Source organism: Rattus norvegicus, chromosome 2 (assembly GCF_021556685.1).
Source record: "Rattus norvegicus strain SHRSP/BbbUtx chromosome 2, alternate assembly SHRSP_T2T, whole genome shotgun sequence".
NCBI classification, from domain to species: domain Eukaryota; kingdom Metazoa; phylum Chordata; class Mammalia; order Rodentia; family Muridae; genus Rattus; species Rattus norvegicus.
In genome coordinates, this window is record NC_141535.1 from 140416049 (window position 1) to 140537944 (window position 121896).

At 43.7% G+C, this 121896-nt stretch overlaps 2 protein-coding genes across 41 annotated transcripts; one reads left to right on the forward strand and one right to left on the reverse strand.

Moving 5' to 3' along the window:
* Positions 1–71828: 71828 nt before the first annotated feature.
* On the reverse strand, positions 71829–118175 carry Ccna1 (cyclin A1). 40 transcript variants are annotated; one of them, XM_087619412.1, is made up of 9 exons: positions 118094–118175; positions 81949–82134; positions 78388–78634; positions 78099–78223; positions 77439–77590; positions 76076–76280; positions 75058–75171; positions 73823–73956; positions 71829–73544 (listed from the first exon to the last, which is right to left on the reverse strand). In XM_087619412.1, the coding sequence occupies exons 2-9, from the start codon at positions 82111–82113 to the stop codon at positions 73493–73495; spliced, it is 1194 nt and encodes a 397-aa protein (XP_087475538.1). In that variant the 5' UTR covers positions 82114–82134; positions 118094–118175; the 3' UTR covers positions 71829–73492.
* LOC147996256 (uncharacterized) lies at positions 82859–85007 on the forward strand. Its single transcript, XM_087637328.1, has 3 exons — positions 82859–83413; positions 83982–84140; positions 84292–85007. Exon 1 carries the CDS (start codon positions 82914–82916, stop codon positions 83400–83402), a length of 489 nt encoding a protein of 162 aa, XP_087493454.1. The 5' UTR covers positions 82859–82913; the 3' UTR covers positions 83403–83413; positions 83982–84140; positions 84292–85007.
* Positions 118176–121896: the final 3721 nt, after the last annotated feature.

Sequence of the window (121896 nt, forward strand, 5' to 3'; positions counted from 1 at the left end):
TAAGAGAACACAAATGCCAGCCCAGGTTACTGTATCCTGCAAAACTCTCAATTAACATAGATGGAGAAACCAAGATATTCCATGACAAAACCAAATTAACACAATATCTTTCTACAAATACAGCACTACAAAGGATAATAAAGGGTAAAGCCCAACATAAGGAGGCAAGCTATACCCTAGAAGAAGCAAGAAACTAATCGTCTTGGCAACAAAACAAAGAGAAGAAAAGCACACAAACATAACCTCACATCCAAATATGAATATAACAGGAAGCAATAATCACTATTCCTTAATATCTCTCAACATCAATGGCCTCAACTCCCCAATAAAAAGACATAGATTAACAAACTGGATATGCAACGAGGACCCTACATTCTGCTGCCTACAGGAAACACACCTCAGAGACAAAGACAGACACTACCTCAGAGTGAAAGGCTGGAAAACAACTTTCCAAGCAAATGGTCGGAAGAAGCAAGCTGGAGTAGCCATTCTAATATCAAATAAAATCAATTTTCAATTAAAAGTCATCAAAAAAGATAAGGATGGACACTTCATATTCATCAAAGGAAAAATCCACCAAGATGAACTCTCAATCCTAAATATCTATGCCCCAAATACAAGGGCACCTATATACGTAAAAGAAACCTTACTAAAGCTCAAAACACACATTGCACCTCACACAATAATAGTGGGAGATTTCAACACCCCACTCTCATCAATGGACAGATCATGGAAACAGAAATTAAACAGAGACGTAGACAGACTAAGAGAAGTCATGAGCCAAATGGACTTAACAGATATTTATAGAACATTCTATCCTAAAGCAAAAGGATATACCTTCTTCTCAGCTCCTCATGGTACTTTCTCCAAAATTGACCATATAGTTGGTCAAAAAACGGGCCTCAACAGGTACAGAAAGATAGAAATAATCCTATGCGTGCTATCAGACCACCACGGCCTAAAACTGGTCTTCAATAACAATAAGGGAAGAATGCCCACATATACGTGGAAATTGAACAATGCTCTACTCAATGATAACCTAGTCAAGGAAGAAATAAAGAAAGAAATTAAAAACTTTTTAGAATTTAGTGAAAATGAAGGTACAACATACCCAAACTTATGGGACACAATGAAAGCTGTGCTAAGAGGAAAACTCATAGCGCTGTGTGCCTGCAGAAAGAAACAGGAAAGAGCATATGTCAGCAGCTTGACAGCACACCTAAAAGCTCTAGAGCAAAAAGAAGCAAATACACCCAGGAGGAGTAGAAGGCAGGAAATAATCAAACTCAGAGCTGAAATCAACCAAGTAGAAACAAGAAGGACCATAGAAAGAATCAACAGAACCAAAAGTTGGTTCTTTGAGAAAATCAACAAGATAGATAAACCCTTAGCCAGACTAACGAGAGCACCCAGAGAGTGTGTCCAAATTAACAAAATCAGACATGAAAAGGGAGACATAACTACAGATTCAGAGGAAATTCAAAAAATCATCAGATCTTACTATAAAAGCCTATATTCAACAAAACTTGAAAATCTGCAGGAAATGGACAATTTCCTAGACAAATACCAGGTACCGAAGTTAAATCAGGAACAGATAAACCATTTAAACAACCCCATAACTCCTAAGGAAATAGAAGCAGTCATTAAAGGTCTCCCAACCAAAAAGAGCCCAGGTCCAGACGGGTTTAGTGCAGAATTCTATCAAACCTTCATAGAAGACCTCATACCAATATTATCCAAACTAGTCCACAAAATTGAAACAGATGGAGCACTACCGAATACCTTCTACGAAGCCACAATTACTCTTATACCTAAACCACACAAAGACACAACAAAGAAAGAGAACTTCAGACCAATTTCCCTTATGAATATCGACGCAAAAATACTCAATAAAATTCTGGCAAACCGAATCCAAGAGCACATCAAAACAATCATCCACCATGATCAAGTAGGCTTCATCCCAGGCATGCAGGGATGGTTTAATATACGGAAAACAATCAACGTGATCCATTATATAAACAAACTGAAAGAACAAAACCACATGATCATTTCATTAGACGCTGAGAAAGCATTTGACAAAATTCAACACCCCTTCATGATAAAAGTCCTGGAAAGAATAGGAATTCAAGGCCCATACCTAAACATAGTAAAAGCCATATACAGCAAACCAGTTGCTAACATTAAACTAAATGGAGAGAAACTTGAAGCAATCCCACTAAAATCAGGGACTAGATAAGGCTGCCCACTCTCTCCCTACTTATTCAATATAGTTCTTGAAGTTCTAGCCAGAGCAATCAGACAACAAAAGGAGGTCAAGGGGATACAGATCAGAAAAGAAGAAGTCAAAATATCACTATTTGCAGATGATATGATAGTTTATTTAAGTGATCCCAAAAGTTCCACCAGAGAACTACTAAAGCTGATAAACAACTTCAGCAAAGTGGCTGGGTATAAAATTAACTCAAATAAATCAGTAGCCTTCCTCTATACAAAAGAGAAACAAGCCGAGAAAGAAATTAGGGAAATGACACCCTTCATAATAGACCCAAATAATATAAAGTACCTCGGTGTGACTTTAACCAAGCAAGTAAAAGATCTGTACAAAAGAACTTCAAGACACTGAAGAAAGGAATTGAAGAAGGCCTCAGAAGATGGAAAGATCTCCCATGCTCATGGATTGGCAGGATTAATATAGTAAAAAATGGCCATTTTACCAAAAGCGATCTACAGATTCAATGCAATCCCCATCAAAATACCAATCCAATTCTTCAAAGAGTTAGACAGAACAATTTGCAAATTCATCTGGAATAACAAAAAACCCAGGATAGCTAAAACTATCCTCAACAATAAAAGGACTTCAGGGGGAATCACTATCCCTGAACTCAAGCAGTATTACAGAGCAATCGTGATAAAAACTGCATGATATTGGTACAGAGACAGACAGATAGACCAATGGAATAGAATTGAAGACCCAGAAATGAACCCACACACCTATGGTCACTTGATTTTTGACAAAGGAGCCAAAACCATCCAATGGAAAAAAGATAGCATTTTCAGCAAATGGTGCTGGTTCAACTGGAGGTCAACATGTAGAAGAATGCAGATTGATCCATGCTTATCACCCTGTACAAAGCTTAAGTCCCAGTGGATCAAGGACCTCCACATCAAACCTGATACACTCAAACTAATAGAAGAAAAACTAGGGAAGCATCTGGAACACATGGGCACTGGAAAAAATTTCCTGAACAAAACACCAATGGCTTATGCTCTAAGATCAAGAATCGACAAATGGGATCTCATAAAACTGCAAAGCTTCTGTAAGGCAAAGGACACTGTGGTTAGGACAAATCGGCAACCAACAGATTGGGAAAAGATATTTACCAATCCTACAACATATAGAGGCCTTATATCCAAAATATACAAAGAACTCAAGAAGTTACCGCAGGGAGACAAATAACCCTATTAAAAATGGGGTTCAGAGCTAAACAAAGAATTCACAGCTGAGGAATGCCGAATGGCTGAGAAACACCTAAAGAAATGTTCAACATCTTTAGTCATAAGGGAAATGCAAATCAAAACAACCCTGAGATTTCACCTCATACCAGTGAGAATGGCTAAGATCAAAAACTCAGGTGACAGCAGATGCTGGCGAGGATGCGGAGAAAGAGGAACACTCCTCCATTGTTGGTGGGATTGCAGACTGGTACAACCATTCTGGAAATCAGTCTGGAGGTTCCTCAGAAAATTGGACATTGAACTGCCTGAGGATCCAGCTATACCTCTCTTGGGTATATACGCAAAAGATGCCCCAACATATAAAAAAGACACGTGCTCCACTATGTTCATAGCAGCCTTATTTATAATAGCCAGAAGCTGGAAAGAACCCAGATGCCCTTCAACAGAGGAATGGATCCAGAAAATGTGGTACATCTACACAATGGAATATTACTCAGCTATCAAAAACAACGGCTTTATGAAATTCGTAGGCAAATGTTTGGAACTGGAAAATATCATCCTGAGTGAGCTAACCCAATCACAGAAAGTCATACATGGTATGCATTCACTGATAAGTGGCTATTAGCCCAAATGCTTGAATTACCCTAGATGCCTAGAACAAATGAAACTCAAGACGGATGATCAAAATATGAATGCTTCACTCCTTCTTTAAAAGGGGAACAAGAATACCCTTGGCAGGGAAGAGAGAGGCAAAGATTAAAACAGAGACTGAAGGAACACCCATTCAGAGCCTGCCCCACATGTGGCCCATGCATATACAGCCACCCAATTAGACAAGATGGATGAAGCAAAGAAGTGCAGACCGACAGGAGTCGGATGTAGATCGCTCCTGAGAGACACAGCCAGAATACAGCAAATACAGAGGCGAATGCCAGCAGCAAACCACTGAACTGAGAATAGGACCCCCGTTGAAGGAATCAGAGAAAGAACTGGAAGAGGTTGAAGGGGCTTGAGACCCCATATGTACAACAATGCCAAGGAACCAGAGCTTCCAGGGACTAAGCCACTACCTAAAGACTATACATGGACTGACCCTGGACTCTGACCTCATAGGTAGCAATGAATATCCTAATAAGAGCACCAGTGGAAGGGGAAGCCCTGGGTCCTGCTAAGACTGATCCCCCAGTGAACTAGACTGTTGCGGGGAGGGCGGCAATGGGGGGAGGGTTGGGATGGGAACACCCATAAGGAAGGGGAGGGGGGAGGGGGATGTTTGCCCGGAAACTAAAGAATTATTATTAAGTATTAAATAAATTAAAAAAAAAGAAATGTAAAAAAAAAGGTACTATCTTTAATGTCAGAGAAAAGACTGGTACAAATTTAGTAGTTCTTAAATTAAAATTAAGAAAAATTAATAACGTAAAAAAAAAGAAATACTTAAGTTAATAAAAAAAAAACAAAAAAACAAAAAAACAAAAAAAGAGTGAATTTCCAAGTTTTTTTTAATTTCTAAAGTCTGTGGAACTTTTAAAGTTGGTAAAATGTTTTATCTTATGATGCTAATGTTAGTGTATGACCTCAGGGATAAACAAGAAAGGAATGATTATGGTTTAACAGTGATATATTTATGTGTAACGTTAACAAAGGTCAGTTGTCCTGGCTGTTTTTATGTCAACTTGACACAAACTAGACATCTAAAAGGAGGGAACCTCATTGAGAAAATTCTGCCACAAGATACAGTTGTAACAATAGTAATAAAATACAAATGATATTAGCATAAAACCGACACAATGATCCATGGAATAAAATCCAAGACTCAGACATAGTCTACACAATTAGGGACACCTGACTTTTGACAAAGAAGCCAGAAATATACAATGGACAAAAAAGAAAGCATCTTTGACAAATGGTGCTGGTCTAAATAAATTTCTCTATGTAGAAGAATGTAAATAGATCCATGTTTATGACCTTACACAAAACTCAAGTCCAAGGGGATCAATGACCTCAACATAAAACCAGAAACATTAAATTTGATAGAAGAGGAAGTGAGAAATAGCCTTGAGCACATTGTCACAGGAGGCAACTTTCTGAACCAACACCAATAAAGGAGGCCCTAAGATCAACCATTAATAATTGGGACCTTGTCTAAATTAGGATCTCATTGCTGTGAGGAGACACCATGACTATAGCAACTCTTATGGCAGAAAATATTTAACTGGGACTGGCTTACAGTTTCATACGTTTGGTCCATTATCATCATGGCGGGAAGCATGGCAGCATGCAGGCAGACATAGTGCTGGAGGAGCTGAGAGTTCTAACATAGGCAGCAAAAACAGACTGTGTGCCACAGCAGGTATAGCTTGAATGCAAGAGATCTCAAATCTCACTCCCACAGCAACAGACTTCCCTCAACAGAGCTGCAGATACCCCAACAAGGCCACGCCCCCTAATAGTGCCACCCCTATGGGCCAAGCACCAAGCACATGAGTCTATGGGGCCACACCTATTCCAACCACCACAGACCTCATGAAACTGAAAAGCTTCTGTAAGGCAAGGACACCATTGAAAGACAAAATAGCAGCCTCCCAACTCCACATCTGACAGAGGCTGATATCTAAAATATGTATAAAAAGTCAAGAAACCAGTCATCAGCAACCATATAATCTAATTTAAAAATGGGGTACAGATCTAACCAGGGAATTTTTAGCAGAGAAATCTTAAATAGCTGAGAAACACTTATGTTCAACATCCTTAGCCATCAGGGAAATACAAATCAAAACTACTTTGAAATTCTATCTTACAAGAGCGGCTAAGACCAGAAGCATGAGTGATAATTTTTGAGGATGTAGAACAAGGGGAACACGCCTCCATTGTTGGTGGAGTGCAAACCTGTTCATCCACCTTGGAAATAAATATGGAAGTTTCCCATACCATTCCTGTGTTTATACTCAAAGGATGCTTCGTCCTACCACAAGAACACTTGCTCCACTTTGTTCATAGCTGCTTTGCTCATAACAGTCAGAAGCTGGGAACAATGAAGATGTCTCTCAACTGAAGAATGGATTTAAAAATGTGGTACATTTGTACAATGGAGTAATACTGAGCTGTTAAAAAAATGACATCATGAAATTTGCAAGTAAATGGATGGAACTAGGAAAAAAGCATCCTGAGATAGCTTAGACCCAGAAAGACAAACATGGTATGTACTCACTTATAAGAGGATATTAGCTGTTAAGTGAAGAATAGTCATGCTACAATTCACAGACCAAGATTGACTATGTAACATGGAGAGCTTAAGAGGGGGGTGCAAGGATCTCCCTGGAAATAGAAATAGGAAATAGGATAGATTCCATGGGTGGACTGGGGACAGGTGGGGATGGGAACAGAAGGGGTCAGGTACAGGGGTGGAAAGAGAATACTGAGAAAAATGACTGGAATTGGGGGGGGCACTTTAGGGTGAGGTTAAAAACCTGATACAATAGAAACTCCATGGAACCTATGAGGGGGACATTTGTGAAGACTCCTAGTAATGGGGGACATGGAGCCTGAATTGACCATCCTCTGTAATTAGGCAAGGTCTCAAGTGGAGGGATTGCAACACTAACCCAGCCACAAAAACTTTGATCTATGGTTTGTCATGCCTGTAAGGTAGGATGTGCTGTGACTGGAGCCCACCATAGCTGTCAGCAGAGAGACCAGAGAAACTTCATCCAGCAACTGATGGGAGCAGATGCAGAATCCCAGATCCCAACATTAGGCAGAGCTCAGGGAGTCCTTTGAATGATGGGAGGAAGGACTGGAGGATCCAGAGGGGTCAAGGACACCCCAAGAACATGGCCCACAGAATAAACTGACTGGGACGCAAATGAGCTCACAGCAATCCTGTATGGATCTGAGCTAGGTCCTCCGCAAGTATGTTATGGTTGTGGGATTTCAAACAATGATGTGAGGATTGTCTCCCCACTCTTTTGCCTGCCTTTGAGCCCCTTTCCTCCTACTGGGTTGCTTCATCCAGCTGTGATATGAGAATATGTGTCTGGTCTTATTGTAGCTTGATATGCCATATTTGGTTCATGTTCCCAGGAGGCCTGTTCTTGTCTGAGGGGAGATGGAGTGGGTGAATCTAGAGGAAAGGGGGGGGGGTGATGGGGAGAGCCCGGAGGATTGCAGTCTGGATGTAATATATGAGAGAATAATAAATAAAAATGAAAAGAAGATTGCCTTTGGTAAGGGACGTGGTCCTTCCATCCTCCTTTCCCGGGAGGCCCGCTCTTGTCTGTCTTAGAACATATGGTGTGCCATTAGAGTGGCTGCTTTCATGGGAGTTTCTTTCTGCTAAAGGCAAAGACAGTTTGAGAACTAAAGAACATTTGACAGAAGGTGCAGCCGTGGAATTCAGCAAAACGCCCATTTCCACGGAGACTAGGTAGCATAGGTTAAAGGGAACAGAAAAGTTTGGCATTTCCAAGGAATACAGAGAAGGTCAGAATGTGCGGAGTGGGGAGGGGGAGAGCACAGAGAGGAAGATAGCAAAAGAGGCCTTTGGGGTGAATGTGAACAGTGGAAACCTCTAGGTACGGTCAGCACAGGCTTTAAAACCCAAGACTCCTTAACCTCAGGCTTAAAACAAAGGGTTACTTATTGCCCGTGTCATGTGTTACTAGGAAGATCTTCGTGTGGGGACCAGTACTGAGGGAGTAATTCCTAACCAGAGTATGTCAGCATGTAGCCAGAGAACAAGCCTCCTTAAAACCTTTATGTGCATTAAGAAGCATCTGTTAGATTGGCATACACCACGTCTACCGCATACTTCATTAGAAAGAAAATTGTACGGTCGAGCCTCACTAGGGCACCATGCCCTTAGCCAGATTCAGATAAAAATGAAGCAGGAGGCGTCCTAATGTGACCCCATCTCTTACAGGTCAAAGCCAAGTACGAGATGGATGGTCGTACTAAGAGGCATTGTTTAGGTAAAACTAAAATAAAATTTTATAAAGTAGCAAGTTAGTTTACTGTGGAACTTACGTTCGCCATTCTATTGTCATTTAAAGTTTATACTTAAACATCAAGTGATTTTTTTTTTAAACATCAAGTCATTGTTTAACATCAAGTGATTACTTGACGTAACCACTTTACAGGGAACGAAACCATTATTCAAAGTAGAATTAATGATGTTAGGGCATTAGAAGTCCTTGAGTCAGCATTCACCTGCATCTGAATGGAGCCGTAATGCAAAGAGGCCATCAGGTCTTCACTGTAACAGTATTTCCTGCTGGAAGATGTGTGTCTCTTACCGGAGAGTTCAACACAGATTTCCTTTCAATAGTTAAATTTTCTCATGTCTTAAAGAACTGAAAACCTTCATGTATATAAATTTCTATGAGTCTAAAATAGTGTTATTTATAATCTAAAATAACATTACTATCTACAGTACTTTTATTTATGGTCATGCAGTTTGTGGTGTCTGTATCAGACATGTGTAGGCCTCTGAGGAAATCCTTCCCTTCTGGAAGCTGTCTGTAGACTAGATGTCTGGCTATGACGTTCTAGCAGAGAAAATTAACCAGATCCAGGGTGTCTTCCTGCAGCCCACACGAGCGACTGGCTGTTCATACCTCTACTGCTGCACTTGCCAGAGGGTTGAAAGGATCAGTGTGATTAACTTCCCAGATGCGTCAAGCCCATCTGAAAGAGCAGGGTTTGATTCACTGTTAATTCAAAGACAGGGCTCTCATCTGCAGGAGTGAGATATAGATTATCTAGAGGCAAAGAAAGTAATCGATCAAGGCCCTTTCAAAATACATTGATGGTAACATCAGGTAGGTAGGTAATGGCAAAACAAAATACCTCTGCTATTGGCATCAGATCTTGTCTGCTACTTGTGTGTCGGGGAGGAGGAGGTGGCTGGTCTGTGAGTTGATGAAAGCCTGGGTTCTGTTTGTCTATTATAAAGAGATTTACCCAGTAGTGATGAGGATGTTTGATCAAACACATATGTGCTCAATGAATGCCTATTAGGGGGCTAAAGATAGCCCAGGATTTAAAAATTCTGATCGGCCTGGGGACTCTAACATGGGCGTAGGGTTTTTTCCTTGGGCACTTCTGTTCAGACCACCTTGTATCCATCACGGGGTACAGGGCCTGGCAGATAGACAGCTGCAGGGAGCACAGAGCCCTGATCTAACTGACTGTTGCTCTGAGCGAGCTTGGCAGGAGCCCGGTTCGGAAAGGGAGTGTTTTAGTCCTTTCTGGCAATGTCCAGGCAGGCTCCAGATGGGTATACAATGTGAACGATGCAAAGAGCCAGGCTATGGGCTGGCAGGAGGCCCACAGGGAGGCCGCTGTGCCAGAGGAGGGGACAGTGAGCTGGAAGGATAGATTGCAGGATGATAAGGCATGAGACAAAGGTGGCGGCGGGAGGGGGGGGCAGACACCTTCTTAAAAGAATGTAACGCCTCTGCCATTGATCTTGCGTGGTAGGACTGTCTCTTTTCTCTTTTCTTCCTTTTTTTTTTTTTTTTTTGTCTGACTAGTTTTCAGGGGAAAATGCCAAAGGCATTCAAAAGCTAGATCATGTAGAATTTTATAGAATTTTATAGATGAAAACCAAGGAAAATTTGCTACTCTGCTCCCTGCTGTTTGAGCATAACAGGTTGTTAGAAAGTGCTCCGGTCCTGATCAAAACTTCCAAGTCACCCTTATAGCTTCACAGACACCTAAGGTTGTGGCTGGATAGTGCATGTACAATCGCCAACAACTTTGCAAGGGTTGTCTTTTGTCTCCCTTTCATTAAACTAAACGAAACCGATCAGCTGTGTGTTTGGATCCTGGAAAAATGGGGATTCTCTGAGTTTTCCAGCCTGGTGGTTGTAAGCTTTAGACATCTCTGTTCTCCCTGATAACCTGTCGAATGTAAGAGCACTCAGCCTTTATGCTGGTGCTCCAGAGGTCAACAGTTCCCTGCTCCTCTACCGTGAGGCGCCATCTAGCAGGTGACTGCTTGTGTTGGTAGATGTGGTTTGAATAAGAATGTCCCCAACAGGCTCACATATTTGAATACATAGTCACCAGCGATTGGAACTATTTGAATGGATTTGAAGGATTAAGAGGCCTTGTTAGAGTAGGTGTGGCCATGTATATCATTAGCCTAGGGTCTCTTTCTTTGCCTGCAAATCAGGCTGTAAAACCCTCAGCTACTTCTCCAGAGCCATGCCTGCCACCCCATTCCCAGCCATGATGATAATGGACTAAGACTCTGAAACTGGACGCAAGCCCCAGTTAAGTGCTTTCTTTTGCAAGAGTTTCTTTCATCATGGTTCCTCCTCACAGCAGTAGAACAGACGCTGAGACAGTAGGTTTCATTGAAACTGATCCTTCAAGCAAATGCCAGCATCAGAGTTACAAAAGCCCCTTCCTACTACTCTGCCTTAGTCACCATTCTATTGCTGTGAAGAGGCACCATTACCATGGCAACTCTTAAGAGGAAAACATTGACTTGGGCCTTGCTTACGTTCAGAGGTTTAGTCAGAGGTTTGGTCCCTTATCATCGTGGCAGGAAGCATGCCTGCACAGAGGCAGACATGGTGCAGGACAGGAAGCTGAGTATTCCACATCTGGATTGACAGGCAACAGAAGGAGAAAATGAGCCACTGGGTCTGCCAAGGGCTTCTGAAACCTCAAAGGCTACCCTCAGTAACACACTTCCTCCAATAAGGTCACACCTACTCCAAGGCCACAGCGCCCAGTCCTTTCAAATAATGCCACTTCTGAGAACCTATGGGGCCATTTTCATTCAAGGCTCCACATTATCAGAGCCTTACTAAGTAATTGTGCCCTGAGGAAGTAGTGTGTACAACATTACCCAATTACCCCTCACCTTCAGAATACACAGAATGCTTCAGAGCTTGAGTTTAGATACCTCAGAAAATGAGAGACAGGGCCTTCCATTCCAATCTAGCACCAGTCTGGAGGTCATCAGGCTAGGAACAGTAGTGGCCCTAATGCAGGCAATTTATAGGAGGTATAAAAGTAACAATATTATAGTTATAATATATATAGAATATGTTTAATATACTTATAATTAGATAATTATATACTATATTATTTTATACATAAGATACTATATGTATAATATATAATACATATTATATATGTATTATATGTATAATGTATATGTTACATGTAATGTATAATTATAATAAACATATATTCTTATAATTATATATATAGTTATAGTATTATTATAGTAGCTAAACATACTCTTAGTTAATGACCCAACAATTTTACCTTGGGTATTTGCCAATTGGGTGACTCTAAATGCATCTTGATACCTGACAGAGTCCAGAGCCCAAAGGGCCCATGCTATATATTATATAGGCCCCCTCTATATGACATTCTGAAGAAGACGAGCCTAGAGTTTCAGAAAACATCAAGTTTTCCAGTGATTGGCAGGAGCAGAGAGAAAGAGAGAGGGTGACCTTAAGGGGCAGCAAAGGGAACTTCTGACTTTGATGATACTACTTTGTACTATTGAGGGACTCATGGGCAGAACTCCATACAGCTAACTCAATTCTATCCTATGAAAAACTTTAAGAATAAAACATTTAAATAGATATCACACCTATGACAGCTTCAGAGGCGAAGAAAGCTAAACCCTAAGCAGAGTAAATATTAAAAGAAATAAGTTATATAAATTCAGGTTTTTCACATTTAAACAATTACAAAGGAAAAATACTCAGCACAGTCTTCACAAAAGCCAGGGACATTTTTCATAGTGTAATTAAAATAAAACGTGTCAGGTTTTTTCTAGACTTCCCAGTGTTTTTCAAACCCTACAAGATCAGATGTTTACTGAGGATGATTTTTATGATCAAAAGCTCTTTCTAGTGCATGGATTACAATCACGTCCTCTCGTTAGCCACAGAGAATCCAAGGGGGAAATATTTTAAGTGCTATTTACTTGATCTTTCTAGTTGGTTTTCTTTTCCTGTAAAGATTTTTCAAATCAAAGAGCAAGTCTAAGCCCTTTGTCATCGGAAAGCGTTTTTGTACTGAAGTTTCGTCAAGCGACTTTGTTGCGTTTCATTTAAACGGTGGTATTTTTTTTTAAAGGTAAAAGCTTATTGATCAGAGCACCACATCCCTGAGAAATCAAACTCATCCTGCTTTCAAAGAGATTCACACCCGTTTACTCAGATGGACACAGTTCTGCAGACTCAAGAGCGAATGAAACTCCTGACTTGCAATGGGGGAGGGGCTGGGGATTTAGCTCAGTGGTAGAGCGCTTGCCTAACAAGCGCAAGGCCCTGGGTTCGGTCCCCAGCTCCAAAAAAAATAAAAAAATAAAAAAAATAAAAGAAAAATAAATAAATAAATAAATAAATAAATAAAATAAAACAATGGGGGAAAGGAGCTTCTTGAACGCAGTCTTTCCTGGACCCCCCCCCCCCCCGCCCCCGACACACACACACAAATGTAGGAAGAGAGTGAAACCATAGCATGTTGGGTAAGGAGATCTGTTAAGGAGGACACCAGGGCATGTGCAGCCCTGCAGTTACACAGCACGTGCTCCCCAGAGATATTTTACTCCAGCCCTTGAGCCTCAGGATGACAGCAAAATGAACATTCCCTAGTGTTGCAGGACCCATGAGCCTCTGGAGTCAGAGCAGCATGTGCTGTATTGGCAAATATAGCTCTCCCAGGAGTAACCATTTCTATCCCAATGAGTTACTGCTGAGTCTAAGCAGCTTATCCCATAAGGTCGTGTAGTTAAGGAGACAGAAACCAATCTTATTCAACAACATTTTTCATTCGTACAGACAGAACGAGGGAACCTTTTGAAAGCTACTTTTATATGTCACTTGCATATCTTTTTACTTGGAGTGTTAAAGTGGGTTCCAAAATAATTTTTTTAAATAAGAGTCTGTGTCATCCAGGAGAACAAGTCCCTTTAAAAACAGCTGACATCTGTATTCACAGAGACTGAAGCAGCAGTCGCAGGGCCTGCACAGGTCTGCACCAGGGCCTCAGTATATACGCTATAGCTTTCAGTTCAGCACTTTCATGGGACTCCTCAAGGAGTGAACGAGTGGGTCTCTAATTCTTGTAAATCTCTTGGAACTCATTCATTTTCCCTTTGGTTTATTTTGGCCAACAAAACGATGGGGTTCGTCTTATCTTGTATTTTATTTTGTTGAGTTTTGTTGTTATCTCTTAGAAGCCTGTTCTTTTCTAATGAAAGGGAGTGGATCCAGATGGTAAAGGAGTGGAGAGAAACTGTGAGTAGTTAGCAGAGGGAAGGGAAACTGCAATCATATTATGTTGTATTAGAAAATGGGGGGGATTAAATAAAAAGGGAGAAGGAAAAACAGATGAGTGGATAGGAAAGGAGTGGATCTGGGAAGAGTTGGGGTGGAGAAGAAAATAAAATCAAAACCTATTATTGAAAATCTCGAAGAACTAATTAAAAATGTGTGTGTGTGTGTGTGTGTGTGTGTGTGTGTGTGTGTGTGTGAATGTGTATTATGTATGTATAGAATATTCTGCACCATTGAAATTAATGCCCTGGGGTAAGGGTGTAAAAATGAGAAGAGAAGCATCTAGAAGCCTTCCCCAAAGCTTGGAGCTCCAGGAAGGACTCTCAGGAGGCAAGTGTTTAAGGCCCACCCGTAGTAATAACCACACCTTTCTCCTGCAGCTCTGGGGTTCTTATCAAGCCAGGACCTGTGTGTCTATGAACAATTGTGGATGTGACTGTCTACAGCCCTGATCTAAACATCACATCTAGCCCTCATTGTGTCCTTATTCTGTGCTAAGCACTTCTAGGGTCTTGCAGGCACTTTCTGTGAATGTACCCCACAACACTATTAGTGCCCCTCTAGATGGAAAATCCTGTGTGATAACACCAACAGTGTGCTCAAGCTTCACACGTCGGTATGTATGGGGAACAGTATGAGTAATGCAAAAACACAGTCAGCCTTCACGGCCACACATCCCTTGCCCAGGGTGAACAGCCTGAAAAAGATGTCTACCTGCTCAAGGAGGAAGAAACATGGAGGAAGAGGGGATGCTGATGGGAATGAGAAATAAGTAGAAAACTGGAATGTTATAAGGCCCCTGTTTCAATACCAGCAGGATATACCCTTTTGCTACCTGGTTATGGCAGTCACCTGCATGGCCATCAAGACTCAGTGACCTTGAGAAGTCATTTTTATCAGTCTCTGGTTCTTCTATCTTACTAGGATGGATGGATGACCCACGTGAGAACCCAGTTCCACTCAGATCCAATAAAGCCACCTTGTCCTTGAACCACAGTAATGAAGCTTCCCCTTGCTATAGGTTGCTCACTGGTCACCACTAAGCCAGGCAGCCTCTTTGTCAGCATGTTGAACCATGTAGCCCGGGAGACAAACCTCCAGTGGGAAGAGAGAGCATCGTTCCCAGTAGTTCTGATTTCCACACACCTCCATTAATGTTATTGGCACTTCCAGCTTGAGAGATCTCATCCCAATGTCAGGCTCTATCTCCATAGTCCTCAGAAACTAAAGAGAAAGCTCATGAATTTGAAATCTACTTGCTGGATAAATGACATACGGATTTGTATATGCACCAACAAAAACCTAGTGCAATATTTTATTGATTTATTGAGAATTTTGCACAACATATTTTGATCCTATCCATGCCCCCCAACTGCTCTGAGGTCCACCCCTACCTCCCCAAGCATCGCTCAACCTCATGTCCTTAAAAGAAAAATCAACCCATCTACTGCAATTCATGCTGCCCATCTGGGTATGAGGGCATCCACAGGAGTGTGGTCCACCTACCCTCGGCCTCATCTTCAAGAGGTTGTCAACCATCAACATCAGTTAGGGATGGGGGCCAATGAGCTCTTCCCCTCTTCAGGCTGGAATCCTGACTGACCTGATCATGTGCTGACACCCACAGCTGCTGTGAGTCCGGCTGTCATGTCCCAGAGACACTGTTTTATTCCAGTCCAGTCTAACCTCTTGCTTTTACCATTTTTCCAACCTGGCCCACTGCCTGCTTCTGCAATGGTCCCTGAGCCTGGAGGTGTGGCATAGATGTCCTGTTTGTGTTTGTGTCTGGGCACCCCCACTGACACTTACTCTCTGCAGTTTGATTAGCTGTGAGTTTCTGCAGTCACCACCATCTGCTGTACAAAGAAACTCCTCTGAGAGGTCTGAGAGCTGTACTCTGTGCGTCCTGAGACCCCTTTTAGGGCATGCCACCAGTGACTGACTCCTCCCACAGTTCTACACTTCATCAGCAACACGGATAGATGAGCAAGGTTTTTTGTTTGTTTGTTGGTGCTTTTTAAAATTTGTTTGTGTTTGTTTGTTTTTTGGCAGTTGAACCTTTGTTGACCTTTAAAACCCAAATCACAAGAGACCAGCCTTGGTCTACCATGCAGTAAGAGCATTAAAAAACCCAGAGCCATTAAGTACAGTTTGTTTCTTTCTGAATGAAGGAAACAACTATGAATGTTTTTCTCATCCTTGGGCAAACTGCCTAGCTTCAGACACTACGCGCTTTGCGAATATTCTCTGGGCAGAACTGAAAGTGACTTCTTCACTGGAATACCAGAGCTGAGTGAGCTCATGCAAGATGGTTGCTGGATTGTGCAACTGCTCTTATAGTCAAAGGCTACTTACGAAAAATCCCCGAAGGCCTTATCCTGGCCTGGCCAACTTCGCAGTTCCTTCTTTCCATTCAAACTGTGAAAATTCTTTCCCTGTAAAACAGTCCGTTGGTTGCTAGCTTTTCCTTCAGAGCCAGAGGCAGAGGCAATTAGACTTTAGCTCCATCCTCCTGAATCTGCTGGTTGCCTCTGACCACAGCCCACTTGAGTTAGCCCTCCGTGGCTCACCACTAACCTGTTTCAGTGCAGACACACTCTCTTAGTTACTGGAGACAAGCATGACTTTACCATGTCTTCAGGCCAGCTGAAGCAGGTCAGTCTCAGGGGATGGTAGCCTAGCAACCATTAAATCTTTCAGCCTATTACATAGGCACCTTCTCCTTGGAATCACCTGACCCCTTCCTACCACAGCCTGAAATGACTGTGTGGTGGGGAAGCTGGAGAAGGGGTTCTTCTCAGTTTGAGTGTGTGTGTGTGTGTGTGTGTGTGTGTGTGTGTGTATGCATGTGTGTGTGCATGTGTGTGTGTATGCATGTGTGTGTGTATGCATGTGTGTGTGTGTGTGTGTGTATGCATGTGGGTGTGGGGGTGGGGGTGTTGGAGCAGAAAATGGATTAAAGACAGAGGTAGGGACCTGCCCATTAAATCAGCCTTACCATCTCCCAGATCAAACACACTGAGGAACCTAGTGGCTGGAACCGGGCTAACTATTGCTTCAGAAAACATCACAAGGGCATTCTCTTCCATCTCAGCAGAAGTAGCTGCTCTGAGAATTGAAACCACTCCCGAGAGCGTCTTCCAATGTCTAAGGACTGCCATTTCCAGAGCACTTAGAGAAGCAGCTCTCACCTGTGGGTTGTGACCTCGTTGGGGGCTCAAATGACCCTTCACAGAGATCACCTAAGACCTTCAGAAAACACAGATATTTACATTACAATCCTAGCAGTAGCAAAATTACAGTTATGAAGCGGCAATGAAAATAGTTTTATGGTTGGGGGTCACCACAATATAAGAAAGTATATTAAAGGGTCGCAGCATTAGGAAGGTGAGAACCCCTGACCTAGGCATAGTGCAAAGTTGCCAATGTTATTTTATTGAAGACATCAATTGTATTCATTCCTATACTACTGGTGAGAAAGCTGATAACCAGAGCAGCCAAGAAACTTGCTTTAAGTCACACAGCTTATAAAGAGTTCTGTTTTTCCAACAGCCAATGGGGCAAGCAACAGTCTTGGCCTCCACACTCTGCCAGCTTTGCCTGTTTCAGTGGTATTGAAGGAAGCAATATGAAAATGCTCTCAGTAGCAACCATGTGGGTGATTTAAAATGATGTTAGGGAAGCTCACTCCATACACGACAAGCTGCTGGGAAAATGTCCCCCATTGATGTCTTCCATTGCCAGCATACTCAGACCTGAATTTTACAAGTAAAAAGCCATAATTGCCCATTAAGTGAATTAGCGGATGATCACGTTCTAAAACAGCTCTCACTTCTTTTAAATCATTTAAAGTCACTTTCCTTTATGCTCCTGGGCAAGTCAACATCTCCACCTAGCCACTGAGAAAAATCTCACCACCCACACGTGTGACTCTATGACTCTATCTCTCTAGTTTCCTGTGTATGCTTAAAAACAAATGGCCAAAGAGAAGAAAAGCAAATATTTCCTTTGCTGGGAATTAAGCTAGGGTAACAGTACTGTAGCTTCTAGTGTGGTTTGTAGACTTACCTGTTGGGCGTGTTTGTAATTTATACGGACACCTACACGAGTGCAAACACACACACTTCCTATGAATAGAGTATGCATAATGACCACAGACATTTGCATATATTCATTTTAAACATCTAGCAAGATAATTTGCAGGAGGGGGCGTGGGTCATTAAAAATGGACACTTGGGAGGGGGATACAGAAAAAGTGAGAGAGGAGCCACCTGCTTTCTGAACTCCCATGGCCATCCTGACAGGAAGCAGTATAGTCAGCCACAGCTGGAATCGCCTCTGGGGCAAAGCACTGCTCCCACCACCAGCCAACAGCAATGGGAACCCAGCCCAGGCTGGCAGCAAGCTCAGTCCACATCCGCACTGGCAAGCGAAGCCAGGATAGAATCAGTTAATCGTCTTACCTGAATTGATGTGCTGCCTATACCGTTCCCTTGGAGTCCCAGAGAAGCAGGTAAACATCGTGGCTTTTTCCTGCTTGTGCTTGATCTGCTGTGACAGGTATAGGTGTTAGAAACCATCAGTGCTGGATGAAGGCAGCCTGTTCTCAGCAACTGAGAACCAAACCTACTCTCTCCAGCTGGCTTAGTTTTGAGGAATGATGCAGAAGAGCCACGAAGCCCTGACCCCAAGGGAAAGGCAGGAGATGGATGGGAAAGGACAGTCCTCACCATCTGGACAGTCCACATGTGGAAAACTGGTAGTCAACTGCAGCAACATCCTTCCCAATGTCGCATATGGCCAAGACCTGTAGGGGTTCATAAGCATCCAAGGAGAACAATGGAAAAACCACTTATCGAGTTCTTCTCTTATAAAGGTGAGTGAATGAAATGTTCAAAGAAGGTCTCCTGGTGTGTGAGCCTTATGGCCACTGAAAGTCATCTAAGACAAGCCCTGCCAAAGAAGAAGCACCAGCTCTTAAGAATAACTGAAAGTTTCCTTGTAACCTTTGTTATTCCCAATCCTAAACAATCGTTTATATAGGAACAAAGGAACCCCTAGGAGACCATTTGCTTTGAAGCCCAAATGCAAAGTCTGGTTTCTCACACATCGATTGCCTTCCACTGTGCAGAAAAGGAAGCTACAGGCTAACAATCACAGCCTGAATCACTGGCAAGGTGATGCACGTGGAATTACACCTTAGACTGTAAGTGATGCCCAGGTCATGTGGCAGGTTTTGGGGGAGAAGATAGATGCTCTCAGTACCCTTTCTTCCTCTCTGGCTGCACAACCTTCTCTCAAGCCCGTGACCACAGATGTGTGGGCATCTCTAGACGACGTGAGGGAGCTGGCCTCCGTTACCCCTTTTCTGTGATCCACTGTGGATAACTGACATTTTGTAGAGTTCTTTTCCTATCCCTATAGGTGAACAATCAGCTCAGGTTTCCTTCTGTACATGTGTGCATGTGTTTGTGGGTGTGTTTCTGTATGTGTGGGAGCTGACAGTGACAACTATGAACCTAGGTGTGAAAGTTGGAGAACAACTCAGTGACTTTCCTCAAGTGGTGGCCATTTTATGTCTTGAGACAAGGCCATTTAGAACTCCCTGATCCTGCTGGGCTGCCTGACTAGGGACCTCAAGAATCTGTTTCCACCTCCCAAGCTCTGGCGTTGCAACCATGGACCACATGCCTAACTTATTTTTAAAAGTGTGAGTTGAAGACACAGAATCCAGGTCCTCATGCTTGCTAAGTGAGCATTTCAGTTGTGCTCTCTGCCTGTCTACATCTTATCTGAGATATCGTTTCTCATTTAGACCTTTAGGTAGTTAAGTCTTTGCTCACTAGTACCAGTGACAGACTATAGCCACAGAAGTCATTCTGTTGCCCTACGACATACAAATTGTAGTAGAGTTAAAGCAGGATCTTTCCCCATGTAAGGCAGACCAGGAGCAAGAGAAACAACCAGCTCCTCCTGATGGGCATGATACAGAAGACTTTTTTTTAATGTCCCCAGGGTTGTTCACTATCAATTGATAAGTTGTCCCCTAAATCTAACCCTATTATTTACTTAATCATTTATTTATGCATCTATTATCTATCTATCTATCTATCTATCTATCTATCTATCTATCTATCTATCTATCTATCTATCTATCTATCTATCTTATTGTCTCTCTACCCTTGTGACTCTCTAGCTACCTATCCTGGAAAAATTTCAAAATCTCTTTGCTGATTTATGAAGTAGAAATAAAAATAGTATGAGACCTGTAGAGTTGTTCCGAAGACTAGGGGATAGCCTTTGCACACATGAGTGTGTGCACATGTGTGTGTGTGTGTGTGTGTGTGTGTGTTTCCAAGTGGTTTATGCTATTTATTGACTTAAACTTGTTCCATAACTCAGTGTGATCATACTTCAATATATCTAATGATTTTGAATCCAAGGAAAGATGTCCTGGATTTGGGTCTTGACATTCTCCAAAATCTGAGTCAGCTTCTCCAATGGAAAGGAGAACCTGAAAACCTTCTGAGAAGTTCTGCAAGCCATGCACAGTTATCCACCTCCTGTCACATAAAAGTACACAGTAAGTAGCAGCCACCGTAGCCCCAAATCCTGTGTTACCTAAGAAGTAGCCTACCATTTTCTTGAACCTCTGAGCTTGGGACCCTGAGAGTGCCCTAGGAGAGGAGACATCCACGTAAGCTAATAGAATACAGATAGCTGCTCGTTCCCCTGTCTCCATGTCAAGTAAACAAGGAGATAATAAACTTCAGTTCCGCTGACTCTTTCTAAGTAACGGGGCTTGAGAATCTCAACAATCATTCCCTAGAGGAGCTCGGGCCACCCTTCACTGCACAATTCCAGGCTATTCCGTTACTCTAGAGAACCCAACTTTGAAGGATCCTCCAACAAAACAGATTCTTCTTGCCTTTAGCCAGCTGCAAACCTCTGAGACTGCACGCTCCCCATCACCCTCCCTACGTCCAGTCAAAACTCCACTGCAGGAGTCCACCTTGCCTGCCAAGCAGCCAGACTAGCAGATCCACCAGCCATCGGCTGTGTATCCATGGCTCACAGACATGCACAGACATAGACTGGCAGCACTCTATGGAGTCAAGCTCAGGGCTTCTTTCCCTGATCCTGTGGCCTAGAGGCCCTGGCTTTGCTTCCTTCCAGTTTATCTCCATCTTGCTAGTGAGGTGCTACTCTGTGGGACATGCTCGTTGACATGCTAAAGCTGCACGAGAACTAAGGCTGTAGACTCATCTAGCCAGTTCTCACCACCACAGTTCCTTAGCTTTTTAGACAATGGTGTGGCTGCAAAATCCTAATTTTGCATGGAGGAAGTTGAATGTTATTTTTCAGCTTTCTCTTCGTGATCTTCTGCAGTTTTGCTCAAACTTTCCTCTCCCCGGCATATATACAAATACCTAAGGCCAGTTGAGACCAAAATAAGGAACTCAAGCAGGCAAGGGGGGCGTCAATAATGCTAAAATAAGATTCCTGTTACATACGTGACTCCAACTCCCACTCCATTTTATATACTCTACATTTATCTCCAGAACTGTCCTTAACTATTTAAAGCATCCCTGTTTCCCAAATAAACTCAGCCAGCGTCAGAACACCCACTTTACAGTTGTGTCAAACCATGTAGCCATCCTTGTACCTCAACCAGAGGCACCAGGATCCCAGGCGACTGAGCATAAAAGTCTTTTACTCTTCTTCTCACAGGCAAAGATGGACAGTCCTTTGTGGATAGCTAGAAGAATTCTCAATATCAGTTCCAATTCCAGGAACAAGTTAAATATGTGTTCCACTCAGTGTTTGTTCTTTTCCTTTTGGCAGTAAGAAATGTCTGACTTTATCTACGTGGATCATGTGGGCTAACATACAAAAGGATCTCCCTATGGTGGGAGACGTTGCAGAGAATGTTCCCAAATTTTCCATGTAGAGTAGAGCCAAGATCTGCCAGTGTCTAAGGGGCTTCAGTTGTTAAATAAGCCAATTGAGAAATGTAAGCAATTACGTGCAAAGCATGGATGGTGTCGTCCATGTTCAGTCTGTGAGAAAGAGGAGGCATGAGATACCAAGCTCAATGTTATCAGCGAAGCTGAGGGAAAAGACATGAGCCCACAGCCCACTGGGAGTCATGTCATGGCCCTGCTTGCTGACAGACAGACTAGGCTGGTGGCGGAAGCTTTCTCTGGCTGTCAGATCACTTTCAAAAACAGCAATTCGTGTCATGCTCATAGCTCAGTCTATAATTAGGTGTATTTATCTATGTCCCTGTGATCTGTCCCTTGTTTTCCATGCTTGATTTCCTTTAAGAACAAATAATCCCTATGAATTATTCCTTTCTAGAGTGGCAAGTGGGAGGAAAGGAGAGAAGTAGAGGGGGAAGGAGGGAGGGGATGTAGAGAGGGAGGGATGAGAGGGAAGGAGAGAGAGATTATAGAATGGTCTAAATTCAGTGTCCTGGGCAATTATGAGACAGTGGGTGGCCAACTGGGCTTTGAGCAGCAATGTTATCTCTGTCAGTGAGATGCCTAGGAAGTTCCTTCTACCAGGAAACCAAAGCAAAATATCACCCCTCATATTTGTTCATTTTCCAGGAACACTGAGGGACCAGCCAGCTATTGTCCAGTGTGCTGTTTCCCAGGAGATACTGCTGTACCTAAAACATGTACAGCCTCCAAACTCCAGTGTCCCCACTGAGTCTTTATACCATCTCCACAGAAACTGGAGACCACCTCCACAGACATTATATTATAAGTCATTATAATCTGCTCCTGATAGGAAACAGTCGTTTCCTATTTCCATTGGAAAGGGAAGTTTTCAGAAGTTTCATTCCATTGTAATGCTGCATATTCTGCTGCAGCAGGATCTCATTTCAGACAGATAAAGACCCCAAAAGCAAATACGGTCATGTTCCCACCTTCTAATAAGAATGGGTGTTCAGCACTGTCAAGATAGCGGCCATCTTGGTTTGCTGTGCATAGAACCTACTGTCTTGACGGCTCCCTGAGCAGGCTGCCTCTTCTAACTGAAACACAATGGTGCTCGCACTGAGAAACAGAACTTTTGGGTGTTTCTGCCAGTTCTTTCCTCCTCTCACTGCACATTCTACTTTGCTTTAGAGGCAGGGACTTATTGCACCTTACAGGTAAGTAGTCCATCACTGAGAGAAACCAAGACAATGACTAAAGGAATGAGCCTGAGGCAGGCACCCTGGAGCAATGCTGCTTACTGGTTGTTCTCTATTCATGTCATTTGTGGGCCAGGCCCATCTACATAGGGAATGGTGCCACCTACACTGGACTGGGCCCTCATATAAATTATTAATCTATAAAGTGCCCATAGACATTGCCACAGGTTGCTCTGATCTGGACAATTCCTTAGTCGAGTTTTCCTCCTCCCAGATGACTATCAGCACCTGATGTGCCAAGATGATGGGCCACGTTGAACGCTGATGCTCTGTCACTAATGAACTATGTCACACAGTCTAATCCAAAAAAGGTGGAAACACAAGAAATAATTAAGGATTACCTTCAGCGTGCTGGGACCCTTATTGTATGAGCTCCTGGTTTGCCTTTAAAAACATTTGTTGGCACCGAGACTGAAGGAGTCAGAACCTCTAGGGTGAGTTGTAATAAGTTCTGGGATGGTGCATCCAAGTCTTCTTGAGAAGCTGAGCAGGCTGTACACCAAGACCACCAAATTAAAAATACCAGGAATGCCAATTTATACTAATATTTAAACAAAAATATATAAAATAAATGCTCGCTATAAAGCCAAGATTAAAAAAATAAACTACCCAGTGAAGAATACCATTGTTGGATTCCATGGTCTATCTCTCAGAATCCCATGTATTCCCCACTGGGTTTTTGTAGATCATCAATTACTACTGTGGAAAGGTCTCAGAGGAAACCGATTGTCCCCTTGACACTGATTTGGCTTTTCCCATCTGGCCATCAGAAGAATCATCTTCTTGTGTCAACTCAGTCTTCCTTGCTGCTCACAACTGAGCGTCCCTCTCACCCTCAGCACCCACCTGAGCTGCTTTCCTATCACTTCCAGTTTCTGTATTGAAACATTTTCAATACTTACCCCTTTCTATGAAGTTTGTCATAAAAAATGTACTGATTATCTTTCTTTTCATTTTTGAACCTTGCCTGTTATACCCAGCATTTTCTCTTACACTCATTTAACTCCATATTTTCCTGTAGTATTATGATGCGCAATGATATTTTCATTTTTGTGCGTTTGGTATAATATATGTATATAGAATATAAATATGTATATAAATATATATGCATTTATATGCAATATAATAACACTCTCCAAGGCTAGCCCCATCTGACTCTGAGCATCCTTCCTGCCTCAGTTTCCCAAATGCTAAGATCACAGGTATGTATTATATTTATAGTCCCTTCTCTTGCTTGCAGTTTTGAACTGGGGCTCTAATTACAGACACAGATTAATTTCTTCAAGAGTGGAAAACAACACAGAACTAGTTTGTACTTTATATCCATTTTCTTCCAGAATAGACACATTTTTTCTTTTTTCTTTTTAAAAAAATCCTTTTCTTTTTATTTTATCTGAACATTCCTTTTCAATTTCCAGTGTTTCATGAGCTAGATTTCCTAGTCCTTTATTTCACAATGACTTGAATTTTCACATTGCACAAGTGAAGCAAAATACCGTATGGTGCAAAGCCAAGCTGGGCCTTCCACTGCATTGGTGGCCCCGTTTCAATCACTGATTTTCTATCTGCTGAGCACAGGTGAGGGGCCCATACTCCTTTACGTGGAGCTGGAAAGTACATGCATCCTGGTCTTGGGTGATACTTCTGGCAGCCACAGAAGCAGCAGCAGCAGCAGCAGCAGCAGCAGCAGCAGCAGCAGCAGCAGCATGGAGGTGGATACTGATCCAGCTGGTGGATCGTCCATTTTTTATTTGTTTTCTCATGAAGCATTCAAGCTTCTGTCCATGTTGTACATCGTTTGACAGGAAGGGAAAGCAAATGTTCTAGGGTGAGAGCACCAAGGCCATGGTAAGAAGAGGTGGAAACACAGAAACCATGAGGATGGGGTAAATGGATTCGAAATGCTGGGCACGAAACCGAGAAGACCAAGCAGGCCAGGAGATGGTGAGTGCAGAGCAAACAACCCCTGTTTGTTCCTAGTCTCCTGAGCCTCCCCCTCAAGGGCAGAGAGCTGGGCCAGTGCATAGATTCCGTCTGCTTCCTGCACCGTCAACCAGACTGCTGATCCCAAATGCTGGAACAATAATACACTGCCATGGGCAAGTAACACGGCAATTGAAGGTTTTAGTGATACGATTAACATCAGGTAGGCTGTTCTCGCACGTCTACAACAACCCTCACTTATGCAAGGAGAGAACATTACCTGGTTTACAAAGGAAGACTTCTGCACCGAACACAGGCTTATTAGAAACCCTCTGGCGTGAGAAAAGTTTTGCTGTTGATATGTTAGCCCACTTACCGTCAGTATGTCCTGACAGCTAAGAAACAACAATATACCTGCATGTGGAGGAAACAAAGATGTAAAATCCACCACTGTGAATTACCCTGAGCATGGAGGAGGCATTTAAACTAACTGAACGCTGCAAATACATGAAGCAACAGCAGACCTTTTTGTTGATTTTCGTTGTTGGTGATGGTGTTTTTTAGGTTTTTTGTTTGTTTGTTTTTGTTTTTGTTTTTTGTTTTCTTTTTTTTTTTGCAATTACTTGCACTCTTCCTTTCATATGTAAGGAACCTCTCACACAAATGCCTAAAAGGCTTTGAACAGTACATATACATGAGACATTGTAACCCTCCATTCTAAGAGAGGGGACAATAACACTTAGCTTAACTACCCTTTATTAACAGTCACCCATCACGAATTGGAATAGTTAAGCTCTTACAAAGCTAAAATGAAGATACTAATGTCTAAAACATTTCAGCCTAGAATTATTAGACTTTATTTTTTTACAAGGTCACAACCCCTGCTAGAATTTTATTTAGCACCTATGTTTATGTAATATCCCAACTAGATACCTCTGTATGGAACAGTGCCTGGTACCCAGGGAAACAAGTGAATCAAGGGGTAGATGGGTGGGTGGGTGGGTAGGTGGGTGATTGGTGTCTGAGTAGATATGGGTAAGTGGGTACTGCCTGGGTAGGGCGGGTCGATGGGTGGGGTGGGTGGATGGGTAAGGTGGTGGGTGAATGTGTGAGAAGAAAAGAAGACGGGAAAAGGAATGGGTGGATGAAATGCAGTTGGATGGTGGTTTAGTCCTGATTTGACTGGACTTTTACGCTTACCATTTAGCCAATCCTTTAGCCCTCGTTTGCATATTTTAATGACTTCCAAAGTCTTTGAAATTCTCTCTTCAAACCTTCCTAGTTCTACACTAATTTGCATCTTCTAGGAAAAGTAATTGGCAGTTGATGCCTGTGTACTAATATTGCAGACTCTAAATGAATTCTTTTCCCTGCGTTTGCTGGTACAGTGTTCACAGAAGGTCAACAGTGGGCACTGCCATTATACTCCATGCATCAGCCCAGGTCTCCCAGGTTGTCATCCAAGCTTGTACACTCGTTAAGTTCTGAACGCTATTAAAATGCCTTAGGTAACTGCACTGTGGGCAGACAATGATGGATTAAAACGTTCTTCACAACACTACCCGGTTCTCCTCAGTGCGCTGCTCCATAAGCCTCCTGCAGAAGCACCATCTGCAGTGCTGGGCTGCTGACTTGGGTCAGGGCTGTGTGACTCACTCTGTCTGGTGGTTCTCCCTTGACTGCCCCATTCAAGGCAACCAATGGCTTGCAGCTCTGTAAGTACTTGGGTTCTGTCTTACTCCTCTCCACCCCATGAGACAAACCGACTCATGAACCTAGGTTGACTTTCTGCCCTCTCTTGTGGTCAGTGGGAGCTATCATGTAACCTAAGGGAAATGTTGCTCTGCAGTGCGGTGATGACAGGGGGCAAAGTCGTCCTCACAGGGGCATTGACACAGGGAAACAGCTATGGAGGAAGCATCCTTGTAAGTTGAAGGAGTCTATGGGAGACCTGCACAGGATATTACAGTACCAATCACCAGTGATTTTCAAGGCATGGTCACCAGACCATCACCATCCCCTGGGAACATGACACAAATACAGATGGTCCGGCCCGTCGAGACTTAGATTCTCTAGGTGTTGAACCCAACAATGTCTTCCGCAATGAAGGTGACTCTGGTGATGCCAGTGAACTTTGCAATGCACTGTGCTGTACCAGCATGGGGGGAAGGGCGGTAGACTTACTAGATTAATTAAAATAGGGGGACTCCACTGTGGTCACGGCTGGGATCCTGACTATATCAGTGGAGAGATGGAATTCAGTAGTGGAATTCATCCACCCCTCTCCGATTCCTGATGCGATGTGACCAACTGCTTCAAGCTCCAGCTCCCTCGATTTTCCCTCCAGGATGAACTCCACCTTGAACTGTGGACAAACTCTCCCTTAACGTGCTTTTGTCAGAGTGTTTTACCATGCCCACAGGAAAGGAAACTCAAAGTGTTTTTAAGTTTGCCCGTTTCGTAGCATATTTAGAATTTATATTTTGGGAGCTGGAGGATATCTCTGCGGTTAAAAGCACTGGCTGTTCTTGCAGAGGACTTTGGTTCCAGCCCTGGTCGGGTGGCTCACAACCCACCTGTAACTGACGCACAGCCACCTGTTACCCCAGCGCTGGGAACGCATCGCCCTCTCCTGGCGTCCATGGGTACTGCACACACATGGCTGCAGCTCTACATGCAAGCAAACATTCACACATGTAAAATGAATATAAGTGTTTTTAAAGGGAGTATAATGTTTGATGCCTGAGAAGCAGCTGGATTCATTTACACATAAAACATACTAATAATTGGACCTCACCCCAATTGTAGTGAACCAAAACAAAGAGAAGAAAGAGTCATCCTTTTTTTGCCCCTGAGTGTCTCTGACTTACTGTGCATGTGAGTCGCTGTAGGCAGTTCTGACAGTCTACACTTCTGTCATCTAATTCTGGGCTGCTTGTCTGGGGACTATGTGTGGCAACATCCTAAATGTAGGACCCAAACTCCTTTGGTTGGCCCGAAGAGTCTTGGCCAGCCCTCACCCCTAGCTTGACTCAGGACCCACATCACCTACAGCTTCCATTTCATCGGGCTCATGCTCAAGGTGACATCAATAGCAAGACACCGGCTACCTGCCTGTCTCTAAACAGCCACAGCTCACGCATCAGTGGTGACCCTGCCATACATACCAGCCTCCTGTTCCTCCCAGCATCCCTCAGTCTTACCTCAGTCTCTCACAAACTCTATTTTATTGGAATTGACTATTGATGATTCTCTTCCCTCCATTAGATATCAGTTGCAAAAGAACTGTGTGGGCCGGGAGGCTGAATCGATCATTCTAGCAGGAACAAGACAAGGAGTAGTGAGGTGGTCGATAAATATTCTTAGGCCATGTACCTAACCTTGTCAGGACAAACTCAAAGAAAATCTCTCAACCTTTGAAGGCCTATCCCCTGCATCCCAATTTAGGAAAGTGCTTCTGTCAAGCAAGGGGTATTTAGAAGGGCCAGCAAACACCTGTGATTTGACTGCCTGATAATTGCCGGGCATTTCCACAAATTCTCTCCGTGTTCTTTTCTCCCTCACACTGGTCTTACCTCCCATAATGTGCTATGAGGACACAAACCTGGGGAAGGGGGTGCTGTTGCCATGACTAATCCCAGCACCGGCTTTTTGCATTTCAGATCAGGTAGTAAGCTTGCCTTGAGGGAAGCAGGGGGCTGCTTCCACAGAGAGTTGCTTTGGGAAGCATTGGCCAGCATGGCACCCTTTAAAGTTTACCCTTCAAGGTCACCTGCAGACCTTGGTGACAGCCAGGTGAGGGGAGAGACAGAGGCTTCGCTGGTGATAGCTTCATCCATCACACTCATAACCAGCAAACAGAGACAGATGAGGGAACGAGGTCAGTGGGGGTGGGGGTGCTGTCCTCTCTTTGTTCACTGCCTCTCCCTTCTCCAGATTGGTCCCTGAGTTGTTTACTGTAGAGAGCCAATATTGATACTTGCTGCTACTGGCTGTTTTTCTCATTAAATGTCTAGATACACATTCCTTTCTTAATGACTTTCTTTGTTTAATAAATTTCCTTCATCTCTCATCTAGTCCAGAATTGGGAAGTAAATTTAGTGTTGTGGAAATTCATTTTGTTTCTCAACCTCTGTTCCCTAGGTTTTTACTATGGTCCTCACGTACCCTCTGCCCTGGCTCATATATTGTAACCCTCATCCCCAAGGTGATGTATTAAGCAGTAGGGCATTTAGAAGGTGACTAGACACAGAGAATTTTTTTTTAATTGGATATTTTTTATTTACATTTCAAATGTTATTCCCTTTCCCGGTTTCCTGTCCATAAGACCCCTATCCTATCCCCCTACCCCTTCTTCTATAAGGGTGTCCCCTCTCCTAAACCATCCCCCCTTTCCAACCTCCCTGCCCTGACATCCCCCTACACTGGGGCATCCAGCCTTGGTAGGACCAAGGGCTTCTCCTTCCATTGGTGCCCAACAAGGTCATCCTCTGCTACATATGCAGTTGGAGCCATGGGTCAGTCTATGTACAGTCTTTGGGTAGTGGTTTAGTCCCTGGGAGCTCTGGTTGGTTGGTGTTGTTCTTATGGGGTTGCAAACCCCTTCAGTTCTTTCAATCCTTTTTCTAACTCCTCCAATGTGGACCCTGTTTTCAGTTCAATGGTTTGCTGCTAGCATTCACTGAGACAGAGGACTTTCTAAAGGAGGCCCACAAGGCTGGTCTGCCTTTTCCCCAGTGTGAGGACAGAGGCAGGAAGATGTCAAATCTGTGAACCAGAAAAGGAGCCTCCTCCCACCTCCAGTTGGCTTGAGCCTTGACCTGGGGCTTTCTTTCCAGCCCCTACAACTTCACACAATAAATTTCTGCCATTCATCAATTGTGTTTTGTTTAGCAGCTCAACGGACTATGACAGCATTCTAAATCCAGAAGCCTTCTTGTGTTCCAGACCTTCATTGGCTGGGCCGCACTGCTTAAGAAAGTCTCTGTGATTCAGCAAGTACTGGCTTGGAAATGATTCCTCTTTAAAGGCCCAGGATGTAGTTTGCCCAGCTTTCATATTTACATTCTCCTAAGGTTTGCTCAGTCTCTGGCCATGGACCTCACAGAGGGGAAAGACTGCGGTCCTGGGTCAAATGAGTGTGTGTCTGGGGGTGGGCTCTGGCTCTGGCTCCCAGGTCTACTGGACAGCTCTCCAGCAGCAGACACGGCTGTATAGCCCCCCTCTTTCCTTCCTGTGCCGCCCAGCGCAGAGAGCTTTTCTTTTATTAATCATCCTATAACATCTTTCGGCGCCTTAAAAAGCATCCCGTGTGCATCATGCTAGGCCTTTCGAAATGCCAGAGTTACGCGATGACTCCTGCTGTTGCTCAGCAGAAAGGTGCCAAACACTCTTAAAGTGGCTGCGGGCAGGCTCTGCCTCCTGGCACCTGCAGCTGCGAGCTCTGGAGCCCACCTGTGTTCTTAACTCGGGCTGACTCTGGCAGATCCCTGTGCGCTGCTCAAAGCTGGCCAGAAATCAGAATCTCCTGGAGGAGCTTAGAAAATATAACTCCCTCCGGGAAAGTTTAGCTTAGTGGGTCCGGGATGAAGCCTGACAACTTGCAGAGAAGATGAACGATACCAAGCCCGCACTCTGTCCCCCTGGGTCCCTGTCTGGAGCAGAAAATTTCCCCCAGTTCCCACCTTCTCTTAGGTCAAGCCACTACCCTCTCTCCTTCTTCAACAGAAACGCAAGTTTTAGATTTGATGATCTTTCTCTGTGAAGTACATGTCTCACTTTCTCAACACTAGTTCCAAGGCATCGAGGCCCCCACCCCTTTCTTCTGTTGCCTGAGACCCCATGCCTGAGTTTTAGAGAGAACTCGCTCCCTGCATGGAGCCTAGCAAAGTAGCTCAGGGGTCACACTCTGGAAAAACAGTGCTCATGCAACCCCATGGTTTCTCACAGGAAGACTGGTAGAAAGGAGGAAGCCTGATCCTTTCCAGGATAGAAATGCTATCATTTGCTCATTCCGTCTCTAGCTCCCACCATTGGGACCACACTAAAAAGCCTCTGAAACTGGGAGTTAAATAACATTCTGCTCTTTGGAAAGTTGGCTGCATCTGGTATTTTGTTACAGTAACACACGGTTGACTAACATACTAGATGTTCTTGTGGCTGGGCCTGACCTTGTGACCTGGTTCCACCACTGAGACCTGCCTTTCTGGACTTTGACATTAAATCAAGACATGGGGGAAGGACTCTGGGCACTGTCCTGTGTCTGGAGCTACCAGTGGCAGAGTGAAAGTTGGTTTGTTTAATACTCAAAAGTTGCCAAACAATAGCCTAATAATGTGTTTCCATGGTAACCTTGACTTTCTTTAAGCCTCCAGCCTCCTCTTTCTGTGATTCTGTAAGTACACTTTAGTCATTTGACAAGTAACTTGTCTTGTCCCATCAACTAGACTCCACCTTGGTGTTTATAGCTTGGAACTAGTTCACTGTGTTGCATGGCCTTCAGTGGCTGTTGTCAAACGCTCTGCTCAGAGGAAAAGCTACCTCCTTACAAATGAGAATGGACTCTCACTCCCAACTCTCTCCTGCAGGTCCAGAGGTCAGCTGGACATTTCCTGTTCACATTCTCTTACAACCAGTTTTTAATTCCTGAAAACATAAGTCATTGAGCTTGTCACCCATTCGTACCAGAATCTAGGTTAAACATCCCTCAGAGCAGCCTTGCTTCTGGCCTGGCTGTTATTGGCATGTATGACCAAGTGAGGACTTTGTAGGCTCCTTGGCTGTTAGCTTGACTGGATCTGGAATCAACTAAGACACTCTGATGGGTTTATGAAGGTATTCCTGGGAGGACTGAGAGAGGAAGACCCTTCTGCAGAGGGCAGCACCTTCCAGCCATCGCTCAGATGTTAGGAAGCCCCAGGAGAAATCCCACTTTCAATGTAGAATGAAGACTAGCAGTTGCCCAGGATCCTCGGGCCTTTGTCTTTGGACTGAGACAGTAAATCACCCTGCCTGATTGACTGGGTCTCTTCCAGGCTTGAGGCCTCTTAAGCATGCAGCCAGTCACTGTTATACTCCCTACACAGTGCCAAGTAAGCTAATGTATACATTCCCCCTTGTAATATATAGCCATTCTACCATATCATTTCTCTGAGACACCTTATTAATGCATTCCTTTATAGGAGAAAGAAGTGAGTCCTGATCTCTGTCAGGACTCCATTAGTGGGTGTCATACACGGTGCAGTTAGTGGCCCCTGTGGTGAAGAGGAGCTCAGATGGATGCTGGATGGTTTCTGTATGGCATATCTCAAGCTCTCTCCTGTCCATGCCTCATTGATGGTTAGGCCATACAAGGGCACAGACTGAAGTGTCATGTCATACAGTTCTAGGGAACTAGACTGCCATAATAAGTTGGAGTCGACCTTTAGATCGAACCACACTAAAGCGCCTCTATTCTGGTGCTGCAGTGAGTCACCAATTTGCCCTTCAAATATTTAAGATATATCCAAGTAGTCCACATATGGTACTGACCTCAGCCAGCAGGAAAACACTCTGACTGTACTCCAAAAGACTTGGTATGCTTTCCACTGGTGTCTTCAGAAGTATTTGCAATGGTCAAAGCTCAGAGAAAGCTGCTCGACAGCGGGCTTTTATCTTCCAGTAACCCATCTGCATGGAGCGCTGGCAAGCATCTGCGGTCTCCATGATTCTAAGCAGTTTTCTCAGAACTGTAACCTCTGGGTGATGATCCGGTACACAAATGTCCTCAAACTCCAAAGCTTGTCTTACTGAATGAAATATTCTGATGTTCACTAAAGAAACTAGGCTCTGTGGGGGATTTTCTAATTTTCTAAAAAAAATATTTATGGGTATGAGTGTTTGCTGTGTGTATGTATGTATGTATGTATGTATGTATGTATGTATGTATAATATGTGAGTGCAGTGTCCCACAGAAACCAGGCTTCAGGTCCTCCCCGAGAACAGCCAGAGCTCAAAACCATTGAGCGGTGTCTCCCTTCTTTTTCTGAAACTGTTCTTTTAACTTTGCGTCCTCGACAGCTATGCCAACACCTTATCCTTAGAAAACATTCAACACATGCATTTGACTAAGTGAGTGCACAGATGTATGAGGAGTCAGAGAGAGGGAAAGGAATGGAGGGAACAAGATCAAATGCCATGAACAAAATGCCTCTCGTGAACTTCGATGAGAGAGTTTCAGTGGCCAAGGTCACGTGATGTCTCATGAACCGTCCAACATTTGATCTGTCAGAAGGGTCATTAGTCCAGAAGACAAAATGGCTAATATTCACAGATCTGCCTTTATATTGCATTCCGCTCAGGGCTGTTCATCTGCCGTTCTATTTATAAAACAACGGAGATAAATTACCCAATACCTTAGAATTCATCCAACATTAATGGTCTGAGATTGGATTAACGATCACTGCAGAAAATGAAAACTGACAGAAAGGACAATGTTAGAAATTAATACCAGCATTTAAGTTATCGTTCGTGCATTTTTAATAATGTTGACATAAGCTCACATTAAAAAAATCAGTTTGATTTTGAAATGTAATAATTAATGGAGCCAGCACATGCCTGGCATCCCAGAATTCAGAGGGCCAAGGAAAGAGAATTGCCATGAGTCTGAGGCCAGCCTGGGCTACTCGGTGTGTATGCACTTTTCTTGCAAGTCATTCCAGGAGGAATGAGATAAAGTCCCACACACAGATGTGAGCATTAATGCTGCAGGATGGTCATAGCAGCAAGAAATTGTAGAGAAGCCAAACATCTATCAATAAATAAATCCATGAATAAAACCAGGAATGTCCATTTGAGAGACTACTCAGCAAAACAGCCATCCGTGCTCCTTTGAGCACAAGACCAACTTATGTATTTGTTTGGAACGTGAAGACTCCCATGTTCTAAAGTTTTTTCTCCCTCCTCTTCCATTTCTCTCTTTCATTCTGTTTCCTTTTCAAGACAGAGCCTTGCCACGTAGCCCAGGCTAGCCGGGAATTCACTGTGTATCCCAAGATGACCTTGAACTGGGATGCTGTTTCTTGCTTTACTTTCCCAAGTGCTAAGATTACAGACATGTGACACCATGCTTGACTTAAAAATATTTGAATAACGAACTTTCTATCTTAAGAAATAATTCCTGCCCCTCTCAGTTTCCCTTCCCTTCCCCGTTTAAACCTTTCCTTGCTTACTTTTCAAATGTACGTATGATTGACTCTTAATTTCACTCAATCACTTAACAAGTTTTACTAATTAATTCAATTAATTAACAGAGGAGGGGTCTGAAATCAGAATAACCGGACTTGAAAACCAACCCCACTGTTTACTACCTATGTGACTGGAAAAATTATCCTCCCATCCTCTTTCTTCTGGTAAGCAGAGATGCAAACAGTGTCTATGTTTGGAGGGTAGTTATGAGGATTAAATTAGTTCATTCATGAAAACCCTGGTACACAGTTCCTGGTATGGGAAGAGCATAGAAGGCACTGCTGTATGTTTTAAGTGTCTGACCAGAATGTCACACACCACTGTACTGTTTAGAAAAATTATTGCTAAAATTACCATAATTTCTACTTATTTGCTGGTTGCTATGTGCCAGACACTCCTCAAATCAAATTCTATTTGATCTCAAAATACTTTGGTCTAATGAGTATTATCCACTTCCCCAGTGGGAAAACTTAGAATCAGAGAGGTTAAGCATTTGCATAAGGTCATGCTCATTTGCATAATGAGTAAATGACTGAGCTGGAATTGAATCTGAATCATTTGAACTTTAAAACGTGTCCATCCTTTCTTTCTACATGCTATCTCTCCAAGCAGAATTCTAGTCCACAGTCAAGAAACACTTCATATATTTAGCACGTGTAATCTTAGCTCAGACAAATGAACACTTCCTGGTACGCCTTTGAAAGTTTGCACAGTTTGTTCTTCCCTGCACACATACGCAACCTGCCACCTTCACTATAGGCCCACGAGGTTGCTGTTCAGCTAAAGGTCAAATCCATGTCCACACACTCAAATTTCCTACTTGGCAAACATCGAAGACCCACACATTCTGGAGTGTTATCATTCATCGTGGTGTAGTTGGAGCCTGGAGGTTGTAGAGATAAATCCAAGTAAGGGAAGATCACACTAATGGCTGCTGTAAGAAAAAAAAAAGAGTCTAATTCAGGGATCTACAACAGGAGCGACAGCCTAAAAGAGTGTTTTTAATTGACTTACCGTCCTTTAGCAGAAATTGTTTTTATAGTCATTGTTAAGACCTAGGTAAAACATTAAGGCCTAGGTAACTGTTACCTGGCTAGCTTGTCATTTTTGGAGTTACTAATATTATAAGGAAACTTTCTCATATGTTGTTTCTGCTGTTACTAGGAAACTTTCTCATGCCCAAGTTGATCACACACCCTTTTATATTCTGTGCCTTGGAAACCAGTCACGAGACAAGTCAGTAGATCTGCTTTGTATAGTTACCCACAATAAACCTGGACAAGAACCAACCACCCAGCACCACTTCTTGCACAATTGTATAAACTTTCACAGCGTTTGCTTTCGTAAGCTGCCCCTGGGATGGACCCTGACATAAGAGAGACACCTGCACCAATATAAGAAGCTATTTGGAATAAGACTTCCATTTTGAGTAGGGGTCAAGTAAAGTTTAAGTTCCCAAGACCTCCCTGGGAACTGACATCCTATCTGGCAGAAAGAGACATGGGAAGCTGAGATCCTGGCTGGCAAGTTAAGACATGAATGTTAGACAAGGCAAGTGCCCTGCCACAGGGGAATACCCAAGCAATGGGAGCGGGATAGGTGTACGGCAAAGACATGCTCCTAAGGATAGCCTCTATCCCTAAATCCTTACTGGTGGAATAACTTGGCATACATGTCTGTAGATTTTAGGCTTAAAAAGCCCTGTAGGATCTTAACTCAATGTCACAACCAGCTCCTGGGTCTGGATTTGTGTCCCTGATAGATCGGTCTTGGAGTATATGCTCAGTAAACTATCCCTGTCTGACTGAGATTGGTATTCATGTGGTTCGTGAGGTGAACCCTGAGCCTCACAGTTATTAGAAACCAAAAGTAAGGTTTATGAAATAATAAATATTCTAATATGAAGTCAGATTTGAGTTTAGAAGGTTAGAGTGGCTTTAAAATATTTAAATATGACCATCAGTGTGCCTCTATCAAAGTAAGTTTCCCTGGTAGCTCATTCTGACAGGCCTGTCATAGAGGAGGTAACTAATTAATGTTGAGATGAGATATGAATTTTGTTATATGGTAACTTAAAGATTATTTCTGAATATTAATGGGTTGAAGTAACTGGCATGTAAAATCTAGCCTCTTTCCTAATGAAGGAGACAGGAGCTTTGGTGAGGCAGGAGGATATCCAAGTCCTGGACCTGGACATTATCATTTTAGTTGATGAAAAAACAAAACAAGGGTGAGAGGAAGAACTCATAAGGCCACCTTAGGGTGGCCCTGCCAGCATGTGTGTAAACCAAGACACCCGGAAACCCTTCCATGACAAGAATAATTAAAATTAATAATAGCACACCAGAAAAACATGCACTAGAATACAGGTCACCTACAAGTCTTGTCTTTCCTTAAAAGAAGTTCTCTGAAGACTCTGGCTAAGGAGACACCATTCCTGGCTCCTCTGAGCATCTGACCCACAGTGTCACCCATAAGCACAAGCCTAAGACTTTATTCTTTCTTGTCTGGAAGAGCTTACTATACAATGAACATAAACAAGGAGAGAAGCTATGCGTGGAATATATGTATCCTCACCAAACCATCAGTGAGAAGGTTAGGGTTATGGTGGGGGTGACAGTTTGAATAGGAACTTTGAAAACGTGATTGGGTCATGAGGATGCAACATCCAGGAATGGTGTTAGCACCTTCATAAGAGAACCCAGAGGTTCTCTCACCAATTATTGCTTTTGAAAAAATGCTGACAATCTGACCAGCCATGAACTTGAAAGGCAGCTTCACAGACTCGAATCTAGTGACATGTTGCCTTTAAATTTCCTGATAGCTTAGAACTGTGAGTGATGTATGTATATAGTAAGCATTCTGCAGAAGATCTGTCTGACTAAGATGAGAATGAAATTCCACATTGTGGTGTAGTGTGGGAACAGAAAGCAACCCTAGAAGAAACTCTAAGAACCTGAAGAAACAGCTCTGCTCTCCCTGGTGCTCACTGCTCTGGTGCTGAATTGGACAGCTCCTAGCTCTTCCTTGGAAATTCTGCAGGTCTCCCTATGCTGTCTCGCTCCAGTTAGACTGCAGGGAGACAAATTACCCTATTTAAAAAATGGGGTTCAGAGCTAAACAAAGAATTCACAGCTGAGGAATGCCAAATGGCTGAGAAACACCTAAAGAAATGTTCAACATCTTTAGTCACAGGGAAATGCAAATCAAAACAACCCTGAGATTTCACCTCACACCAGTGAGAATGGCTAAGATCAAAAACTCAGGTGACAGCAGATGCTGGCGAGGATGCGGAGAAAGAAGAACACTCCTCCATTGTTGGTAGGATTGCAGACTGGTACAACCATTCTGGAAATCAGTCTGGAGTTTCCTCAGAAAATTGGACATTGAACTACATGAGGACCCAGCTATAGCTCTCTTGGGCATATACCCAAAAGATGCCCCAACATATAACAAAGACACGTGCTCCACTATGTTCATAGCAGCCTTATTTATAATAGCCAGAAGCTGGAAAGAACACAGATGCCCTTCAACAGAGGAATGGATCCAGAAAATGTGGTACATCTACACAATGGAATATTACTCAGCTATCAAAAACAATAACTTTATGAAATTTATAGGCAAATGGATGGAACTGGAAAATATCATCCTCAGTGAGGTAACCCAATCACAGAAAAACACACATAGTATGCACTCATTGATAAGTGGCTATTAGCCCAAATGCTTGAATTACCCTAGATGCACAGAACACATGAAACTCAAGAAGGATGACCAAAATGCGAATGCTTCACTCCTTCTTTAAAAGGGGATCAAGAATACCCTTGGGAGGGAATAAGGAGGCAAAGTTTAGAAAAGAGGCAGAAGGAAAGCCCATTCAGAGACTACCCCACATGTGGCCCACACATATACAGCCACCCAATTAGACAAGATGGGTGAAGCAAAGAAGTGCAGGCCGACAGGAGCCGGATGTAGATCTCTCCTGAGAGACACAGCCAGAATACAGCAAACACAGAGGCGAATGCCAGCAGCAAACCACTGAACTGAGAATAGGACCCCAGTTGAAGGAATCAGAGAAAGAACTGGAAGAGCTTGAAGGGGCTTGAGACCCCATATGTACAACAATGCCAAGCAACCAGAGCTTCCAGGGACTAAGCCACTACCTAAAGACTATACATGGACTGACCCTGGACTCTGACCTCATAGGTAGCAATGAATATCCTAGTAAGGGCACCAGTGGAAGGGGAAGCCCTTGGTCCTGCCAAGGCTGAACCCCCAGTGAACTAGACTGTTGGGGGGAGGGCGGCAATGGGGGGAGGGTTGGGAGGGGAACACCCATAAGGAAGGGGAGGAGGAGGAGTTAGGGGGATGTTGGCCCGGAAACCGGGAAAGGGAATAACAATCAAAATGTAAATAAGAAATACTCAAGTTAATAAAGATGGGGGGAAAAAAAGAGAGTAAATAAATTCTGATTCTTTGACCCTCTTCTGAAATGTTTCTAACCTCCTTTCTCACCCATGCCTATCCTCAAAAGTCATCCAAACCAAGTTTATTGACTTGTTTCTGAGACATCCGAGTAGGGAAAGAGACAGGGAAAACACTTGTCCCATGAGGTAAGAGCTCAATAGGGAGAGGTGGACTATATATGGTTCTAGAAGCACAGAGAAGCCCTGACGCAGCCTCAGCAGCTTGGGAGGACCCTAAACCAGAAGACTGATAGGCTGTACTCAAGGGTGAAGGCTTGATGAGAGCCCTGGAGGAAGGCAAGAATATGCTTAGGCAGAAGCAGCAGAACGCTCATAGAGTATTCTACGTAATCATGACATGACACCATGATTGTTCCAGTAAACAGACACCAACAATTCACACTTCAGTTTTATACTCAAGTTATTTTTGCGAAGGCCAACCTATTCATTCATTTATTTGAAAATATTTATGGAACGTGGCCATCTGTGGCAGGCACTATGCTCAGTGCTAAATGGCAGGAGAGTTTTTATATGGAAGATCAGTGGAGGGAACCATGCCCAAATCTATAAATAAAAATGCTTTCAATGGTTTCAAATGAGTGAAGGAGATTTAAAAAAGCGAAAGGAGGAAAATGAGAGGTAAGGAGAGTTATTATTGGAAAGAAAGTGGGAGAGTCTTCTAGGTGTGAAAACAGACATTAAAATGAGGTGAGATGGGGAGGCGGAGCAGAAAGGACTCAGAGGCCCCCCTCCCCCACTGGTTGAAAGGAACAGCTGAATCAAGAGTCATGTTTTCCTTATGTTCAGAACGCTCAGCAGAGGGCTAGCATGTGGCTCCAAGTGTGCCACAGAAATTAAGCAAGAGCAAGCTTGAAATACTGATTCAGTCACAGAGCCAAAGGCTTACACCAGCACTTTGTGGTCATTCTTAGCACATGCTTGGAATTAAAATCCAAAACACGGAAGACATAAATCCAGGGACCAACATAGTACCTAAGCAGCTCGAACATTTCTCAGTTTGTCTGTAAAGTAACATAAAATGTCAGGAACCTAGTTAAATGCCACCTCCACGATAAAAGCTAGCTTCCCATTCCTTACCCTTTAGGCCATATTTTTTATTTAAAAAAAAAAAACCAAATAGATTGAGTTTTCATGCTTCTTGAGTCAATGGATCAGATTTTCATATCTTTCCCAATATGGAAACTACTAGGATAACCATAGAATGGAAATCTTGCCCCAGAGAACAGCTTATGCTCATGCTGTTCTCTGGTGGGGGCAAGTTTGGGGACGGACAGGACAAGCAGCATGAGCTCACTTGCAGAGTTGTCAAGTCATGCAGTGAAATCAAAGATCTGGTCTTGGGTGTGACTTACTTTCTTTCCTGGCTGAGTGATTGAACACATAGAGTTTTTGCTGCAGCCCGGGAAAGGATGTCCTTTGCTTCTTTACTCCAGTCCGTGCAGATGGAACTAGCTATCCCATTCAGAAAACCAAATGGATGAAGCTCCTCTTATTTGAAGATGCAAGACCAAGAGCTGGTGCCGACACCTAAAATACCCAGCAATGGCATAGAGCATCTGTCTCTAATGCCCTCCAAAACACGCTCTCTTCTTCATCTCCAGTCTCAGGGTTTCATCAGCACCCATGTGTTGACAGAGCATGTGTTCACAAAGAGGAAATGCTCAAGATGTGTTATAGCCTGTGCCTGGAAATGTGGATCAGCACCCTGAGCTGTCTCAAACTCACCTCCTTTAAGTAGAGCATCGGTGAGGGTTTCCTCCTTTAATCTCTGTTCATCTGAACTTCGCCTTAGTTTCCTTTCAGAACAGACACACAGGCAGCTGAAAAGGAGCCCAGCATGGGGACATGGGCCTGCCGTGCCAGCGCTTAGGAGGCAGAGGAATACAGACCGTGAGTTCCAGGTTATCTGACTGGACTGAGAGATACCCGGCCTCAAAAGGAAAGCTATGCAATTTGTCCATCAGAAAAATGACTTACCAAGAGTGATACATTTCTGGGCACAGAGAAGATGGGAAATTTTATGTCATCATAATGCTCTGCTTCTCCATTGGCCACACAAAAACAACGAGGCCAACCATTCAGAGTGAGACTAAAGAAGCTGAGCTCAAAATGCCCCAGCTACAATTAACTTATCTGAGGCACCATCACCCTGACAGACACCTTTCCTTGCCCAGAGGGAATTGTTGCCTCTCTGTATCATTTTGTTTGAATTTTTTTTTTTTTTGGTTCTTTTTTTTCGGAGCTGGGGACCGAACCCAGGGCCTTGCGCTTCCTAGGTAAGCGCTCTACCACTGAGCTAAATCCCCAGCCCCTTGTTTGAATTTTTAATGAACATATATTCATACTTTCTTACATAATCTAAACAGCATTTTCAAACCATGGGATTATATGCAAATTAACAGGTCCTAATAACAAAATGTATTAGACATAAATAAAAACATTTTTTTGCATACAAAACACTTACATCTTAGCAGAAGATGGGGAATTAATGGCCTTTCTCTTTTGCCTTTTTCTTCTGTCAGCAAGAATAACTGTTTCCTGTGGGACCTTTGGCAAAACAAATCGCCCTCTGCGCCTGGTCCTGACTGGTAGCAATACTTAGCATGCAAGGTGTGGATAAACGGAAATGCCAGGTCACCTGTGAGCAGTGTTCACCATCTGTAGGCAGTGTGAGGCACCTTACGTGATGTGTTAGGAAGCAGCTGGCCCTGCAGCTCCAGTATTATGTTTCACGAGAGTCAGCATCTCCAGTCTAGACACAGGAAGCAGCAGATGAGGACGGGATCCTTAAGTAGTTTCTATATCCTGAGCTGAAATGAAATGGCCATTAAAAATTGGAGCTGAAGGCATTGCAAAGGAATACAAGTCAATCGACCTCTGCACCACAGCATGGAGATGATCTGCTCCTGTATGGATCCCCGTGAATGCCAACATTCTGTCTCCTGTGTGGTTCCAATATGATCCCCACAACTGTGGCAGATGCTGGTCCCTCAAGTGAGGAAACTGAGACCCATAAAAGGAAACAAACTTTCACAAAAGGGGACAGAGGGGGATTGGGGCCAATTGCTGGCTAGTTTTATGTGAACTTGACAACACAAGCTGGAGTCAACTGAGAGGTGGGGGCCTCAATAAGAGATATTGCCTCAATAAGAACGGGCTGCAGGCAGGTTTGTAGGGCATTTTCTTAATTAGTCATTGAAGAGGGCCCAGCCCATTGTGGGTGATGCCACTCCTGGGCTGGTGGTCTTGGACACTCTAAGAAAGTAGGCTGAGCAAGTCATGGGAAAACCAAGCTAATAAGCATATTACAGCCACTCCTGCCTCTAAGCTCCTGCCCTGACTTTCCTCACTGATGGATTATTACCTGGAAATGTAGAAAGAATAAATTTTTTCCTCAGTAAGTTGTTTTTGCTCATGGAGTTTCACCAGAGCAATAGTTACCCTAACTAAGATAGCTGGTCATCCAATATGCAACTTCTGAAGACAGTTGGCATGTGCCCTGATGAACAGACCACCAGCCTCAGTAGACAGGCATTAAAGAAGCCAAAAGCCTTCCTCTGGCAGGCCAGAAAGCTCTGTGATATCATCCTTTCTAGGCCTAGTCTATAAGTAACATTCCCATAGCGACGTCCATGGGCCAGGACAATAAGATCCAGATGCCTACAGATCACACATACACAACACACACACACACACACACACACACACACACACACACACAAGCACACACGCACTCATGCATCTCACTCTTCTCTGATGGGCTTGGCAAATACCTTGTCTACAAATGTCATGCTCTCTTCCTCCTTCTCCTCCCCCTCCTTGATCTCTTTTCCTCCTGTCCATTCCTTACACTAATTGTAATTTTGGAGTTTCCCTTCTTTTATAAAAGGTCAACTGCCCATACTGAAGCTAACCTTTTCCTATACTATTACAAACTTCAGAATTAAGTAAGGAACTTGCAAGCATAAACCAAGCAACAAGAGGAATCGAAGCCAGCCCAGAGAAGGAGAAGCAGGTCCATGGGGGCAGCTGAAGAGTTGGAGACAGTGCTGGCTCTCTACACTGGCCGCCATCTGTCTGTGACTGTGGTAATGAGGGAGGCTGATGCTACTTCTGCTCACATTGACAGTCTGTTCTCACTGTTTGCACCCAAAAGTTCTCTGACATTCAGATGTCCAGGAGCCATCATGGTGGCATGTGGCTGTAAATCCAGCACTTTAGAGGCTTACGAAAAAGGATCCTGTGTTTAAGATCAGCCTTGGGTACACAGAAGGACCCTTTCTAAAAGATGATGGACACAGTGCTTCAAGAGCACTGAGTGTAGGATACCGTCCCATTCCTGACTCTTCATTGGCCCTCATTTTCTAGCTACATAGTCTTAATTGGAGCATTAATGTTCAGTTGTATGAAAATGCCCATACTTTATAAGTCATGTCACATATGATGAACCCTGACTCCCAAAGAGGACCTCACTGTGATGGGAAGATTAAACGACAGTGACCAGGGTTCAGGGCACAGAGCTAAGGGGTAACTGCGAGGTCATTACCAGAAGTTCAGGTTCGTGGGGAGCAAAACCAGAACAAGACAGGCTCTCGGATGAATAGGATGCTTTCATTTTAAAGCATTTTGCTCCTGGTTTTCAAATAAAAAGCAATAACAATTTATCAAGAAATGATGGAAGGGCAAGAAGCACACAAGTGATTTGTGTGTTTTCTGCATAGCGTGGGCGCTCTGTGGGTGTGGTGTGTGGGTAAGGGCACCGAAGAGTGGGCACTGGTGAGCAGCGTGTGGCTGCTTCTACAATGAGCTTTTGTTCAAACATGTTTTCTGCTAAGTCCCAGATTCCTGTTAAGCTAGATTGGCATAAATATTATTAAAGGAATAGAGAGGCGGGAGGGCAGTAACTTACACATTGCTGTAGGGTGGGGACATCTTTAAAGAACAGTGGTCTAAGAAGGTCACATAGAAGAGGCAGCGTTTTGAGTTTAGAGCTGACTGATAAAAAGGAGCCTTTTCTGAGCCGAGCAGAGAACATTTCGGACCGTGAAAATAGAAAATTCATAAGCTCTGAAATTAGGCATGGGCTTGGCATGGTTAAACAGAAAGGAACTCAATATGGCTAGATCCAAGTTGCAGAGTGCCAGTGTTTTGCCAGGAAGATCTGTAGGCAATGCAGATGCCATGAAATTTTACAGAGCTGCCTCACAGCGCTCGGGACGGGGAGGTATCCTGTCAATCAGGAACGACAGGACCTAGGATTTGCTCCCTTCAGACAGCATGATGGATGTTCTCATATTGAGTGCTGCATTAGACACTGTCTGCAGGAGCCCACATTGATCATGGCTAAATCAGCCCAGGATCTTGCACAAGTCAAAATCCCACCAACCGGAGGGAGAGTGTAGATAATGCATCTTTTGTTCATAGCTTTAAGGGTTGGGCGGTCCTTCAGGTTAATGAGAGACTCCCCCTTCATCACACAGGAGCCTCCATTGCTGTTCTGCTGCATGAATGAGAGTAATTAGATACAACTCAAAAGGGAGACTGTGAGAGGGTTTCTGTGAAGCTTACTATAAATCCTATTGGAATTAAATAAACCTTTTAACAAATACTTAATTACTTTCTACTATACTAGGCACTGTAAAAATGAGAGAGCAAGAGGGAGGGAAGGAGGGGGGCTTCCTTTTGAGAAATTTGCAAACTGCTCGTAGAGAAAAGAACAGAAACTTTGGATAATGTTATGAAAGAAGGATTTCTGTTGCTTAGGTTACCATAAGGATGCAAGTTAAGAAAATGTCCGTGCATCAGGGCTGATGTGAATCATGCAATGAGCATGCTGTTTGAAATACAGTATACAGAGAAGATAATAAACACGTCAAACTAACAAATGAGGTAGATACGCAGTGATTTGGAAGTGCCTTGAGGCTAGAGGGCCAGCATGACCTTCTGTGTAGGTGGCCAGGTCAGCGCATGATGGGACACCACAGCACTTGAACAAACTGCTTCCTGACTGTTTTAAACTTCACTCAGGAAGCAGTTTTCTTGTCCTCAGAAAGCAAGAAACACAAACAATCCATGTTTCTGCTAATTGCTTTCCAGAGAAAAGAGATCACAGGCCAAGTTATAAAAACAAGTGCTTCATACGTCGCTGTGTTGGGCTTTGTGGAGCAAGTACAGCAAGAGGAGAAGATGGAGTGGGGTCACTCAGGCTACTGATGTGTCCAGTGACTCCTGCCCAGGCCCACATGAGCGACACACACACACACACACATACACCCCTGCCTGAGGCATCTGCTCTCTGTGTCATTCTTCCCAGGATGCCTGCATGGCCTCCTCCCTGGCCACCTTCAGCCTGCTTTCTGCATGGTTTCCTTTTAGAATGTCCTCTAGAAGACTGCAGCCTCCCAGAGTTCCCTGCTTCCACCTCCACCTCACCAAACACCATTGTTTACATGACTAGCTATGTATTTCGTTCACTTATTAGTTACGCGTTATATTCCGTGGAGTGAGGTACTTTTTACTGCTTTGCTCATTGTTTTCCAGTTGGAAAACTATAAACATAATAACAAACACAATAACCACTGATCAGAAGGTTTTGGATGAGTCTGTCAGTGTCTACCCTTTGTCCTTTGGCCTCAGTACGGAGGAAGGCTGTTCTGCAGCTCACAGAGCTTGCCTGCCTCTGCCTCTGCCTCTGCTTCCCCAGTGAGGGAGCAAAGGCTGAATCGCCACACCCGGTTTGTCTCATGAGAGTCTCTTAATGTTAGATGAGGCCCTGAGGCATCACATGTCTGAAGGCAACCTCTGACTACTATCTCTGGGATGAATTAAACATGCAACTCTGCTAGGATTGCTGACCACAGATTGATTTTTAAAACAAGTCCAAGTGTTTGACTTGCTGTGTGGGTCGCTTGGTTCAGTTTTGTAAAGGCTTAGAATTTTTATGAATGAAACAGCACCGAGTTTCATTAGATGGTGTCAGTTCAACTCCACAGATGTGAAAGGAAGAAACTGTCACTTAACAGACACAAAATCCTAGCAGGGCTGCGATGTGTGTGAGTAGACTGGCAGTGGCTGACTGCATCCTACCCAGAGTCATAAAGAGCACTCCACACTAACATAAGGTTGGGAGAGTGCTTCCACAGCCAGTCTGGACTGCCTGCCCACTGGTTGACAGGGCACTGAGAACAAAATACAAAGGAAATTTTATTGGTTTCAATATTGGCAAATATTGGCCAGCAAGACTGAGCCTTGCTTTGGCTTAGAACAAGAAATGATTTTTGTTTGTTTCTACATATTGGAATATACCATGTTTATCTCTTGTTACCTCTGTTACACCCCTTTACCTCTGAATCCCTCCTCCTTCCAGACTAGTCCTTTTGTGGCTGCACTATTAAAGAAAAGGACACCCATCAATGCCTCCTCAGGAAGGAGGGACCTTGTGGGAACCTCCTCTATCCATGACAGAATGTTGAAGAATCGATCCTGTACAGGTGTCTATAGCTTCTGCGTGTTCACCAGTGCAATGGCCGTACCCTGTCAGGCCTGGATGCCAGCATTTTATGGCTTCCTCTGCTCTTGAGTTTGCTATACCCCTGCTTCTGAGATGTTACTTAGGCCTTTGGGTGTGGTATGATATATGTGTCTCACTTAGGGCTAAGTGTCCAAGGGTTACTTTTGTGAACATTTTCACCACATGTGAGACTCTGAATAACTGTGGTCTCCTGTATAGAGGAGCTTCTTTGCCCCTGGCTGAAAAAGCAGGAGTCTATAGCTATAAATAAATATTTAGAAGGCGGTTTAGCATCTAGGAAAATAACAGTAGTATATTCTCTCCTTGGGCCTATGACATCCATGTCTCTTTCTCCCAAGGTTTATAGTAACAGATGATTATTCCCTCCTTTCGAGAAGGCTTCCAATCCAATTACAAAGTGGTTGATTATTCCCCAAATAGCTATGCCACGGTGACAGGTTGGTAGGATACCCCACATGGTCCACAGTCCAGTTTCTCTCCCTGCAGCCTGCATAACACCTTGAGGCACTATGAATGCTAAACATCAGGGAGGACGTTTGCAGCTCCATTCCAGATTGGTTTCTCATGTTCTGTAACCGTGTGGTCTTGGCATCGAGCTCTGGTGGATGACCAAGAGCAATGATGTCTTAGATAATTTTCTATTGGTATGACAAAACACCATGACCAGAGAAACATAAAATAAAGCATTGAATTGGTTCCAAAGGGTTGGAGTCCTTTACTATCATGGCAAGACCATGGCAGGTAGACGGGCAGACATGGTGCTGAAGTAGTAGCTGAGATCTTGCATCTAATTCACAAACACAAGACAGTGACTTGGGAATGGTGTGGGATTTTGAAACCTCCAAGCCCACCCCCTAGAAACTGACCAACATGGTCAGGCCCCGAATTCTTCCCAGACAGTTCCGTCAACTAGGGATCAAGCTCCAAATATATGAGCCTAGGGGACCCATTTTCATTCAAACCACTACCAATGAATTCTTATCCTGTACAGAATAAGAATTCTTTTAAGGCAGGGGTTGAGAGGACAAAATTGCCGTTAAGTAACTCCAATGTATTCCAGAACAATACTCACAAACATACTTTGTATCCAGTAATAGAAACATAAGTCCAATAAAATTATCATACATGAAAAGAAGCAATAAGGTTCACAATGAAAAGAAAAATCAATCGAAACAGACCCAGAGTTAACACATGTTAGAATTAACTGTTATAATAAATTAAAATATTCATTGTAAGTACAGAGCATATATTCGAAGAATAAAACAGAAATGTTGAGGAAAATTCCCAAAAGACCCGAACTAAACATTAGAAAAAACATTCTCCTGTGAGAGATGGAAAATATACCCAAACGAGAGTAAAGAAAAACTAAACATTACAGAAGAAAATACAGGGACTGTAAAAATACAACAGAAATATGGGAAAATAAAACTAAAGGAACCAAGGGGAAATGATTAAACTAAATGCAGTCAAGAAGAGATCATGGGACTGCTTCGTTGGACTAGCATACACATCTTTAGTCTCTGGTAAACAGGAAGAAATAAGGAAACAAAAGAATAATATCTGGGTGGCTTCTAAATTTGATAGGAAATATAAATCCACAACACACGCAAGGGCTGAGCCAGTCACCGGCAAAATACACAAGAAGCAAACTGAATAAGACACCACAAATATCCTGAAACCAATGATAAAAAGAAAAATGTTAAAACTATAGACCAAAGACATCGCACTTTTAGAGGAACAAAGAGTAGAAGAATTCTCATGGGAGATCAGTGGGGAGAACACCCACAAGCAGCAGAAAAAATGTCTGACCCAAAGTTCTGTATGCACAAGATATTTCCTAAAGTATCAAGTATTTTTCAAATTTACAAAAGTGAAATAAATCCCTAACATGCCCATGATTAGAGCCGTCAGGGAGCTGTGTTAGGTTTGTGAAACATCGGAGAAATAACACCAGACAGTGGGTGTAAGTTTTTTGATTCTATAATAGAACGGAGAGGCAAGAGTTCCAGGGAGGCAGCCCTGGGATGTCTGGTTTCCTCTGCCGTGCTTCGAAATAGCAAATAAACAGCCACGACAGAGGCTCTTGGTGTCTCAGTAGCGAGAAGTACAGCTTTCTAACTAAGAAAGAATTACCAGACACTACATTATTTCAGAGATGGTAAAAATTGAGACTGGAGACATATGGGGACCGTAAGTTTTTAGGAAAGAATTGTGATGTGCAACTGAGTAAGCTGTTGCAGCTCGGGGCTGCAGAGACGGCTCAGCAGTTAAGGGCACATGCTGTTCTTACAGGAGACCTGGGTTCAGTTCCCAGCATCCACATGTCCTCTCAGAAGCGCTTGTAACTCCAGCACTGGGGGATCCAGTGACTGACCTCAGTGGGTATCTGTCGTCATGTGTATATACCCACACTTGCAGACATACACACATATACATACTTTTAAAATGATGAATTTTAAAAAGAAGGAAGAGGTTAACATTGATGTCATTACTAGGGCTACATACCCTGGCCGAAGAAGAGACACGGGTTTCCCCAGGATGAGATTCCCAAGTTCTAGCATCCTCCTGCCAGGTGGCGCTTAGCAACAGATTTACTCGCTGAGCAACGACAGGGAGTCTCGGCTTTCCTGTGTGTCAGCTATTTCAATGAATCTGGGTTTCGGGGCTGTAGACTCCCTTTGAGGCACCATTTGCTTTCCTCAGTGTACTTCATGCATGCTCACCCTGTCAGTATTTTCCCATTATACTCACCCCTGGGAAGTTTCACCAAAACATCACTTGCCATTCAAGGAGTATTTGTTTTTTCATTGGTGCTGAGCCCTGTAAACTTCCTGCTTTGTTCGTCACATCCTCTCAGAGGACAAAGTTTTGTCTGAACACTTAGTTATTTATAACACAAAACAAGTCGCCGCTGTTTTTCATCATACTGTGGCTTCCTACTTTCTGTCAGATCACCGGCCTCCAAACTAAATTTCAAATCCTCGGAGACTGAAGGACGATGTACTGGACCTCTAAGCTCTAAGGCATACATACCTCTCACTAAAAACATTTCTCACATTGGTGCCTGAGAGAGGGCTCGGAAGTTAGGAGCTGCTCATGCAGGAGGCATAGATTCAGTTCCCTGAAACCACATGGCAGTTCCAACCATCTGTAACTCCTGCTTCAGAGGCTCTGACACCCTCTTCTGGCCTTGGTGGGTACTGCACACACATGGCACACAAGCATACAGTCAGGCACACAGGCATACAGTCAGGAGCACAAGCATACAGTCAGGAGCACAAGCATATAGTCAGGAGCACAAGCATACAGTCAGGAGCACAAGCATACAGTCAGGAGCACAAGCATACAGTCAGGCACACAGGCACACATAAAATAAAATTTTTAAAAAGATTACCATTCTTACTGATCAGGAGTGAACATGTTTAGAAGAAAGAAGTGTCATGTGTAAGATCAGTCAAGAGGTGATAAGTAATCACTAGATTGTGGTTTTGATTTAAAAATAAATAATAAAACTCGGACCAAGTTCTCAGGTTGTCCTGGAGATCTGAGTCATCATGTTAAAAAAAAAAAAACCAAAAAACAAAAAACCTGGATTGAAGGTGGATTTCTCCTCATTATAGGGGAGAGGCCTGTGATTTCTGCCTTTTGGTTTCCCGGGAATGTGGATGTGAGAGAATGTGGGTGTGCCCCATACATCAGAGTTTAGAGAAAAACCTGCTTTGACCTTGTCTGCTGAGGCAAAAACACATTCCTCAATTCTACAATGACACACAATTTAGAAAAACCCGTGTTTCATAGAGAATTATGGAAAATGATAGTACTTCTTCTGAACCCTATGATCCAAGAAAGGTAGATTCAAGATTTTCTGTGACTTTTCTACTGTCTCCAATAACAGGGAATCTGTAGTAATTTCCAATGTGTCTAAGGTAAGCATATTTTAAATATAATTGCTAATAAATATTTATTAAGTGACAGGTGTCCGCCTAAGTACTTTATAAATATTAATTCATGATAATCACCATGCGACTCCTATTATTAGTGGTATTTGATGGTGACGACCATCCCTATTTCAGAATGTGTAAATCATGGTGACATTGAGCAGTAGAGCAGGACAAATGTTGCTGTCAGTGGAGATTAATGGGGAGAATTTAACACATTCACTTGATGAAATTTTGGGGCTGTGCTGTGTTACTTAAGCTCTCCTAAGAATTCAAAGTAGACAAAATTACAATTAAGCTTTAGGTAGATTTTATTCTAATCCACTGGGAACACAAATTGCTTCCCATGATTTTGTAACTTTAACAAGCCAACATTTTCTGAAAATACCTGAGATGTGCAGTGCCACAAAGCTTTCTCCTCAATCGTTTCAATTAAAAACTCTAGTTTGAAGATGATAAATGTGGCTTGAATAAGAATGGTCCCCAATAAGATCATAGATTTGATTACTTGGTCACCAAAGGGTGGCACTGTTAGGAGGTGTGGACTCGTCAAGGGAAGTGTGTCACTGTGGGTAGGCTTTGAGGTTTCAGAAGCTCAAGTCAGGCCCAGTCTCTCTCTCTCTCTCTCTCTCTCTCTCTCTCTCTCTCTCTCTCTCTCCTGCCTGCTGATGTGGATGTAGAAATCTCATCTATCTCTCCAGCACCTGCCAGTCTGCGTGCCTCCATGTTTCCCATATGATGATGTGGGACTAAACCTCAGAAATTGTAAGCCAGCTCCAATGAAATGTTTTCCTTTGTAAGAGTTGCTGTGATCACAGTGTCTCTTCAGCAATAGAACTGTGACTCAGACAATAAAACTATTGCATAAAGATATATAATATATACATATATGTATATGATCAATAGATAGATAGATAGATAGATAGATAGATAGATAGATAGATAGATAGATAGATAGATATTCAAGAGTGCCCTGGAGCTCTAGTAAGAGAAACACATTTTTAAAAGTTTAACATTTAAATTCTTAAAAGACATTTGAAACTTTATTTATTCAACCTAATGATTTTCTTTAATCAGGTATTAGTTGACACCAAGGGGAACACAAATCAGAAGGTATTGGGAGGACTTATAACCAATTGATCTCCGTGTCTGTGCCTAGAGCCTTCCTTTCCTCAGTACCACAGCGCTCTTGCAGAGCTCATGAAAGAGGCTGGCATGGAGTTTGTTACAGCGGGAGGAAAGTTGTCTGTCAGCATTGCAGATGTAATGAAGGCAGATTCTGCCCAGGTCCCACAGAGATGACACATGTGTCATCTTGGCATTCTTCCTACAGCCTAATCACAAGACTAAAACTTCAACTACAGTTGGGCTCACCTTGAGGTCCAAAGTGTTGTTTCTCTAAAGGGGGTGAGATACAACAGTCATAGGTGATTGGTTCATTCTCAAGCAAACAACTGTGATCATGTAACCACCGGACCTAAAGCAGTCCTCACTAATATCTACCTCCTGCATTCAGTCCTCACTTCAGAACATTGCACGAGGCAGGCAGAGACCCCTCCTCACTGCCTGGAGCTCTGACACACTCACAGCTGAGGCAACTCATGCTTTTGCCAGCTGAGCCTTGGGAGTAAATAGAAGATTCTTCTCCAGCTGGGTTTGCTGCTCAGCACATAGTAATGAGGACAGCTTGGGTAGGGGGTGGCTTTCTAACGCTTCTGTTTGTCCCAAACCCCTAGGAAAGGCTATTGTGTATTATCTTCCCAAAGTGTTCCTGCAGAAATGGAAGGCCCCTAGACACCTAGCATGACTGCCATTGAATTCTCATGTGTCAGAAGCTATAACACTTGTGGTGATACCTCCCTTAGTCAGTCTGTTGTGTCTTTATGTGCCTGTTGGACCCCACTATTCAGGTTATAGTCTACCACGTCTGGAAAGATCTCCTGAGGTCAGCACAGAGTAGAGGACTGACTCCTTTTTCTTAGCAGGGCTTCTTCTGATCTTCCCCTGATCTGGGGAGCCCAACCCGAGGAATGTCACAGGGTCCTTGGCAAAATTGCAAGTTTAACTGCCTCTCTTCAGATAAGAACCTTCTCAGTCAGCACCTGGGATTCCTGGAATGCCTCTCTATGCAAATGAGGCGTTCCCAGTATGTTACACTCCAGCCAATGATTTCCATTCACCCTAAACCCTAACCCCTTTCCACGCTCCAAGGCTTATCATAGCCCTTGTTCACCCCAAATAAAGAGCATAAGCTATTTTACAGAACATCATTCAAGAGATCTGTAACACTAAAGTCCCAGGAGAAGCCCTCCCCACACCTCCAACCAGACCCATGATCCTGCTAATCCACCTGTTCCAGGCCCCACTTCATCCTCTCCTGCCTGGACACCTGGACGAGGCAGATACGAGGAACCACATCCGTCTCCACAGCAAGGACATCCATGTGTTCTTGCCTTTAGTAAGCCTCTCTCTTGTGACCAAGAAGAAAAGTATGCCTTACAGGAGCGAGCCCAGCCCTATGTATGTGTCTCCTCCATGTGGCCGTCCTTACCCACTGTGCCCTCTTACTGTCACCTCTGAGACACTCAGTTGGAGACTGAGTCAGAGACCCACCAGCAGTCCCATGGTGGAAAAGCCTTCTCCATCCTACTCATTACTAACATCTTCCTGACATGGTTAGACCGCTAATTAAACTGACAGAATTTGTATCTTCCAAACGTGTGCCATTTCCCAGCTGTGATAATTTGTGCCATATTCATAGGTTACACACGCTGATATTTTAAATAGACTCACCTTTAAATGAATAGTTGCTGTAATTGTTCTAATTGTAATCATAATTTCTTCAAAACAAACATTTTTATGTTGTTCTTTATTTAAATGTTTATTAGAAGAAATGCAGGAGTAAACTATCAAAACCAATTGTACATCCTTAACAGGAATATATATGCATTCATGCTTGTAATCTCAATAATCTAGGAGGCTGAGGCAGGAGGATGGATGCAAGTTTGATAGGCCACTAAAACTCTCTCCTTTCTAGAATATGAGGTTCTGCTGCCTTTCTATAAGCAATGCCTGCTTTAGAATCTCAAGTTGGTTCTCTTCTCTGGGACTTGACCCTCACAGAGTAGCCAGTTCTTCCCCCCAATCATGAGACATGAGCCACTTCCATTCAGTTTGCACCGTCAGAGTCTTCTGGGAGCTTCAGTGGGTAGTGGCAGCCTTAACCTACCTCCACTGACCCTGCCAATGGGCCTGAGTAGAATCATTTTCACACTTTCCACTGACATTACTGGGGGAGACAGAACTTCTTGTTTGCTTTGAATCTGGAGATAAGTTAAGGAGCAGTAGAGTGAAGAGAATGTGGTATGCCCATGAGCTGCATAAAAAATTTCCCCAAAGAAAGCTAATGTTTCACAACAGAAACAGAGTACAAGCCAGGAAGAATGTTAGATATGGTTGCACACCCCTCAAGCCTCCTGCAGTTTGAGAGCCTTCATCTCCGAATTTTCATGTCCTGAAAGGTTGAAGAAGCAGGAGAGAGAGGCCATTCTGACAAAATGCTTAATTGCAGGCTGCTTTAGTCTTTCTGCAGCCTACAGATTTATCACAACTCTGTAAAAAGCACATCTCCATCTAACTGTTCCAGTGTCGGAGTCTATGCTGACGCTTCCCTTTTGAGATAACAAATATGCTCTGTAGATGCTCCCTCTGAGCCTGACTCCTGTGAGTGCTCCTCCTGAGCCTGCCTCCTGTGAGTGCTCCCTCTAAGCCTGCCTCCTGTGAGTGCTCCTCCTGAGTCTGTCTCCTGTGAGTGCTCCTCCTGAGTCTGTCTCCTGTGAGTGCTCCCTCTGAGCCTGCCTCCTGTGAGTGCTCCTTCTGAGCCTGCCTCCTGTGAGTGCTCCTCCTGAGCCTGCCTCCTGTGAGTGCTCCCTCTAAGCCTGCCTCCTGTGAGTGCTCCTCCTGAGTCTGTCTCCTGTGAGTGCTCCTCCTGAGTCTGTCTCCTGTGAGTGCTCCCTCTGAGCCTGCCTCCTGTGAGTGCTCCTCCTGAGCCTGCCTCCTGTGAGTGCTCCTCCTGAGTCTGTCTCCTGTGAGTGCTCCTCCTGAGTCTGTCTCCTGTGAGTGCTCCCTCTGAGCCTGCCTCCTGTGAGTGCTCCTCCTGAGCCTGCCTCCTGTGAGTGCTCCTCCTGAGTCTGCCTCCTGTGAGTGCTCCTCCTGAGCCTGCCTCCTGTGAGTGCTCCTCCTGAGCCTGCCTCCTGTGAGTGCTCCTCCTGAGCCTGCCTCCTGTGGGTGCTCCTCCTGAGCCTGACTCCTGTGAGTGCTCCTCCTGAGTCTGACTCCTGTGGGTGCTCCTCCTGAGCCTGCCTCCTGTGAGTGCTCCTCCTGAGCCTGCCTCCTATCCTCCTATCACCACGGCTCATCTGGACTCCCATGAAATTCTCCAAAGTATCTTGTCTTCCTCAATATGTGTGCCCTGGCATTTGAAATTTAGTAAAGAAGATTCCAACATGGAGTAAATGTGTCAACCAGCAAAAAGTGTGTTCTGTACATCATACAAAAAGCAAGTTGCTTTTCACAGAGTGGAGGTCTGTGTCTGGTTGCAGGCTTCCTTCTCTACTGTGTTCCATTTTAACCTTGGCTAGATGGGTTCAGTTGCATACACCCATTCTTTGTCTATAATCTTCCTTTCATCAAAAAATTAAAGATAATTAGGTGTGTCTGTGTGTAGGCTTGTACAAGGGCACACAGGTGCCTGTGGAGGCCAGAGGTGTCACATCCCCTGGAGCTAAAATCACAGGTGGTTGTGAGTGCTAGGAATTGAGCTCAGGTCCTCTTGAAGGGTAGTATGTATTCTTAGCCACTTAGCTGTTTCTACAATTCTCTTTTAAAAAAATAATTTGGGGACTGGAGAGATGGCTCAGAGGTTAAGAGCACTGACTGCTCTTCCAGAGGTCCTGAGTTCAATTCCCAGCAACCACATGGTGGCTCACAACCATCTGTAATGGGATCTGATGCCCTCTTCTGGTGTGTCTGAAGACAGTGACAGTGTGCTCACATACATGAAATAAATAAATCTTTAAAAAATAATAATTTGGGGCCTTGCTATGAAGTCTCAGTTGGCCTGAATTTACAATCCTCTTGCCTTCAAGATACAAACTATAGTCTCTTGATTTGCTACTTGTAAAATATGCCATAAATTATTGTGAACTGGCTATCTTACTGTGCTATAGACTATTATAACTCATGTCTCCTGCCTAACTGCTTTAATAAATGTGAGTGTATGGTGTACATGTGTATATGCATGTTTGTGTGTGTGTGTGTGTGTGTGTGTGTGTGTGTGTGTGTGTGTGTATAAAACCCAAAAGTTAATGACAAGTGCCTTCCTTGATTGCTCTATGCTGTTCTAGCTGAGGCCAGTTCCCTCGCCGAACCTATAGCTGACTGACAATCTAGCTAGCCTACTTGTCCTAGGCATCCCCAGGCTTCACCTCCCGCCCACCCATCTTCTATCAAACACAATCGACTGATAAGGTCCTCGTTCCCCAATTTGTAGCTGGAATTTTGGAGGGGGGCTAGCCATTGCTAACTTCCCTTCATTCTTTTTCCATCCTGCCCTTTCTAGGCTCTAGTAAGCACTCCCCTGAGGTCAGTGCTCTCAGCTTCTCCGTGTGAGCTCTACCATGCAGTGCATCCCTGGCTGCTGGTTTGTAGTGTTCACCCCGCTGGCCCTTTGTTTACTCAGTGGCAGCTGAAAGGGGACAGGACAAAACCCTCTGTCTGCATCATAGAGAGTGGTCCATTTAGTTTTCCTTTTCAAGTGCAGCTTCTTTTATCTTAAAGGGAGTGCTTCAGAGTGAGGGCCTTTCTTTGGAATGGAAGGATAGCAAACTCTGGTCTTTCATTTCCTGTCTCAGTACAATCGTGCTATTTTTAGAAAACTCCAGAATGGCTTCCTTCCTCCTCTGAATGTTTTTCCAATATTTGCTGTGTTCAACTTACAAGAAAATGTTCCTCCATTGGTCTTTATATCTGGCAGCATGATGGAATCAGAATTTAATTAATTCTGCATGTTAAGCAGCTGCAATCAGCTCGGACTCCCTTACCTGGATGCTTCTAGGATTCAGACATTTTCAGAATCCTTGGATAACATGAGTGATGGGGCATCTCATTTTATCACCTCATATCAGGATAATAAGAGGCACAGATTGTGAAATTAGATTAAGTTTATTCTTCTGCCCAAGACTAGAAGGAAACAGAGGGAAATTTGAATTATCCCCCAAAACAATTCCCATTTGAAACTTGGGAGTAACACCTTACTACATCTATCTACCTTTTGTATTTCTGTTTCCTCAAGACCTTAAACAGAGTTTCCCCTGAAAGCATTTTAATTTTGTCAAAATCCCACTGTCCTGGGGTCAAGATGGTGACTTTATCTGCCTCATTTTCACAGAACACAAGTCATGCAGTATCAGTGAGTATGTGCTCACTGATAAGTGGACATCAGCCCAAAAGCTCGGATCACCCAAGATACAATCCACAGACCACATGAAGCCCAAGAAGGATGACCAAAGTGCAGACGCTTCAGTTGGAGCAGAGACTGAAGGAATGACCATTCAGAGCCTGCCCCACCTGGGGATACAGTTCTCATATATACAGCCACCAAAACTAGATAATATTGATGAAGCCAAGAAGTGTATGCTGACAGGAGCCTGATATAGCTGTCTCCTGAGAAGCTCACTCAGAGCATGACAAATACAGAGGCGAATGCTAGCAGCCAACCATTGAACTAAGAACAGGGTCCCTACTGGAGGAGTTAGAGAAAGGACTGAAGGAGCTGAAGGGGTTTGCAACCCCATAAGAACAATGCCAACCAACCAGAGCTCCCAGGGACTAAAGCAATACCCAAAGACTACACATGGACAGACCCATGGTTTTCAGCTGCATATGTAGCAGAGGGTGGCCTTGTTGGACACCAATGGGAGGAGAAGCCTTTGGTCCTGCCGAGGCTGGATCCCCCAGTGTAGGGGAATGTCAGGACAGGGAGGCGGGAATAGGTGATGGTTGGGGAGGGGGAACACCGTCGTAGAAGAAGGGGGGAGATGGGATGGGGAATTATGGATGGGAAACTGGGAAAGGGAATAACATTTGAAATCTAAATAAAAAATATCCAATAAAAGAAAAGAACACAGAACACAGGTCATGCAATAGATTTTAAGTGAAATCACTATAATTCTCTGATTTTTTTTTTCTTCCACAGTTTCTGGTGCTGGTTTCTGTGAGAGAAAATGGCTTTCCTTTCATTTCCGGGTACCATGGGAGCAAACAAAGATAGGAGCAGCCATTTACCCATCATGCACCTAGGTAGAATGAAAAGAATGTCCTCAAAGATGGTGGGAATCAGATCCCCTCTCTCCTGTCTTGGACTGGAAAGCAGAAGCCTGCTGTGGAGAGTGGAGATCAGTGTGCCTTCTGCTTTTCCTTTCTGGTTCTCTGTGGCTAGAGAAACTCCATCGGTGAACAGGGCTTTGGGCCCACACCACTCTCCACACTGCAGCTGATGGGAGGTTTCTAATCAAATGTGCTCATGTCAATCTCAAGCTTTAAATTATTCACCAACTCATCTTGGAATACAGTCTAAATTTTTCAACATCACTTCAGAATTGTATCCTACTCCTTCCACACAAGTTACCGGCTTTGAACTTTGCTCTAGTGAGAATTCTGGAATTTTGGTTTCTTTTAAAATGCAGAAACATAAGAATGTACTTTCATTTTAATGTCAGGTGTAGGGAAAGGAGGGATGCCTCGGACTGTTCGCAGCAGCTGACCATGATTTGCCTTGTGCTCCAGCAGAGGCACGTTTCTGCCAGCTGCAGATAATTCCTGTGATTGTGTGATTGTGGATAACGGGAATGTTTTAGAGAGTACATAAGTGTGAGGGCCCTAAGAGGTGGGGTTGTGGCTGTTGGTCATCTAGGGAGGTTGGAGTTTGTTAGTGGTCATATTCAAATAGAAAACAAAAGGAAATAAATTAGATTTAGGGATATCTCTGTCGCTCTGTCTCTCCGTCTCTGTCTCTCTGTCTCTGTCTCTGTCTCTGTGTGTGTGTGTGTGTATGTCTGTGTGTGTGTGTCCTCTATCCTCCTTTCTCTTCTATCCAGTGATAGTGGGTGAACCAGGAGGATAAAGGATGGGGAAAAGAAGAACCCACGAAGTAGCAAGGGGAGCTACGCTTTGCCTCTTGACTAGGCTCACACAAAACTGGATTGTACTCTATCCCCAAAATATTCATGCCTCATCCACTTCCTCCACCCTCATATGCCTTATCTAGATAAAGCTTATTCATCTTTCTTGTGGTGTTTTGAATAAAAATGGGCCCCATTGGCTCATATATTTGAAGACTTGGTTGGCAGTTAATATAATTATTTGGGAAATATTAGATGTGGCCTCATTGGAGGATGTGTGTCATTCGGGGTGGGCTTAAGTTTCAAAAGCCCACAGCAGGCCAGGGAACTAACTCTCTCCTCCTCCTCCTCCTCCTCCTCCTCCTCCTCCTCCTCCTCCTCCTCCTCCTCCTCTTCCTTCCTCTTTCTCTCTCTCTCTCTCTCTCTCTCTCTCTCTCTCTCTCTCTCTCTCTCTCTCTCCTTTCTTTCTCTGCCTAGGACCTATGGATCAGATGTGAGGTCTCAGCTACTGCTCCAACGCCAGGCCTATCCCCTGCAGCCATGCTCCCCACCTTGATGGTTGAGGACTAGCTTTCTGAATCTGTAAGCAAGCCCCCAGTTGAATGTTTCCTTTTATACGTTGCCTTGGTCATGGTATTTCTTCACAGCAATAGAACCATTACTAAGGCATTCCCTGTCTCAGCTATGCTGTGGTGCTCCTTTAAGAGACTTTTCTGACTTCCCAAGGCTGAGGTTTAGACTCCTCTATGCTCCCCTAAACTCCAACCCTTATCTCTGTTACGGTATTGACCGCCATCATTCAGATTCTGTCAACTTTCCCATATCCTTGTCTTCTCTGCAGCCTTGTTCAGCACAGCACAGTCATGCTGCTGTGACAGCCACTCACACTCAACAGTAGACCTCACACACAAATGGGAAGTCCCATTGGTAGTGTACTGGTGGGTAACACTGTGTAGCCCGGTCAATCTGAGTAAGTATGCTCCACAGTAGCCAAACAATTATGATCTTGTCTAATGACATCACAGTGTCCACCTCATTCTTGAGTGACTTGTGGCTTTATGAGCATGAAGCTGGTGCCTAGCCACTGCTTACTAGACAAGAAATAATAGCAAACAAAGAGTGTGTCCATCTGTAGGACTTGGTAACAAACACGCTGTCCTGTTCGCTTCCCATCTAAGGGCCAGACCTCTCCATTGCACCACTGATGTTGGGTAAACATTTTGGAGGTCAACTCTCCGAAGTTTTCCAAGATGGCAAAGCCTTTGCCCTGCTCCTGGATGGACTGTAAAGCTCATCTTTCTTCCCACTGTATACCCAAGTGGTCCCAGACTCCCAGGGCTTGGAAAGCACCTCTCCAATTTTACCATTGCTATCATGGCATTATTCTGGGATCAGCGTTTATCTTCTGCACCAAGAAGATAAGGCTGAGGTCTACTTTCCCAGGCCTGTGAAGGTGTGGTTGGTTAGACTACGGAGGCCACATTGCTTCCTCTTTCTTTCCTTTCATACTTCTCATAGCTCACCTTTTTATGATATCCTATGGTTGTTGTATATTTAGCCTATCCCTGAGAGCGAGCTTTCTCTAAGCACAAAGGTCAGTTCCTCTGCCTCTTATTAAATGTGCCATAGAATCCAGAACAATGCTCATCAGAGTCAATATACGCTTGTGTTTCCGTATAAAGAAAAAGAGATTCACTCTAAGTTTTCCAAAGGGTCAGACATAACACTAAATCTAGATTAAGACAGGAAATGTTAACTGGGGCTTTCTGAACTGTACAAGCTTCTCAAGGCCTTCTCTCCCTGTAAGAGTGATAGCCTTGTTTTTTGATGTTATGTTAACGTTTTTTAATGAATTTGAAATGTTACACCTACTTTGCCTTCATTTGAAAAATCGTAAGCAGATTAGACTTTACACGGTTTCCACGAGAGCTTCGTCAGCCACTGAAAGACAGGTGTGATGTGTAGGTCAAGGACAGGACCCAAGCTAACCGTGAGCTCCTCAGAGCCATTTTGAAATCAGTCTGTAACCCAGTCCACAGCAGGCTCTGGTGATCATTTTCTCAGACACCTAATGTTTCAAAAATGTTATGCTATTAATTTTAATTATGTCTGTAGTTTAAATTGGCTCTCCAATTTGAAAAAAAATGATTGCATAAAATCATTGATGTGATGTGAGAAGCACATTTGGCTGACATGAGTGGGTTTTAAATGAGGACACATTCCTCTCACTTTGGGAGCTGCAATAAACTGGATAACATGGTCTGTTACAAACCGTCCTAATCCCATGTACTCTCTGCACATCCATGCATTCATCTGATTTCTCGAGTGGTCAGTGGTGCTAGGAGGAAAAGCTAATAGGGATTCTCATTTGCTTGGTTTTTTAAAAAATTTTATCTTATTTATTTACATTCAAAAAGTTGCCCCTTCCCTGTCCTCCCCCCTCTGAGTTCTTCTCCCTGTTCCCCTCATCCTGCCTCTGAGGGGGTGCTACCCTACCTGCCCACCCACCCCTACCTCACAGACACCCCAGCATCCTTCTTCCCTGGTGCCTCATGTTTCCACAGGATTAAATGCATCCTCCCCCACTGAGGCTATACAAGGCCATACTCTGCTACACCTGTGCCCAGCACCACAACAGAGTCCATGTTTGCTCCTTGGTTTTTGCCTTAGTCTTGGGAGCCCTGAGAGGTCTGAGTTAGTTGACACTCTTGTTCTTCCTATAGGGTTTCAATCCCCTTCAGCTCCTTCAGTCCTTCCTCTAACTCTTCTATATTTGTCCCCAACCTCAATCCAATAGTTGGCTGAAATTTTATTGCTTTGGTCAGAAAAGCAACTGTGAAGTTGGGTGTTGAGAAAAGGCATGTGTCCAACAAGCTATTTTGAAAAGCCAAGTATAATGAATAAAGTCATTAAAAAATGACTTAAAGGCATCTCAAAAATTGAACAGGCTTCACTCTTGATGTGATCAATGCTATGAATCAGAAAGGGTATTTTAAAAACCTTCCTCTGAGAAAAGAATACCTCTGCAGTACCCTGCTTAGTAAGGGCACCTAGAAGTTCTTTTCTAGATTTGTGTCACCGTGCTCAGCATCTCAAATAGTCAGGGGCTGACACAGTACCAACCTAAGGGCATCCAGACATTGCTCAACCTGGTAGCAGAGCATGACATCATCTACATGGTGCTACTTCCCCAAACATGCCGAATGCAAGAGTTATATAGTGTCATAGACTATTCTATCAGATTATTGTGAGGCCTGAAAAGCCAGGCAATGCATGGCAGGTTTGTAGTCCCAGCAAGCAGTCTCTTACATGGTAGAGATGTGAGACTGAAGCTAGAGATGCCCTGGAGGTGCCAGAAAGTTAGAAATGCCAGAAGCATGGAGCTCTGCAGAGGAAATCAGGCAGTTAGTGAAGCCAGCCAAGACAGAGGCCACATGCTCTGCAAATGCAAGGCCTTATGGGAAGACATGAAGCTATAGCAATGAAGATTTTATATTTTTGGTTGTGAGCCTAGCTTTTAATGGCTGAGAGGACAAATGTCAACCAACAGATTGGGAAAAGATCTACATCAGATAGAAGGTTAGTATCCAATATATACAAAGAACTCAAGAAGTTAGACCTCAGAGAATCAAATAACCCTATTAAAAATGGGGACACAGCTAAACAAAGAATTCTCAATTAAAGAATATTGAATAGCTGCAAAGCTCCTAAAGAAATGTTCATCATCCTTAGTCATCAGGGAAATGCAAATCAAAACAACCCTGAGATTCTACCTCACACCAGTCAGAATGGCTACGATTAAAAAAATCTCAAGGTAACAGTAGATACTGGCGAGGATGTGAAGGAAGAGGAACTCTCCTCCATTGTTGGTGGGATTGCAAACTGGTACAACCATTCTGGAAATCAGTCTGGTGGTTCCTTAGAAAAATGGACACAGTTCTACCTGAGGACCCAGCTATAACTCTCCTGGGCATATACCCAAAAGATGTTCCAACATACAACAAAGACACATGCTCCACTATGTTCATAGCAGCCTTATTTATAATAGCCAGAAGCTGGAAAGAACCCAGATGTCCTTTAGCAGAGGAATGGATACAGAAAATGTGGTACATCTACACATGATTACGCAAATGGATGGAACTAGAAAATATGATCCTGAGTGAAGTAACCTAATAACAAAAGAATACACATGGTATGCACTCATTGGTAAGTGGACATTAGCCCAAAAGCTCAAATTACCCAAGATAAAATTCACAGACCACATGAACTCAAGAAGAAGGAAGACCAAAGTGTGGATGCTTCAGTCCTTCTTAGAAGGGGGAACAAAATACGAATAGGAGGAAATACAGAGACAAAGTATGGAGCAGAAACTGAAGAAAAGGCCATCTAGAAACTGTCCTACCTAGGGATCCAACCCATATACAGACAGCAAACCCGGACACTATTGCTGATGCCAAGAAGTGCACACTGACAGGAGCCTGATATAGCTGTCTCCTCAAGCCAGAGCCTGTACAGAGGTGGATGCTTGCAGCAAACCATTGGACTGAAAACAGGATCCCCAATAGAGGAGTTAGAGAAAGGACTGAGGTAGCTGAAGGGGTTTGCAACTCCATGGGAAGGAACAACAATATCAACCAACCAGACACCCCAGATATCCCAGGAACTAAACCACCAACCAAAGAGGACACATGGACAAACCCATGGGTCCAGTCGCATGTGTAGCAGAGGATGGCCTTGTTGGGCATCAGTCAGTGGAAGGAGAGGCCCTTGGTCCTGTGAAGGCTTGATGCCCCAGTGTAGGGGAATGCCAGGGTGGGGAGGCAGAAGGGAATGTGGGGGGAAGCACCCTCATAGAAGCAGGGGGGATGGGATAGGGGATCTCTGGGGGGTGAACAGGGAAAGGGAATAACATTTGAAATGTAAATTTAAAATCCAATTGAAAAAGGGAAGAAAAGAAATGATTTTGACTGCTGGGTTTAATCCCAGTGTCCCCATCCTTCCATTTAAAATGAGAACCATATTTATTCTATGTCTTTGTTGAAAGTATGGAACTTTTATTCTATTATGGTTCACAACTAAGAATTTTCCTCAAGCCTCAGAAGAAATGTTGGAATTAGAATATTAAATGTTGTAGCTGTTGGTATTCTGAAGAACCTTGAAGGCAGAGTGCACTTGTTGAGAGGTGACCATGAACCTCTAGGGGTCAGGAGTGGAATGTTGCCATTTGAACATGAAATAATCAGTCTCCTGTCTCATGTGCTTGTTCTGTTTGCGCTCTCTCTCTCTCTCTCTCTCTCTCTCTCTCTCTCTCTCTCTCTCTCTCTCCCTCCCTCCCCCTCCCTCTTTGTTGCCTTCTTTCTCCTCACTCTCCCTGTCCCCCCTCATTTCCCCTCCACTCACCTCTCTCTCTCTCTTTCTCTCTTTCTCTCTCTCTCTCTCTCTCTCTCTCTCTCTCCCCTCCCCCTCCCCATCCCCATCCCTTCCCCTCTCCCTCCCTCTTTGTTGCCTTCTTTCTCCTCATTCTCCCTGTCCCCTGTCCCCCCCATTTCCCCTCCACTCATATCTCTCTCTCTCTCTCTCTCTCTCTCTCTCTCTCTCTCTCTCTCTCTCTCTCTCCCACAGGATGAAAACAGGAAGGGGCTGGTTTCACAGCACAGCGATCGGGAACATTGGTTTGTCAGAGTCTCTTCAGCCGGACATCTGAGGCGTTCTTATTATGGCCTCCACAACTACTCAGCCTGTCCAAGGCCCCAGCAAGTTGCAATGGAAAGCCCATTTAAAATACTTCCCACGTGTTTCCACCCTTTCTCTCAGTAGCTCAATACACAGCTTGGAAACTACTCCTCCAATGGAGACCATCCATTCCTCTCACACTTTTCTAGCTTACCCTTCCATTAGCAGTGTTCAAAACTCAGGGCTTGAAAGAATAATCTTTCTCCTTCAACTACAGGCCAATACTTAGAAACCTGGCTGTTTCTAACTCCTAACTCTCAGACTGACCAAGAATCCAAATGCTGGAGATGCTGTTGCAGTCTGTGATGTTTCTTTTTATTGTACTAGAAGTTAGGTTACTTTTCCTAGGATCTAGATAAACACTAAGATGGGCTTAACTGTGGTAGCTCACTTCCAGGGCGGTGCCCACATCATTAACATATCCAAAAACATGCCGGTTCAAGTTGGCAGAGCTGAAGAGCCAAAACCTGCCATTGAAAACACACACATCACTGCTATAAAAGATGTGCACGTCAAGGTGGTCCAATGTTTTAAGCCACTAGTCACTGGGCCTCATTTATTATTTCATAGTCTAAGGAGACAGGCCATACAGTGCAGGACTCCTAGAGAAATCTGCAAAGCATTAAAACCCAATGCTAAGGTTTATGTTGTTCTGGTGGGAAAGCTTGCTCCCTCCTGGAAACCTCCATACTGTACCCTGCAGGAGTTCTCCCAACAACTGAAAAGCCCATGCCCCACACTGCCTGGATGACCAAGAGCCAGAGGCTGGATAGGCAGAGACCTAGGGTGCACAAACAAACAAATAAACATTTTTTCCTAATGATGTTCTATACTCAATAGATAGGTGCCTAGCCCAGTCCTCATAAGAGAGGCTTCTTCCTCCAGAAGTTGATGGGAGCAGATGCTGAAACCTACAGCCAAACATTAGTGGGAAAAAGAGACCAAGTTGAAGGTTTCTTTTCAGTCCTTCTCCTTGGAGCTCAGGAACCCATATAAAGAGAGGGGGAGGAGGAGGAGGAGGAGGAGGAGGAGGAGGAGGAGGAGGAGGAGGAGGAGGAGGAAGAAGAGGAGGAGGAGGAGGGGGAGGAGGAGGGGAAAGAGGAGGAGGAGGAGGAGGAGGAGGAGGAGGAGCAATTGTGGGAGGCAGAGGGGTGGAGCACACCAGGAGAGCATGGTCTGCAGAATCAACTACAGGGCTTATGGGCGTCTCACAGATTCTGCAGCAGCAAACGCAGAGCCTGTGTGGGTCTGTCTCTTCTGCATATATGCTATGGCCGCTAGGTTAGTATTTTGGGGGACTCCTGACAGTGGGAGCAGGGATGCCTGTGACTCTTTTGCCCGCTTTTGAGACCCTTTCGCTCCTAGTGGGTTGCTTTGACAAGCTTTGATGTGAGTGTTTGTGCTTGATCTTATATCTTGTGCCAGGTTTGGTTGATGTCCCTGGGAGACCTGCTTTTTTTCTAGGGGGAGACAGAGTGGGGATGGAGATGTGGATCTGGGGGGAGAGGTGAGGTATTGGGGTAGGGCAGGGAGGAGTGGAGAGAGGGGACGCTAGAGTCCAGATGTGTTATACGAGAGAATAATAAGAACTTTGAAAAGTGTTATTCCCCATTGTGGTCTTTCCACACACCCAAGATGGCATTTCTCTTATGCTTAGTCTGGTTGCCCTGGCCTTTGCAGTTTGACTGCTCCATAAGCACAGACAGTGATTTTTTTCTTTAGGTCCTGAGGAAGATGTCCCTTCTGCCCTTCTGCTGGTATCCGGTCCTTTGTGTCATTGCAAACTGATTGTTTTCAGAGTTTGGAGAGAAAAAATAATCCCATTAAAGGAGCTTTGGTTTCTACATTTCAGAAGCAGGTACATCTGAGCATTTTAAAGCAGGTATAGCAGGAACGCTTCTTAACTGAAGGAAAATCTTCCTCTACAACAGATTTGACATATGTAAAGGCACAAAAGATTTTTTAAAAGCCTTGATTCTGCTTCTCTATTCTCACCTCTAAAAATGCTTATTTCAGGCCTTCAGTAAAAGCTCTCTTATGTACACGTGGAAGAACCAGGAAGCAAACTCTGTTCAGTGTGCTGGTCGTATCTAGCCTGGCCTTCCATTGAGGATTTTTCCTTTTAACCTCGTTTTATCTAAATGTGCTTGGCAAACCTTCATACTCTCCAGGTATATCGCTTCATAACTGGCTCCATTAAGAGTTAGCAACTGTCTATAAAAGAACACGGTCCTTCCATTTGTTAAACAACATCATTGAATCGCCAGCATGCATCCAGACGCTGAGGGCATGGGACGAGATGTGCCCTGTTGGGATTGAGGAGGGGAAACAGATGAATCGGCCTGCAGTTGTCCTCAAAGACATGTATTAAAGGCTTATGAGAGAGCAAGAACCAAGGATTAATTTTAAGGAGCCTCGGAGGTGGCCAAGTGACCCCAGGAAGTAGAAAGCAGCAAATAAAGGGCCAGAAGATTCTGTAGAGGGATAGAGTGGAGAAGGTGGGCCATTTAAGCATGGGGTTTGTGAGGGTCTGGCCAGTGATGAGTTTATGTAACCCGTATTTTATCCACACAGTGCTAAGATGGGGAAATTAGATGCAGGGAAGTGACATCAGCAGCTTCATTTCAGAAAATCTGGAATGGGGAAGAGGAAACTGAACAGAGAGATTGCTGCAGTGTTCATCCAGATATGGCTGACAGAATGATGGGGTTGTGACAGCATGATGTGAGGACAGAGAAGGGACCAGACAGCAGGACAGAGCTCCACTGTGTACTCTGGTTTGATGAGTCACCTCAACATAAGGCACCGTCCCCAGTACAGTTCTTGCCCTAAATGTCACAACTGTCACATCAGATTGTCCATTTCTATAAGACATGCCAGACATTCCCAGCTCCTGCTCTCAGTGCCTGATGTGGGAGATGGAGCAACAGCAGTAAGGCTGAAGTGCAATGTCGTCTCACTACTTTCTAGTCTGTGACCCCTTCCTGCTGCCCTAAATCATCAAGGGAAAGTTGCCACTTGTGACCGGCCTTCTAGTTTCTGTCTCAGAGGTCCTTGAGTAACATATGTTTGATGGAGTGGATTCTTCTTGCCACATACTTGTGTCTATGTGTGCACACGCATATACATGTGTGTGGGTGCATGTGCAAAGGACATCAGGTGCATGAGGACATCAGGTGTCAGTCTTGCCTTCTACCTTGTTTGAAACAGGGTCTCTTGTTTGCTATGGTGTGCCCCAGGCTAGCTAGCCTGCAAGCTCCCGAGTCTCCTGTCTCTGCCTCCCTATCTCTGGGGATCTGGGACACAGACATACTTCACAAGCCCATATTTATATGGGTTCTGGAGATGGGGACTTAGGTCTTCACATCTCCCCAGACTCTGTCCACTTGCTTTACATTTTAGAAAATTTCCCACAGAATTGGGTGAATCCCAGATCACTGACTTCCGTGGAGTGAGCCACATATCTGGTAGGGGTCTGAGTTTTCATCATGCCGCATTCTATAGTCTCCTTTTATAATATGTACAAAGAAATAAGTAATTAGCATGTCCCCTTCATTCACGTAGTAATGTTCTGTTCAGAGGGATTACTGTCTAGAAGTAGATCGTTTGGAAAATGTTATCAAGAGACGTCAGAAACAGCAAACATGGATCGAGTAATTGAAGACTGGTGAGTGCTGATCAAATCCATACTTCACAACAAGACACGGAAGTGTTTAGTATCAAAGATGTAATCCTTATAGACACAGAGCATAGAGATGACGTCCACAACCTAGCTCCTACCGTGAGAAGGGGGTTGTCTTAGGGTTTTACTGCTGTGAACAGACACCATGACCAAGGCAACTCTTATAAGGACATTTAATTGGGGCTGGCTTACAGGTTCAGAGGTTCAGTCCATTATCATCAAGGCAGGAGCATGGCAGCATCTAAGCAGGCATGGTGCAGGAGGAGCTGAGAGTTCTACATCTTCATCTGAAGGCTGTTAGTGGAAGACTGACTTGCAGGCAACTAGGACAAGGGTATTAAGGCCCACACCCACAGTGACACACCTACTCCAAGAAGGTCACACCTCCAAATAGTGCCACTCCCCGGGCCAAGCATATACAAACCATCCCAGGTGCAAGCTCACATTCTTCCTCTTTCCTCACCTGCCCCATGAGAGCCCTGTGAGGATTCCTGAAGAAAGACCGTCATGTAGAGACAAGAGCTCCCTTCCTAACATAAACTGCAGATGAGCTGACATGAAATATCAACAATGAAGTGAGTTATAGAGATCTGGGGATGGCCAACCTAGCAGCTTATCCAAATACAGCCAGTGCCCCACAACCAATGGCCAAGCTGGAGTGAAGCCCCTGGTCTGGTGTGCAGGGATCGCTAGGAAAAAATAGATTCTTGGGTGATCAAAGACAGGCAGGACTGGGACCTTCTGCATGGCCTAAGTAACTACTGAGTCACTAACACTGTAGTGGGTTCGGAGACGGTGGGAGTCTGACATGCATGCTCAATTCTGCAAGCTGCTGTATGAATGCTATTCTCTCTGCATTACAGACCGAGCTGTGGGCATAAAGCCCAGTAGGGCTGAGCTTAGATGAGCTCAGGTCACGTCTATTTCCTCCTCTCAGCACCTAGTCCCGATGTTTACTTCATCGGTGACCTGCAGTTTACGTTGATCCAAAGCAGCAATAGGGCACTCAAGGGCACTTCTCTTTTACCACTGAGTCTCACTGTGGTCTGAGTGGCTTGGCAGGCATGCCTGAACAAGAGCAGACTTGATGCTGAGGTTGGAGATCACAGCCTTCCACTCTGGGTTTCAATGTGACCGTTCAACTTACCATCTTCAGTAGCTGGATCTGGGCTTGGTGGTCAGACCCAGACTTACTGTCTTCCAAGGCTTAGCTTCTTACAACTACCCAGACAATCGCAAGGCATTCTATGTGGCCCAGCAGCAGGGGCAATGTATTTCATGTGTGCCCAGCAGAAGGGTTCCTGCTGGGAATAAAGATTTGGATATTCTTTCTCCATTTTCTTACTAACCAGGGAGAAAAGGTCAGTTTTGTCTTTGACCGTGATGGTCCACGCGGCGAACGCAGAGATGGATATGAGTGATGGATGCAAGTCCTCATTCCCACACAGGCCGTGTTTGCTATTTCAGAGAAAGAGCACCCAATATGAGGAGAAAGCACAGCTGAAACCTTGGGCGAGCCAGCTGGTTAACTGCTGGATTTAGAGCAACGGATGAATGGCTTTCTCTCCCACTAGTTAGCAAGGAGGTCAAGCTTGTAGAGAGCAAACAAGTTGGGGCAGATAATAAACATCAAGTTGGAGGATATAAGCAGACCATGGGCACGCTGAGCAGGAGAGCAGGCAGAAGCAAGGGGAGACAGCTCTGAAGATGGGTGCACTGGGAGCCTGCGCCAACACCCAGCCTGGCCAGTGCCTGGGCACGTGGGTTAGCTGGCCAAGTTACCTGCCCTGAAAACCTTTAATTCACGAAGGACATTCTATCCACAGACTCTGCTCTGTCTCGGTTTCCACAAACCTCCTGGCCGTTTACCCGGTCCCTGCCTATGCTTCTCCCCGTCTGGCCTCCCACTCTCATCAACCTGGTGAGCAAGCACTCACCATTTCTCAAAAATTGTCAAGACTCGTAGTCGTTTGTGAAATGCATTGTAGAAACTTATACCTCACTGCCCAAACCCATTTACACCCTTCATGACAGGCAAGAAAAAACCCGCATTGTCAGGGTGAAAGCGTATCTTGGAGACCTGTTGTGAGGGGTGAATATGAGTATCCCCACCACAGGCTCCTATATTTGATTGTTTAGTCACCAGGGACTGGAACTCTTTGATAGGATTGCAAGGATTAGAAGATGTGGCCTTGTTAGAGGGAGTTTTCACCAGGGGTGGGTTCTGAGGTTTCAGAAGCCCATGCTAAGCCCAGTATTTGCCCATGAATGTAGAATTCTCAACCCCTGCTCCAGCACCCTGTCAGCCTGCCAAGCTCCCTGCCATGATGGTAAAGGACTAAATCTCTGAAACTCTAAGCAAGCCACTAGTTAAGTGCTTTCTTTAGTAAGAGTAGCCTTGGTCATGGCGTCTCTTAACAGCAATGGGACAATGACCAAGGCAGCTATTCTCTCACACTGTGCTTCTCTCTGGAGCCAGGATGCTACATGGGCTTAGGGTTTGTATCCCTGAGCCCCTGAAACCCTTCCTTACAGTCAGGACACATGCAACAGAAAGTCTGTGGGTGGCCACAGGCTGGATCCCTCTTTAGCCACAGAGTGCCCACTTGTATTCTGTAGTTTTATGTGAAACCCACGTGGAGGGCAGAAGCGTAGTAACAAACAAACTATGTGGGTAATTCACCTCATTGTGGACTTCACACCCAATATGTGCCCCAAAAATGTGGTTCCCATCGTTCTCTCATTAGTACCACGAGGCTCTCATGCCAAGGGGCTCTCAGCTCATGGTCATGCTCAACTTCCTCGAGCGAGTGTGTGTCTGTCTGAAATGGTAGGGTGGGGAGACTGGAGAGGTAGAAGAGGTAGCATTGCCTCACCCTCAGCCCCGCCCAGAGCATTCTCCCAGGCTGCAAACAGTGAACAGTGTCGGGTGAGTAGAAATATGGAGAGAAATCACAAGAGCAGACAGATCTGTTGATCACAGAACTGTGTTCCATGCTCATGTTTTTATACGAAATCTTAAATAAGATTCTACTGGAGAGATGGCTTAGTGGTTAAAAGCAGTGGCTGTTCTTCCAGAGGTCCCAAGTTCAATTCCCAGCAACCACATTGTGGCTCACAACCATCTCTAATTGTATTTGAAACCCTCTTCTGGCTGTCTAAAGATAGTGACAGTGTATGCACATACATAAAATAAATAAATAAATAAATAAATAAATAAATAAATAAATAAATAAATAAATCTTTTTTAAAAAGTAAGATTCTACTATTGGACTCCAATTATCTGAAAAACAAATAAAAAAAATTTCACTAAAGCCACTGAACAATATGGGTGGCCAGCAGTAGCCAATCACCTTTAAGTATCATCTCCTCCTTTATAAGGAGACAGAATCCGTGCAAGGACCTGACCCACACACAGATTCAACAAATAGAGACATAACAGCAGAGCATGCAGGGGACTCCGCTCACACACAAGCTGGGTGGGAGGCGCACAGGTGACAAGTCTCGTGCTATTTTTAAAACAAAGTATTTTAGGGACACGACAGAGAAACAAGGAAGGGAAGTGAGGGCTGAGGCCCAGTTCTTGGCCATCAGTGGGCATGTGCAGGAATGGAGATGTCATGGTGCACGCTGCTGACAGCAAAGGGCCAGGTTATAACTCCGGACCTCTGTGTCCTGCAGTGCGGCTTTGTGGCCCACAGTCAACACCACTTTCTGTGTCCATATTTAGGAACAAACAAACAAAAAATTCCTCTGCAGAATGATTCCAAGTGGATGCCCTATTTCTGCAAGAACGCTTCTCTACTTGAAGAAGCTTCCTAAAAAAGAATGTGCTAGTAAAGACAATCTATTGTGTTTGATCCACGCTGGGACCAGATGTTACTATCTGCCGTTCAGAATGCGCACACCACAGGGAGTAAGCAGCCAGCAGTGCAAACGGGTGGAGTAGAAAGGGGCCATCCCTGGCAGAGTCACTCAAATTTTAAATCTTGAAAGGGGCAGACACAGCAAAAGTCAGAATCCACTGCCCAGTGCCCCACAGAGAAGGGCGATGTGCTGGTCATCTTGCCAAGTGCAGTTGGCTAGGAAATTCAGCACCTACTCATGGAGAGGGGAAACAGCCATGCTAAAACTAGGAAATGAGACAAATAGATCCTTGGTACAGAGAATTTAATTCCGGTGCAGGTCTTGCCTGTGAGACTATAGCCAAATATCAAAATGCTTTAGGACATGTTGGTTTCCCCATCAAAACTTTGAAAGGGTGACCTTTGGGAATGACTGGCCCTTTGAGTAGCTTGTAAGCTTAAAAGCCTTCACAAAATACTTGATTTAGCTTTCGTTACTCTTTGACAGAGGTGTGTGTGTGTGTGTGTGTGTGTGTGTGTGTGTGTGTGTATGTGTGTGTGTGTGTATAATGTGTGTATGTGTGCATGTAAAAACACATTTTATATATGTGTTTTGTTTGTTTTATATCTATATTTTTATTTAACATTTCAATAGTGCTTAAGACCTACAAAATGTCATGAGCTCTCATTTTTTCCAAAACCTTTCTAATCTTTTCTATATAAAGACATACAATACCTGTATTTCCCCCTACAGAATCTTCTGGGGTGAGCCCCAGAGATGATCCAGACACAGGCTTCTCCTCAGGGAAGGGCACATGGCCCAGGAGGCTCATGTGTACCCCAAACCTGCTCGTTTCCAGCATGATTTTTAAAAGTCATTCAATCTCCAGCAAGCGCCACACAATCTTGAGAAATTCATTTTCTTTTCCCTTCCTGTCCCGAGGAGAGAGATGGCTCCTTTGTGTTGCTTTTACTTCCTAGACTCTCATTTGCACGATAGTCGAGAGCAGCCTCTGGGGACTGGGCAGTCTCAGCAATATAAGGAATAGTTATTCTTGACAGTCAACTTGATTAGACTGAGGTCAGTAAAGCACCCTTCTGGGTGTGTCTGAATATGGGCAGCAGCCAGGAAGAGGCTGGAGCCCAGATGGAAGGAAAGCCAAGTACAGAGGCCAGCTGGTGAAATCATTCCGTTTCATTCTCACACCCCGAACCCCCGCCTCCAACCCCAGGCAGTGTTCAGGATATATTTCTCCCAGGGGAAATAGAGAGGTGCTGGATTCATTATCTGAGAGTGTCATTTGGTAGTGAAGCTTGCTTTTTTTTCCTATTTCCCAAAGTGTCGTCTGTGGTTAAAATTCATGACTGATTCTTACCTGAATCCAAGCTGGATAGACAAGATGGCAGCCCTTTACAAAAGGCCATGATACCTCTGGGTGAGAATGGATCGTGGATTGTGCCATCCCCAGAAGATACTCGAACGGAGAGATCCTTGGATGCTTGCCTCTCTACCGATGAAGGCTATAGCAGGAAGCTGGGACGCACAGCAACTCAGGTTTCCTGACAGTCCATCGGAGCGGGCCCTTCTCTCCTTCTGTTCACCAGTCTACAGAGGGCTTCACGGGATAGGAAAGGCTTGGCCGCCTCAAAGCACTTAATCATCAAAGTGTGGGATGCTTATGCAACCAACTTGGGAAGGTGTTGACACAGCTACGATATAACTCGCAACTAAGATGCCTGTTGTGTCAGCTATGCCAACTAGTAAAGAGGCCCAACACATGGCCACACAGCAAGTTGTTTATTCTTTTAAAATACCTGTCTATATCTATATAAATTATAAACTACCGACGTCTAAAAGAACCTAACGCTCATATGTTGAAGGTGACATCTACAACTGACATTAGTTGGCCCGACTCGCAGAAAACTGTAACAGGTCAGAGTAAGCCTGCTGGTGTGGCTGTTGAGCTGACCCGTTCACTGCAGGGGAAGAACTACGGGTGGCTCCATGAGGGACACGTGCAGGTACCTGAAACGAGAGCACAGCCAGGTCAGCCCAGGGCCAAGGATGCCAGTTAGGCTACAGAAAACCTCCAGCAGTCTGAAGGGTCAGAAGGAAGCCAGCTAACTATAACTGCCAAACGCTGGCAAACTGTGAATCTAGCTAGATCTTCCTAAATGTCTTTTCTTGACTTAGCGAGCAACCTTGTTTTCCAACCTAATGAAAGATAGAATTTATTCTACTTCTTTTTGTTGTTCTGATTCCACAACAACCCAGAAAGCAAGGAAGGGAGAGTGCCCACTTACTTCGAAGCCTTGTACTTCTCCCTGATTGCTTGCTGCGGTCGATGGGGTATACTGAGGCATGCTTTATGCAGCTCACTCAGGCAAGGCACAATCTCATTTAATGAATAGCCCGTAAATGCAGCAAGTGTTTCTGGCTAATTGAAACGAAAAGGAAATTTTGCTTCACGTAACTTTATAAGAGGTTAGAAATCTGAACATAACTGCTTATGAAGTGAAGGGTGAAGTGAAATTCTTGGTGAGCAAGTATATCCATCCAGAAAGATTCATAACCCCTTCCTTTAGAAACCTTACACTAGAACCAAACAGCCTGGGTTCTAAACTGGCAGGAGTATAGTTATAACCCTCAGTGTAGAGGCAGACCACTGTTCTTGATCCTATGTGGGTGGGGCTTTCACTGATTCTTAATAATTTACACTGAATAGGAGAGATTGCATAGAATAGAGATCCCTAGTCAAAAGACAACCCTTGATAGGAGGAGAAAAGTTCTCCTCTGACCTACATCTCTCTCTGTCTCTCTCTCTCTGTCTCTCTCTCTCTCTGCCTCTCTCTCTCTCTCTCTCTCTCTCTCATACACACACACACAAACACATGTGCATGCAGATAAATACATTTTTTAAAAGAGTTATCTAGTATCATAAGAAATAAAAGTAGATAACTCATTTCTTTTAGCACTCCGAGAGAATTTAGAATAAAATGTAGGGATCTCTTTCTGATCTTTCTGCTTTCTGAGGCAAGAAACAGTCATTACTGAACTTGGAGGGGTTTTGTTGTTGTCGTTGTTACAGAAGCTGAATGCTACTAATGTTTGTTTTATTGAGATGGTCTCCCTCTGAGACCCAGACTGGACTTGGACTAACAATCCTCCTGCCTCCACCTCACAGGCACTTATAATATAGGTGTGCACCACTCCAGCTGTCTAGGATCAACTTTAGCTTGGCATGGCCAATGGCTAAGCCTCAAGGCCCTCTATGCATATTTTGTTGGGCACTGAGGTTCCCAGGCCTTCCTGACTCCGTGCTATTTCTGCTTCCCACAGAGCAAAGCCATGGCATCAAAGCCATGGTGACTGATCTAGAAGACTCAGAAACAAGCTGTGGTCTGCTGCCATGACAACCAGCTATCATGAAAAAAACTTTCCCTCAGAAGACTTGTGTCCATTCTGAATCTTGAACTCACTGAACAGATTTTGTATGAACTTTGAATGTGTTCTACTTAGGAAGAAGACAGAAACGTACCCAGAAGTGTCTGTTCACAATATAGTTTGCCAGACAGTAAGCTGCTGCTGCTACCAAGGAAGGAAGATACTTCAAGAATGGGTCAGCTTCCAGAAGGCTCAGTTCTGCAACATACTAAGGGCAAGAGAGAAAATCTCAGTGGAGTAAGAAATTTGAGCAAAGTCCAATTTGACTAAAATTGTCAGTAAACCTGGAATTGCCAAACTCACCAATTGGTTCCTTATTTTCATTCCCTCAGAATCTAATGATGAGCCCCAAACTTAAGCCAGGTATATTTCCTAGTTCCATAGTTGCTCTGACTGTCCTTCGACAGACTAATGTTTGTGTTGTGATGATGTTCCCATACCCTATCTCACCCACACGGCATATGTGATAGGTTACTTCTCTTATCTAGTAGATTAGGCTTTACGGTGGTCAGATAAGGGAGTATTGAGCTCACATCTCAAATAGAAAGAGTCATTAGCCAGGAGGCAAAGAAACAGCCATACTGAAGCTAGCAATGGCTAGGCAAATTGATACAGTTCTCAAGCTCAAGCAATGCCATTGGAGACGTGTCAGGAGAATGCAGGGAAATCTTTGTGGTCATCTTTATTACTCTTTGAATAGCGTGTGTTTCACAGATTTCCCATGGCAAGCTCACTGGCTAGGACAGAGTGCTAATAATTCCAACTAAGTGCCTCTAGATCAAAATGGCTGCAGATTTCGTGCTGCTTTATTTCTTACTGAATTAGAATAAGATTCAAACAAAACCCAGCCACGTTTTACCTTGCTCCCAAGTTAAAAGGCGCTGATCGCCTGCGGTCTGCATCTCTCAAGGGAGCTTACCGTGCTTAAGAGTCTTTGATAGTCGGGAGCTACGTGACTGGGACCTGCCAGTACCATCAACAGCAATGTCTGGTGAGCAGGCATCGTGTTTTTAAGACAACTGCCTTTCACCTCTACAGAGATGGAAACCCGGGAGGGATGGGCGTGGAAGGTGGTTGGAAAGGTGGCTGTCCCCAGAAGTCCTGTGGCATACCTTGGCCAAATTCTCAGTCCTGATGCACACCCCTTGCCGCCTTAAGTACTGAAGGAGGAACTGGTTGGTGGTTGGAACGGTCAGATCGAATGCCAGGACTTTCAGCAGCAGATGCTCCATCCTCAGTAGCTGTCGCTTAGTGTACGTGTCGTCGGTGATGTAGACAAACTCATCGACATCGGGCGGGTATATCTCTTCGTATTTCCTGGGGGGCGGGTAAGGAATTATCAGGGGGAAAGTTTGGAACGGTCGTCTCTAGCTCCTGTCCTCTCGCATGGCCCTGGAGGCTTATTCACTTTATACTGCCATTGCCACAGAACCATCAGAGAACTGTGTGGGCTATAAACATACTGTGAGCTTTTTCTCAGTCCGCGAGAGTACCGCAAGGGTATGGTATACTAACTGCTGGGAACTGTGACAGGTTGGGGACTTTGAAACACTGACTAGGTCTAAAGGACACATGCTTCAGCTGGATCCCTGTTGGTTGAATAGATATTGGGTCACTTTGTGAGAAGAATGTTAGGATCAAACCAATAACAGAAAAAAAACAATCCCATAGCTTTGGTGGCTTTAGCTGTGCTTTGTTTTGTTTCTGAAGACCATATTAAATTATTCAACTTCATTAGTTAGCAAAGGATACTGAATCACCAAGAGAAAAATAACAATATAATTTCATTATTGTCCTCCTTCCCCTCTGCTTTCTTTATGGCCAGCCCCTCCCCTCCTTTTTACACATTAACAACTAGGACATGCAGGCTAGAAGAGAAACTACCACTCAGAACAGATCACTTAAGCCAGTTTAGCTTAGCCACACTCAGATCTCCTTCCCCACTCAATTAGGTGTTGTTAGGAGTCACTGACAGGAACTGGAGACAGCTTAACCATTCATCCACAAAACAAAGTGAACAAGCCGTGTTACTCAGTACCATTTGACAGATCGGTACCACAGTGCTTATGAAACCAAAACTCTCTAAATAGAATTTTTGCTTGTCTTAAAATTCAGCCAAGAGACTACAGGGTGGAACAGCCAAGTTCCGTCTTGAATCTCAGCTGATGGCGGCGGCTTCAGTTGTGAGAGCGAACCCCTTTCTACAGATTTCAAACATCTGACCTGAAGAGTTAAGTGCGTGGGCAAGATTCATTTCCTCTGTTAACCTGCAAAGACTATGGTCTCTTATTAAAAGAGCATGGATCATTTTAATTGTAGGCATTACATTTCTTCAATACATGGAGGGGGGGTTAAATCAAGTGTTTTGACAGGTGGCATTTCACAAGCTGAAAGAACGCTTACGAAGCCAGGAGAATAGCTGCTGTCCCGACAAGCTGCAATTTCCCTCTCAGAACAGACATGCAGGAAAGAAACCTGTCCAGGAAGTTGACAGCCAAGTACAGGGTCTCTGTGCGGAGTTTATATTCTTCCCCAACCTCCACCAGCCAGTCCACCAGGATGGCGCGCATGCCCTCCGTGATGTCCGGCTGCTTCCTCATGTAGTGAGCCTTGGGTCTGTGTCTTACCTGGTGGAGGAAAGAGTGTGGTTCTTCAAATGGTTGCACTAGCAAAGACCCACTCCCTAGTATTGTTCCTATTTTGTGGAGAAATCTCAGGAACCAAGACTAGGAGGATTTGGTTCCTGGCCAAATAAATCTTTATCACACAACAGGGAGGAAACATGAGATTCTAGTTTTGTCATGGGATGAGTTGGAGGGGAAACATTGATATGTGTTTGATTGAGTACTTAACTCAGATACTTGAAACCATATAGAAAGCATGTATGTATTTGATATTAGGTATTATGACATCAAGTTGAGTGTCCCTTGTTCCAAGTACTTGGGCTCAGAGTCATTCATTCTCGTTTTGTTTGTTTGTTTGTTTGTTTCTTTCTTTCTTTCCTTTTCTTTTATAGATTTCTTATGTCTAAAAGATCTCACATTGATGCCACTTGCTAATGCCCATGGTTAAGAGCATGTAATACAAAGACAGGTCTTATCTTCTAGAGCCTGAACCCAGGGTCGGGAAACTCACTTCAGCTTCTCGAAGGTATCGATGAATCTCCTCTGCATATTCCGTTACGTTGATCACATCTGAACCAAAATCCGTTGCTTCCTCCGACTGGGCATGGGCAGTGGAGTCAACCAGCATTGGGGAAACTGCAGAGGTTCAATGTGGTCAGGTGAGTGGTTTCATTAAAGGCTCATCAGATGCACTCACCCTCACAGGAAGCTGTGAACCATCATGTTGCCTGCTACTCTCCTTGAACACGGTGCAGGGCTGTGAACACAGGGCACCAGCAGCCCTAGGGGAGCCAGATTACCTGTGTTGAAATCCAGCAGGAAGTGGAGATCTGACTTGAGCATGCTGGTGTCTACTTCATACACATCCTCAAACACTATGCCCTCTCTCCCTGGGCAGCTGTCTCTGTCCCCCTGTTCAGGATCATCCATGTAGATATCAAATCCATGCTTGGCTGGCTCACTGACCCCGTTGTCAGGGAGTACTTTCTTTCCAGCTGCAGGGAAGACATTTTCTGATCCAGAAAAACATCTGATCGTTGCGATCTCCTTAAAAACAAAACGAAAACAGTTATACCTCCTGTGGGGGCCCCATCCACTGTGAGCAATGTAAGGGCATGTTGATCAAATCAGGACTTTGGCAAAGTCAGAGAAAATTCTAAGTCGGAATATCTAAGCTGGCCATCTAATTCCAAATACGGGACGTCTGAGAAGATAATTTCCCCTTTCATTTTGTTCACATGTGTCCTATAGAAAGAGTTCTGCCTAAGATTTGCCATCTTCCTTACATGGGTATTCAAGAGAATTCCTGGCTATAAAAGCAAGAAGAGCCCTGTGCACTCAGAAAACTGATTAGTTACAATGTGCAAGAGGAAAGTTGCAATTTGCCCTTGGCATCTAGAGCACTGCAGTGTTTTATACGAACTCAGCAGCACCCTTGATACTGAGTGATTGAATTTCTCTAGTCCTCTGCTTAAATACTTAGCTCTCCAGTATAGGGTGAGTATGTATCTCATGACTTCAGAAATCTATGCTACAGAAATGTTCCTACATGGTATGAAAATCTTTTTGCATAACAACACACTTACTCTTGGAGAAATTTTTTCAAATCATTGCTGTACTTGATTCAAGAACGACAGGAACAATGGCAGCCCTGTCATAGTGAACACTCACCCTTGGGAGAGTCGTGCATGGAAGCCAGGTGAGACAGGGCAGCCCTAAGCTGGGCCTTGACTCTTACAGACACCGTTGCCACCCCCACTGTGAACATTTTATATTTAATATTTATTGGATGCCACTTTCCAGCTCATATGTCACTACTTTCCATTGATCAACTTAAACTTAAATTCAGTAAAACAATTTGTGGTGAAAATGTTAGGGAAAAAAATCCCAAGAGACAAGTTACAACCAGCCATGACTTATATGATTCATGTTACTACTGAGTTTGAGTTTTGCTCTCTCTGCCTCTGCCTCTGCCTCTGCCTCTGCCTCTGCCTCTGCCTCTGCCTCTGCCTCTGCCTCTGCCTCTGCCTCTGCCTCTCTGCCTCTGCCTCTGCCTCTGCCTCTGTCTCTCTGTCTCTCTGTCTCTCTGTCTCTCTGTGTGTGTGTATATGTGTGTCTGTGTGTGTCTGTGTGTGTGTCTGTGTGTGTATCTGTGTATGTGTGTCTCTCTGTGTGTATCTGTGTATGTGTGCCTGTGTCTGTCTGTGTGTCATGGACAAGGCACTGAGGAGAGGCAACATGCATTATAACACATCTAGAGAGAAAACTGTTCCCCAAACTGAGCAAGAAGAAATGATATCAAAGAAGAAAGAATGGTCAATTATGTGGAAGGCGCCAATATATAAAGAAAAAAGGGGGAACAGCAGGAGAAGATGCAGAAACAGAGAGCATCTAGTCAACAGACCCACTGTGCTCCCTTGGCCAGGCACATTACTCTTACAGACAATAGGAATACCACAGAGGTGTCATCCCACACTGTCACCTTGGTGGACACACATCCTATTGGGATCTCTGATTTCCGAGAAATCTTGGTGTAACTGGAGCAGTGGTTGCACAGAGCCATGTAGCTGAATGAGGTTGAAGGTGGGATGATTCTCACACATCTGTACATGTTTGATGTACATGAGACAGAGCAAAGAGAAGAGAAAGAGAAGTTGTTGGAGAGCCAAGTTCTTGAAAGCCAGGAAGCCATGAGGGGCTTCGCATAGGTGCAAGAGCTGGGACACAGCAGTAACAGAACAGCATGGGAATGGCCCAGGGAAGCATTAGGAATTGCAGCTGCTAACCCAAAGACAACAAACCTGCAGTGTCAGAACTAGGAAGGCTGGGGAAGGAGGAGCCTGAAGTTGAGGCCATTTAGAGCTACATGTCAGTTCAAAGCCAGCTTTGCTAGACTCCCCCTACCTCCTGGAGTGGGGAAAAAGAGAAGGTTCAGACTATGGGATACTTCTGAGAAATCAGATTATCTTATTCCTTATTCAGAAGGAACAGGACTTATGGAGATTAAGGAATCAAGATGACTTTGGGAGTTAAAGACACTCCCTGACAAGCCTGGTGATCTGAGTTCAAGCCCCGGAAGGAGAGAAGGAGCTTCCAAACTCGTCCTCTGACCTCCACATGAATGCCGTGGCAATGCATGCTCACAGACACACAGCATGCATGTACGGTTGTACATACACAGTAATACGGAAATCAAATTATTTTAAAACCAAGATGCAAACAGATTTTTTAAAAAAGAATGGGAATCAGGCAGCAGAGGGTGTGTATGGTGGAGTGTAGAGGGGCCACCAAGCAGTGGCTCCAGGCAGCACCGGTGTGAACATGAAACAAGGTCATTTTAGTACAGACACCAGTTCCAATTCATAAATTCAGGTCTCGGGTGTAAGTTTAAAGAACGAACATTGCTAATCAAGTTCTACTTAAACTCCTGTCACTTATTAAAAGGATCATTTTGGGTATCTCTGACATCAGTGGATCAAGTCCTTACAAAAGGCAGTGGCCTTGAAGGAAGTGATAAGGGGCCTCTAAAGGAGCCTCTACCAGAACACTTGGTACTTCCAGACTGGACTCCTGTAAGCACCAGCTCTGGGTTCCATAGACTCGCAATACGGAGTACAAGCATCCTTATGTCTAGTAGCAGGCTGGGGGTGGGGGTGATTTTATTTTCTATCTCAAAAAAAAAACCATCATTGCAGATTCAGATTTCTTCTCTTAAACGTCTGGATTCCTGTCTTCAGTGAAAAATCCTATAGTTGGTTTGGAGCAGACAAGTATGTAACTATCCCAGTGTCCATTCCTGGTCTGCAGTGGTAGAGATGTGAGCTCTAGAAGCAACTTTTATTTTATAAAGTAAGCTGGTGTATCCTGGCACACACAGTGTGCCCACGGAGCACAGCATAAGCTCTCCCTGATTACTTCGTGGTGGCCTAGCTCCTCCTGAACACCTTTCTGGCCCAGAGCATCTCCAGGGCTATCGTACAGCGTAATTGCATTCTTTCTGGCTAGCCCTCGAGTCACTTAACCCAAAACAGTCCCTACACATATGTTCTTCATGGGGGAGGCTACACACACATATGCACATATGTGCGCACACGTACACTATCACAGAAAGCCTTCTTTATCCACAGCATCTTTCCCAGCGTTTGTGACACACAGGCACGGGTGCATGACTGTACACACACACACACACACACACACACACACACACACACACGCAGCAAGGCTTCTTTCTCTGCAGCATCTTTCCTGGTGTTACATGCACACACGCACACACACACACACACACACACACACACACACACACACAAGTATATTGCCAACCCTTCTCCGTAGAGTATTTCCTGGTGCTCCTGGGTCATTACCTGGCCACAGGCCCTCCTGTACTGCTCATTTTCAGTCAACACTCCTAGCACGGTTCTCTGTGGGGGATCCTGGCCAAGCTGAGCTCGGGTGAGCATCTGACAAGCATCAGGACCTTGGCCCACTGGAGGCAGTGCGACTCCACTCTTCGAGCTGTGGCGACGCATTGCCTAGCAAGCCACAGCCTGCTGCTATCCCGGAAAAAGAAGGAGACACAGTTAGTTTACTTCTCAACCTGGGGATCCAGAAATGCAGAAAAAAAAAAAAAAGAGTGCCAAGCCCCAGAGGTCACAACTTCTCAACAAACATTAAGGTCCCAAGTGACAGCTCACGCATCAGAACAACCAACTAACTCAGAATGGTTGAATGGTTGAATAGTTGAATGGTTGAATGGTTGAATGGTTGAATGGGCTTTAATATGACCCCAGTCTTAAAGTTGCAGAGAGAGAGCCTGCCCAAACGCCACTCACGATTCTCTGCCCACATTAATTTAGGGGAGGGGGAAGCAGAACCTATGATTCCTGATCCTCCTTCCCCCACACCCTCTTCCTGATCTGGGGCTAAATCCAGGATCCCTGACTGGGGACAGGTGAGTCTCCCTCCCAAGCGATAAGCAGGTGCTTCTTTCCAGAAGTAAGTCCCCCAAACCTGCTTGGGAACCCACAGCCGGCCCTGCTTCTCAGGTTCTTCTCTGGGCGATTAGCAAGCGCACCCGGGCCGGGGCGGGGAGGGCGGGGCCGTGCGCAGAGGGAGGGGACCCCGGAGTGGAGGGATTCCAGGGGCGTCGGCTCCAGCGGCCTTGGCTAGTGCGCTCGCCACTGAGGACTTTCGACCCAGCCGCGTCTGTTGAATCAGCCAATCAGCAGCCACCCCGAGCCCAGCAGAGCCGCTTCCATGCCAACCGCGGCGGGCGTGCGCCCGAAGCCTCATCGCCCTGGCGACCGCTCACCTGCAGCGCTGTCCGCTGATGCTCGGCCCCCGGGTCGCTGCGGGGCGCGGCCAACCGCGCAGCCCGGGGCTCCTGAGCCGCAAAGCCAGGGGTGCCAGGCACACCGAACCGCAACGCACAGCACGTCGCCACTCGCGCCCCTTGGTCGGCGTCACCAGGGAGGGCGGATGGCGGCCTGACCACTGTGGCCGCCCTGAAAGGGACTGTTCCCCAGGAACCGGTTCCCCCAACAGACACGAACCCCTCCCGCTAACGTCTCCTGCGCGGCCCGCTCCCGAGAACCCTGGCTCGGGAGAGCGACGCGGGGCCCTCGGGCTGCGGCCGTGGCGCCCTCCTGGCCGGCCCGAGGGCGCGGCTCGCTCTCCTTCCCCATCTCCTTCTCCAGGACGCCTGCCCTCCCGGCTCCCGATCCTGAGCAGCGGCTGGCTGGGCCACATTTTAGCCTTCCAGGATGGCCAGGCACCAGGCTTGTGGCAAAAGGAGCTGGGAGGGATTTGGAGCCTGTAGCGTAACTCGAGGTGCCCCAGTCACCCGTGAGAGGTCTTCCTTTGGGCACACACGGGTGCAGGGAAGAGGAAAGAACGCGGGGAGCCTCTGGGACTTGGATGTTGAGAGGGCATAAGGAGAGATTCTGAGCTGAGGTCACTGCTCCGGTGACCTGGCCACGTGTGAAGGGAGAGTCTGGGGGTGGGGGTGGGGTTCAACTACAAAGAGGGGTCTAAAAAAGGCAAATCTTGAATACTGCAAACCCTGGTACCTGCGGAGGCGACAGGCAATCAGCAAACTGAGTTACATAATTGGTTAACTTCTTTTGAAAAATAATGAAAGTATTTATACACACACATACATGTACTCACATATATGTGAGCACCGGATGTATATGTATATGCATATATGCATATATATCAGATATATACGTGTGTATATGCATACATGTATATATCTTCATATACATAGATACATAAATATTCTGTTACTGCTTTTGCTTAAAAATAAAAATCCACCCCTAAATTCCCAAAACAGTCCCAAAGACTTTAAGCAAAGGTCATCAGCCTGCCTAAGTGTATTAATTGATGTGTTCACCAGAGGCTTACCAGCTGTGAACTGTCTCAACCGACCAGAAGCAGAAGATTCCAAGAAAAGTGTGGACTCAAAGCCATCTGATTGAGCGGCTTGTGAAGAGGGCTTTGCAAAGCATTCCACCAACCCACACTGGATGCAGAAGTGCAAAAAACTCCTTGTTCGGTATGACTGAACTTCTACATGTTGCATCCTCTAATTCTCGGTCCTCAAATATGAAGATGACACATGGGGTTCAGGAACATATTGGTTGCTGCTGGGACAGATGCTGCTAAGCCACCCAGGACCAGATGAGGTTTGTTTGTTTGTTTTCAAGGTGCTCTGACTGGTGAAGGCATGCAGCCTATGAGACTTCCTGGAAATCTTCCAAGAAAGCAAACTGTCCTTGTGATTGTTGAAGGGCTCAGCTAACTCCTTCTGAACCTGGCAAGTCCTTACTAGAGACAGAGAGGCTTGGGAGGGGACAAGCTTTGTTCTAGAGACTAGAGCTTTCTGCGTTCATTTTGATCTTGGTGGTTGTTTCTAGGAAACTTCTTTTCATTCTCCCAGGATTGGAGCTTAAGAACCTAGTTGGGACCTAAGGAAGATGTTTACAAAGACATCTACAGAAATGTCTATGGCCGTTAGGCTGTCTTCACATAGATAAGAGGTTGTTGGAGAGAGGACAAGAGAGAGCACACGCTATTGGAGGGGGTTGAAGAAGACCCCACATGCATGGAAATTCTGAAAGAATGACTGAAAAAGAAAAGAATTGAAATAATCAAAGGGGACCCTCCAGTAAAATACACCTTTCATGTTAAAACTCACCTCTTTAACTAGCTGTCACCTGATCAAGCCTTAATTCAAGTGGAATTTTATCATCACAGTAACACCCCTTTCTTCTCTGCACACTTCCAGGTGCTTGTGTTTTCTGGCTTCTCTCTGGGCTGCTTCAGTTTCCTACATTAAATCATGGTCTTCTGATCAGACTTTAAACTAACCATGTGAACCGATTGTATGCCTTAAACAAAGAATTAAATGCTTTCCACCTTACCGAGTATGTAGTTTTATTGTGCAAACTTTTTTCCAGGGCGCTTACCCAAGGCGACACCAATGGCAGACCAGCATAGCTGGGTGAAATGGTGAGTTTATTCAGCTTGTTCTCAGGAGCATGAGTGATCCCCCAAACAGCCAGGTCACTGAGTTATCACTCTGCCTCGAAAGATGACATGTCCACAGCCTCGCAGACCGAGTCCCATCCTACAGACTGAACCTTAAATCCAATTAGAGAGTAGCTAGCTGTAACCATAACAGAACACTTCCAGGAAGCACGAGGGAGGGACACCCTCCCTCAGTAGGTGGAACCTTCCAGAAGTTATCTCAGATACAAAGAGATCCAAAGAGGCCTAGAGAGATGGCTTATTGGATAAAAGGGCTTGCCTACAAGCTCGACAGCCTAAGCATGATCCCAGGGAACCATGTGGATCCTTGACCTCCACACACAGGCATGTGTGCACACGCACACAGGAACACGCACGCACACAAGAACACACACACTCACATGCACACACACGAACACAGGAACACACACACAATAAAATAATAAGTGTAAAAAGAAAGGAAGGAGCAGGGCTGCTAGCCTAGCTCCCAGGTGACAATCTGTGTGTCTGTCCCATTCCTGCTCCTGCTATTGCTGCACCCTTCTCCCCCACACCAGAACCCCAGCGTCTTGGACCCCCTAATGTGGACTGAAGAACATTGATTCTGCAGGGTTCTTCCAGGTCTTCAGTGTGCAAGTAGGAGTGCAGAGGCATCTAGTTTCATGGACAGAGCAGGGCTCAGAAGCCCTCTGTCTGTGGGACCCTAATGGCCTGGGTTAATGGAGAAAGAAGGGTCAAGGAAAACTTCAACCCCATACCTCAGATGAGGATGGCAGGTGGTTCCCTCCCTACCCCCAACCTGGCCATGAAACAGACGCCTCACTGCCCACCCTAGTAAGAATTTATTTCCTGTGTTTTCTTGGATGTCATTATCCTTCTAGAGTTCAAGTTTTCCTTCCAGTATTTTCCGTAGGCCTGGATTTATTGCTAGATATTGTTGGATTTGGATTTCTCTTGAAATAGCCATTTCTTTTCCTGCAGATAAAGCATCTTCCAACACTCTTGTTCTGGCCAGTTGTATATGGCTATACAAACCTTGCCTGCAGAAACCCTGGCCGCCTTCCCAGGGGCATAAATACTTCTTTTTCCCCCACCCCTTAAACCGAATCAGTTCTATGAAGCTCTTCTGAGGTGTAGGTGTGTGTGTGTGTGTGTGTGTGTGTGTGTGTGTGTGTGTGTGTGTGTGTGTGTGTTTTCTCTGCCCTCTAACTCATCACCTACCAAGGTCCTGCCTGCACCCACCTGTCCCAAGTAAGCTTCCCTCCCTCCAGGCCAGCCTGCTGAGCAAACGGCCTGTCTACCCTGAGTGGGAGCAGACACTGAAAGACCTCAGTGTGCAGGGTACCTCCAGGATACCCAACTCCTAGTGTGTAAGCCACTTTACTAAACTAATTTTATAACATATATCCATCCTATTGGTCCTGTTCCTCTAAAGAATGCTAACAGACTGCGATTTTATAGCAAACTTAGGACTAGAACTCAATAGCTCTTAAAATCCCCCATGCTTTCTGTTTTGTGTGTTGGGTAATATATCAAGAACAAAGCAAGCATTCAACTGTAAATACAACTGTATTTGATCTTTCTGATATTTAAGCACTACTTCAATACAAAATATATCCTTATTTCTCTGACAATGTTACAGGTTTCATTCTGGCAGGTTCATAGTAATTTCCTTCTGTTGCTCTTTCTCCCTGGGTGTCTCTCATCTCTCCATAACCTCCCATTCATCCCTTACTCATCCTCTCTCCATTTGTGTAACATATATTCTATCTCTGCTCCCTCCTCTAAAACCTTTTCCACTCTTTTTGTCCCCTTTCTATCCTAAAAAAAATTGTGTGTGCAGATGCTTTGTCTCCATGCATGTCTGTTTATGTGTATACCTGGTGCCCAACGAGGCCAAAAGAGGATATCAAATTCACTAGAACAAGGGCTGCAGACAGCCGTGTGTCATTGTAAGAGCCAGGAATCAAACCTGGATACTGGGGGAGAAAATCCAGTGCCCTTAATCATTGAGCCAACACACACACACACACACACACACACACACACACACACACACGGATTCATGTGTAAGGGAGAATCAATATTTTTCTGAGTCTGTTACCTCACTATAATAATTCCTTGTTCCATCTGTTTTCCTAATTTCTCTTTTCAAACATAAATAAAATCCCGTGGTGCCATATATTCCATCATCCATTCCTTGATTGATGGGCACACAGGCTGACTCCATTTCCTTCTTTGAACAGAGCAGCAGTGAGCGTGCATGTGCAAGCAAGCATCCCTGTGGTAGGATATAGAGCCCTTTGAGTATACGACCAGCACTGATACAGCTAAGTCACATGGTGATTTTATTTTCAGTTTTTCCTATTAAACATCCATTCTGAATTCCTTGGCAGCTGCACCCGTTACACTCCTCCTTTCCACACACAACTGTATCTGTCGTTTTCCAGATGATAGCCATTCTACCTGAGGTGAGATCCAGTCTCTCAAGGCAGTTTTCCTTTGCATTTTCCCAGTAGCTAAGGATGTTCTGCCGGTTAGATTTGGTAACTGCAGGCAAACTAGAGAAACCTGGGAAGAAGAAACCCCAGCTAAGCGGTTCCCTTTCTCGAATTGGTGTTTTCTTGATTGCTAATTCATGGGAGGGGGCTCAGTCCACTGTGGGCAGTACCACCTCTGAACAGGTATTACGAAGGTGATGTGAATGTGAGCCAGCAAGCAGCGTTTCTCACATCCTCTGCTGCGGTTCCTACCTCTACATTTCCGCCCTGACGAGCAGTGACATGGAGGTAGATTAAATAAAGCCCTTCCTTCCCAAGCTGGCTTTAGTCAGTGTTTGATCACAGCAACAGAAAACCAACCAGGACACTGATTGGTACCAAAGAGTGGAATCTTTCTGACAGTATTGTTTTGAGGGAGGACTGTGGGAAGCTTTTGAAGGTTTTGTCTTGAAAAGCCATCAGGTTCTCAGAGCTTCTCCAAGACAGTGGGAGTCTGGGAAATAAGGCTGAGGAAGAGGGAGATGATGGAGTCCTGGCTTGGAAGTGTCAGAGTTCCTCCAAGACACTCCCAAAGCAATTGTATTTGTTTTGGTTTGGTTTGGTCTATGCCTGTCTTTTTTTCTAATTAATTGTCTTATTCATTTACATTTAAAATGATATCCCCCTCCACAACCCCCCATCTCATTCCCCCTCCTCCCTGCTTCTATGAGGGTGCTCCCCCACCCACCCACACACTCCCACCTCACCACCCTAGCATTCCCCTACACTAGGGCATCAAGTCTCCACAGCACCAAGAGCTTCCCCTCCCACTGATGCCAGATAAGGTCATCCTCTGCTACTGTGTGTGTGTGTGTGTGTATGGAGGGGGAGGGGGGAGAGAGAGAGAGAGAAGGGGAGAGAGAGAGAGAGTGTGTGTGAGAGAGAGAGAGAGAGAGAGAGAGAGAGAGAGAGAGAGAGAGAGAACCATGGGTCCCTCCATGTGTACTCTTTGTTTGGTGGTTTAGTCCCTGGGAGTCCTGGGGGTCCAGTTACTTGATATTGTTCTTCCTATGGGTTTGCGATCCCCTTCAGCCCCTTCAGTTCTTCCCCTAGCTCTTCCATTGGGGTCCCCAGCTGATAGTTGACTGTGAGTATCTGCCTCTGTATTGGTCAGGTGCTAGTAGAACCTCTCAGGGAACAGCCATCCCAGGCTCCTGTCAGCATGCACTTCTTGGCATCCGCAATATTGTCTGGGTTTGGTGTCTGTAGATGGGATGGATTTCTAGGTGGGGCAGTCTTTGGATGACCTTTTCTTCTGTCTCTGCTCCATTTTTTAAAAAAAGATTTATTCATTTATTATATATAAGTACACTGTAGCTGTCTTCAGATACACCAGAAGAGGGCATCGGATCTCTTTACAGATGGTTGTGAGCCACCATGTGGTTGCTGGGAATTGAACTCAGGACCTCTGGAAGAGCAGCCAGTGCTCTTAACCGCTGAGCCATCTCTCCAGCCCTCTGCTCCATTTTTTGTCCCTGTCTTTATATATTTGAATTAAGAGTCTAGAAGTAAAGAATTTGCTTTACCTGGACAATAGATGCCAGTCTGGTGCGGCTGAAAACTCAGCTGTAATTAAAAAGAGATCAGCATCATTGAGTTGGAATCTTCCTCGGGGTCAGCTTACAGAAGCTGTGATCCAGTTGAGTGTAGGGGCAAGGCTGTGCACCAAGCTGGCAGGAGAGCTTGGCTAAAGACATGCCCATGTGGTGCTAACATTAGTGTCATGAGGACTGCAAGACTGAATGGGTCACTGAGAGAAACTGACACTTGCCATCGTGTGGAAGGGTTGGAACCCCTGAAGAGGCCAAAAGAGGCCATTGGTGAAGGTGTTAGCCTCAGCTGCAGTGGAGGCCCCAGCATGTTAGACCCCAGAACCATGGGATGACCATCCAGGACAAGGGCAGGTGTAGAGTGGAGGCAGCCTAAGCTAGACAAGCTGCACACTGTGCATGGCAGAGGTGGAGAACGTCCAAGTCCTCTGGAGCGGGAAGATCGTGAGTGAGTCCCTGATCACTGGGTTATTTACACTGCTGGGTTTTGCTTTTGCTTTGATTTCTGGCTGTGACTGTGCGCTGGTTCTTGGAGTAAGAAAGTGCTTGGCTTGGTTTAGAGACAGTCATAGTTAAGAGAGCTGAACTTTGAAAGACCTTTTAAATCATTGGAAATTTAAACACATGTACAGTGTTTTCTGTTAACCATAGATGTGAGATCCTGGGCACAGACAAGAAAGGCTATGGTTTCCTAGTGATGTGTCCGTGCGTCAGGTTGACAGGGGGTGGGCCACTGTTTGGAACGTTTAGTGGTCATTCCTGTTTCCTCTTCTGAGAACCATCTGTTTGATTCATTTTCCCATTTTTTTTTTTTGGCCTACACATGATTTTGGCGTGTATAATTCTCAAAGTCCTTCATATAGTCTAGATATTAATCTCCTCCCTGAAGTCTGGGTCTTTAATTAGTTTCTGATTGGTCCTTGTGCAGTTGCTCCATCACACCCAGTGAGGAACCGGGGAGGGATGGGCAGGTGCTGCCTCTCAGCTCAGGAGCCAGCCAGGGGCTGGCGCTGCACTCAGCAGGGAAGTCTTTCTTCATCAATCAAGACAGCCAAGATGTAGTCCCACGAGCATGCCCAGAGCCCCATCTCCCAGGTGATTCTAGATCCTGGCAAGCTGACAGTCGACATTTTCCACCACGGAGGTAAAAGTAGGTTAGTTGCAATATGTTTCAAATATGTTTGCCTAGCACTGCTACTATAAAATAATTATTAGCAGGTAGATGACATTTTTAGAGCAAAACAAACACAATAGCTTCCTATGTAAATTTCAGAATCCACCCTGATGTCCAAAGGGCCCTCTTCTGGATACACTTCTTTAAATCAAAGGCAGACTCTTTCTTCACCCTGAAGTTTGTTTTCTGACATAGATTACAGGATATAGTAGGCACTCAATTAATGTTTGTTCATTGAAGGAATTAGTAACAAGATATAAATTATTCTTGACATAACCTTATGTTTCTTATTTATTTACCAATCCAATCATTTATTTGGAATCTTTCTCTCTCTCTCTTCTTTCTTTCTTCCTTTCTCTTCTTCTCAAGGTCTTATGTAGTTGAGGCTGGCCTTAACTGTGTAGCTCAGGCTGCCTTTGAACTTGGTTCCTCTCTCAGCATGCCCAGTGCTATGATTTAAAGGCATGCATGACCATCATACCAACTCATAAACGTACTTCTAAATAATCCAAAGCCTGTCTGCTCTGACTAAAACAAGAATCACAACCAACCTCTGTTTATCCTTAACGAAAAGTAACTTGGTGACTACATTAATCCCCTAAACACTGTTGCCTTTGGTAATTCTCTGGCCCAGATGCATCCGAAGCTGTGTCACCTAGCCAGAGACCCCCCCTCCTCTGATGACACTTTCCCTTTGGGCTAGGAATAATAGTTCCTTATCTCAACTGATCTCCGGACTTCCTGCCCCAGCATGCAAAGTGGTCATGGTCCCACCCACCTTGTACTGTGTGCTACTGCCACCTGGTGGTCACACCTTTTTGTCCCTGCCCTGCCTGCTGACCTCACTGCAATCACCAATTGCTGAAAGAAAAGTAATCCAGCTATTTACACGGATTTCTCAGTTCTGTGTACCACTCCCAGCACTCTGTGTTGCTGTATAAATACAAATGTCACTCATCAAAGACTCCTGAGGACAGAAACCTAGGATACTCTGGATCCATTTCTTTAAATCATGCCCTAGACACAGGTAAGAAAACAATGCGGGTCTGGGTGTCCATCAAATTTAGTTCCTACCAATCCTAGCTACTTGGGAGGCTTCAAAGCCTGAGTCACAGAGTTTAAGTCAAAGAGACCTGTCTCAGAAAACTACTGTGGAGAAGCCCACTCTGCCCTCCTCCACAGGCACCCACAAGGGTGAGCGTGTGCGCGCGCGCACACACACACACACACACACACACACACACACACACACACACACACATATGCTTACACACAGATTATTTGGGAAAATTGCTAATAGAGTGCAATATAGCAGAAACCTGCTCTAGTAATCATGAATTTTTATAATTCATCCATATAAAATTGTGAACAAGAAAATGTCACAGAACTATTCCTAATATTTTAGGGGGTAAATTATAAGATGTGTGCTGCATTTATATGAGAAGAAGTAAAGGTGAACATTAAATATTAAATAGTTAAATATTCATCACTGTATTAGTTAACGATAGTGAAATTCGTTTGACTTATTATAATTTCTAAATTACTTCCTCTAATAAAAATGCTAATTGCTTAATAAGACAGCCAGGGCCACACAGAGAGACCCTGTCTTGAAAAACCAAAAAAAGGGGGCGGAGGGGAGTAGAGAAGACAAATGAAAAGTTAAAGTTATTTAAGAATTAAATTATGGGGAGTGAAAAGATGATCTAGTGGTTAAACCATAATGCTTTTTCTTCCTGCACTGTGCAGGAGGTTCACAACCACCTAACTCCAGCTCCAGGGTATCTAACACCTTCTTCTGGCCTGTGTGGGTACCTCACACACATGCACATACCCACACAGATGAACCATGCACACACGAGAGAGAGAGAGAGAGAGAGAGAGGGAGACAGAGAGAGAGAGAGAGACAGAGAGACAGACAGACAGAGACAGACAGAGACAGGGAGACAGAGACAGAGGTATAGGGTGAGATGAACCGGCAGAACATCGGAGGGATAAAACAGCTGAGTCTACCTTGTTCAGTACAATAATGCCTGGCTGTGTGGGACAGTGAGCATGGGATGCAGAGTGCCCTGAATGGCTGTGATTTTGTTTAACTTGTCTCATAGTTATGTATGCAGTGTGTGGTATGTTTCCATGATCACTCAGCATACGTAGTCACCACCCTAGGGCAGGATTGAAATATTTCTGGTTGAGCCCAGTCACGGCACATTAAGACAGTTCTGTTATTATGGATGTAAAATGGTTCTGGGGACTGGTTTTCCCCTAAATTCTTCTTATCCTGCAATTTATGGTAAGTGTGTGACATAAACCACATGCTCACTGTAGTTTCTTCGAGAAACAATTAAGGTCCTAGTAAGTCACAGTTGAAGCTAGTTAGCTGGAGAGGGGACTCTGGAGGTGCTGTGCTGCTCCAGCCCTCTGGGAAAACAGGCTGCAGATTTATTTACCGAGTCAATGAGAGCGAGGCCATGTACTCTGCAGTGAGGTGATGTGAGGTAATAAGAGGGAAAGACTGAGCTGTATCTGAGATAATTAAAATAATATTTTCATTATTTCCTCTTCACTTGCTTTGAGCACACAGTCAATATCTTACCCCCACCAGAAGCAGATATTGAACCATGCTTTCTTGTCTTTGTTTTAAAGGAAGGCAGCTTTTGATCTTTTCACTGAGGAGAGAAACGAAGTACACACACACACACACACACACACACACACACACACACACCCCACATTGCACACATCAATCAAAATAGGAATTTGCTTTGTGGATAAGGAGATTGGAGAATCCAATACAGAAAAAAAATTGAAATTCCCATCCACATATCTACTGGGTTCAAGCTAAGAACAGAACATAAGGAGAAAAACATCTAAGGCTTCCATCTACAGAGCCCTTACGGTCTTCTTTTCCCAAACACCCTGTGATCCAGTGCTCAGCTCTCTCCTCCATCACTAACCAAGCCGTGCTCTGCTCAGCTCATGACACCAGACAAGACTGGACAGACATCCTCTCTAACATGGGTTAGGCAGAAGGTTGAGATTAACTACAGTTCAACAGTATCTCTGATTTCTGTGCAATGAGTAAAAATTAACTTTCAACTCATGCAAGTGAATTAGTCATCTGCAGTGATATGCTGTCCCCTGAGTCTCAGCAGGGAGCTAAGACGTACCCACTTAGATTTTTATTTATTTCACTAATCAGAAATGTTTGGTTTAGTCATTTTTCTTTTAAGTCATATTCCATCCCTCTTTTTATTTCCCTTATGAATCTACAATTTGGAGGAAAGAGCCCTGTCTTTATGAATAGTTTAAATAAAAAGTTGCGCAGCAGAATGATTACGTTCTTTTAAGGGGGGGATCATTCACTTCCTGTTACCTTTGAAAGTCTTATGACTAAAGAAACAAAACGTATGTCTGCACATATATAATAAATAGGACTATTACTAAGCACCATTACCAAAAACTACTGTCTTTTCATTTAAAATTGTATTCTTTTAGAAACATTCAGAATATTAACAAGGCATCTGCATTCTTTGTTTTATGATTACAGAACAGTATTTGGTTAACAGAACAACTATATAAGCTACATCAGATAAAAAAATCTATGAATGATCTATGAAATCAGAGGGAAAATAATCTGTGGTCTCCATATATAACTGATTTGCCCTATGAGGCAAATTTATGCTTTAAATTTCCATGCACATTTACAACCCAAGATTGTACCAGCCAAGGTTAGTGGCTACTGAAAATCTCCCCAGGATTCCCTGGGAACACAGCAGCTGAGCAGGAAGGAGATGGGCTAACTGACTTGACCACTCCCTTCTCTCCTCCAAAGCCAACCCCCTAGGCTCATCCCCATTCTGCATAACACATGCAGGTCCCTGCCCCCTCTCACCTCCATGTCAACTCCTGTGGATCCCAGAGATCTCCTAACCCCCTCCCCACTCCCACTGCTTGATCCCAGCCCTGAACTCCAGCAGGCACTGCCCATTGACCCACAGGCCAGTCCTGCCAGGTAACCAGGTAGGCTGACTGCAGATCACTTCTGCTCCTCCAGATACAATTCCCCTGTCTCTCCCTGGCTCTGTAGCAGGTAGTCTCCCTTTCCATTCTGATCCCCCCTCCCTCATAGATCATGAAGATTTTCTCCTTTAAGCTTCTTTCCCCCAACGTATCCCATTACCTCAGCCTCCAACACCAGCAGGCATTCCCTGTGAACACAACAGCTGTGAACACACCAGCTGTGAACACACCAGCTGAGCAGGCTGTTCATCACTCCTTCCTCTCCTCCAAACTCAACCCCCCCAGACTCATCCCCAGCTCTGCAAGAGAACACCTGCTGCAGTCTTCCTTCCCCTCTGCCCATATCTCCTGTGCACCCTACAGACTTCCCTCCTAACCTTCCTCTCCCTACTTACTGCTTTATCCCAGCCCCCAGCTCAGCAGGCATCTTTCAGAACTGCTGGAGTGACATTCTTCTATCTCTGTCCCTATTCCAAGGAGCCTAAATAAGTAGATCCTGGTGGAACATTTCTGCTTTCTTCCCTCATATGAATCCCCTCATAGCCCTAGGTTAGCCCTAGTCCTAAGTGTCAGCTCCTAATACCCAGAAATACATTTTACCCAGAACTCCCAGTGGTTACACATATCAGGTCCACAGAAAATTTCCTACCAGGCAACACACAGCCACAATACTCTCTTAAAAATTCAGAAAGGAAACAGAAACCAAGCAACAAATACCCACCCAACAAAGACCACACCAGATATTACCACCTAGACCTATAAACTTCCCAATCCTAGATGCTAAATATCAGCTTTAAAATGCAATAAATAACAGCCAGGAGATCCTGTCCCTACTTGAACCCAACAACTCTATCACAGCAGGCCCAGAATAGTCCAACATGCCTGAAATACAAGAAAAAAGACATTAAAACACTGTGTGTTAAGATAATAGACATCCTTAAAGAGGAAATGAATAAATCCCTTAAAAAAAACTGGAAAACACATGAACAGTGGAAAGAAATGAATAAAACTGTTCAAGACCTAAAAATGAAAATAGAATCAATAAGAAAATGCAAACTGAAGGAATTCTAGAAATGATAAATCTAGGAACTCAAGCAGGAACTACAAAGGCAAGCATTATCAACAGAATACAAGAGAGAACAGAAGAGAGAATCTCAAGTGTTGACGATATGATAGGAGAAATGGATATGGGGGCCAAGGAACATCTTAAATCTAAAAAAAGATTCCCAACACAAGTCTGGCACAAGCCATGCAGGAAAGACCATGGCAAGCAAGTGGGTTTTCTAGAGATGGCTCACTGTTTTGCATGCCTGCAATTCATAGTGTTCTCTGTAAGGCAAGGACACTAGAGACTTAATCCCTAGATTGCTTCTCCCTGTTGATATGCCTTTCCTGACACTATATTACACAGTCTAATGATTCTTGGGCATTGGGCAAATTTCCTGCAGGTCAATATAAAAATGTATTTTCTTATAATAATAATGTTTATATGTATTAATGACTTTATAGAATTCCTGATTTGATTCAAATACTTTCAGGAAGAAAGTTTAAAAAGATGGTTTTAGTTGTTTTGCCAAAAAGGTATAATAAAGTTAGAATCAAGAATAGAATGTGCCCTCTCTCCATAGAATAGTAAGTAGAGACTGCATAATAGGGAATACAATGGGCTTTCATAAATCACACTAAGAAGAGAAACAGACTTGGGACAGATTGGTTGCCAAGGGAAAACATTCATTCTAGGTCAGATCCAAGGATAAGGCCACAGGTATGCACTATGTGAAGCTTATGGCCAGTATAGATAAGGCCATGTGCAACTGTTGCCTTGAACTTATAATGAGCTTATAGAATGAAAGGCTGCTTTCAACTTAACTATCAACATTCTTTATAACTCTCTATTGTGTAACATTTTATCTGTGAAGTAATTTTATAAAGAACTTTTGTCTAACATGTATAAACAGTCTGAGAGAAAAGAAATAAAGTATCGCTGTTGGGGCTCTGCTCCATCCACTAAATGTATATATGTATATGTGCCTTATTATGTATATATGTGTATGTGCCTTATTATGCATATGTGTGTGTGTGTGTGTGCATGTATATAAGAACAAATGTGTACTTTTAAAATTGATGAAAACAGGTGGTCGGGACTGTCAGTGTGTGCGTGTGTGTTCTTGACTTTCTTTTCTTTTCTCTCTGGCTCACGAAAAAGTTAATGAACTCAGAGCCTTTCACATGATCGTCCAGAGGCACCTGAGTCCAAGAATAAAGAACTCAGGTAACTAAGTTTCTTTCTTTTTTTAATTTCCCTATTGTTATCAGCAGGAATTAATTGACAGAAGCCATCAGCTTTTGGCCCCAATCACCAATGCTAACTCCCTGCCTTCCTCAGTACCTAGATGCTGAGCTGGCTTTCAGCATAAGACATCTAGAAAATCTGGGATACTATGAAAAGACCAGATCTAAGACTAATAAGAATGGAAGAAAGGAGAAGAAACCCAGGTCAAAGGCCCAGAAAATATTTTCAACAAAATATAGAAGAAAATTTAACAAAACAGAAGAAAAAATTTCCTAACCTAAAGAAGGAGATGCCTATCAAGGTACAAGAAGCTTACAGAACATCAGATAGGACCAGAAAAGAAAGTCCCCTCAGTACATAAAAATCAAAATACGGAATGGGAAGAACAAGAAAAAGTACCTAAAGCTGCAAGGGAAAAAGACCAAATAACATATAAAGGCAGACCTATTAGAATCAATAGACCTGACTTCTCAATGGAGACTCTAAAAGCCCTCTGGGCCTGGACCTAGAGAGATGTGCTGCAGACTCTGAGAGACCACACTACTATACCCAGCAAAATTTTCAATCACTATTGATAGAGAAAATAAGACATTCTATAAAACCAAATGTAAGCAATATGTATCTACAAATCTATCCCTACAGAAAGGGCTAGAAGGAAAACTCCTCCCTAAAGGGGTTAACTACAACTATAAAAACACAAGGAATAAATATTCTCACTTTAGCAAAATTAAAAGTAACACACACACACACACACACACACACACACACACACACACACACACACCACTACCACCACCAACACCAACACCAACACCAACACCAAAATAACAGGAATCAATAATCATTGGTAACTCATACCTTTCAACATCAATGGATTCAACTCTGCAATAAAAAGACACAGACTGGGGCTGGAGATATGGCTCAGTGGTTAAGAGAAGTCGGTGCTCTTAACCTGAGGTTAAGGTCCTGAGTTCAAATCCCAGCAACCACATGGTGGCTCACAAACATCTGTAATGAGACCTGATGCCCTCTTCTGGTGTGTCTGAGGACAGCTACAGTGTGCTCATATGTAATAAATAAATAAAATATTTAAAAAAAAAACAAAAAAAAACCCAAAAAAGACACAGACTAATAGAATGGATATGAAAATAGGATTTATCCTTCTGCCAAATCCAAGAAACATATCTTAACACCAAAGACAGATATTACATCAGGATAAAAGGATGGGAAAAATGTTCCAAGCAAATGGACCACGAAGCAAGCTGGTATTACCATTTTAAAATCTGAAAAAAAATAGGTGTCAGACCAAAACTAATCAGAAGAGATGTGGAAGGACACTACCTACTCATTAAAGAAAAATCCACCAAGAGGACATATCCGTTCTTAACACTTATGTCCCAAACATAAGGGTACCTACTTTTATAAAAGAAACATGTCTATAGCTTAAATCACATGCTGATAATGGGAGACTTCAATACCTGCTCTCACCAATAGACAGATCATCCAGTCAAAAACAAAACAGAGAAATACTGGAGCTAACAAATGTTATAAAACAAATGGGCCTGACAGACATCTATAGAACATTTCACTCAAATACAAAAGAATATACATTCTTCTCACATCACATGGAACTTTCTTCAAATTTGACCACATACTTGGGCACAAAGCAAGTCTCCACATATAAAAGAAAATTGAAGTTACCCAGCACTCTATCAGACCACCATGGATTAAAGCTTGTTATCCACAGTAACAACAGAAAACTTGCAAACTCATGGAAACTAAACGACTCATGAAGAAAATATGAGCCAATTAAAGACTTGCTATAATTGAATGAAAATGAACGCACAACATATCCACATTTACAGGACACATGATGGCTGTTCTCAGAGGCAAGTTCATAGCACTAAGTGCTTATGTAAAAAACTGAACAAATATCACATTAGCAACTTAACAGAACACCTAAAAGCTCTAGAAGAAAAAGAAGAAACCTTACCCCAAAGAAGTAGATGGCAAAAAAATGATCAAACTCAGGGCTAAGGTCAATAAAATAGAAACAAAGAAAATCATATAAAGAATCAATAAAAGAGTTGGAACTTTGAGAAAAGCAATCAGATTGGCAAACCCTTATCCAAATAAACTAAAAGACGCACAAAGAGAGAGAATATCCGAGTTAACGAAATCAGAATCAAATAGGGGACCTAACGACAGACATTGAGGAGATACAATCATTCAAAAACACTTTAAAAACCTGTATTTCTACAAAATTGGAAAATCTAGAAGAAATGGATAATTTTCTTGATAGGTGCCACTTATCAAGGTTAAATCAATATCAGATAAGTAACCTACATAAACCTATAACCCCTAGTAAAATGAAAGCAGTCATTAAAAGTCTCCCACCTGAAAAAGGCCCAGGGCCAAATAGATTTAGCAAAGAATTCTATCAGACTTTCAAAGCAGAAATGATGTCAATATTCCTCAATTATTCCACAAAACAGAAACAGAAGATACATTGCCATATTCATTTTGAGGCCACACTTACCCTGATAGCCAAACTATAAAAAGGTACAACAGAATTACAGACCAATTTCCCCCATAAACATCAGTGCAAAAATAATACTTGTAAACTGGATACAAGAACATAACAAATATGTCATCCACCATAACCAAGTAGGCTCTATCAAGAGATGCCTCAATGGTTCAATATATGAGAACCCATCAGTGAAATCTACCATATAAACAAACTGAAAGGAAAAAAATACCATAGTCATCTCATTAGCTGCAGAAAGGGTCTTTGGCAAAATCCACCACTCCTCCCTGATAAAAGGCCTTGAGAGATTAGGGATACAAATTACATACCTCAACATAATCGGGGAAGTCTACTGCAAGCCCAGGGCCAATAACAATTTAAATGGAGACAAATTCAAAGCAAGTCCACTAAAATCAGGAACAAGAAAAGATTGTCTACTCTCTTCTTGCCTATTCAGCATAGTACTTCAAGTCTTAGGCAAGGCAATAAAACAACCGAAGAAGACCAAGGGGATACATATTGTAAAGAAAGACATCTATGCATCTTTATCTGCAGGTGCTATGATAGTACCTGCAAGTGATCCTAAAAATATCACCAAGAAACTCCTACAGCAGATAGGCATGTTCAACAAAGTAGCTGGATTTAAATTTAACTCACAAAACTCAGTAGCCCTATATACAAATGACAGAGGGACTGACAAAGAAAACAGGGAAACTACACCTTTCACAACAGCCTCAAATAAAATAAAATCTCTTGGAGTAAGTACCCAAGCAAGTGAAAGACTTGTGTGATAAAAACTTCAAGTCTTTGAAGAAGGAAATTGAAGAAGGTATCAGAAGATGGAAAGATCTATGCTCTTGGATTAAAAGGATTAGCGTGGTAAAAATGGCCATCCTATCAAAAGTCAATCTATAAATTGAATGTAATCCTATAAAATTCCAACACAATTCCTCATAGATCTTGAGCAAAAAAGGCCTAGAATGGCTAAAACAATCCTAAACGATAAAATCTGCTGGAGGTACCACAATTCCCAATTCTAAGTTGTGCTATAAAGCTATAGTAATAAAAACAGCATGGTGTTGGCAAAAAAACAAAACCAACATGTTGGTCAGTAGACTCAAATTGAAGACCCAGACATAATTCCACAAACCTATGATTACCTTATTTCTTGATCAACAAGCCAGAAACATGCAATGGAGAAAAGAAAGCATCTAAATTCTCTGGTCAAACAGCTGCATGCAGGAGAATCCAAATAGATCCATACTTATCACCCAGCACAGAACTCAACTCCAAAGGGATCAAAGACCTCAACATAAAACCAGACACACTGAACCAAATAGAAGAGAACGTGGGGGAACAGGTTTGAACTCAGTGGCACAGGACAAGGTCTTCCTAAACAGAGTGCCATTAGCACAGGTACTAAGATCAACAATTAATAAACGGAACCTCATGATATTGAAAAGCTTCTGTTGAGGCAAAGGGCACTGTCGTTGGGACAAAGCGACACTCTACATACATAATGGGGAAAGATTTTTACCAACCTAACATTGATAGAAACCTAATATCCAAAATACAGTTTTTTAAAAACTCAAGAAACTAGATATCAAAAAGCCTATTAATAACCCAATTAAAAATGGGGCATAGATCAGAACAGAAAATTCTCAATACAGGAATAGCTAATGTCTGATTTCTGTACCTTCAGGGCCTCCCAAGTTTTTTTTTTTTTTTTGTTTTGTTTTGTTTTTTTATTAACTTGAGTATTTCTTATTTACATTTTGAATGTTATTCCCTTTCCCGGTTTCCGGGCAAACATCCCCCTAATCCCTCCCTCTCCCCTTCTTTATGCGTGTTCCCCTCCCCACCCTCCCCCCATTGCTGCCCTCCCCCCAACAATCTAGTTCACTAGGGGTTCAGTCTTAGCAGGACCAAGGGCTTCCCCTTCCACCGGTGATCTTACTAGGATATTCATTGCTACCTATGAGGTCAGAGTCCAGGGTCAGTCCATGTATAGTCCTTAGGTAGTGGCTTAGTCCCTGGAAGCTCTAGTTGCTTGGCATTGTTGTTCATAAGGGGTCTCCAGCCCCTTCAAGCTTTTCCAGTTCTTTCTCTGATTCCTTCAACGGCCTCCCAAGTTTTTTTTTTTTTTAACTTTTTCATTTATTCATTTATTTTATATATAAGTACACTGTAGCTGTCTTCAGATACACCAGAAGAGGGCATCAGATCCCTTTACAGATGGTTGTGAGCCACCATGTGGTTGCTGGGAATTGAACTCATGACCTCTGGAAGAGCAGACAGTGCTCTTAACCACTGAGCCATCTCTCCAGCCCCAAGGCCTCCCAAGTTTTTAACCTCCCAATTCCATACTCTCTTTTTATAATTAGTGTTAACCCTCTGAGTCCAATTAGGCTCCCACACACCCATGGGCCTGTGACCATCCATTCCACAATGGGGAACTTACTAGTGGCCATATGGCTCTCCCTTCCCAAGTAGCAGTCACCTACTGGCTCCTCAGGTAGTAGTAGGGGGCTAGGAAAATAGGGTCTGTCACAGTATCTAACAGAGACCTGGTCCCAGTGCTCACAGAATTTGAAATCTAACCCTTATTTCCAATGGTGCTTACAACTGTTTTAACTTCTACATTCAACAGCCGATTTAAAACTTAGTCATCCATGCTGAACCTCCTGGAGATGTCTTGTTCCCATCTGTCATGACCGAGCCTTCCAGGTCTGCTCCTCCTTGCTGCCCATGTCGGAGAATCATCTCTACTCAGGACATAAGTTCTGTCTGGCTCAACATCCCTGTGTAACCCCAAACATTAGCAGCAATGAAATTCTAAGATCCTTTCCCTGCCCTTCACCTCTCTGACCAACAACCCTTGCCTGCAGGAAACATGGACTTTCTGTGATGCTTAGAACGTTTTTTGTTTTGTTTTGTTTTGTTTTTCGGTGATAAAAAACAAACAAAAAGTAACAACTCTTTTTTGCTAACTTATTTTGTTATGCTTAGTGGAGGAGAATGGAGTGGGTTTTGTTCATTTGTTCGTTCGTTTTGTTTGTTTCCTGTTAAAGGATACCTTTCAAAAGCAAGAAGTCTTAAATAAAGCTGGAGAGAAGCCTCAGGGCATCTGGCTGCTGTTCCAGCAGGCCAAGGTTTGGTTTGCAGCATGCACATGGTGGTTCATATCCATCTAAAACTTCAGTACCAGGGGAATCTTCTGGCCTCCTTGGGTACTGCCCACATACTTATGGATACATAATACAAGTAAAAACTGCTTTTGAAGTAATTATTAATGTATTAATATTATATTCAATATAATCTATGTAACTAAATCCATACTAACCAGTCCACGTAATCGTTTATGAATTTATCTCTTCTGTTACCATCTATTATCTTTATGTGTCCAAAAAGTTTTGCATGCAGTTTTCATTTAGACAATGGAAATTAGCTCGCAAGTAGGGTTATCAATAATCAGCATGTATAATGTTTTAGAATACTTTTCCTCAATATGTTTTTGTGAAGTCCATGAGTAATGCAATCTGGGATTGTTTGACTTGTTGGTTTTTTTTTTAACTTGGATTACAGGCAAGCACCAGCTCATTGTCATCCATCGCTTCTCTAAATCACCAGCTAACCACTCTGAAGAGTTGCAGGAGAGCCCGTGCAGACTGTCACAGAGGAAAAATTTCACAAGTACAGTCCACTGCTTCTTTGTGGTGCTGGGTACGGGACCTTGGGCCTTGTTTATGGCAGACAAGTTCCTGGCCCTCAGTCATGCTATGGCATGATTAACAGCTGAAGAAAGTGACGTGGACACAAGGCCCATTGAACAAAGATTCCACAGAGGTAACTCAATGACGTTAATTTAGATGGTTCCAGCAAAGAAACAATGGACCTTTGGTGGGGAAACTGTTCCTGGCAGCCTGTGATGTGCTTACAGCTCCAAGGTTGTGTACCAAGGCTCAGGCGCTCCTGTGTTGAAAGGCCCAGAGCTGACACATGCCCTTAGCTTGGAAAAGAAGCACAGAGCCCAGGCTCCTCTGTGAGCTCAGCCATACCATAAGCTCCCTGCACATGCTGGCAACATTTAATGCTCAATTAGATAGACTTGTAATGCTTTTATGACTCTTAGTACATATGGTTGCACACACCCAGAATAATGCAATCGAGAACGTGAAAGTCTTTTACCTTAAAATGGAGGGCAAACATGTCCTTTGAGTCTCTGCACAGTGCCCAGTGTTAGAAAGATGGCATCAGTGTCTTCCTGTAGGCTGACAAAAACAACTACTTCTAAAAACTACACTGGCTGACTGTGACTATTAAGTTAGTTGATTTTTACATAGGAAACTGTATACAGCAGTCTGTGGTTGAAAATTAGTAGGCGGCATGATTGGTCTTCAAGACGAGGAATTAAATTGAGATTGAACCCCCGCTCCTGAATGAGGACCATTGTTTTTAAAAGGGCAGATTAAAGTCAACCTCAAAGTTGGTCTCCTTTCCCCGTGATCTAAGGAACATTAATTAGTATGACGGTTTGCTAATTAAAACTTTCAGGATTAATTAAATACAAAGCTTAGTCTTCACAACTGTTCCAACTCTGCACTGCCCTCCTGGTGCGGTCGATTGGAGTGTGCCACCCACTGTGACTTTTGTGGGTGTCTGTGATAAATTCCATTCTGACAGAGCTATTTAATTCTGTGTTATTAGCCAACCAGTGTCTAAGACCAGCTAGACCTTTGTGAAGATTATATATTTATGCTTCGTGCTCTGGGTGTCTGAATTTACACCTCTTGGGAACATGAGCTCTTCAACAATGAAAAGGCTGATTAAAGCTTAATAAAAACTGCCAACTTAATGAGATGGGTCCCTCAAGAGATAATTTCCCTCGCCAGATTTTAGGAATGATATAGAACTCACTTTCAAATGTTTATCTGCAGAAGCTTTTTGGATCCATTTACACCGGGGACATATCAAAGAAACTCTGGGATGAATAGCTTTGGAAGTGGAAGGCTTTGGGTTCTGTTGGTTCTGCTGCTGTCTGTTGTCACAAGGTAAAAAGAAGCATCTAGAACACGTACCAGCTCCCAAAAGCACAAGGCATCTAAATTTATTCTGAAAAATTAGAATAGGTGAAGCTGTTTAGATATTATTTCTATTTATTGTGCAGTCATTTTACAACTCAAACACTATCTTTTGGACAATTTAGTTGATAAAAATACTTATCTTTGAAACAAGCCACTGTTCCCAAATGAAACAATGATGCTTTCTTGATTTTTTTTTAACTTGACTGCATGGATCTAATGAAAATGTCACAGGTATCCTTGAGAGGTCAACAATGAAGGAGAAAAGCTAACTGAAATAGTCAGATGCGAATAACTGAGTGGGCAGGATTCTTTCAAAACCCTTCTGCCACAGAACACTTCGATACCAGAGAAATCACACGCACAGGCACATAAACAAGCACATGCTCACACATGTGTGCAGAAGTCTAGGGAAACCAGAAAAGGGCATCAAGTGCTCTTAACCACTGAGCCACGCTCCAGTCCCTAGATGAGAGTATCTTTTGTTTTTTAATGTCTTCATGTTCTTAAGAAGCCCTGTTTACACTATGCCAGGTCTTTACGACCTTCACAGGACTGTAGAGAGATGATCAGCTAGAAGCAAGAAGACAGTTCAGTTCAACACAGCTTAGCAGCCAATGTTCCTCAAACTTCTAGAGTCTGATTAACCCCAGGCGGTTTATTTTAGGCATGTTTAAGCACAGAAGGTTTTGGTGAAATGTTTCCTGTCGATAATTAACTCAATCTCATGTCCTTATGGAGCACACGGCCTCCATGCCACCTATGAAAGTTTATGGCCCAATCCTTGGAAATGGGAAAATGGCATTCTATAGAAATGTAGGGAACAAACTGAGGGGTATTATCCTTTAGATGGGGTCTGCTTTTATACTCTATTGGCAGGAAATAAATCTATGTGAAATGCTGAACTTTAAACCTTAGACTGGCTGGTGTCAAGAGGCCTTTACAAAACAGTCCTTTCTCAAGGAAGATGTGTGCTGATCACACATGAATTAAACCAAGAGCTCCCCTGTGGGCTGCCTGCACTGTGCCTGTGCACTCTCAGACATCAGAGCTCCAATTTCCTCTAATGATATAAAAGAGATACTTATTTAGGGCGTTTAAATTTTAAATAATAAAATTTACTATCAAGGATCAAATTATACTACCAATTTTACTCTCATATCCACTTTACCCCAGAATGTTTACCATTCCATGACTTTGATCACATAACAAATAATTTTTAGCTACCGAATAAAATTTTAAGAAAATCATAGGCAAACACTGTTGTTTTAAAATCATGATTCTGGTTTCTGTATATATTTAATATGAGGTAGCCCAGGAGCAATGTCTGTGGGCAGACATTCATTTCAGTGATGTAGCACACACGGGAAAAGATAAACAATTCCACCCCCACCCCCACCCCCCACAAAACTGTCTCAACTGCATTTGGTTGCATTTGGCATTAAGGCTGCAGAATTAAAATGGAAGCCTCAGAAAAGGTATGACACTTGAAAAGCCAGATCCTCATTAAAATGGTGATCGTGGGATATTATTGTCACTATTCCCTCCATGTTGACTCTTACTGATGGTAGAAGAAGAAGCAATGATGACTCTCACTTGAGAATCTTTGACTGTAAACACACACACACACACACACACACACACACACACACACACACACACACACGGGCACGTGCGTGCGTGGATTTATAATTCTCATACTTCCTGCAGCATCCAAGAAACCCCATAATCTCAAGGGTATTTTCAGATTTGTCGTATTATATAGGAAAGGTTTTAAAGCCATTGGAAGCCTCTGAACCTCTTCAGTCACCCTTGTAAAGAAGCTGCCGTCATCCTGTGTAACTGCAAATGCTAAAGCCATGCACTCCTTAGCTACATTACAAAACCCATAAAACTTATTAATATGAACAGCTTCCAAATTAACAGAGCTTGACACTTTAAAAAAAGTTGTTAATGAGCACGCGATCCTGTAAAAGTCAACGTTGAAAACAATTATATCTCTATGGTTGTATATCTGAAAATAATCACTAGTAATTATTTTTCTTATTCCACAACGACGGTATTAATTAGCAAATACCAGCTGTCTATTTGGCCTCTACCATCCTGTCCCTCTCCAGCCCACACACCATTTCCAACATGCATCAGTTTACCTACTTGCATATCCCTATGCTCCACCCTGTTATAGCCACCCTCATCTTTTCCAACCGGTTCGGCTGTCACTGGTTAAAAACTGCCGATACATTGCAACACCTTAAGTTTGGTATCTGGCTGTGTTAGGGCTTAAGTAGAAGTCAGGTGATACTTTTCACGCTCCAACAATATACTCTTAGAGATTCCTCACTTATCCCTGTTATCTTTTCCCATGGCCGAGCAAAGCTGGGTTGTGAACAGGTGGTATCAGAGTGAGCCATGCGCAAAGCCACTCAGCCTCAAGTGTCCTTTGAATCCAATTCATCATGACCTCGCAGGCTGAGGAACGGCACTATCTTTTTAAGATCGAACACAGAACTGCTTCTTTAGTTATAACTAGTAAGAATTCTAGGAAACTATCCAGCCAAGAAGTAATTTCTACACAAGCAGTTCCTGCCGTTTTCCTTCCAGGAATCCTTGTGTGCTATTATATGACCTTGAAAACCGTTTGTGCATGGGAGAAACAAACAGCTCTGTTGACCTGAACAGAGGCGGGAAAACTAAGGCGGCTTTTAAACCCTGAACAGGACCGAAGTGAAGCAACTTACCACAAGAGGGCAACAGAGAGCTGCCGCCGCCTGGGTGTTCATTGTGTGCCATTTCCCAGGGTTGTTAATGGGCTGGATGGATCTGTCTATGGAAAACTGTATTAGACTTTCTTTTTCCAAACTCTTGGACTGCATATGAGCCTCTCAAAGCTCTGCTGATACTTTCAATAAAGGAACTGACTTCAGTTTCTCAAACAAATTAACCATATTCTCCTTTGCCCAGTGAAATACTTTTCAGTGACTTGAGTCTTCTGTGGGAGTCTGTTTGTTCATTTATTTTTGTAGTACCAGAGATTGAACGTGGAGCCTCACATGTGTGGGTAATCGATCTACAACTGCCCTACAGCTAGGCTACCATGGTGCATTCTTTAAGATGTTAAGGTGAACATGTTGGGCTTTGAGACAAGTGGGCAAACAGTTCTACCCTCGAGAAAAGTGTGCTAAAGATATTATATATAATATGTTAACACGTAGGGTCTAGTGATGGAGGGAATAAAAGATAACGAAGATGTGGGATGCTCAGATGGGTGAGGTGAGGAGCTCAAAGGATCCTTCCTCCAGAATGGAAAATATGAAACTGGATAAAAAGTTAACAGTAACCATCAGTGGAGATTGGGACTAGCGTGTGTGATAAAAGCTACTAAGCGGGGGAGTCTGTGGTATTTCTAAGTCTGTCCCCGGGCTATCTGCCCTCTCCTCAAGCTCCACCACACTGTAGCAGGATGGAGGGAGCTGTAAAAACACACCACTAGAAGATAGTTCAGTTAACTTAACCTGCGGCCCCAGCACAGGACCTCCCTTTCGACATGGCTGGGAACTGCAGTGGTCTTCCAGCAGCAGTTTGAATGGGGGAAATTAAATATATGTTCCTACTTATACCATTATAGTGGAATATTACACCAAAGACTAACGCAGAACTGCATTTTATGTACCTAGAGAATAACAGACAATTTAACAATTGTTTGCTCTGCTGAACTTCATTAAACAAATAATGGCCAAATGCCCATCTGGTGAACAGGGTGCTCCCTGTGCTAGCTGATTTCAGAAGGGATAAGACAGTTGAGTGAGGCGGCCACTTCTGATTGGGTGAGATCCAGAGCTAGAAGGCATTGACTCTAACATTTCTCCCATTCTCAGGGTTTATTAAATGTCTTTTTCCCCCTGTTTTCCCCCATTGAGGAGTGTTACAAAGGTAAGTGCATGGTGCAAAGCTGCCTAGAGTGGACAACAGTGCCTCTCCCTGGGATCTGTAGGGAACATCAGCTGATCTGGAAGGATCTTTATAGTCGGGGCTTAGCAAACAGCCTTGACCTGGAGTCCTCATAGTGTTTCAGCTATCATTTCCTTAATGAAAACTTGCAAAATGTGAGATATCAGACAACAGATCTTACATCAAGCCAGAGTCTTTCACCTAAAGAAGGCAAAAGTTTTAATAAAATTACTTGGTTTTCAGCTACTCAGATATAGAGAAGTTGGGACTTGACTGATTAGCTTTCTTTTTCTTTTTTTTTAATAAAAAGTCTAGCATTTCACTGAAAACTTTTATCTCCAAAATTGTCCTTCAAGTAGGACAAACTCAAAAGGTCTTTAGTTCTAACTTCCCTGCTTCTGGGAAGTGCTACACCATGCAGGAATTGTCTTGCTTTATGTGGCTCCATTGAAGCATTAACCATGAAATGCAAACTATTGATCACCTCATTCTTGGACCAACATCCCCACAGTAGATCCAAATGTAATAACCATATTTACATTCCCCAAAACCCTGACAGCCAATCTCCAATTCATGCAGGCAACCCTGAAAGAAAATTGAATTTTTTTACTATAGGAAAGAGTATAAAACTGATTTCCCCAGTGCCCTCTGATTCACTAAGCCAATATTAACACATTAATATGCATTTGAATTTCAGGACTCTGGCCATTGCTTGGACTTCCTGGCACGATTTGAGAAAGAGAAAAGATGAGAAGACAATTCTATTTTGGAAAGACATGCTGTGTTAAACCTAAAAAGGAATTGGCTTTATCACTTTACCTATGTTACAATCTTTGGGGTCCATGTGGGAAATTGTATCAGACAGAAAGGAACAGACAGACTCTTGGTCCTCAAGGGTAGAAGATGGATCCCCTTGGCTCTTGCCTTGCTGCCTAACTTCAAACAATTTTTGAAATTAGAGTTTTCAAAGCACCCAAAGTCAATGAATTTTGTTTGCTTGTTCAGACAGGGTCTTTTTATGTGGTGATAGCTGTCTTGTAACTCATTGTGTAGACCAGACTTCCCTTGAACTCAGAGATCTGCCTGTCTTTGCCTCCCCAGTGTGTGCCATCATGCCCAAGAAGGTCAATACAAATTTAAATACAGACAAAATATAAGCTCCAAGAATAGAACGTAAGCCCAAGACGATCTGCATTTATGTGTTGCTGTGACCATCTATGCACCTGGAGGATACAGTAGACTCAACATCGGCAGAAGGAAGACAGACAGGAAACTATCATTCCCAAATGGACCTAGCCTCGTTTCCTATTCACTAATAAATTACTCTAAAGAAATATTTGAGCTGTCAGGGCACTTAGGATAATTTGTCAAGCAAAGAATACTTTCATTGTTTGCATATTTTCCTCAGAAGGCAATGCCTTCTCCAAGGAAACATAGGATGGTTTGTTACACATTAATAATGAAAAATCCTATTATAGCCTGATTTGTTTCATAGCAACTGTTAATGAGGCTGCCTTGAAATTCAATTGTCTTGGGATGGGAAGGGCCAGGATCAGGCCACTTGGCTCCAACCATTCTTATTCCTGAAACATAGACATGTCACTAGACCAAGGTGTAGTTATCTCCAGCCTATGGCCTCATGCAAAATTCATCAAAAATGTCTTGAAAGTCTTACTCACCTTTCACATGATAAAGCATAAGGAAATGTTATACCCACCCCTTTGACTGCAAATAGCTTCCAAGCAGTGTACCCAGCCTGTTTTCCACAAATGTGATAACCATGTGAAAGGCATTTTGGGAACAAACATAAAGCATAGAAGATGTGCCATGCACACCCCTCAGTGCTGGTGGTGATGCAGCAGGAAAGCCCCTGTAGGATCAGACCTAAGCCAGATGTATTCAGAGAAGAATCATCTGTCAGTCACCAGGCTCAGGAGGGAGAAAGGTTGGTAGAGGACACAACCAGGGAGCTGAAGAGAGCAGTGGAGATTTGAGAAGCTCTGAATTGCTCAGGGTTATGAATATAGTACTTAAAAAAAAAGAAAGAAAAAAAACCTACACATCACATCCTTTGGGTTGTCTGAGTGTCAGATAGAAATCAAGACTACTTGAGCTTGGTACAGGGTAGCGCTGTAGAGCCCAGGACAAAGGCAAGGAAATTGGTAAAGAGCAGGCAAATGCATCTATACATGGGTCTCCCTGGAAGGCTCCTTCCCTACAGAGCATTAAACTGTTGCCCTCTCATTCCCCACCATGGCGCTTGAACTCTGACATCCTTTTCACAGGGGGTAAACTAGATCAAACCACAGTGCTTCAGATTTGAATCAGAGGAGTGGGTATCTGGATCTTTCAATGGACAGAGATCAAAACACAGTTAACAAATCCTGTGGGGGAACTGCCTGGAATTCTTCTTTTTATTCCCTTTCCACATTTTAAGAAGAAGTTTTGTTAAAAAAGGAAATATTCTTGACATGTTATGAATTTCAATTATATTTCAGTAATAATTAGTAGTCAGGTCTTCTAGTCTAATGAACTTTAAAAAAAACATAGCTATTGTCTTCCTGACTTAAGGTGACTGAGGAATTTTGACAGAAGACTTTTTAACATTTCATTGGGAAAATTAACTTTCTCAAAATGAAATGATACATTTCAGAGAGGAGGGAGGGGGAGGGGAGGGGAGAGAGATTTGGATTAGAAGAATCTAATGTTCCCACTGAGGCCATGATGCCAAGGAAGTCACTGCAAATGCCCTAAGACAGAAACAAAGTGACAGCTTGTCTAAGATAGCATGAAATGGCAGGGTGACAAAGACGTACCAGCAGTCCTGGTTCCATGACTCACGATCCTTGTGGGTGCCTTCCTCAGTTGCATTCTGCCTTACTTTTTGAGACAGGGTCTCCGACCAAACCTAGTCCACAACGTACCCTGGTCCATGTCAGAGAATCCAGGCAGACTAGATGCATGAAATGAAGCAGGAGAGAGCAACAGAATGATGGGAAGATGGAGATGGTTCGCTCTCATCACACATACACACACACACACACACACACACACACACACACATCTTTTAAAACTACGGTCACAAAAATGCAGTGGCACAGAGGGTGGCACAGGAGGAAATGGTTCTGCTTGGGAACAACATCATCCATCAAACACATCCCTCATCTGCCACATGGGCTCTCAGGCCTTCTAGAAGTCAAGAGCTTCAAGTGAAGCCTGACATGTGTCTGAAGGAAGCAATCTGTGATGAAATGCAATGACAAAACAGACATACCACAGGCCACAGCTAAGCTGCTGCATGCTGAACTCAGAGCCAGCTTTCTGCTGCTGAAGAAAGGAACTCTCCTGAGAAAATGCAAACCCAGGCTATGAGCATGACAAGTATCTTATGAGATCTGGAACTTCCTTCCCGAGTCCACCCTCTCCTGAAAGAATAGCGCCAGAATCACCATCCAGACAATAAGGATACAGGCCCCTGGAAGCAGTCTTATGCTAGCAAAGTATGACCTTGAGGCGTGGAGTGAGCCTGGCGAATGTCTATCTTCTGAACAATGCTGTAGCTTAGAGCAAGCTTTAGAGATTTGGCACAAATCTCTCCCAAAGAAGCCTCAAATGACACCAAGATTTGGTACTAAAATTGGCATTGGGGCATAGGAGGTAGGTAGAGAAGAAAGAATCGGAAATGCCCGGTGTTTGACTACAGGGAGGCAGGCTGTGTAGAGTCTGAGAGTAACCCTCTCCTTTATCTGTCGTTCCCTGGGTTCATTCTGCCCCCTATAGACCAGGACAGCAGATGTTCTCTTCCATTCTGTCAGTTGCTTCTGCTTACAGTAGGCCTGAACGCCCCTGACCAAGTGTCTATATCTATAAGTTCATCAAACTGTAGGTCAAAAGTTTTCCACTGCATTATATGACATCGTACAGCTTTTTTAAGTATCGTTTTACTCTGATCCATGAAGTACACAACACAGGCCCATACAGCTTTGGGGGAATTTGTATGGGATAGGACCCAAGCTTAAAAGTGAATTTTATTAATATTTTATATACAGATTTATATACAACATTCTGAATGCAGGTTTGTGTTAGATGATTTAAAGCAAGAGGGGCTTGGTCTGACCTTAGGAGGGACCATGTTCAGTGTGAGGGTCACTTCTGTAACTCCTGTGAGCAGATAGCCAAAATGTCTATAGAAGAAGAGAGACAGGATCCTCATGGGGCAGAAATGATTTCCATAGTCTGCAAGGGAATCTGGGAAATGTAGTCTTTCAACAAGAAAGTATCATTTTTAACTCTTAGAAGGGATAAAATTTGCAGGGGATAAAATAGATGTTTTCTGCAGATGAGTGTCTGTGTTAGAGGGGTTAGTTCTGAGTCCATTGAAGAGGGGGTCCTCAGGTCAAGAAGCAGAGGGAGAGTCTTAACTTGATCAGCTGTGATGGATCAGGCTATTGCTGTCCTGTGTTCCTCCTGGAGAGATTTGTAAAATGATTATTAGAGAGCTGTAAACAGATGATCTGGCTACAGTGGAGAACTGGGAGATTTTTCAGGAAAGGTTAGTGGAGGGGGAGGAGCAGAGGCAGGAGAGACAGACTGGGTAGGTGAGAGAAAGTAGACATAGAGTTGATTCAGGGTGACAGTGACTGGTCCCATTGCCAGGACTGTTGGACCACAATGAGCTAGCAGAAGTAGCAGGCAGCTACAGATCATCAAAGGAAGTGAACAGGTGAAACCAGAGGACTAATGTAAAGAATTGTATCTGGCCTGGGGTAAAAGGGAGGAAGGTCCCTTTTAGCCAGTTTCTCCACAACATCTAAAGGGTCTTTTTTGCTCATGTGTCAGGAACAAATAAGGTGAGAACAATTAGAAGAACTTGAGTGGAACATTTTGGTATAGAGTGAAGTTCAGAAAGGAAAACATTTTTTAATTATATATTATATATTTCTTTACTTACATTTCAAAGATTATTCCCCTTCCCAGTTTCCTGTCCATAAGCCCCATTCCCTCCTCTCCCTTCCCCCATACGGGTATTCCCCCTATACATCCCCCTTATTGCCCTCCCCCATATTCCCCTGCACTGGGGGTCCAACCTTGGCAAGACCAAGGAAAGCATTTTAAAAACAACCAAGACATTGAAAGACAGTAAGTAAAACATTTTTTAAAAAGTAAGTATGATGATAACAGAGAGGAAAGAGTGATCAAGAGGAGCCAGATTGGAAGGGAACCAGAAGGAAGTTTCACCTTGTCCCTGTGTCCTTAAGCTCCTTTAAAACCAGTTAGGAATTGCTGGCATGGAAACAGCACTGTGTGAAGAGGGCAAAGATCCCATTCTTAGCAGAGGTCAGATCTTTTTAATCTTGGAGTACTGCAGCCAAGGAGTTGAACCTTCCTGAAGGGGCTGATCTGTGCTGGTGAGACAGAGAGGTTAACTGATGCAAAGAAGTCCAGCTGAATTAGCTCTGAGTCCCTAAAACAATGCCCAGAGTGGTTAAAGAAGAGATGCATTGGATGGCCCACTACTCCCCTCTTAGAGGTCACCCGAACTGCTTTTACGGGATGGGGCACCAATCTCCGTAACTTGCTTCATAGATGATAGAAGAACAATTATGGAAGATTCAAAAGAGGTTTCTTCCAAAGGTCTATAACAAAACTCAGCAGTTGGCAAACATCCTGAGTACAAGTCAGGAGGTATTAATAGCTATACAACATTAAGAAACAAAGTCGCACAAGGAAACTGTATACATCAAGGTTAACATGAATCAATATAAGGTAAAGTTAAATACAGATTTTACATCAGGTTAAATGCAATTGCAGGACTGGCTGAACCATGTACCAGAGTTCTATAGAAGAATAAAGTAACTGTATTACCTATTTACTTACACCAGACTCCAACATAGAAAAGATGTACCTGGATGCTTTGTAAAAAGAAGTCAGTAAAATTTAGCATCCAAAGAATAAATTTGAACACAAGGTATCTAAGTGGTATTCTGTGCTTTGACATATGATGACCTTTATATATTTGTTTCAGATATGAATAATATCATCTATTACTTAATGAAAAAAACCAGATTATATCTCAGGTAAAACACTATTTTAGTTAGAAACAATTTGCTAAGGTAAAAAAAAATTTAAATTGAGACCATTGCTTTAAATGATTATATCTACTATTTGAAAACATAGCTTACATATTTTAATTAGCACCAAACTGTTATACTTATATTCCAAGATTATATAGTAAATATCAGACTGCATAGTCAATCTAAGCTGTATTCTTCAAAAAGAAGTGATTTTCAATTTCTAATCTAAAAGGTGTATTTCCTGCCTTAGTCAGGGTTTTATTAATGAGAAGAGACACCATGACCATGGCAACTCTTATAAAGGAAAACAGTTAATTGTGGCTGTCTTACAGTTTCAGAGGCTTAGTCTATTATCATCACAGTGGGAAGCATGGCAGTGTGTAGGCAGACATGATGCTGGAGAAGAAGCTGAGAGTTCTGTATCTTGATCTGTAGCATAGTGTACCACACTGGGCATTGCTTGTGTATAGAATACCTCAAAGCTCACCTCCACACTTCTTTCAACAAGGCCACACCTACTCCAACAAAGCCACACCCCCTAATAGTGCCACTCCCTATGGGCCGAATCAAACACAGGAGTCTATGGAGGCCATTCCTAATCAAAACACCATACTCCCAAAGACAGTGACTGTCCTGTCAAGAAATGATTCATTTTACAAAGATTTCTAAAATTAACCCTATTATCAGAATCTTTTAAAATTTCTCCACAACATTTTCCTTCCATACACTCAACCAACAGATGAAAAATGAAAGCAGTGAGTCATGCCAAATCTGTAATAAATAATTACATGTAGCAGAGACTGAATTGGCAAAGAGGTCTAAAGCCAAATCTTTATCCCTTCTACCGATGGTCAAATCTCCAAATCACCACATAGTGACAGCGGGAAGCATTATTCTTTTTTTTTTTTTTTTTTTGGTTCTTTTTTTCGGAGCTGGGGACCGAACCCAGGGCCTTGCGCTTCCTAGGTAAGCGCTCTACCACTGAGCTAAATCCCCAGCCCCCGGAAGCATTATTCTTAACGTCATTCCATCTAAAATAGACTGGCTGTTTAGAGGCACAATTGTAAAGCAAGCTGACCACATTAAATGAACTTTGACAAATACTGGCTTTGGAATTTCTTAGAAAATATCCACGAACATTACTGCCGAAGTCTATGGGTTTGACAGACGATCTGGCATCCTCCTTCAGTCAGGGAAATTGGGTGACTGGGGTGTGGATGCTGTAATTAGCTTTTGCTAAGAGGAAGAACTGAATGGCAGTGGAAACAGCATAACAACTGAACTAGCATGTAGGTTCACAGCATCCCCAAGTATCCGTTAGAGGGACAGTGTGGCCAGAGTTAATTGCTATTTGCCTCTTTGTTGTTTAAGACATTTAGGATGTGGTTGCAGACTCTGAGAACCTCCATTGGGCAAGAGAATCCATCCTGTTGTCAAGTGAGACATGAGGAGGAATTCATCTTTAGATAAAGAAGAGGATTTTTTTTTCTGGTTTTGCCGACATGACTAGAGCCAGTCAGACCTACACAGCCAGAGCTGGCCAGGCCTATGTAGCTAGAGGCAAAAGCAGTATTCTTCTGGAAGGACCTATATCCCAAGCATCCTTGTTCTGTAATGAGGCTAACAGCATCTTATTCTGATGGGATGGAGCTCCACTCAAGGGAGCTTGTGCTCCATCCAAGGGAACTACCTAGCCTCGGCCCTTCCTGCCCTGCAAGTGTATTGTAAATTCAACCCACTTTACTTAAGAATTCAGTCTTTTATAACCAATCTTTAAAATATATCTAGTAAAAAAGTATCTAATTTTAAATATTATTTTACATGAAACGAATTTCAAGTTTACTTTAGACTTGTTTGAACCCCTTGCTTTAGGCTTAAATTTGATAATATGTAGGGAAGGCTATTTAATGGAGGTAAAAATTAGCCTTGATCTTCTCTCTATAAATAATTTGCATTTGTACTCAGCATGACTATTAACTTATATAGCTTAATTATTTTTAACAGTTCAAATTAAGTTTGTTCCTTTTATAAGATTAGGATTTCACAAGTTTATCCCTGTTAAGTTTGAGCCTTAGGAAATTATAATTCTTAAATTGAAGATCCTTTAGTGAGAAAATAAATTTTAAAACATACAGTTCACCAAGAGACTGGGAACCTCATTTTTTCTGTTTTATAACATGCAAAATGACTCAATTTTGCCAAATCACTAAAGTTCAACAAAGTCAGCAACGAGAAACTTAGAAATTTATGAGCCTTAATCATCAGACATACACTGTTTGGTGTTTTAAATCTTATTGTACCTTGTGTGGTGGTTTTACTGTGCTTGGCCCAGGGAGTGGTACTATTAGGAGGTGTGGCCTTGTTGGAGGAAGTGTGTCACTGAGGGAGTGGCCTTGCCCTTCGTGACTGCTTTAAGAAACAATTTCCTTTTTAGTCCTTGTCAAGGGCAAAGAATCTTTTCCTGAGTGTTCTGTTTTGTTTTCCTTCTCCTAGTCACAGAGACATGTGACCCAAGCCTCAGAGCCAGCCTTCTCAGTGGGGTCTAAGAGCATGAAAAAAATTTTCAATATTATCCATACCCAAATGGTGTTTGATGCCCCATAAGACTGAACCCATTGAACTACATATCCTATAATGAATTTGAGTGGATCTGTAAATGGAACAGACAACCTGACATGCCTATACCCCTTAGCTGTTAAGGAGGACAAGCAGGATTTTCTAGGTTTGGAGAGGAAGAAACGCAAGTGGGCCAAAGAGACCCAAGACAGAGGGACTCTACACTATCTCAGGAATAAAGATGCATGTGTGGAGGACTGCAGAAGAGCTGAGCATTCTGGGTTCTTGGCGTGGTTGTAGGCCTTGAGAGAGATTAAAGTGAAGTGAGCTATATGGGGAAAGGGCACTGGACCATGCTAGCATTTCACCTTGTGGAGTTACTTAAATCAGTTGATACTAAAAATCAATAGTTCCGAATTTGGGCCTGCAATAGTCACTTATCCAACGTATATGAAAGACAGATTAGGATGGGGTGCTGAACACATAAACTCGGTATAAGGTCTCCTAAACGGAACTTTTCAATTAGCCTGCAGCCAGGCTGAGGGTGTATTATTTGGAATGGAGGATTTGGAAGCCATGGCAGGGCAGAGACGAGGTAAATATCAATATCCAGTCACTTAGAGAGGGCAGCCTCTAAGTCTTGAAATGACCAAATGCTCCTGGAAAAGTAAGAGGGCCTCCCTAACCATTACAGTTCCAGGGTTAAGGAACCGCGGGGCCAGTGGAAGTTTCTCGGGGTTTTCGGTGGATCAAGTGTCGGACCAGCAGAGAATTCCGGAATTAGAATTCTTAGCCAAACTTTCTCACAGTTAGTGGGAAGTCTCCAGCCTTTGACTAAGCGGGTCTCGAGACAGAAGAAAACTCCAGTGACCTACCCAGGGCACCTCTGAATTAGGTCCAATCCATTACCTCGGCCCAGTGTTCTGCTATGTTACTGCACATTCTAGCCTCCCACCTCCGTCAGACTGTCAGGGAGAGAGAGAGAGTGAGAGAGAGAGAGAAAGGACACAGAAGTGAAAAGAAAATGTTACCTGGCCCATGGCTGAGTGCCCTATGAGACCCAGGGAGGTTTCCTGTGAGACCCAGGGAGGTTTTTTGTGAGAAGGCTTGAGCTACTATTAGGCTTAGATTTCACCCAGAATCTTCAGCACTTTATATTAAATTATATAAAAGCTGCCATAGAAAGATGAAGGCAGAAAGAAAGATCTGGTCTTACCTGGGATGGAACCGTGTTTATTCACAGTAAGGGGCGCTTTTGTAACCCACATGTACTGAGGACCAAAAAGCCTAAGGCTAACAAGGACCCTTACAAGAGTAGATGTGAGTTCCGTAATCCGCAAGGGAAGCTGGGAAATGTAGTTTTTCATCAAGAAACTCTCCGGTTTACATGAAGTCTTTAATTTGTAAAACACAACGCACGGATGGAATTTCCATTTAGGGCAAGAGTGAGTGCTCAAAAAGCTAATGGGATGTTTTCAGATTTCAATTTTCAGATGATGGCTGCTACAGTTGAATAAATATTGGACTCGATGCAAAGAGCAAGCCATTTTGCCTGAGAGATTTGAGCCGACATGGGCTTTGCTATCACTGTGAATAGCCTGGAGCTGCTATCCTAGGTCTCAAAAGACAGACTGCCAAGCTAAAATTTAAATTGAGTAGATTCTCTTGACTTGCTGGGTGGTCATTTAAACTGCCTCCCCCATTACTAGAGGTTGAGGTTAAGACCAGTCTCTACCAGGCTCTTTCAAGAGGCCACCAGCCAGCATGGGTATCATCAGAGCAGTGGGGGCCCCAGCTGCAAGGCTGCCTCTGCCAGGGGAATGAAAGAGCCTTTTCAGTGAGTTTCCTTGTTTCCCCAAGGCCAGGCCAGGCGCTGCACCCCGCTCCCCCCTCCCCCCTTCCTCCTGTGACTCACTCCTCAATTCTGGAAGGGAACCGTAAGCAAGCGGCTTGAAGGTTTCATCTTGGTGGACAGTCTCGCCAATGCTATTGTTTTACCTATGCCCCCGTCCCTAGTCTTCAGAAGTCATTTAAGGAGTAGGCGGTTTTACTTTTAGGGCTGATTCTCTGTCTACCTTCCACTATGCTTTTGTCTTTAGAAGGTAAGAGCTCACAGTGCCGGGTCCATGTTTCCACATGCAGTGAGTTCGCTGCCCTGTGCACGGTGAGGGCTGCTGCATAGGCACGGAAACTCCGAGTGAGTCTGAAAGGATAGCAACGGGAATAGCAATGTAAGAATAGGATTTCATGGGTCCTATGAATGCAGTCCTTTTACCAATTGTTTTTTATTATATGTGTGTACATAATATATACATATACACACATACACACACACACATACATACATACATACATACATACATACACACACACACACATGATTGTTTGCTTGCATTATATGTACCATATGCTTGCCTGGAACCCGAGGAGCCCAGAAGAGGGCATCCCTTGGAACTAGAGTTAACAGATGGTTGTGAGGAGCCATGTGGATGCTGGGAATTGAACCTCTGCAAGAGCAGCCAGGACCCTTAACTGCTGAGGCGTCTCTCCAGGCCCTTTCTTTGCAAAGCTAATCAGTGACCTGGGAAGCGTGGCAAAGTCACCTGAAACAAAGGCTGCTGACTCTGACTCTTCTTTAAGTCTGGCAAGGGATCTTCTGTGATTCCTGAGGGAAGCAACTGGGACTGGACATGCTCCAAACCAGAATCCAAGCATTTGTCACAGCTGGCGTGTAACAGGCATGGTTCCAGATGAAACCTAAAACCTAGAGGGGGAAAAAATCTGTAAAAATCACAGCAGGATTTGGAGGGATAGAGTGAAATAGTACTAAAAATTCTAATTTTTCTGACTGCAGATTTTGCTACAATTATTAAGAGACTAGATGGCTTACTGGGTGCTGTGGTTTTCATCCTGCCCAGGCCTCTTGCTGTTTAAAGTCTCGGTACAAAAATGAAGCAGACAAAATGTCAGCACTTGGGAGAAAAGAAAGAAAGGACAGGAGGAAGAGGAACAAACCAGTGGCTGATTTAATTTGGAGAAAAGTAGAAGTATGTAGAGAAAAACTGCAACAGTATTCCTTAATGGTGATATGTAGCAGCCTATGGTGTTTAGTTTACTTTTGCCCTCAGAAATGAAAGCATTTCAGAGACTGGCTTCAATATTGAGCACTGTGCCAGCTAACCGATTACACTTACAGCTTATCAGGAAGGACACACGAACGGCACATTAGAAGTAGCTTCTCACCAGTGTTTATTACACAAGGAGACAGTGAAAATATCTGGACAGAGCATCTTAGGAATTACAGAAAAGCAAAAAAAAAAATAGTGATTAATAAACATGATTTTGAAAAATTAAGTCTTTCTCTTAATCAATGGCTCTTCCGCCTCCATCTGTTCACTGTGCTCATCCTGCTGACAGCAGGGGACGTGCTGTGTTGTTCATTCCTGCACGCTCAGCAGCTGAAATGGGTAGCTAATGTGTCAGCAAACTAGGAGGAGGGAGGGCGGGCGGGACAGACAAAGCGAAGAATCTCATGTTGTTGATACATTAAAAATACTCCCAAATCACTGTCTCCTCCAAAGCAGTGTCAATGACCTTGAGAGTTAGAGCCATAAGCACCAGTTGGTAGCAAGCAATTGTGATTTTTCTTTAAAAAACATTTCCTTGTGTATAATGCTAAGATCTAACTTGTATTGGGATGAAAACAGGAAACACAAATAATTCATACAGCTGACACTACGTGAGATGGATGGTTATTTATTCTTATATATTTAAATATCATTGAACCCCATGCCAGATGTCTGTACCTGTGCTCACACCAGTCCATGTCACAATAACGTAAAAGCTATGCATCCCATCCCCCCAAGGCTAAGAAAATGCCAACATCTATTCACTCATCTTCCCCAGAACCCCTCCTTAAAAGGAGCGTATGAGATGGTTTTTCTCCCAGGTATACTATGCCTTTTTAAAGGTTTGTTTATTTTTATGCGTATTGGTGTTTTACCCGTACACACCTCTGTGTACCACATGCGCATAGTGTCCACAGAGGCCGGAAGAGGATGTCTGATCCCCTGGAACAGGAGTTAGAGGTGTATGCGAACTGCTATGTGGGTGCTGGAAACTGAACCAGGCTTTTCTGCAAGAGCAGTCAGTGCCCTTAGCCACCGTCTGTCTCTCCAGTCTGATGGGTAACCATTCTGAAGAGAAAACACATTGGTCTCCAGCCTTTTGTAAGTAATGTTTTTCAGAACTCATTTGTGCTTAGAATTTCAGCTAAACTCTTTTTCTCATAAACAGAACCAGTGAGTAAATATAGGCATTGATGGGTTCCTGTAATTACTCTTGAAATATTGAGAAGTGTAGAGGGTAGGAGAGACATAGCAGCTAAGGGTAGTGCTGAAGGGGGAGGGGGGACACTGAGCACTGTGTGACAATTTTGATGGAGAGAGGATCCAGTTCCATGGAATGTGTGGCATTTGAGAGACTTAGCAAGCAAGCAGCTGGATCTCTGTGTCTGCCCTGAACAGCTGCAGGCAGAGTGTGGTGAGAGCAGGGCAGAGAGAGTAAGAGTGGGGTGAGGCATCTTGGGAAGTTGGCCAGGTTTATTGACTCTTCAGAAGCATTTCGAAAGCAATGTTTCTTTTCCTGGCAGCGCAAAAACAGGAACCTGGTTATGAAGGCCTGTGTTTAACAAATGTCGGTCACATGGGGAAAGGAAAAGGAATCGTTTAGAGTTAAAAGGGGAAGGCTTTTAGAAAAATCCACAAGAGGAAAGGAAAGTGTCCTAGAACAGTGAAAGACTCTAAAGATACGACGATGGTGGAGCTCACAAGGGCTAATGGTGACTCTTTGTGGAACAAGATAAGACCATAGAGAAACAAGGTGAACCTCTACCCCCAGAAGGTGGTGGTGCTTTTTCAGAGTTATGTATGTGTACTTCTCCATTCAAAAATATGACTGAACATAAAAATATTAATGCTAAGTTTAGTTACTAGTACTGACCCAGCATACATGTCTTGG

Bases quoted from the DNA above. Each gene is read 5' to 3' on its own strand.
- LOC147996256 (XM_087637328.1), top strand. From the start codon at position 82,914: ATGCTCGGCCCCCGGGTCGCTGCGGGGCGCGGCCAACCGCGCAGCCCG.
- Ccna1 (XM_087619388.1), bottom strand. From the start codon at position 82,113: ATGCGTCGCCACAGCTCGAAGAGTGGAGTCGCACTGCCTCCAGTGGGC. The intron at 75,172-76,075 runs GTATGCCACAGG...TCTTGCCCTTAG, and splicing joins GGACTGAGAATTTGGCCAAG to TATGTTGCAGAACTGAGCCT. The intron at 73,545-73,822 runs GTAAGTGGGCAC...CTCTCGTTTCAG, and splicing joins GAGAAGTACAAGGCTTCGAA to GTACCTGCACGTGTCCCTCA.